Source organism: Corvus cornix, chromosome 20 (genome assembly GCF_000738735.6).
Source record: "Corvus cornix cornix isolate S_Up_H32 chromosome 20, ASM73873v5, whole genome shotgun sequence".
NCBI classification, from domain to species: domain Eukaryota; kingdom Metazoa; phylum Chordata; class Aves; order Passeriformes; family Corvidae; genus Corvus; species Corvus cornix.
In genome coordinates this window covers 11,718,932-11,863,110 of record NC_046349.1, presented here as the reverse complement: position 1 = coordinate 11,863,110, position 144,179 = coordinate 11,718,932, and positions in this window count along the sequence as shown.

The following is a 144,179-nucleotide window of genomic DNA, read 5'->3' as shown; positions in this document are numbered from 1 at the left end:
TAATGGAGGGGATTAAAAATCAGCTCCTCATCTCTTGCTAATTCTGCTTGCTTCACTATCCTATATCCAAAGCAACAAAATAGGGGCAGGATGTCCAGCTTTAGGAAGCATCATTTGGTTTGACTGGCAAGAGGCCAGAGAAGAGTAGAAAGGAATGATAAGAGATATGGGAAACAGGACCTGTAAGGAAAGGTTGTAGGAATTGGGTTTCTTTAGTCCAGAGAAGGAAAGAAAGAGGAAAGATTTGATAAGAGGAAAGATATGACAAAAGTCTTCCAATATGCAGAAGTTTGTTTTAAAGAGAACAACACTTTTCTTGTTCCTTCAGAACTCACCTTATTTGCAGCAAAGACAACTGGAATTAAGGCATTAGGAAGATGTGTTTCCTACACGCAGGAGCAGGGAAATCCTGGACCAGGCTGTGTAAGGCAGTTCTGGTGTCTCGTGTGCACTGGGGGCTTTCAGAACAGGTTATTGAGGCAGAGGCCACGTTGCTCTGACAGCCTTCTCCTGGAGTCTCAGTCCAGGCTGTGCCTTTGGGGATGTGACCGTGTGCAGGTGCCGCATTTTGGTGACTGCCCTCATGTGCACATGGACACCCAGAGCAACGGCAGTGTCCTGGTAAGGAAATGAGCCCTGGCCTAAAGTCAGAGGAGAATTGGCTTGCAGAAGTCAATCCCCAGTCCTGCAAAGCAGGTAAATATTGCACGAGGTTCACACAGCCTCAAACTCCACAGGCTTGGCAAAGCCTGCCTGGCCGCTCTCCTCACGAGCTGTGAAGAGTCTGGATTCAACACTGAGCTGGCAATTTGTTGAAGACACATGGGGCAGAAAAGAAACCAAACTTGCTCTGTTTAGACTGACATTGGCTCCCCACTGTTGACAGCAGTCCAGACTTGGGGTCTGGTCTTTCTCCCATTGAATTCCACGGGGAGATTTTCCGTTGGCATTGACGGGGCAGTAATAAACCATTGTATCTGTCAGTGCAGATTGCCAATGGAAGACAAACTGGAACTGCTAAGTGCTGTCTATAATGAGAGAGCATTTCTTCCCTCCCTCCTCCTCTCTCTCAAGTCCATTTTCAGGCCATAACCACATTTTAATGAATAAAAAGTTGTTGTTTCAAATCCTTGCAGAACTGCAGTCCCTGCCAAGCCTGTTTTTCTTCTGGAAAGACAGATGCATGTGCTCACATTATGGTAGTAGATTTTTTGCATGCCATATATTTTCAGTGATGTTCATGAAACTAGAATTAGTGACACTAATAATGACAAATCAGAGGGCTAATATTGTTTAACCCTGTTAAAGAGTGTTATTACATTTACATGTTCCCACAGAGTAAATGCTGTTCAACTCAGACATATGTCTTGCTATCTGTTTATTTTTATGAATCAGAAATGAATCAGCAGTCAAAGAGTGTCCTGTAGATTTACTTGTCTCATATACCATTTTAGAAGGGAAAAAACCCCTCTACTTGGGCTCATAGAATCATTTTGTATTCATTAGAGGCATAATAGTACTATTAAATTAATTCTAATCAATAAGAATATTGCAGGTCTGCACAGACTAACCCCAAAATGCTGGGCCATTGAGGGGGCCAGCCTGTGCTCCTGCTGATGTAACACTCATTCCTATTCTGAGGGTGAAGGCAAAACTACACCTTCAGATTTGATGTCCTGTGTGCAGCTGTCTGGTTTTCACTGTTTGTGAGCAGATACAGAGCTGCCTTTTCCTCAAGCCAAAGAATCTTTCAGGATGCAAAGAGCAAAAGCACAGTGTAGTCTGCAGCACTTAGGTTCTGTTTGTGGACAAGACCTACAGTAATTTCAGAGCTGAAAAGTGATTCTCTGCACTGCACTCAGCAGATAAATAAAATAAAATAAAATGACAGTCACTAATATGATGTCTCTATCCTTATCTTTCTTCGATACCCAGGGACTTTTGAGGAAAGTGTTAGGATCTTTGGATAAGATTTTGAGAAGAATCCCCTGCTCTTTGAATTGTTAGTTCTCTAACATGTCCAGCCCTTATTTGTAAGCAATTGATAACAGGCTTGATAATCTCTGCCTTAAAAAAAATAAAATCAATACACTGCTTCAGAAATTTGACCAAAAAAAGTTATGTAAGAGGTAAGAAAAACATCACACTTTCTTAAAGCATTAGATATTCCAAGAATTACAGAAGGTAATTTAAATTCAACTCAGCCACTACTGTTGCAATATTGAGGTTTTAAAGTCAGTTTATTTATATTTTAACTTTGCAGTTTCCCATAAGGCATGGTCAAAGTCTTTAACAGAATCACTGACATTAGGAATTCTCGTCCTCCTTTTCCCTTGCTCCTTATCAAGTGTACTTTGTTTCCTGCAATGGTTTATTGGGACCATCTGCATCTCCTCCTGTTTTCTCTCAGGCATGGAGATAAGATTTCACCTTTGGATGTCTGGTTGAAGTCCAGCTGGCAGTGGGGATGTGTTTGGTGGCGGTGGCTCCGTGCCTGTTGCATGCACGCGCCAGTCTCACATGGTGGCGACAGAAAAAACCCACGTGAGAACTATCCTCCGTGTTCAGGACCAGCTTCATTTCCCTCCTCAAGGCCAGGGCCAAGAGCTTCCTACTACCTGAAACACGAACTGCCCCAAGTCCTTATCCGAGTGATTAAACAACAGGCTGGGCTTTACGGAGACTGAGCCCTCACGGATGTACGGAGGGGATGGCAAGGCCTGGTGCGATGACCAGGGCATCCTTTGCCAAATCAACACCCACACTGCTCTCTGCACTTTTTAAACTGCTTTTGGGACAAATTATGTCCTTGCAGCTGCTTCCCACTCCTGTCACTGCTTTCTTCCTTTCTGATCCACTTCCCAGCCCGAGAGCAGCCAATGGTGTCTGCATCCCCTCAGGACTTCCAGAGCACAAGCCCACAGCAGCCGTCACCAGGTTACAGCAAAAGCAACAGGGCACTTCCACCCAAAGCTGCCCAAGGAGGGGAAATTGCCATAGGAAGAGGTCCCATCTATCCCACACAGCTCAGAGAGCTTTTGGATGTCTGGCCATCCTGCCCCTCTCCCCTATTATTGCTTTCTGCCCTATTCTGTACTTGAACACGACGTGAAAAACCTTGATTTCAGCCTTTGGCAGGGGTGATTCTCTCACCAAGGCCAGCCCAGCTGGGAAATCTGGTTTCTTTGCAGCCAAGGCCTGGTAAATCACACCACAGCAAATGGTTGAAAAGTGAAATCAGCCTCCAGCAGAAGGGGTGGAGGACAGTATATCCCAGAGCAGGGGAAGGATGGGAGAGCTTTCCTTCACCATTTATCTAGAAACCCTGCAGAAATGTTGCAGTCTTTGAAGATAATAGCAGCAAAGACAGTTCCTTTCTTCTCCCTTGCCTCCTCCTTTCCTCCCTTCATTTTGGAGACACATTATCCACACAGAGGGTCAAGTACCCAGCAAATGAAACATTTTTCAAAAGCTCATTGTGAGGGTTTGCAATGCAGACAAACAATCTCGAGCCTCACTGCACATCCTCCCAAGAAACCAAAGGAACACCTTGTGCACTGTATCTTTTGTTTCTTTCTTTTGTTATTCTATAAGTATTTTTATTCTTTTTTATTTAGTACATCACAAAGTAGAAGAAACTCCTAATCTTTGTTCTGCCTATTTGATGTTTAGAAAAGCCAGAGAGACAAATCTGTAAACAAGCTTTCTCTGTTTGTTAGATTTTTTTTTTTTTCCTTCTTAAATACAGGCTGCAAGTCTCAGAAGAAGTCAAGGACTCGAGTTTCTCTTTGTTTTGAGTGTCTGGCTGCATCTACTGTGCTAAAGTGTCAGCTCCAGATAAATAAGGGAATGAAAACAGAGAAGGTCTATTTAAGAAAAAATGTCTGTCCTTCAAAGTCTGGAGAGATAGAAGTGGATTTATCGTCCCCTGGGCAACATCCAGGGAATGTTTTGGAACCTTGAGGCAAACTGTGGACATTGGAGCCACAGTCTTTAGTGGTTTTGTGTGTCCTTAATATTGCACTGAGATCTGAACATCTTCACATCCAGAAAAGTGAAATAGTAGATTAAACACATAAAGGACGGGGGCACAAGGAGGTCCTCGCACTGTGGGATACCCCATCCCTTTTCTGGGATATACTGAGGAAGGTCTGGCATGGGTGTACAATTTCTGGACCTTGGGCAAAAGTGGGCTTTTCTAAAGTACCTCTGCAGAAGTATCACAGCTTATATAATCATTGCAATTAGTGCAGTGCAGTCTTGCTTAGTTGGACTCATGTGATTACCTGAGAACCAAGGCTGAATTAATTTAAAAGGAAAAAAACAAGAAAAGTAGGTGTCTGTCTTAGAGGTGTGGAGAAAAGTCCAAGGGAAACATGGACTTCTCCATTGATTTTCCACAGAAATAGTTCTGATGTGTTATTTTCCTTACCAGCTCTTTATTTTAACAACGTATGGTGAAGCAGCTGTGCCTCAGTGGGGATGTGCAGGTCTCACTGAGCTGTGCTGGTTCCCTGGGCTGGAGACAGCTCAGAGTATTTTAAAACAACAATATTCATAATTGCACTACATGAGGAATCAAGACTAATACAGAAGAGTTACCATAACGACAACACCTCGACGTGGTGCAAGCACAAATACCTTACACATCCCAGGGAATGATTCAGTGCCATGTTGGGTGAAAAACATTCATCCTTTGAAGAACAGACCACTGAAAAGGGTGGTGCCTGAGTCATAGTTTTGTAGCAGGAATATCTACCTATGAGAAAAGGCTTTAGCAAATTAATTATTAGAATTCTATTACTATTTTACCTACCAGTGGCTGTGTTAGCTACTGTAGAGACTGTCACCCAGTTGCTGGCTGATGAATCCTACAACTCAGCACATGCAGAAGTGTTTCATCATACAATGCATGGCAACAGAATAGAGCTTTGAGGGGCTCAGCACTGCACAAGTGGGAAAAACAGCAGAAAATTTTAAAATCCCTCATTTTCTAGAGCTAAAGCTAAAGATGGCCCCAACACCCAGTAGGAAGGGAAAGAAAACACAAGTCATAGTGGCAAATTACAGATTATTTTCATGAATATGTGCTTTCTTTGAGGGAAAAGTGTAGCTATCAAAAATGATCCAACTGGAGAGAGATGTAGTGGGAACAAAGATTAGGGGGGCACAGGGCAGGGAGGAGAGGGCAGCAGGGATTTATGGAAAATGATGAGGGTGGACAAAGGAAGGTGATTCCACCAGATGATCTAAGACAGACCTGTTCTCTCATTCTCACAGCCAGCAGTGGCAGCTGCCTTCACAAACCCCTTCCTGACTTCCATGCTCCCGTGTCATTGCAGTGCCCAGATAAAATAATACATTTCAAAAGACATTTGGCCTTTTGAAGGGTTTGGGGGTAGGAGGTTTTTATTTTTTGTGTGTGTGTGTGTGTGAGACTTTTTGCTGGTGTTCAACATTTTGCTGTCTTTAGAAAGCAGGTAGTCAAACACCACAAAGTTCCTTCCCCTTCCAAGTCATCCTTCCACCTCCTGGGCTGTAACACTGTGGGCTGCTCATCACACTGAGCTGCACCAAATATTGGCTTCCACTAATGAATGACCCAATAGGGCAAACTTCCCCCTCCAACCTCTGCATCTTCATCATTCCTCTTCACTTTGCAAAGTATCAGGCCTTAAGCTTCCTCTAAGTTTCCGTAAGTGTTGTTTTAATGCAGATCCTGCTTTTTTAATTTGTTCCCAGAAAAACAGTGCTTCACTTTGCTTACAGTCCTTCACTGTCACCACAAAAAAGAGCTCAAGTGATTTCTACTGTGCTTGCTTTGATAGTGGTATTCAGCAATGAGATTCTTTGTGTGAAAGAAACCCAGAAAAAGCAGCTTTTCCTAGCATTATAATTTGTTATAGTTAGGTGTTAAAGTTTTCAGCTGAGCTGCTGGTGATAAACACTGCATATGCTCCAGGCTGCGTAGGTTCCCACTAGATTTTCTTTGTCCAGGTTAGGAGCACAGTAGTTTTAGGTTCCTACTGCAGCTAATGGAGAGAAAAAGGTTTTTTAAGAGCTGTTATTTATCCCACTTAAGCTCTTCACCACTGAGTGCAAAGGGTTCACAGGGCAGGGGCTTTGCTAGCTGACACAGGTACATTTTAGGTGGGATGGTGCCTGCCTCAAGCTGCTCAACACTTCAACAGAGAAAAAATAAGTGAATAGGAAAGGAAAGCAAGACACAAGAGCAGGAAGCAGGCAAGGAGGCTTGGAGAGATGAGGCACTGCCTGGAAATCACACGATGTACTGGGATGGAAAGAGAATCCAGATCTGTTCATGAAACCCCCTTTTTTTGTGCATTCTGTACCATGGGGCTCCTCACTCTGTCAGACAAAAAGAACGTGACTCTGTATTTCCTTTTTCTCTTCCCTTCCAGTAGTTGCATGTTAATTAAGCACTTAGATTTTTCCAGAGCAATTGTAAGACCAGAAACCTCTTAAGTCAGATGGAAAGAACTAAACATTTCAGCCACTGTGAAGCAGCCAGAAGAAAAACAAGCATGTGGGAGAAAAAAAAAAAATTGTACAAATAAAATTGCTGAGGGGAATACAAAAATCACATGAGAAGGGCAGATAGGGGCATTGTGTGAAGGATAAGGAAGGAGAGTTAGGAACAAGGGAAGGCTTCTAATTTTGCTTTGCAAGCACAGTTGGTGAACAATTATCATTGCCACTCCTGCCCTGCTCCCCGAGGTTTGTGACACAAACGCTTCGTTTCACACTCTGCACAAGTGTGAGGGTCCCACAACCTCCAGCAGCCAGGCAGGGGGACAGGAGGGAAGATGGGACTCAGGGTGGGAGCCTTGCCAAATGGATCCACCACAGACAAAGAAATGAGCTCTCCTGCCCACAGCTGACCTACCTCAAGAGTTTCTTGCCTCTGCATTCCTTTTGCTCTGGAGCTGAAAATTTCTGCCTAATTCGTCATGCCGAAGGCCAGGTTAGCTCTTTGTGTGGCTATGGAGGCAGAAACCTCTAAAAATTATAATCAAGGGCTATACTGACTACTTTATATGACCTTTGAAAATAGCCCTTCCCTTGAGCAGACAGACTGGATGATCCCCACATGTCCCTTCCAGCCTAGTAAAAAGCTGCAAAGATTCAGGAAAACAACCCTTTTATCCTGTGGACTACAAAACTAGCATTTCCAACAGTTTTTCTTTCATTATGAGAAAAAGACCTAGACAACTCTCAGGTGCTCAACAGCCCCGAAACAAAGAGAGGATCTCTACAGACACCACCAAGCTCTCCAGCGCCAGCTCAGCCTTTCCTTCTCTGCCCTTGCTGTGGGATGGCATCCCAGCTTCTCCTCTGAAGAAAAAAGCCAAAGCCAAGAGCTGTGAAGGCGCAGACCTTGCTGCTGCTGCTCTCCTACAGCACTCAAGGAGTGCTGATTGCAACACCAGACCAGCAGAGTTTCTTCTCTTGTTTTGAAACTGTCTCAGCTGGGAACACACCCCAGCCTGCTGTGTCATTCCTTGGCTGTGTTTATAAACTGCTGCACTGGGGCCTACAGGTGCTCAGCACCTCCACAAACAGAGCTGGAACACAGCAGATCTGTGCCAGTTTGTGCACCTGAGGTTGTTTTCCCTTCCAGCGGCTTTGTTTTAAACCCAACCAAGTTGGCAATCCCCAAACCCAGCCACAGTGGGGTGACATCAAGCTGCCCCTTAAATGGTGTCTAGTGAGTTAAGTCCTTAATTGCAGCTGGAAAAGGATCTCTGCATCACAGAAGAACAAACTTTGCTCCAAAGAGGTTATCAACGGGACCCCAGGAGACCAGTCACTGTGAAGCTTTACTTCATTCCAGAAATGTTTTGGAAGCAATTACTTCATCTTGTTCTTTATTCACGGGATTCACTTAACTGATGACATTATAGCTCAGTCCATTAAGTAAATGGGTTATATATTTTCTCCAAGTTTTGAGGAAGTAATGTTGCAGTGTGTGTCACTATCATTGTCAGCACTCAACAGGCTTTCATAACGTTTGAGCAGGATTTAAAAAACATAAAAATAAAAAAAGAAGAAAGCAAGTGTTATTTTCACAAAAATTCCTGGCATCTGTACCGTTTATTATGAGAGGAAAACGGAGCAAGAAAAATTGGCATGTCATTTCTTAAATGAATTTATATCCTCATTTCCTTTAGAAAATGAATCCCTGCTCCATCTAGCCATTTTCCATCAGTCTGCAGGGGCAAAGTTTGCAGAGCACAATTGAAATGCTCCGTTCTGGCACAGGCCAGGGTGCCATACATGCCTTTGGTAATCAGATCCTTCCCAACCGCTGCTGCCGGTAGCACTTATAAAGGTTTTATTTTCCATTGCAATGGGTCTTAAAAGTCAGCAGTGGCTCAGAAAATAATCAGGGCCACGTGCTCAAAATTCTGGTCACCGGGGCTGAAATGTCCTTCTGAGAGGGCTGCAGGAGCCCATTTGCTGAGAACTGACTCGAGCTGCATTTGTGTCCCCGTGCCACGGGGTTACATGCCAGGTGTTCCCTTTTCCTTTTGTTGGTTTTTCACCACACCTCAGTATCCCAAGGAGAAGAGGCAGCAGGATGGGGAGGAGATTTGCCAAAAGATAAGAGAATTTGGGAGCCAGTAAAAAGCACTGCTTTCAGGAACTGTCACAGAATGCTGTCACTCAAAAGAAGTTTCGCACAAAATCTCCAAAACAACCTCTTCCTCCTCCACACTCATCCGCCTCCTCTGAGGGGTGGTGGTTAATATACTAAATACAACATAACCACTTGGAAAGCACTTTTCATTTTGAGTCACCACCTTGCTATTTTTGCAGCCGAAAATACAGACTGGTGGAGTTGATGTCATTAATCTGGTACGCACAGGAACAACTTGGGAGCCGGGGTTGGAATTCTGAGGAAAAGGAGGCTCCCGGGAAGTGTCTTCAGGGGAAGTCAGGATTGCAAGCAGTGCAATGCATCACAGCCAAGGACAGGAAGGAAAAAGAGGATAACGTCATTTCTGGTTGTCTCCAGTTTGTGTTTTAAACCACTATCAAATTAGGAGAAAGGAAAGGGGAGGAGGAAAAAAGGGGAAACATTTCATTTGCCCCTAACATAAGAGGTTTTGTTTTGGGTACAGACTTTTTATTCTTTTTGTCTGAAATCTTAAAAAATACCCAGGAAAGAAATTTAAACCCCCAGAGTTATTTCAAAATGAAAAATCAAAGGCTCCTGTTTCAGCAAAAAGCTCGCTGGGACTGGGTGGCAGACAGGGTGGGAACGCCAGACATCAGTGCCTGGAAGCCTGACAAACACAAGGGAGGGCCTGAACGCAACAAAGCTGGGACACGAAACCCACAGAATCTCCTGATGATTTGGGTCAACATATGGCTCAACACAACGTCTTTGGCCAACCTTGACATGTTTCAGTCTCCAGGGGAGCATGTGCGATTTTCTCACATCAGAGAGGAGAGCACTGATGGCACTGGGGAAGGAAAACCTACTCTCATCATACCTCATACGGGTTCTGTATAAATGGGGTGCTGAAGTGCTGTTTACCCAAGCAACACCTGATCCACAGCTCGCCTGGATCTGCTTAGAGCTCAGAGGGAGTGTCCTGATGGGTATTTCGGCTGTTGCATGAGAAAGCAGCACCACTGGTTGGTGTCAGGGGTCCTCCAGTCAGAGCAGTGTGGGTGACACATTTTCCCTGCCAGGCTACTGGGGCTGCACAGCCACTGAGTGCAGGCTGGTGTCAATAGGACTATTATGATTTCACCCAGCCTCGCCACTCTGGCTGCAGTTTCCCTGATTCCCTGAACAGCAGGGAAGGTCTAGACTGGAGCTGCAAAGATTTCCACATACACACACACAGACAAACACTTTTTCCCCCCTGTCCTGCCAGTTTCACCAACCATGAGAGCAATCCACAAAGCACACGAAGGCTCTTTTCCCTGACCTGCTTGGCTGGCTTTTCTTAGCTGGTCTGAATGGCTCTGCAAACCTAACCATGAACATACAGAAAACACATTTGAGCCTCTTGTAGAAGAGTTAAACCCTGGGAGAGAAGAAATGCTGGTATCAAAGGAGCAGAGGAAAACAAATACATCTGTGCTAAGGGGGAGAGTAACTGTGGGATGGAGAGGGACAGTTCAAGGCTGAGACTAGATATGCAAGAAGAGAAACTTGCCCAAACACCAGTTGTTTTTTTTAAACAGGAGACAAATGTCTGCTCTTGGATCTGAGCTCCCCTCCCGTCTCTCTCACGAAACAAGGGACAGGCAAACACACCGGGGCCAAAGCCTCCAAACACAGGGCACTGCCAGGGCACACAACCCCACACAGGTCCCAGAGCTCTGCACTGCTGCTCCCCTGCCATCCCCAGAGCACAGGATGGGAAGGAGCTGCAGTCAGGGGCACTGTATTCAGCCAGAGGAGAATGTGGCACTGACTCTGCTCTCTGCTGGGTTGGGATCCGTCCATCTCGTACCATAGGAGCAGACAAAAATTATTCAAGCATTACAAGCCCTGCACAGTATTCCCTGTAGGCAGATGTTCTCCTGCTGTGTACTTTGTGTCCGCACTGGTGAACCAGAAGCATTTGAGAGCTCTCAGTTGTGCTCTCAGCTTCCTCCTCACCCAGGGTCAGGACAAGCTCCGAGTCTGCACAGCAGCTGCTTCCCCCAGGGAGAGAACCACGGGGAAGACAAGCCACAGGGGAGAGGTGGGCCAGGTGGGAGCAGAACTGCTGCATTCGGGTCCTTGAGCAAAGCCTCTCAGTCTGGTGAGCTTTAGATGGGCTCTGCACACCGAGTGCCCTCTGCACAGAATAAGCAGATGCGATAACCTGAGCCGGGACGTGCCCTGGCACTGCTGGTCTGGATGTTCAGGCTGAACCATCAGTGACCTGCTGAGGCTGCTGCAGCTCCAGAGGGCTCACAGCATCCCTGCAAGAAGGAACAAGGATCCCAGGGATATGAATTCTGCCGGGGCCCGGAGCAGCACCGGCACTGCACCCTCTCTGTGTACAGGGTGAGTGACTGGGCAGCCCTGGTTGTGCTGCTGTGTGACTCTGCTCCATGGACTCGCTTCAAAACCCCAAAAGACAAACAAAACAAGCAGCAAGGTCAGAGGAAGCCAGAGAAGAATCCTGCAATGATTCCTGTACCCACAACCAATCTATGAAACACAGCCATGACCAGAGGCATTTTCAACAGACGATACCCTGTCAGCAGACCTGGCTGCTTTTAAGATAATTTCCTTAGAAAGGGATGATTTTAATATAGGGAACAACGTAAACAATTTGAAAATAATCTGACTTTTATCAGCCTCAAGGTTTAAAACGAAAATAAAACAAGGGAAAGGAACAAACACGGGTGCACAGGCGAGAGGACCATCAGGAGGGACACAAACAACAGCTGCATTTGTGTTTGATTTTCAATTTTTCTTAAGAAATAGTAGGCATGTAAGAGTGAATCTTAATAATGAAATATTGTTTCAAAATATTAATACACTGTCAGGGGAATAAACTATTCAATCTCTTGCTGCCCCTGCTTTTAATGAAGTACTTTTCTGTTTTCAGACTCTGAAGTACAAAAGCAGAAATCAAAGATTTCTTCTCTCTGCCCTACTTGGTGCGCCATTCCAGTCCAGTGCAGTTGTTCCAGTTATTCTTAAAATACCCTAAACAAATCAAAATCCCTTCAGGAAATGAAAGTAAAAAGAATACTTGTTTCATTTAATGATCCCTCCTCTGTGATAGGTTCAACATATTTGTGTCAGGTGTTACAGTTGGCATGAGCTGCCATTGTATTGGTGAGTATTTGCTTTTCTATTTCAGTTTGCACAATCCCTATCTCACAATGGGCCGTGCCAACAATTTCCATGCTGGAAAACACAGAAATAAACACAGGAACAACTGTTCTGCATTACTGCATAGCGACCAGAGAAAATTATTTTTCCCCCCTCTTCTTTCCTAATGACTCACAACTTCCAAAATCACATAATCTAAAGTCCATGTAACCTGCTTTTTCTCTTGAAGGCACTTCTCTCTTCCCTCTCCAACTAACCGATGTAGTAAGAAAAAATTTGCATCTTGGTCCTTTTTATTCTCTCTTTGATAAAAATTATTTGATCTCCATGAGGCGCGATGGAGAAAACCTCCAAAGGTTTAAATTCATTTATTTGAAGCTCAGCTGAACCTTTAAACATCCCACCCTTCTGCCTAATCCCTCAACAAGCTCATATTTCCCCTTTGCCCTCCATGGGCTTGCCTACAGGGAAATACCTTCCCAGAACAGCTGTACTAGAATAATTAATCCACTACAGATAGGCCAGTAAAATATCCTGCCTGGATATTACTCTGGAATGAAACTGATATTCTGGAAGGATGTCTTTGTGCAGCCATGGCTTTTGCTCCAGAATCCATGGAGGGGTTTATCCAGGTGCAGGTGGCACAGGGCAGGTACTGTGCCACAATTATGCAGGGACATTTCCCTGCACACTGGGAAGGACAATCCACCTAGTGAGGGTTTGAGAGAGAGTGAACTGCAAGAACACACTGGGGTTAGAACTGAGGGTGTTGTCCTCGTCCCTGGATACTAGGATTAGAACTGGGGCCATTCTCTTCCTCCATCACCTCTGCCTTTTGGCAAGTTCTTCTCACCCTCTTGCTTTGGTTTCCTTTTTTTTTTTTTCAGTAGAAATCTAATACTGCTTTGGGGATTAATTAATTGATGAATACAGAGAGCCTGAAAAGTGTAAAGCACTACACAGGAGTTAAGTGTTATAATTAGGAGCAATTCTGATCTTGATTACAATGAGGTAAAGCTGGAAGTCCTACACCACAGAAAGATTTGAACTGATAAAAAAAATCAGAATCAGGGTCTTATGATTTTAAATGTAAACTTAGGCAGATTCCCTGCTGAGTTACATCTGCAACTGTAATAAGATCAAGGAACATGACAACTTATCATTTCAGTAACAGATATAGGGAGAATGCCCTTTAAAAAAAATTAAACAGGAAGGAAATTTTTAAAGTGTTTTCTTTGGCTCTGAAACATATGCCCAGGGAGAAACTGTTCTCAGCAATGCAGTGGATCTTGAAATATTTACTGGGTCTGGCATTTAACATAATCTTTCTTGTATAAACGATATAGAAAAAACACATATTATCTTAGACTGCAATCTAGTGTGAGGATGAGATGATATTTTAATAGAGCTGCATTCATCAACTGTAACAAGAGAGGAAATGTGCTCCAATCCAACATGCCCTGTGGGCAATGTAAATAAGAGTAAGTGACTTCGACCATCAGATAAGTGCGGCAAGGGGACGCAAACAAGGACAGAGGCCTGCCAGGGAGGGAGGGCAGCGTGGGCAGGGGGATCTCACCAGGCCAGGTGTGGCACCCACTGCCCCTCACACCAGGATCCCAGCCACTCACTCCACTCATCCCAAGGGTCCTCCTGGAAACCTGAATTTCTCACTTGGCTTGCAGTGGGATTTGCATGTCTAGCCAGTGACACCACTATTTTCAGAAGTAATTAAATTTTTAATTACACTTCTTAATAGGCAGTAGCTACTGCTTTGCAGTTCTGTTTCTGTCCCTGTTGGATGCCCGTGGAGCAGTGCCATGAAGCTCCACCTGCTCTTCCAAGGGGGTCAGGGTGTGCCCAGCTGAGCTTACAGGCACTGGAATCACACTGGGCAGTACCTTTCAGAGCCTCAGGAACATCCCTTCAAGATTTTTCCAGCACAGGTTTGGAGAAAGAACAGCGAAGACTGAAAGGCCCAGATACTCAACCATTTTCAAACTTGCAGACAGATTTATTCTTGGGAGCAATATCCCAACTTTTCTTCAAACCTGATCTTCAGGTACACTGGTGGTTGTGGGAAAAAAAAGGGGAAAGTTATCACATACAGGCAGTAAAACTGTAATATACAATCTCCAAAGAGGACTCGTGCTGCAGCACACGCTGTATTGAAAATCATCAGGGAAAGACAGTGAATTATTTGTGACCTTGGGCAAGATGTTTAATGTCTTCCTAGTTCAGACAGGCAGAGTCACACTCACACCAAAACCACAACAGCCTCCCCATTCTCCCTCTGTGCGGAAGGGGACAGGACTGTGAAAGAATGACTGAGTGTACATGTTTGAAACAGACTCTAAGGAAGAAGAGGTCTAAATAAAACATGAAGAAGTTAAAAGGCAGCTCGTTGTTTGACTTGTCTTCAGACAGGACTTCTGAGCAAGATGCAGCTGGATCCCTCAAGCTTTTGGCATTTAAAGGACCCCTGACCTTCCCAAAGCAGTCCCAAGACTCCCTTGTACCCATTTGCAGAGATAACAAAAGACCCTGAACACTGACTGCTCATTGATTTGCATTTCTTTTCCTGGAGCTTGCCAGCTTGTCTTCCCCTTGAGTGGGAAGACAGACAAGGTTCGTTATTATTTTCCAGCCATTGCTTGATGCACCTGTTGTAGGGGCCACAGGCAGATGATGGAGCACAAGCTGAACCTCACTGAGCTGTAATGTCCATCAGCAGTGTCGGGATCTGTGTCTGTTCCCAGTCCTTTAATGTCATTCTCTCACAGCCTTCACTCAGCATATTTCAGATATACAGCCAACACTGAACACCAACAGCAGAGCTGATACTGCCCTCACTGAAACCTTCAGCAACCTCAATCTCCACCAGGCATCAAAAACCTGCCATAAGAGTGGCTGCCACTGCAGCTGTGCTGTTCTGACCCAGTTCACAAGGGCTGAGTGGGCTCAAAGGCATCTTTCCTTTTCCTTACCCTGGGACATTCAGCAGCCAGATCACTGCCAAGCATGGTTTAGCTTTAGCTTGAAAATTAATCATCCTATTGGGACTGTTCTTCCCTCCTGGCACAGCAAAGCTCTGCCCACATGCCATCCTATCCCCGGGCAGTGCCATGCCTCAGCAGCTGGCACTGCAGAAGTCCCACCTCACCAGCCCCATCCCAGCACTTTCCTCTGGATCTGCATCACCAACCAGGTACCAAACAGCAGCACGGAGGGGCAGTGATTGGCCTTTTAATTACCACCAGCACTTCAGCAATTCAGGTAACCGTTTTCAGATTGCTGCTAATTGCTGCTGATGTGTGGACACTGCAGCCCAACTGGATACACAGCCAGGGGACAGAGGCCAACGCCTCCATTTCAGGCCCTAAATTTATCTCGCTTTTTAAAGCAAGCACTGAACCTCCAAGGTTTTGGCTTCTTCAGATTCCCTTGTTATGAAGTTATGAGAAAACATTTGTGGTTGGGTGATTTCCTTTTGCCCTAGACAGCTGTCAAGAGCAGCAGAATGGCCCAAGGCAAAATGTGATGTGGGTGTAAGGAGTGTCTTACGCCAGTAAGTGAAAGCAATGGGTTACAAAGCCTGGGGAAAAAAATGAGCCAATAATTGTTGAAAATCTTCCTATTCTGCTATGTTTATTTAGTCAAATTCAGTGGCCTCTCTCCAGGTCTTCAGCCTTCTCCACGCCTTGAAAAAAGAACCTTATTAATCATTTTGCTTCTATTGTTTAATTATCCTGAGCATCAGCAGAACAGATCAACGCTTGGCTCTTGCACACAAGTCCCAGCCCTCTCAGACTGCAGCATCCCAGCAGCTCCCACTCCATGGACAGCAGAGGCCAAAGTACTGAAAGTATTTGCTGCCTTTATGTTGTTTGGTGCAAAGAGGGATTAAAAATTACACCCTGCCAGTGCTGCTGGAAGACTCATTTGATGAGTAGTCTCTATCAAGAATGGATGAAAACTCTCCACCAAATGTTAAAGGAAAAGGAGGTGGAAAAATGGATTAGCAACTCAGAGACAATCACCACAGATCGTGTTTGTTCTTTTTGAAAAAAAAAATCAGTTTTAATGAACACATGCGCATCTCATCTCCAAAAAAATATTATCAACTGAAAGAAAATCTGTTTGAACAGTCACTACTTTTATTGGTATCAGGGGGAGGAGAGGGGTGTTAGCTGCCAAACTGAAAAGTTGGGGGGCAACAGGAAAGGAGGGAAGGGGCATTCAGAGTTAATCCAACATTTTTGCCAGCGGCAGTACCAGTGGAAGAGTCCCTGGCTCTGGGCAGAGCTCCATCCCTTGCTGTGCACAAACACAAACCCACACAGTGTCAAAGTGTCCGTGTTTGGATTGACAGTGGCCGTGGTTCAGGGCTGCCCTGCAGGCCTGGGCAGTGCCTGCCCACACGAGATGGGGTTTCAGTTTATTATGTATAACAAGAGCAGATTTATTTTTTATATATACATAAAGACTCTTAAAATTCAGCTTTTGCTTTCCCTGCTAAATGACTGTGCACTGGCCTGTCTCTCTTTGGAGGCCTCAGTCTGAGTCTTTCATGAGGCATTCACTGAATAAGGCTGCTTGGTTATCAGGTAATATTTTATACCAAGATTGAATCTTTATTTAATAGTCAGAGTCTTCTATTGATTCATGCAGCCAGCTATAGTGACTAAGAGAGCTGTGATTCATTGACACCTGTTGGGTTTGAGGTTGCTTTTCAGTCTTTACAACCTCTTCTTTCTGCTTCCCCTAAACACACACATCTTTTTCTACCTTTTTTTTTTTTTTAACACAAAGGAATAAAACAAGAAGGCTACTTTTAGGCAGTATCTCTACAATTGTAGCAAAATTAATATCTTAGTACATGTCATACGTGCAGCTATTTTGGACTCATCTGCAAATTCCTAAAACCATACTATTTACCTTTATTTTTTTTAAATCAGAGAGGACATATGAGGTGAAGTCAAGCATATGGACTACAAGAAAACAGTGTGTGACTCATGACAGCCACTCAAAATTTAGCTATTCCTTGGCCACTTTATACGTGTACATATACAATACTCTCCCTAGAAGAGGTTAATCTTCACCTTTAGCAGGGGTCTCACCCTTTGATGACCCTTTAGGAGCTGTGTATGGCAGGCAATGAAACCCCAGACCTTCCCCCCTCTGGGGAGCCTCCCTGGCCCTTCAAACCAGCTTTCTTGCTCCCACCTTCCCTAATCACCCTCCTGCCCAAGGAGATTATGAGCATCAGGCACGAAGCCATGGCCTCGTTAAATCAAACCTGACTTTTACTGTTGGTGTCAGTGGGGCCAGGGGTTCATTATGGGCCCTATTTCCCAGGCCTGACTAATGACAGACAGCTTCACCTGGGATAAAGCTGGGTGATTCCAGGATTTAATTCATTAGTGAGTCATGATTCCACACTACTGATTGCTTCTGTGGAACTGGAAGACAAATAAAACCTAAATATTTGAAATTCAAGCTCTAAGGCCACGCAGACCAAAATCACTATTTCTTTTTTTTCCACCCCCCCCCTTTATCCTTTCCTTCACAATCCACCTTTAAAATCTTTTTCCCTTGGAGCCTGTCAAAGCTGCCTCCCCAGGGCTCTCCCCTATTGTGCCTGTCCTCATGCAGTCCCTTTGTAATAGCCAAGCTGTGCAGTTGATGCTCAGGCTGAATTAGAAAGCAGGTCTGTGTCTGATCTGCAAACATACCTCCAGCCTTATTTCCCTTCCCTTAATGTATTCCAGCCTATGCCTGGTAGTTAAAATCTTCAATTCTACCACTCTCTCCTTTTTACATGCCTGTTTTATTTGCACAGTCATTTCACAGTCCAGTTGTTCTTTCTGGTCAGGTGGCCTATAAAATATTTCTATTACCAGTTTACTCTCTGAAACATCTCCAACTGCAGCCCATAATGACACTGCAGCCCCATTCCAGCCTCTCTCAGATCCCCGCTTTCAAAGGCTAATAAATCCTTTTCCTTCTCAAATCACTCTCTCTCCTCTCATTCCTTCCTCTTGCTCCCCAAACAATCTAAACAATCTCTACTCTTTAATGTTAATACCTCTGTTATCTTCTAAGGAAACTGCAGTTTCATCCATACCTATTTCCCAATGGGCAATGCCCACGTGCACAGCTCAGCTCCTGGTATCCTGTGATTGTCCTCCTCCTCCTCCCATTCCCTGCACAAATAAAACCTTTTCCTGACCACATCTGGGACTGACACCTTGCTGCTCCTGAGCTGGGCAGGCAGGGCTGGTTCTTATTTCTGTCCATCACCCTCCAAGTCTCCCCTTCACCAACTGCTTCCAATTTGTCTGGAAGGGATGATCTGGTTAGAGTCAGGGATTTCTACTTTTTAATGCCTTTTTTTCCACTGTATCCCATAAATATATTTAACTACCTTTCCCACTCCTATTGCATAAGCCACCCTTCCATCTGCATTGTGCTGTTGGCTGGGAAGATGAACCCAGTGCTGAGGGTTGAAACTGTCTTTGAGGTTTTCACTCTGCACCTTGACCTCCAAAGCCTGAAATTCCTCCAGCTGCATTTCCTTAGCAAATGTTTCTGCCTCCTCCTTCTGTGCAAATCCAGTGCAAGGACACTGCAGCACTGACCCTGAGCTGTGCTCTGCCCTCCTGTTTGGCCTGCCAGGAGCTCCACATGGGGTGAACTCAGCAAGGTTTTCTAAAGCGGCCAAATGAGGCACAGAGCTTCCCAAATGGAGTTCAGAATGTCCCTGGAAGCTGGGATGTCCATGTTCTTTTGTCATCACTGATATGCGAAACCATGGGAAACAGCAAATCCCCTCACACTGGGGAAAAAGTGGAGCCAGGAGTGGCTTAGGGTTTACTCTCATGTGCCAAGGTGTTTTTAAGCATCAAGCCAAAATTTGAGGAAATTTACTCTACACTAAACTTAACTATGTTAAAAAGGAAATTTGGCCTCAAAATTATTTGGTCCTAAGGTGACCGTAAAATGGGATTTAAATGTATTTTAATGATCTTGAGAAGAGCTTGGGAGAGATGCAGAGGGATAGAGCCAGCACAGTTCACAGCACCCAGAAATCCACCCTGCTCCCTGCTCCAACTTCTCATTTGCCAAAAAGGAAGAGAAAAGCAATTTCCTTCTTTTTCTCTTCTGCAGCCCTGTGACTGGAATCTCCAAATAGCCCTGTGGGGCTCCCTGCAGTCCAGGGAATCAGCTGCATTTGGCACCATAGGAAAGCTCTGTCAATGCAATGGTTGTTACTGATACAGGCACCCGCACCCACAACCACTGCTGTCCTACCACCTACATCCAACCAAGCAGCCAAATGTCCCCAGTGAGCCTGTGATGCTTCTAGAAAACACAAACCCCAGGTGATACTCCAGGATCTCCAGGAGCACGGCCCTGCAGGAGATCTCTGGGACATCCTTGGCTGGAGCAGCTGTTCTCCAGTGCTGTGACTGGAGGGAGGACTGGAATTACCAGCCTTAGCCCACTTGTGAGCAGTTGGGAACATCCAGAGCACATCTCTTCCTATAAATCTTGGAAAAACTCCCATTGTGGTTTCCCCATCCCTGGTGTTGACACATGTCCTTGGGCCTTAGAGCGGTTGGACTTGGTCTTAACTGGGTCAGATGGATCCTACTTTTGCCCCAAGTCCATTAGCATAACATTTAGTCTCTCTCCTCTCGCAACTTCCAGTTGACATTCCTAAAATTCTGAGAATCTGTTTTCCTTGTAAACCCAAAAAAAAAGGCTTGGAAGAGGTTTAGAAGTTCCAGGAGAAGTTGTCTTGGATAAGGACTGATTTGTGCCTCCCACGGCTGCATATCTTGCATTAGGAGTCAAATACAAGACTCGGAGTTAAGAGCTGTTAAGGGTTTGATCCTGACACTGATTTTATATGTGACCAAAACCAAATAATTTTACCTCTTTATCTACAACTTTTGTCATCTGGAAAATTTACTACTAAAGATAATCCAAACCCACACATTTTCTGATATCGAATTTGCTGACAATCATGCAGTACTCTCAGGTAGAAGGGCGAGTTTATTAGGAGTTATCTTGTCACCCAATAAAGTAAAATTATTAAAATGTGTTTCTTCTCTCCCAAACAGAAGTTTCTGCTGTCATTTACAAGAACAGAGGCAATACACCAGGAGAGGTCATGGAGCTCCAGTGCCCTACAGCATCCCCACAGCTCTGTGTGACACGAGGAGGTGAACTTGGGCTGTTCCTGGACACAGCATCTCCTTTCCCAGCTCACTGCACAGCCTGTCTCCATTCCAGAGCACTGAACCACAGCTCAGCTGCTGGAAGAAGTCACCCCAGGACACTGCCAGGAGGAGGTGCAGGGCTGAGCATCTCTGCCCGCTCCGTGCCCTGCTCTTTGCTCTTCTCTTGTGCAAGGGGTACAGTTTGCTGAAAAGCACAGCACGGTCCTGCTGGGCAGTAATTTTGTGCAGGGACCCCAGCATTTGTGGAACACATCATACAGACACAGCTTAACTAGGTAAATGACGCAGTTAAGCAAGGTAAATCAACAATGAGGGAGAGGATGAGAAAATGATATTGACTGTAATGTTTACAAATACTCATCACCTTCCATCTCAGTGATGAATTGGTAACAGTTCTGCTGGAAGAAAAGATCCCTCCTGCTTTAAAGACAGCTATTTGATGAGACACAAGGGAGACAATTAAACATTTAATTCAGTTTGACCTGCTCTGTCATTACAGCTCTTTGTTTCCCATCTCTTTCTTTTCCTCTGACCTTTAGGATGTGGTGCTTGGTGGGTTGTTTTTATTTTTCTTCTTTTTTTTTTTTTTTTTTTTTTTTTTGGACCAGGTCAAATCAAACAGATCCTGTTTCCCAAAGATAACATGAACACGGAATATTAATGCAGCCTCCCCCTATTGTGTCCCTGTGCCTCCCTTCCCCCCGTGCCCCCAGCCCACACCCCACATACCCCCTGCCTCACGCTCATTTGCACAAAAGCACACCGAGTCCCCTCTCAGCAGCCCACCTTGAACAAAACACTCCAGGACTCTCGAAACAGCAGAAGTGCTAATCAAGCAGGGCCCTGTGCTCTGTGCTTCTGCAGTGGTTGCCTGGCATAGAAATGGGCTGTCTGGCCGCAGCTATGAGGTAACGTCTGGCTTTTTTGCCAAGCTGCAGAACTAGTCAGACACTCCCTGGAACAACATTTCTTCAGGAAAAAAAAAAAAAAAAAAAAAAGTTAGGCAAGAAATGATCTTCCAGAAACTTCCTTGCATCTTTCTGTGTGCAGGGATTTTTTTTTTTTCTTTTTGGAAAAGTTATATAACCAAATTACTTAGAATGCAACGGGTTTCATCAGCTGATTTTTGGGCAGTAATCTTATGAAACTGATTTCTCACACTTACTAGGCAAACTGGAAATTTGGAAAGGGGAAAGAACACACATACTCAAAATATACACACACACAGATATACCCCACTCTTTTTCCTGCAACACTGTCTAGATCCACCAGCTATTTTTGGATGCAACCTGAAATAGAGCAATACAAATTCAAGCAAGGCAGAGCTAACCTGCATCTGCAGCATCTTTTTTGCAGCGCCACTGATTAATCTAATTAACCACTGAGAGGAATTTTTTCACACTGCAGCAGCAGCAGCCCTTCTATTTCCCACATGAATTCCTTATTTACTGATGTTACATAGTATTCTTGATTCAGTGTATTCTCCTTTTTATAACAGCACTGACAATTTGATTTTTTTTTCCTGAAGGACAGAATATACACAGTTCATTTTTCTGCAGTGAAGGTTGAGAAACAATCTGAAGAGACACGGCTGTGGCTTTGGAGGTTCAAGCTAACAACACCTCTTGTATTAAATACTGTACACACAGTATCAGTCCGAAATTTAGACTTGTCCCAAGGTGACACACTTGGAAGAGTTAATTCCTGAGAAGCAGCAGCTTTGGAAAGGTGCAGGAAGGAATGTCTTGTCCTCAGGGTAGGAGCAGCCAATGGAGCCGGGTGCCGGTGATGTAATGCCTCAAGCCTGGTGCATCATTGGTTCCGCAGATATTAGACTTGATATGATTTTGGAGAGTTTGGCGAGAGGAATTTTTGCAGAGGAGCCTGTAAATTTCCCTGCACCAAGGACATTTCACTTCAATTCTCCAGTGTTCCTCAGCTGGGGAGAAGTTTGCCCTGTCCTGTGTCTTCCTGGTGCCGTTTAGCTGTTCTGTATCTGCTATCTGGGAGGGATTTCTCTGAAGTCAGACTGTGCTGGAATTACTTCTCCAGCCTGCCCATGAAATTGAAATGAATTTTTAATAAAAAGCAGTTGTTTTTTCTCTGACTCACCTCTGAACTCTTAATTGTTTCAGGCACCAACTTCCATTCCCCCAGCTTCTATTACCTTCCCGGGGTTTTCATCTGCCCAGTCTTATTTCTTTAGCTGATTGCTGTATGAGGAGATGGCTGGTGATGTTTTAAATGAGCCTCGCCAGTCTGGGCTTGCTCTGGAGGAATCTGCTCAAACCACCCCAGTGTCAGTGAGCTCAGAACACGCCGGGCTCCTGCTGCAGGACTCGCTGCAGCTGCAGCCCCTGAAGCTGCTGGACCACTCCAGCAGTTTGTTTGAACTTTAGCCATGATTCAGTCACAGAACCCTCTGAGATTCTCATCCTTTTTTCTCATCCTCCCCTAAATGAAATAAAGATTCTCACAAAACCTACAGGGGCGATTCAAGCCTGTGTCAAAGCAGGGAAGAGGAAGCAGGAGCTGCAGGAGACGTTCACAGGCTGGAGATGCAGGAACTGGTGATGCTGAGGTCAAGGCAACAGCGCAGGAAGCCCAATCCAGCCCACAGACCTCTGGAATCTCTGAGCAGTGCAGCTTCCCATCCTTCCCCTGGGCACCCTGAGGAGCCCTGCCAGTTGCCAGAGGCCAAAGATCACACAAGTGCTGTGGAGACCAGAGTTGTTCCAAGATACAAACGACTTAGCACTTCTGAGGTTTGCTTCTTTTCCAAACAAGAACAAGAGCCCTAAAATCCTGAAATTCCCCGAAAACTATGGATAATTTTTGGTCAGGTTTTTAAATCTATTTCAGTAAACCCAAAATGTATGTTTTGATGCAGACTTTTGAAAATATGTAGAAAAAATATGTGACTTTCTCTGGAGAAAGTTAAAAGGGAAATAATTAATTCCAGAAATGAAACTTTTCCTATTGCCTCCCATTTCTGCCTGAAATAAAATAAAACTTTCAATGAAACTGGGTCAGGTTAGTGACTCGTTTGAATACACAACTTCCCTAGGCCAAATAACTCCATTTTTCAGACAAGAAGAGCACAAGGATGAACTGAAACAAACTTTGCATGTCCTCTCCTTGTGCTGTGCAATCTCAGTTACTTCTACACAGGGATTATCCCTGGTGGAGCACTGTCTTCTGTGTCTGTGTAACACAGCCTTAGAAACCTTTCAGAAAATGAGATCTAAACGAACCTAGGGAGTCTGTTCCACCACCTAACTCTCCTAATAAGCAGAAAGCATTTCCTAATACCCAATCTAAAATTTTTTTTGGCTGCAAATTAAGATGATTTCTTCCTAAACTGATGTCCCAGCTCCAGTGGAGAAGGGAAATAACTATCACCTTCCTTAAACAAACCTTCTCCATAGCACTAGGCTGATATCATGCCCTTCCTTAATCTTTTGTCCCACACAAAACCAATCCACTTTTTTTCAGTATTTTCTTCCTACTCACGATATTTAAATTTCAGATAATTCCTGTTGTGCCTTCCTTGGGCTACCTAGTCATTTGTGCTGGCCCTTCAGTCTGGCACAAAGTCTCCTAAACGTTGAACAGACTGTTGACATTGCATGGGAAAGAAGGGAGAGATTTCGTAGCAACCCAGTGAAACACGAGGAATGAAGAGCACAGCTGAGCACTGTTCCAGTGCATTTCTCACTGTGGCTGGCTGAAGTGCTATCAGATAATTTCATTGTTCTGCATGCATGGGATGCAGTCTGTCCCTGCTCATCTCGATCATCCTTCCCAGCCGAAACCTCTGTTTGCATCTGTATCAAGTTGGTAGGAATTTGCTGCCACCAGAGACAACGATTTGTGATTACTTTCTTTGCTCTCACTGAGCAAAAAGAGGTTTTGTTTTGCTACCTTGATGGAAACAGAGCTGCATCATTTCCCTGCTGCCTCAGCACAGCTATAAACGTGAAGCTACTGTACAATCAGACAAGTTTGAATCTAAAAATGCCCCCAAAAAGCCCCGCTGAGCAATTTGGTTTAACGTTGTGCTCATGGACTTTGACAACGAAGTCATCCTGCAACGGTAGAATGCAATGGCAGTGACATCTCTGTTCTGTGAGCCACAGTCACATCTCCAAGCAGCAGCAAAACCTTTTCTCTTCCAGATCTTTCCAGCTCTCAAAGAGACATTTTGTGCTGGCTTTGGAAAATCACTGTTGCCACAAAGACTAAGCTGTGCTGGAGCTCCTGCTCTCCCTGCACACTCCCTGCACAGAGAACTCAGGGGTGGCTGTGCAGGGTGTTTGCTGGTGGTTTACAGAAATGCATCTCACTTGTGACAGCTCCCCAGACCTCTGAAACAACAATGACAGCTCTGTTTGGAGGGGTCTTGTGCTGCTTTGCTGCAGAGAGTCCTTCCATTTACTTCAGGCGGTTTGAGAGGGAGCTTTTGGTCTAGCACATATCTTCTGCAGCACCAGCCAGCAAACCACAGGGAATATACATGGGGAATCGAAGTTAATTGGCAATTTGAAAATATGACTATTTCCAAATCCCCTTCTGATGTGGCACTGGAGGACAACTGATGGGCAACTCAAAATGCCCTACCAAGGACTTGTTCTTCCACAGTGTCTTTGGAAAGCCACACAAAGTAACCATGCAGAGCTGCCAGCCTGTTCCCAACCCTCTTTAGCCTTGTCCCAAAGGTGCCTGAAGAGCATCTGCAGCTGACTTAGGGTGACACACAAACTCTTTCTGTGGCAGCCCCTGGAGCTGGCCAGCCCCGTTCTAAAATCCATTCCTGCCCTTCCAGTTGCTGGCAGATCCAATCAGCCACCAGTGCCCACAATCCCTCCAGGAGGATGCCCCAATTTCAGATGCTGAGATGTTTCACTGCCACCATCTTTCTTTACAAATTGCTCACAGTTGAGAATAGAGAAATTCTACTCCACAGGACATAAAGTGTCAATTTAAGTGTTAATTATATTTTCATATCAGAACATAAGCTCCAGTTTGTAAGAACATGGGTGTCCTTAAAATATGTTGTAATAAAAAATTGAAAACAGCTAGTGTTCTTGAATCAATTTTCACATTTATAACTTTAAAGAATAGTTCCCTCTTCTATCTCATTTTGTCAGCTCTGTATGGCTTTGTGCTTGCCTTGTCATTTCATCAAAAATATGTCAGTCTGTAATTTGTAATGTTTCTTTCAATTAAGACCAAAATGCCCCAAAATAACAACAATGAAAAAAAACAACAACAAACCAGAAGCAAAGTCTCAACGATGTATTAAACTATGTCGGAATAGCAATTTGAAAAAATACATATAATTTATTTTATCAACTATAAAGAAAACTGCAAAGATTCAAACTATAATTGTGAAGATAATATCCTACTGCTATTAATGGCTGCTGGTGGTGGCATATACATTACTTCTAATTTTCACAGCTCATTTGCATCATAAATGAAACACAGAGAATCCTGTGGAAGATACTGTAGAGAGCACATTTATCATAATATCTGAGGGGTTTCTCTGGAATCACAGAAATTGAACCTTACATATATATGATTTACTTGATTGGACTACAAAATTTCAAATCTTTCCAAGGTCATTACGCTAATGGGAAGCACAAGGTTAAAAGATGCTGACTACAGACTTTGCAGAACCTTTCCAATACCTTCTAAGCACTCATTTCTAATTCCTAAAATTACTGACTTCTTATTTTTAAGCTTCTCCAAACTCCTGCAAATCCCAGGAGCCTGTAGCAGTCTTCCAAACCTCTAGCAGTACATTTACTTTCTTCTGAGTTAACTACTAGACCTAATTAAACAACACTGTCTCATCTGAGTGGATGATATCCTTACAGTCTGAATACAAATTAAAATTCCAGTTCTGTTAACATTCAGGTCAGTTAATCAGAATAAACCTCTTTTAAAACTGGAAGACTAAAGTGGTTTCAAAGTCAATCAGGCTCTTAACTCATTTTTAAGGATGTCTTTTGTAATATTCTCTATTGGTTTCCTTTAAATAATAATAATAATAATAAAATAAAAGAGATCCCAGTTCTCAGATCAGCTTAATGCAATGAAAGAAAAATAGAGAATTTTACATGAAGGGTTGCTAAAGAGCTTTGGTTTCCAAAGGGCAGGCACGCAGTCCTGCATGTTCAAAATTGCACAGACAGTTGCCAAAACAGCATGTGCAAATTAGACATCGTTCACATAATGAACTTGTTAGAAGACTAATTCAAGATTTGCATGTGGAAATCCGAATGTGGAGCTACAATATTCCTGGTGAATGCAGATGTATCTATTAGCCTGTGTATTTTAGCAGATGTTATTTTGAAAACAAGATCCCAGGTCCTCACAGTACAGAAATTAATAACCAGAGACTGCAATTTCGTGGAGAGCTTTTCTCTTACGCAGGACATGATACTGGAGAACCAGAAATATTGAGTGCTCCTCTCACCCTCATAACAGATTTTCTCCGTGAGCTCAGGGAAATTATATTCCTTTTACCTACCCTTGTTTACCTATCAGTGAAATGGCTTTAATATTCTTTATCTGCCATCGCAGGCGCACTGTCAGACTCAATTAGTGTTTGTAATTCTCTTTAAGCTCTGCAAATGATCGCGTGTTTTGGAACAGAATTCAAACTTGAATTGTTTAACCCAACCGTTTTCTTACGGCAAATGCAAATCACTTGGCAATATTTTTCTAGTGTTAGAGAGGGGGGAAAGCGTGAGAAGGAAGCAGCCAGAGATCCAGGTATCCTGGAAGGCTCAGAGATAGGCTGGGCCTCCATAGCTGGAGTTGGCACTTTGGTGAGTAAGGAGGCTTTAGGTGAGGATGTGCAGGAGAATGCAGAAAGCAGAACCTGCCCTTTCATCCACCAAGCAAGAAAACACATTTGGTTTGGTGTGGTTGGGTCATATCCCTCCCACTAATCTTTAAAATGGTGAGTTTCAAAACAGGCATGCCATGGGTGCAGGGTTTTGGCAATTCAGAAGTGACAAATGCAAGGCTCTGCTTAGCATTCCGTTTGCATATTGCTAAAATCCATATACCTCGCTGCCCAGGGTTTAGGCCCTGTAATCACTTCTTTGAAAGTGCAATGCTATTTTCAGCTTTATCTTCATTTTATTCTCATCAAAAATAATTGCTATGATTTAGAGACTGTCTAATGCCCTGTTGTTATCTCCAAATCTCTAGTAGTGTGCTGGCATCCAGGAGTGAACCTAAAAGCTGCAGATTTTCAAGTTGCAGCATGTTAATCTCTCTGAATATGTAGGACGATCTCTCTAATTGAAAAGATTACTGCAGCCAGGTTTTATGTGTATGTTTGCATTTGAAATCCAGCAAATGCTGGGAAAGGGGAAAAAACCCCACCACAACACCAAAATAACCTTGATGCAAGTATTTGTTTTGAACTCAACAACCACATTGGATTTGGCCTGCCCCAATGTGCTCTCTCCATAAAAACTGAAGGTTATTATTCAAATCACCTTGTAGGGAAAGAAATTTGTGTTCAGGCAGACTGGAGTGCAAGGCCAGTGAAATCTTGATTTTGTCAAGACATTAGCAAGCATTTTGTTGTCTTCATTAAGAATAAGACATCACTGCTGGGTGGTTTGTGCCTTAACTTGCTACACTGACACAGGAGATGTAAAGCAAGATGCTAAGCCTGACCCAACTCTGATAGAAAATTAACACAGCCCTTAATTTCTGACAGGGCAGTCAGCAAGAAAAGCAGGAGGAAAACATATTTTGCAATAAAACCATAGGATGTACTTTGTGCCCATCACTAATTTATTGATTTGTTGTACCTGTTAAGTCAGCCCTTCCTACGCTTTCTGTACTCTCCCCTTTCCAGATGACGTCTCCTGAAGGATGGCAGAAAGTACAGCCTAACCCTTCCTGAGAGAAGCCACCCCCAGTGTCTTGCACAAGTAACCTGGCACAATGCAGCCATTGGCAGTAACTCCAGAGCACGCTGAGCCTGCTTGGTGGAATACCTGGAGATGTCTCTGTGTGTCCCACTGACTTCTGCTTCTCCCATCCAGCCAGGGAGGAAACCTTCACAAGGAATCTCGTATAAGCAGTAAAAGAGAAACGCTGTAATATGGTTTTAGAATGAGGCTACACATCACACATTCATGTGTTTTCACTTACTCTGCTCCTACTCCTGCTTTCAGCTGGTTGGCAATACCCAAGGGTGTGGTTTGCGTGTGAGATTAGACAGGTTGAGAGGCAGGCTTTTATCATTGTTCCTGCAGTGCATATGATTTTTTTTATGTGTTCCTACTTGTAATTTTATCACTTGGTTATTATTTCACAGTGGTTTTTATAGCACGTTTTACTACAGGAGTCTTGTGGGTATTGGCGTTAGCAATCGAAGAGCAGGATCCTGCCACTGCAGCCTGCCTGTGATAAACAGGTATGTAGGGGGCCAGTGGAAGTTGGTATTTTCCATCTGTGAAGTCTGTACATGGTGGTGAAATTTCAGAAGATGCCTGGATCATTTACTCAGGAGCCACCTGCATGATTGGTTCATGCATGTCTTGAGGAAGTCTCTAACACCAGCCCAGGCAGACAGCGAGAGCTGGGAAGAGCTTACAGGCAGGTTAGTTCTATTATCTGAACTGGGTCACTCATTCCTAATTATTTATAACCTCTATCTGCAGTGTACTGCACAGCATCAAAAGTGCTCTGAAACAGGGAACTCTTTGGACATCAAACTTGTGCTATTTTGTCTCACAAGGAGCCCCTGCGCAGAGTCCCCCTCGGGCACACAGGAACTGCTGCTCGTCCGCTGGGCCTCGGGGCAAGTCAGCATTGTGTCTGTGCTCCCTCCTGACCTCCACCAGCCTCAAGAATAACATTGGCAGGCTCCTTGTACAGCTCCTGATAATGAGGGCTTCCTCATTACCAAGTCTAATTATCAGAGAGTGATTGTAGAGGACACAACCTTAACATCCAGGCTTTCCTGACCCTTTTCTTTCCCTGGTTTCTCTGGATGCCTCACCAAGTCGAACTGGCAGCATGCAGTTAAACATCCTCACTAAGCATTTCCCTTCAGTCCCACACCAGCAATCAGTTGAAATCAGTTTGATGAACCAGTGGGCCAGCAGGAGAGGAACACAGCATATTAGTACTAAAGCTTTCCTGGACAAAACGTCCCAGCAAACTCTGGCAAGAAGAAGAATCTGAGTGGGACCCCGTGGTTAGGGGAGGGGAATTAATGGACATTTGCTGGGTTTACTTTAAGGAAATCGATGGACTCGCTGGAGATGGGGTGATGGAACACACAGCTGGTGGAATGGACAGGCAAAGATCACTACTTTTCTTTTAAGCAAATCAATGTGTTAATTGGGATTCTGAAGCTGCTAATGGAGGTGGGGGCCAGTGGAGGATCATTAGTCTTTATTGTAAGCAGTACAGTTACTTAATTGGGGTGTGACTGCAGTGTTGAAAGAGAGAACAGGAGAAGAATGAAAAGTGATTTTTAAAAGCTGTTACTTTAAACTTTCCCTAATGAAATGAATTTATTTTAAAAGCTATGGGGAGATATAATTTGTTACTCCTTCAGGTCTTTGAACTTGGGGAGATCTTCACTTTGATGAGACCATTTTTTATAAGGCAGGTTTTTCCAGGTTTCCAACCCATCTTAGGGAGAAATTAAGCCATGCTTGGAAAGTTACTATTTATCAGAACCTTCTGAGGTTGATGGCAAGATGAGCTTAGGTCTTCTCCAGACACCCATACGGACATAGACACAGCTCTATCCTTTATTTCAACTTGGAATTTTTTATGGTTGTACAGTTTCATAGGGATATTAGGGCTGTGCCTCAGAACTAGATCTCCTGCCTAATTGACAGATATCCCTTTGTCCCACACTGTGGAAACCTTCAGGATAGACTGGGCAGTAAAATCAGGACAGCATATTTGTGCCCCAGTGTGGACCAAAAGAGCTAGACCCAAACCTTTATGAAACTTTCATATTAATGATAATTTCATGATGACCTTCCTGAAATTTTACTTTGCAAACAGAGAGTTTATTTGTCTCATTCATAAAAATCCAGCCCCAGTTTAAGGACAGAGCAAACTTTTGCTTGTAACTTCTCCCCTGGCTTATCTGACTGCGAGAAGCTCTGAGCCTGCCCATGCTCAGGGAGTCACTCGGTGAACTGAGCAGCACAAAGAGGAGCAGGTTCATACCAGCCCTCAGCCTGCCCTCACAATTCCAGCAGCTGGGAGTGGGGAAGAGCTGGTTTGTTCTCACTGAAAGAGAGAAATTTCCCTTGGAGAGCAGATGGAGGAATGGCTGTTTCTGGGGATGTATTATAGGATTTCTTATGAAGGGGAAGGAGTTATTTGCAAAATTGTACTGAAAAATTGTGGAAGAAAACATTTTAGGATAGATTGAAAATTAAATCTTCCCCTTTCCATTTTAACCAAATGAAAAGAATCATTTAGGCTGAGTAAAATCTGTCACTTAGTTTCAAGTAAAAAGTGTCATTTCACTTGTAAGCATTTAAAAACTAAACCCAGGTACATTTCTGAAAGCTGTACTGTTTCATGTTAAAATGTTGAAAGGGAACATTTTGACTTGCTTAAATTTAAGAATGAAACAACTTGTTAAGCTGAACATGACTTCACAAAATGTATCAGTTGACCCAAATCTGTTTTCTTTAGAGCGGGATGTTTTATCAGAATGTATCTCCGAGTGCCTGCAATAAATCCCAGAACTGCCCTGCTCCCCACACGGAATTAGACACAAGTTTTTCTCCAGCCACCTCCCTGATCCCTGCTCAGAGGCTCTTTGCTTTATGTTACTGTATAAACCAACACTGGACTTCTCATGGACTCCCAAATTTTAGGCCAGCTATTCTTTTTCCACTGAAGCATGTAGTATCCACATTTACCATGATGTGATTCCCTAATCGTCTTGTTGAATGTTGAAAGGAAAGCCGGCAGACTTTCTGGTGTTGCTAAAAGCCCTCAGGCCAGGCTGGCAGATAACAGCTCTCTTATTTATTTGTCTAAATAAGCATACAGCATGATGGATAAGCTGTCAAGGAAAAATCAAATCAGTGGGGACATAGCTTCAAGGGAATTACTCACTATTTCTGCCAGTTCTGCTGCACTTCTCTTAAAAAATATAAAAATTAACATAGTTGGTGGTAAGCGCCAGAAATTACATTTCGAGAATAACAGTGATATTTTCTATGGAACATTTCAGCTGGAAGGGTCCTGAACTACAGCACACAATAATCACACAGATAATTTTAGAGAGTTATTTAGCCCAGAAGTGAAAGCAGAGTATGTGTGTGAAACTGCAAATGACTCCAAGTAGGTGACTGACAGGAGGTGAAAGCAATTTAATTGTTCCAGATTATTATACACTCTTTATATATATTTGTGTGTGTGTGTTTGAGAAGAAAGTATGGGGGTTCCTGAGAACCTGAAAGCTTTCCACAAACTCATAAAACCAGACACTGTAGGAAATGAACTTGATCCAAAAAAGAAAAGCTACTTTTAAAAATATAGCTCCGTGTCTGGCCACAAAGTAATTAAGGTTCTTACAGCTTTCCTGTCCAGATGAGTGGCTGGCACAAAAATAATAATAACTATACAGTAATAACAGCAGTGAGTTGTCACTGAAGGGAATAGGCAGCAGTAAACAACTTCCAGTAGAAGGGTCACAGAAAGGAGTGATGGCAGTGTGTGGTAGGGTGAGGGGTAGGAAGTGCACGTGCCTCTGAGTGGGTGGGTGTTGGAGGAGATATAAGGGAGCAGAACAGAGACTTTTTAACAAAACAATGCAAAACATCTTGTCTTAGCATTCAATTCATAAAAAGAATATAACTGAGTCATATTCTTTCCACTATTCAGTGTGTGTGTGACATAAGATGCAAATTCCATGTGTGATTCATAGAGTTAAATATCAATTTTACAAAAGTCTACATGAGCCTAAGAGCTGGTGCAGGTCAGAACTCAGCCACTGCAGGAAGGTGAATTTTCTCTTCTATCCTGTGTCTCAATTTCCAAAGGCAGAACTCGGGGGGCTGGCACAGACCAGGGTCACCCACCTCCTGCAGTTTGTTTAGCACTTTCCATTCTTTCTGGCATGGACGGAAGAAACTCATCACATTACAGAACCGGATCTGCAAAACTCATCCAGCTCAACTGGAGTTTTCCATGAACACTGATGGGCATTGGACCAAGCCACAGAGGACAAAAAATGGTTCAAATATGAGCAAAACTGCAGAACATCTTTTCCCAAACATCTGCCAAAATTCTGATGCGTCCATTTAGTGAGTACGTGTGCCATGACTAAAACTCAGAGAAACTGCAAGTTCAAGTAAGGTGGCATCTCCTGAAAATCCAAAGTGTGAGACTGAAAGTCCCTCAGTATAAATTATTTCTGGGCTGACATTCACCACAGATTGGGTTGCAATGCAGTTACACAGTGAGTGAAAACACACGAGCGATGCCTGCTGCCCTTGGATGGAGCACTTATCAGCACTTCCATAAATTTTAGGTTATTTGTAACTCTGATGCTTATTAGAAAATACTCCTTTTTCTCAAGAAAATGCCAATGAAAATAATTTTTCTTATCGTTATATTTTCTATTCAAATATTCATGTTTAAACACATTCACACATATGTATGTTCATTGATTGAACTTGTATTCTGTCTTCCCCTCATCATATTCCATATTCCAGCCCTTTCCTGGCGGCATTATCAAAATAACCAGTAAGCAGCTACAAATGATGTTAAGAGGAAATGATAAAGTCGCATGACCTCCCTGCTTTGGCAGTTTTGCCCTCAAAAGATCCTTTTTAGGAAAGCTGCTGCTAAGGCCATTCAGTGCAGAAACTGATTCTAAATGGGGAGATTCAGAAACCCACAAACATCACGGTCCCAGCCAGGGGCTCAGGTTCTGCTGTGTGTTTGGATCTCTGAATGGTTGGAGGACGTGGAGAGAGGCTTGGATGAGCCTCCAGAGTCCTCGAGCCAATCTGCTGCTGCTGCTGCTGCTGCTGTAGGTGAGGACAGGAGGTACATTCAAGCAGCAGCCAGGGCAGTGCTGGGAGGTTTCTGCTTAGAAACCTCAAGTTCATCTGCCTGGAATCACCCAGCAAACCTTCAAGGGTCACTTTATCTCAGCCATTGCAAAGGAAACTATTTCAGGTTCAGCTCACGGGCTGCATTAGCAAAGGGCACCCTGAGGAACTCACACTGCCTGGAGAAGATCATCCACAGCCTTACTTCTCTCTCCTTTTGTTTTTGCTCTTCCAGCCCTTGCTTGGTTATGATTCACCCTCACAGGAGGAAATGAAAGTGCAGTAACTGTTGACTTTTCAGCCAGGAAGGCATACAGTTTATGGAGCAAAATCTCCAGCAGGAACAGAAGTGGGCTGAACTATAAACCGACTTCAGATGGAATAAACAAAGGAACAAAAATATCAGCAGCAAAGAGCAACAACAAGGTTGAGCTCCAGTTTGGTGTTTGGCCATCAGAGGGTTACAAGCCAAACGAGTGTTTGTGTGAGGCTGCAGACAGGGATTGCAGTAAAAGTACATCTAGGAAAATACCCTGATGGCAAAATCTCCTTCATTTGTGTTTCAGTTTTGAGTCTGGGCATAATGAGGAAATCTTATCTCAAAAAGTGAAAAAGGAACTAAAACTTACAGAAGGGAGGCATGCTGCAATCTGTGAAAGACCAGTAGAATATCAGAAGGGAAGAGGGCAAGCTTTGAATGGGTGCAGTGTTTTACCAGCACCCTGAAATATTTGCATTTCTCCACAGGCTTTTTTTGTTCTATCAGCCTCAAATGGTGGATAGAGAATCAAACACTTCCTACTGCATATTTCCACTTTCCCAAACTTTTACCAAGTTCTGACAGAATTGCTAACTCGCTGTGTCCTCTCAGGTGTAAAGGGAGCATGGCACTATCACTGGTTTGAGATGCTGAGGAACAGGAGGGCTGGCAGGGCAGCTCTCTTCACGTGCGGGCTGACAGCTCGAAATGAGCCCAGCAGAGATGAAAGGTGCTTCCTCCACGAGGGCAGTTTGGCATCAAGTGTCCCTCTCCCAGGTACAGTGAGGAAGCTGTCTGTGTGCTAGACAGCAAGCTGTCGGGAACCCGAGCAGACAAAACAGCACAGGATGAATCAAACAAAATCACCTGCTGAGCTGAGATTAGCAGCTCTCAAACCTACTGCCTCTGAGCGTGGAGATACGGGGGAAAATAATTTCTCGGGTGCCATCAATAGATCTTTTATTTTTTAAAAAGGAATGTAATATACCTATCAAACTGAAAACTGCCCCACAGACTGACTGGGAATATCCTGTGCATGTTTAGATGCACCTAAAGCAAGAAGTGATGAGTCCACATCTAATGTTGTCCACTATCAACACTGCCATCCACCTTGCAGGGCTGAATCAAGGAATGTCTGCCCACGCTCCTGAACCGCCCAAGGTATCACAGCAGAGTAACAGGAACCACTTGCTCTTATGCTCGAGAAGCACAACCTTGTGCTCTGTAATGTGTAACCCAACAGCAGCTACAGGTCCCAAACACATCCCATCTCCAGAGTCCACCATGGTCGTGAACACGTTGCTGGTCTCAGATCCCACAGGCACTGAAGGCAGTACCTGCTCCTACAGCTGCTGGGTCTGTGTATAAACCAGCCCATTCATCTCTCCCACGGAATTCAGGGGATATTACAGTTTTCCTCGTGGCACCACAGAGAAGTATGAAATCACTGTTTGCCCTGGCTTAGAGACAGAGAACTGAAACACAAGAGGATAAAGTGTCTGGATGACAGTCAGGCGGGAAGTCCCTGGCAGGCCAAGGAACTGAACCCACTTCTTCCATCTCCTCCTCTGCTGCCTGACTTCTGGCTGCCTTCCCCATGCAGAGGGAAACTGTCCCAAACCCACCACAGCTCCCTGGCAGAACTGGGGCTGAGCTCAGGGAATCAGTGTTCAGTAGGATGCCCCCAAAAGTGAACAGGGCTGAGCATCCCAGTCTCTACCAAGGTAACATGAAAACACTGCCTGACTTCGGTTTGCTGCTGGCTAATTACAAATGGGAGAAGTGAAATACACTCCTTTGCCCTTAGCATCTGATTTAGAGAGAGGAAGGTCATTAAAATCATGACTGCAGTAGATCAGCCCTGAGCACAGCAAGAGATCTCTGACACGAAACGAAGCCAGCAGCGCCTGCCCAGGTGGCTTCCCGGTAATGCTGAGCTGGGAGTCCTCTGCAGGCTCAGACAATGCCAGAGGCACATCTTGGCCTGGGGAGTGAAGGGGAAGAGAAGGATGAGATTTTTAATACAGTCAGGAATAGGATTCTGGAAGATGCCTCAAGCAGGAGACAGGTAAATGATATGGCAGAAGGTCAGAGACTCAGGTGGGTTGAAAAGATACTGGGATCCTTAATTTTTCTGAGCATACCTCCCACCCCCCCAGTTTCCTCTCCCTAAACCTCACTTCATTCCCTGCCTCAGTGGGAGACACCACTCAGTTCCAGAGCCCACAGCTCAGAAGTTGCATGAGAAGCTTTGAAATTCTAGGAATAATAGTCTTATACCATCATCTGGAAGATATGGGCAGTTTTCTTTCTTGAGCCCACTCATTTAGAGTAAACAGGATAGTGGGAAAATCCTGTAGTTGTAGATCTACAGGTAAATCAGAGAAAGTACCTCTCTATTCAGTTTGTATTTTGGAAGGTGCTCCCATTAAAATTACCACACTGACTGTAGCAATTACAGAAAACCTATGCAAATTCTAGGACAAAATACAGAATTAGTCATGGAGGAAAAAAAAAAAAAGAAACTCTTTCTGGTCTAACTTAGCCTAAAATTTTGGCTTTGTAGTAGTAAGCTTCAACAAAACTTTTATTTCCATGACATTTTGTTGTAAATTCCAATGGGGAGGGAGGAGAAAATTTAGAACAAAGATTCTCTGTAGTCCTTGCTTTCTGAGAAGAGACGTGAAGCCTGAGAATCTTGCAGTGAGAGTGACTTAAAGCCAGCCGGGGTGGACGCTGTCGGGAATTTCTGTTCATCCAAAGGGATGCTGCTACCATGCTCCCTCCAGTACCTTCCTAGCAAATGCCTTGAAAGGCACTAATCACTGCCAGCAAATAGAGGACAAAAGTCTGGAGCAATGATTTCTCAGAACTGGGTTTAAAGAGTTAATCACTGGAGCCTGGGCACACTTGTCTGAACTCTGCTCAGCCTAGAGCCTGGGCTTGGGTGCTCTCCAAGTGGCCAAGAGCCAGGCCTCCAGCAGGACCTTGCTGAGGTCAGTCCAGTCTGTCTGAGCTCCACCTCGACTGGGAGCCTGTTTCAGGGTCATGAGCTCTTGTCCAGTAAGAGAATGGCCAGCAAAGAATTGCTCACAGTGCTCTGCAGCAAGGAGCTGGGGGTAGTTCACAGATGGGAGAAAATCGAGACCAGTCCTCCGAAAGTCAGCTGAAAATCCTGAGGGGTTCATCTTCAGCAACAACATCCCTCTCCCTCTACGGGACCTATGGCAAAATTAGGGGCCTCTGGCAGAATTTTGCCAGCTCATAAGGGATTTCCAGGCATAAAGAAAGCAGGCATAGCCCATGTGCTCACCTGTAAACTTGGAGAGAGGGTGGGAGGATTTTTTTCCAGTGAGGGTAGATATCTTTTCCTCAAACTTTTCATATATCAGAAGTATTTATGCATAAATGTGAATTTATGGCATTAAAAAAAAGAGAAAATTTCTAAGTATTTCTGCTGAACACGCAGAAGCATACACACATAAAAGAATGGGCCCTAATACAGATGCCTATCCCATCTTTCCCAACAGTTCCCTTAGCTGGGTGACCTTTCCTGTGGTCTGTGTTGGAGCAATAACAAGTGGTGAGTTCCACGTGGTGTGAGGAAACCATAATTCTTGGAAGATAAAGTCAGGCTGACTGATGCAATGAAATGGGAACAGGAAACATGGGACATAAAGCTCCCACCACACAGTTCATGTTGTGTGCCTTCATTTGGGAAACTTCTTCAAAGATCAAAAAAAAATTCTCATAGTCCTTGCAGTCCCTCCAAAATATTTCAATTAATCCAAACCCCATTTTTCTGTCCCAAAAAAAGAGATTTTTCATTAAGTCCTAGATAGGACAATATTCTGACATTAGGAAATCGATGCTGATATTGAATATAGAATGCTATACAACACTATTCTATAGTGAACAGGGTTCTGGCCTTTACAAAATTTCTGGTTGGCTCCTACTGAGTCAGACTGAGAATCTCATGGCTACAGTTTGGGTAAGGGAGCTGGAACATTTTTTTCACATTAAAAACATCCTTGCAGTTGAGTTCCCCAAAAGACAACATCTGTAAAAGTGTTTCCAAGAAATACATGGACACTGAGGTATTCAGCAGTAGCTTTACTTAACTTGAAGTATGATTTTAGAAGTATTTTTTAATACTTATTTGGCAGCAAAGCAAGGGGTTCTGATAAGCACCGTGTCAGAACCACCCCAGTGAAGGCACAGCATGGGGCCCACATTGGCATTTAGTTTAGTCTGGGGTTGGACCATCCAAAACCTGCTTGAACCTCTTAAGAGAACATTTCAAGGACACTTTTAGGCAGATTTTTAATCACAAGGGGGGAAAAAACCCAAAGTATTTGAATTATTTATCCCCGCCAGTGTATTTTTAGAGAGAAGAAGTTAAAATAAACTTTATCTGTAGGAAGCCTAAGCCTGATTGAAACCCTCTCCATCCATTTGGAGTCCCGTTAATAAGCCATCCAGACAGAGGGAGCATTCTTCTGGAAAGCCCGTTTGGCACAGCAGCCTGCAGCAAGAGCTGAGCAGGCAAATCCCACGGCAGGGGAGAGACAGCACTTTTTGACCCAAACAATGTCTAGACAGCCTGAAAACAGATAAATTAACAGGCAAGCAGCAGCAGCATCACCCAGCAGCAAAGCAGTGGATATTTGTCACCTCAGTGATGGGTTAAATGAAGACTCAAGGTCCCGGTATAGTCTTTATGAAACACAATGTGCTCCAGCTGTCTCCCTCCCTCCTCCTGAGCTATTTACTGTGTTAACAGCTCCATGCAGAAAGTTCACTGCCATAGGACACATTTCCCATCTTTTACAGACTGCCCTAATGAGGCAGCAGGATCAGAACAAATTAGTGGCAGAATTCCCCCGTCCCCTCACTCGCAGTGAAGGAAGAAACATCCTTCCCTCATGCACGCTCTGCGGAATCTGAACCCGAGCAGGACACAGCCATTCAGGGCACATGAGAGGGGCTTGCTCAGCCTAATGGTGTAGCAATATTTTTAAATGCAATTCCTGCTCGAGGATGCTGCATTTGCTTTACAGCCCAGCTCTTCTGTTGGAGAAAGCACATGGTTTGCTATATATAGTGGGGCTTGAAAAATCACTTCCGTTACTAAACCAAGCACAAATAGTTTCAGATGACACTTTTGGTAGAGAAGATCCATGATTTCATGCACTGTGTTTACTGAAAATTATGCGCACACAAATTACCTTAATGAGATGCAAACCTTGTCATCTGCATTTAGGGCACCAGGAAAAAAAAATCTGGTAGCTGCAATGATAGTATATTTAACATACAGAAAATAAATAGTTTGTTACATCAATGCTGTCAAAATGAAACAAGCCAAACTGTGATTAAAGCAGTTATCATTAAACCAGAGGCTGACTTCCAGAGCTGTTGTGAAAACAGCAAAAGAGCAATTTTCCTAAGTGCATTTCAAGTGATTGAGTAAAAATTGAACTTATGGTAGACTATGTTATAGAATACTACTTAAAGTGTTTGGATGATGATACTTCATAACACAGAAGTCTTCATGCAGTACAGTTTTAATGCTTTTTTGTTGCTGAGCCTGAAAGCATATTAAAGATTGTGAGACTTTGTGAGACAGCCCCACCATTCTCAAATATGACAGCAAGGAAATTTTGTCTCTGTGAGGTTCCTTGTGTATATAAAGGGGTGGAAGGGAGAGAGGCAGAACTTCTTATATCATACAAGATGCATGTCTTGGCTCCTGCCAAGCAATATTCTGTGCATCTTCAGTATGGCAGGAGCTGTAAACATGTTGTATAATCACATAACTGGGCTGTGACCCATTTGTTAGCAGCATAGGAAAAATACATCAAAGTCACACAGAGTCTCTTCAGACAGGCCTCGACAGATACCCATCTGGTAATAACCCCAGACTGTGAAGGATGGATGATTTATAGAGGTGTTAAGGAACCCTTCTTTTTATGTTTATATAAATCCCTGTTTAAACTCTGTACTGATTAACTATGAAGTGCAAGGAAAATACAAGGAAAACTAACGCATTGTTTTAGAAACAGTAAAGAACTGAGCGATGTGTAAGAAGAGATGGTGGCTATCTTAGAGCCACATGTAGTGCTGAGTATTCCTAAAGATCATAGAACCCTAGAGTGGCCTGGGTTGGAAGGGACCTTAAAAATCATCTTGTTGCACTCCCTGCCACAGCCAGGGACATCTTCCACTATCCCAGGTTGCTCCAAGCCCCATCCAGCCTGGCCTCGGACACTTCCAGGGATGGGGCAGCCACAGCTGCTCTGGGCAGCCTGTGCCAGGGCTCCCCACCCTCACACTGGGTTATTTGGTACAGAACACGTTATTATCAGCAAAGACCATTGCATGGTGGAGTATCCCATTTTTGTGCCAGGCACATACAAACACAGGAAGGTAGCCCCTTTCTTAAAAAGTCTGCAACCTCAGTATCTTCTTAGTAATTTAAACAAGGGTGAATACTAAAAGCTGAGTGCATGTAGATATCTTTTCTTGCCATGAGTCCAAACCCACAGCATGGATTTTCTTCATGGCACTATATTCCATTTATATTAATTGCTTTGCTTGGGGCCCTTCCCTTTCCCAAAGCTCTTTTGGATTTGGGAGGGATACATTGTGTTGGTAGGTATCTTCTGTAGTCTAGACTTCTAAGTTCCTACTCTATTGTTATACTGCTCCACTGGAAGGTTTGTAAGTCACACTACTTGTCAAAGTTATAAGGATGCTGAATCATTTTTATTAGGCATCAAAGTCTCCCCCCCACCTTTCATTTCTTTAACTGAAAGCTTCATTAGATTGCAAAATGGCACCTCTGTGCTCAGACAGGGCTGTGGGCAAATCAGGTTCTTTCCTTTGTTAAAACTGATTGATTTATTGCATATATAAAATGAGCAGTAAATGTTCAAGTTCTAAAAAGTTATTTAACAAGTGTCTGAGTGGAATGAAAATAGCTTTCTAAAATAGTGCAAATACTTATCATAAGCATATTAAAGAGACTTTTCATTTTCAGATGTTACCAAATGCCCATAAATTCTTAGATATTCAAGCAGTCAGGCACCTGAGGAAGCTTAGGATAACAATTAATTATGAGACATGCCGCTCAAGCAGCTCTTTGCAACCCTGAGTTCTGCAGCACTTTAGGTAGAAGGATGGCACCACTCTGCTTATTTAGTAGCAGGAAACAAGAGGCAGACAAAGGATGATGGGTGTGAGATGGAATGTTACCTCAAGTCTCCCTCCAGCCAAGTCAGGAGGCACATATTGGACATCACTGGACCTCCAAATGACTCTGGAAGGACTCTGGAGTCTGTTAGCAGACCCTTATTCAGGCAATCGCCAGGGATCTCACTCATTCAGGATCGTGTTCTCTATTAACCCACTTGGCACTCGGTGCCTCCATCAGCTTGCTGAGCTCAGTGGGAAGAGAGGGCACTTTGCAGGGAATCCCATTGCAGATCTGCCCTCTGCAGGGTGCTGCCTCTCTTGGGACAAGCTCTGGGAGAGCAGAGTGTCTGCCCTTACCTGGATAGATCCTGGAGCAGCAAGACCCTCCAAAAGGCAGGAAGATGGGTGTGCACTTGGGGCTCAGCAGAGACCTGGAGGGAAGAGAGGGGAAGAGTCATGGAGTCACAGCTTGTAAATGAGCAGAATGCATCAGTCAGAGACTTAGGGAGAAAAGCAAACATGATGTTGAAGGTGAGCAAAGCTTAGCTTCTATTTCACGTTAATTTTGCAACTGGTGCCTTGTCCAACTTCAGAGTTACTGTGCTCACAACCAGTTTCTTTTCTAATTTCCACTGACTACATAATAGGAGAAGGAAAGCAAAACAAAAAGGAGAGAAGTGTGTCAGAGATGAGAAAGGATAGAAGAAAAGAGAAAAATTCAGCTGAGAGAAGGTGGCAGAGGACATCTAGGGATCATGCTCTGCAAAAAAAAAAAAAAAAAAAGCTAAGAGCAGAGACTTTCATAGCAACTGAAGGGGAAAATAATAAAAAAAAAGGCACAACAAAAACCCCTGTCTCCTGTGGTGAAACTTCAGTGAAATGCTATTAAGGATAAATCTTTTATTGTATTGTCCTGCAGGCAGTCTGGTAAAAACTGTATTCTCAGCAGAAATGAACTGTCCCATTATAAAAAAGGAAAAACTGTCTGCTTTCAGGACTGGCTCCATGTAATGGCTGCTGAGATACCCACAAGGGGATATCTTGCTTCTGTAGCAAGGAGAAGTAGGTCCAGATATTTCCTGCTGAAATAAGGTCTTCTGACTGAGAAGAGACATCAGATGTGTTTGCCACCAGCTTCCCATGGGCTGGGAAAAGACTGCAGTTCACATAAAGGATTTAGCCCAGGGAAAGCATTTAGAGAGGAAATAACTCCCTTTGCTGTGATTTGCCAGGACCTCTTTTAATTGGGTCTTTGGCTGAGAGATAGGGAAAAACACCAGCCAAATTAGCCTTGGTGGAGTTACAGCAAGGAGAGATTTGACCTCTAACTTGTGGAAGGGAGAGAAAAGGTTTTCTGAAGGAAAGGGAAACATGAAGCTTTTTAAAATGTTGGTGCAGAACAGGAAGTCTCCATTCCAAAGAAAGATGATGTAGTGGGTTCCTGATTTAGCCCATTCTCCCCAGAAATGGTACCCAGAATATCCCGAAACCACTCAGTCACCCTCTCCTACAAGGCAGCATAAACAGCACATGGACATGGGGATGGAGGCTCAGACAGCACATGCAGCCAAAGGCAGAACCACAAAGTCATAAAATCCCAGAACTAGATCCAGGAAGGGCAATCTGGAGGCCATTTGGTCCAGTCAGGTTCCGGGCCAGCTGAGGGCTTTATTCAGCTGAGTTTAGACAAACCTGAAGGGTGGAGATTGCCCCTCTGGGAAGCCTGTCTGAGTGCTGCCCCACTCCCAGTGTGTGCCACCCCCATCCTCCAGGTTGCTGGTGAAGATAGTCAAGAGCACAGACCCACAACAGACAACTACATCAGAAAATCCCTTTTCCAGCTCATCAAGTTAGAGTTTTAACTCTCACAGTTCCCACTGAAAGCACATCTTACTGTCTTGTGGTCAAACACCTTTAATCACTTCATTCTAATTTCAAGCTCTCAAGAATTCATGACAAATATGCACCTGTTTGTACCAGTTTATGCCTGTGTCCTATAGCAATCCTTATTTTCCCTGAGCAATGTGAATTTCAGGCCTACTGCTGTCAGAAAGTGGCACTTTCAGACTTCAAATATCCCCTCTTAATCACTCGTTCCAGGCCTTTTAAATACATTCTTCAAATGATAGGTTTTGCACTTTCAGACTTTGAACATGTGAGGAATTTACCTGAATCAGTTTTCATCCATTGCCTCAGAGTTCCAAACCTTTCCATTATTTAGGTCAATGTAGCCTCACTCCCTCCTTCCACTTAGATAAAAGATCAATTTTCTCACTGTATTATTTCTCTCTGTATTTTTTTTTAACATCTCATACCTAAGATACTTTTGCTGTTGCTATACTGAGCAAAGAATTGCTTTATCTTTTCAAGGGAATAAAGACCACTTTTAAAATCTTATGTTCATTTGAAATTGCAGAACTGCTTTGTGTTTGTGTGCATTATTATTGCATTACAGAACAGGCTCAGATCATGACTGCAATCCCCCTGCAGTTGGAAGTGTTCAGTCTCAAGTTTCCACAATGCTGTGAACTCACGCATTTCTTTACCCAGGACATGGTCCTAAAACCTCCTTTGCTGATTATAAAATGTTATTCTGATTGAATCTTTCCATGTAGGTTTTGGGTTGGGGTTTTTTTGGTGGGTTTTTTTTTTGGCTTCTCTCACCTTGGACAATAAAAGTAATTGTTACTTTTATAGCCTGTTTCATTTTTAGGGGTGCAGCAGGGATTGCAAAGCAGGATGCTGGGTAAACTAGAATTCATAGTTTATCCCAAAGTAGGTTCCCTGCTGGAGCTGGGTTTAAATGTATTTTTCTGTATTCAGTATGATTAATTCTGATGCCAGGGGATTCTTGGTACATTTCCTAAGGATAAATCCATGGGAATTGCAGTCGCTTGCTTAAAGATGATTGTTCAAGTGCAAAGCACTGGGAAAGAGGCCTAAAAGTAAAATATGATCAAAATTCTGCTGTAGTTGTAGCCTGCAGAGATTGAGGGGTACTGGGTGTTTTGGAAGCAGAGTTACAATAAAATGAAACCTGTCTCCTAACCCAAAATAAACTGGGACTGAGTAACACACAGTGGCAGGCACAGACTGGCAGTAATGTGCTATAATTATATACAATTTCCTGCACAGAGAGGGATATTTCCAGGTAATTTCTGACTAGCCTTTAAAAACTATGTTTTAGGCATTTAAAAAACCCTCAAATTTTATTTTAATGAACTTTAAAACTATGTGACACAATAAAGGCAAACTAAGTCCCACTTGGCACAGCCTGTCAGGTGGAATGGAGGAGAACACGTGGCTTCAGAGCAATGGTGCTGCTTCCAACCTGAGCCTGGGAGCAGGGAAGGGAATCTGTTCCTTCAGCAAAAACATGGCAGAAACAAAGCTCCTGCTCCCATGGGCTGCAAGGAGCCCCTGATCAGCAGCACCCATGATGTGTCAGCGTCCTGATGCTCCACAAGGATAAAGATGCCACTTAGGCAGAACCAGCTGCTGCTCCCAGCCCTTTGGAACAGCTGGCTGCACAGCAGACACCGAATTCCCTGCTAAGGAAGAGCCTGTTAAAAGCCTGCAGAGGGGAGACAGCAGCAAGGAATAACGCTGGCTATGCCTGTGTTAGCATTTTAGGCCAGGGCAGGAATGTGCTTTCAAAGCAAATCAAAGAGGAGGAAGGAACTGAAACCAAGAAACTTTTTCCAAAGCTCTGCTGTAACAGCTCTGCTCAGTGGATGTGCACAGTGGGGCCTGAGAGGCTGCTCCTATGTCTTCTCACTCTCTCAGCATAGCATTCCAATTCCTAGCACTTGAATTCTCTCTTCAAGATACTCTGCAAGAGCCAGGTTAAGCCAAAGAAGCCTTGGACGAAATGCTGGAGCAAGACAATAACATTGTTCAACCATTTCCTGAACATTTGCAGAATGACTTGAGTGCACAAAATTAGAGATGGTTCATCCTCTTACTTGAAGGCTATTTTAGTCCCTTGTAAGCAGCATTTATATTTTTTGTATGAGGCTTTAATAACAACCTAGACTTACTAACATGCAAGTATAGAGATGTAAAACTTTGTAGGTGCATTTTTTAAATCCTGAGAGAATTCAAGACAAACACATTGGTCTCAAAATGAATTGTCTAAAGCCCAGGCACTACCTGAAGCTTCAGTGTGGGCTGATAGAACTGCAGATTGCTCAGCTGAATTCTTCATCAGTATGGAGTGCACAGACACCGGAAGTATGTGCAGCATCAAGCACTAAGGGACCATTTATTCCAAGCTAGAGCAGTGCCCCAGTTAGTGAAGTTATCAGAATTTTACTGGTCATACAGGTGGGAGAAGTTAAGCCCCATGGTGTTGGAATTATGATTGAGAAATCATGGTAAAGTAAATTTCACATCTGAAAGAACTTAAGGCACAGGAACCAACCTGGCAACTTTCCTCTTACTCAAAATGATTAAAAAACTTTTAGATGCTTTCAAAGACAGATTTGGTCCCTTCATGCTAAAGTGGTGCCACAGCACACATTACAGTCTTGGATTTACCCATAGCAACTGATGAATTCCCTATTAGGCAATGAATCTTTTCAGTTCCATCAGAAATAATACATCGAAAAAAATCTGGGTTTAAATGGAGAACACAGGCTCAGATAGGTGGAACATCCTCTGAAAGTTAAGCAAGGGTATTTTTTTTTCTTTACTTACAGCTAAGGTGGATTAACAGAGGCATATGGAGAAGATCAAATACACCTTGAAATAATGGATGTATAAATCTGCAGACTAAATCTCTCTTGAGTACTGGACGAGAGAGAATATAAAAATGTGGAGATCATTTATTGAGGGGATATAACACTGCAAAGCCAGAGGGGTTCTAGGATCTTCAATATTTTATAAGAGGAAGCTTAAAGCTATTTTAATAAACCATTGAGGCCAGTTTTTAAAAAATGTAAATGTACAACTGTGCACACAATCTGCATATGCAAATCACCACAATTGGACAAGCAAATCAGATAATTGCATGCAAATATGCCTACTCACTCTGTGCCTGTGTCTACAATGGTAGTAACTGTGCATGCAAATTAGGTACACATTTTGTACACATAAAGGTGCAGCTTAAGTGGCATATGGCATGGAAATATGGCACCCAAAGTAACAAAAGAGGGAGAAGGAAATAGCAGGGGATAGAGTTAGCTGTAAATAATAACATGGAGCGAACACAAACACACACACATGGATCTATAAACACGACATTATCAAAAAGAAAATACATGGGTCTTTTAGTGCTTGAGGAACTGAAATGACACACGTTGTGTGGAGAAGGCATCTGCATGAGCTGAAACAGCTTCCCAAGAGACCCAGTGCCCATTCACAGCACAGTCTAGGATGGCTGCTCAAAGGCTCACCAACCTCTCCCTGGTTTGACCCAATGACCCTCTCCTTGAGGAGGAGGTGGAGTTCAGTGTCTCTTAGACTGACATAGGCTGAAGACTCAGCTGCAAATGCTGCCAAATGAACATCAAAGGTGGTGGTGGTTTCTTGTGACACATGGACAGATGTATTCAAGGAAAAAGGCTTTGTAACTCTTTTGTCTTTCAAAAGTATTGATTTTGCTTCAACTACCTTCCTTTCTGCTTTGAAGCTAACCCAGTGTACCATCCTGGCCCTTCTGCATTAGGCTCATTTGGATTCAAACTGCACAAGAGTGAGATGACTGGCAGACAGGATGGATGGATGGAGCAGAGGAAAGGATTCTAACCTTAACTGTATCCTTGAACTTAAAATCTACATTACATTTTTAAACACACTTAGACCTTTAACTTAGTAGTTAGCAGATTAATGAGATGCACAGACTGACATTTTATTTGAAATTTTCCAGGCAGAGAAACACAAAGTGCTCAGCATGAAGAGCAGGCTGAGTTGCAATGACAGCAAGCCCCCTCAATCACTCGAGGCTTCAGCACGCTCAGATACAAAACAATGAGCACAAGTTGGAGAACAGAATAAAAGTGTTGATTAAATTTTGATTCAGTCCCTTTTATATGTGTGATTCCACATTTGTGCTACACTCACACTTGCCAGAACAGCAAAGGTCACTATCCACTCGGTGCCTTCAGCACTGGGCTCATGACACTCATGGCTTTGAAGAGCTCTTTGAAGGCTCAACCCAAAAAGTTCTTCATGGTTCAGAAACAAGCTGGAGTCACAAGGATCAGCCTGGCCCAGGAACATCTGAAACACATGGCTGCATAGGGCGCTAAGAGGGAAGGTGGACAGCTGTCCAAAATCTCCTGTCTCCAGCTTTTTCTGTGCTTTTGTTGTCTGGCTTTCCTTTGCACCTCAGAAACCCATGTGAGGTTTTATCCTTGCCCACACAGCTCTGCATATCCACCACTCAGTCCCACCATGTGGATTTTTCTGGCCATGCTGTTTCTCTCATGAACCCAACTGCTTGAGGAAGGCTCTAGAAGGGGATCTTCTGGGGGAAACACAGATACTGAAAACATGGGAATGGCTTTGAGAACCAGTTGGGCATTTTCCTTTCTCCTACACTAAGAAAGAATTTTTCCCCCCAGATCTCATCCCTGTTTACCTTTCTTTTATTGTTCAAATAGCCTAATCTTCTAAAAGCCTGAGGCAGAAACTGTGGAGGTGTTTGTGTCATGTGCACCACTTGGCTCAGTCCATCTTGTGACACACTGGAACGAGCAGCCCTGTCTCCATATGACTAATGTCCCAATTGTTTTATTTCAGAGCAACTCAGAGTTTTAAAGTCTTTAAGTCAGCTTTGGCCCAGGTTCAGAGCACATAATTTTCCCTCCCAATTCTGCACAGCCTTACAAGCCACAGCAACACAAAGTTGGAGCTGCTTCTCACCCACTGAGCCTGGGTGCCCATGCACACATTAAGAGACCATTCACCTTTCAGTACATATCTAGGCTAAACTGATTTCACTTTCAAGAAAGAGGAAAACTTAGTGCCTAATGGATTTTTACTAAACTCCAAGGCAGTTTGGAAGTACATTCTGACATGCAGCATTAAACACTACTGCAGCTGCACTCAGAGGAATGGGCAAATGTGTGCAAGCTCACAGAGCAGAGCTTTTACCTCACCTTAAATTGCTGCCTGAGCCTTTGGGGGCTTATCTCAGCACCCAGTGGAGTTAATGAGAGAATAACCAAATGATTTAGGAAGACTTGAGTGAATTTGTACTATAAATTTGCTTATGGAAGCAGCTAGGTTGATAAAGATAGATATTCCCAAGCTAGAACAGGTTAATTTTACACTGCACATCCCCCCCAAAAAAATGTAGCAAAACTTGGTGAACAAACTGTTTCATTCTGATCAGATTTTGTGTCTCTTAGTGCAATCACAAACTTATGCAAGGCATACTGGGTGACTGATAGCCACGTGGAACTTAGAAATACATCTTAACAAACACGTTGGGCATCTTTGTCACAGACTTGTATGTGTAGGAGCTTTGTCTTAGCTAACAAACTACACTTATTTCTCCCTGTCAAATCTAACAGTCAGATATTCAACTCATTTGAGCAACTGCAGGTGGTAAGAATTACACTTTTTAAAAAATTAAAATAAAATCACATAAACCAAAGACTATATCCAGCTTGTTCATTTCTCCCTCTCCATGCAGTTCCCCACTCCTGCATGTATGCCGAATTATTTTTCCTCTCTTCTCTTTATAGATGTACACTCTTTAGAGCAACTATTGCCTGTTTATGTATTCATAAAGTCTAAAATGTTTGTAGGCATAATCTTAAGGGAAATAATAGCAAAACTCTGTGTTGGAAGCACACAGAGGGACAGGCAGCACAGTGACATCCACCTCAACCTGCTTTGCAGCTGCCACATGTGACAATGGAGGACAAGTTTTGATTAGGAAGAACCTTATTTTATTTTATTTATTTTTACAGGCTTTTCCACTCAGCTGGCTTTGATACCATTTACCCTCAGGTACTTTGGAAACAATCTCAAGAGTTGTTCGCAGCTGTTTCTGAGGTTCCCTAAGGAACAGGCAAGGGCCAGAGCTCTGGCAGAAGACCAGCGCAGCACCCACCGGAAAGCAGGAGATGAAGAACTGGGAAATAACTGTCTGGCAAATAAATTTCAGCTTCTGCACAGATACTGAAACAAAAGAATGAAACCACTTGTAAACCCACAGAAGATAACAAGAAAATCAGCAAGCACAAATATACAGCTACTGGGAACAGATGATGTCAAACCAAGCTCTATTCTTTCCATGACAGGATTACAGGCTCGGGGATAGAGGAGAAACAACAGTTGTCATGGCTTGTTTTAAGCAAGTCTTTTGACTCTGACTCATGAGACATTCTTATAGGCAAGCTAAGAAATTTGATCTTCAAGTAACTCAGCAGTGGATGCAAGAGGCTGAAAAACTATGCAACAGAATATTTAATAGGAAATCACTGTCAAATTGGAAGCATGTTTTGAGTGGATATCCTGAAGAGCTGTTCTAGGTCTTGTTCCATTATTTCTGTTAATGTCTCAGAGTGTGGAATAGGAAAATTTGCAGAAGACACTGGAAATACTTAAACAAGGTTGGGCAAAGATCTATCAAGAGTGATGTAAGTAAAGCTGATCTTGCCACAGGGCAGAGTTGGACTGGGCAGCTCCTTTAGACCCTGTTCTTATGCTGTTTGTGCACGTGGGTAAAAATCTTTGGTCCCAAGAGCAAGAGGTGGGAAGTTAGTAGTTAACAACTTGCTTTTGAATAGGGCAGCCACAGAAACTCTGAAAAATATTGCCAGATACCCCTTCCCATAGTCCTTGTAACCTTAGAAAATAATTAATAATAGCAGAAGGTTGCACTAAAGCCAAGGACCAGGGGGGCAGGTGATGATCTCGGTGCATTTCCTGCACAGCATTTTTGCCCAGAGCCAGCAGAGGTTGGGGTCAACTAACCTGGATTATGCACCAGTGTCTTTTAATATTGTCTGCAATGAAATATGGACATGCACAGACTCCAGAAGTGCCTGGTGTGTGACACCCAGTTATCATGGGCTTCATAAAGCCTAGGTTAAATCCTCTAAGAGATCAGAGAAGAGGGCCTTGTCATCAAAAATCTTGAGCCTGCCAGCACAGAGTGAACGATGAAGTCCTTCAATGCTTTACAGCCCAAGCCCCTGTGGGATTCCTTAATTATCCTTTGCAATAATTAAGGCACAAACAATTGATATAAGAATCTCCATTTGTTTAGAGTGTGTGGATTCCCTTCCCCCCAAGGCTGGAGAAAGCTCAAATACATTTATACTCCAAAGCTGCTCTTCTCCAAAGGGGGATTGTTCTGCTTGGCTGGGAATGAAAGCCGTCTCGGCACGGTGGCAGGTAGAGCTATATTAAGGCAGCAGCTGGGGGCCCACAGGAGCTACTTGATTACACGTTGGAACAGCTTCATTCTTCAAGGACTGGCATCAGGCCAATTAGTCCTATAGGAAGACTGATGTTTTAACTAAGACACATCCATCTACACTGCAGCTTTATAAACACACTGTTTTCTGGGTAGGGGCTGCCTGTGCAGTTCTATTTCTGGTTTTCTAGAAAGGTCAAAGGACATCAGGCAGATGTACTGGAAACCTGAAAAGCACGTTAGTGAAATTCAGACAAGATCTAAAATTAATCAGTATGGCTTTCACCTGATAACCTACTATAGATTTAAATGCTAGGAGCAAAACAGTTGCAGTTTATAAGCACCTTTTAAGGTCCTCTCTGCCCAGAAAATCCAGCCAGAAAGAAAGCAGCCCCTCAGGAACCTGCAGACACTCAGCAAGGAGAGAAAAAACATACGAACACAGCTACCTCAGAGAAAACCACAGCCCCAAAGGCACAACCCTGGACACGTTCAGACTCACAGTGGAGAGGGAAAGTCACACAGCTGGCTCTGGCGGCAGCTGGTGGTTACAAATACATGTCCCTCACTCTCAGCCCTGTGCCAAGGCCTCAGCCATGGTGCAGCCATGAGCAGCTGATCCGACAGATCCCACGTTGGGAGTCACAGAGCAGCAGGGAGAGGCTGGGGATGGATGCTGCCACCAAGGGTGCTGTCAGGGCCACCAGGCTGGAACTGCCACTCCTGCTGGTGGCTCTCCAGAGCTCTCAGGTCCGCTGACCTTTCCCTTTCCACCTTTCTGTGACCTGATATGAGACTCATGCACTGGGAAAGAAGGAACCTGAGAGGCTTTTTTCCAGTTGTTGACTTGATTCACAGGGTGTGTTCCAGCATGGAAGCCAAAGGCCACTCCAGGTTCACTGGGAATGGGAGGTGCAGATTCTCAGTAGAACTTTGGCAAGAAAGCTGCCTTTGTCAGTCTGCCTTGCAGCCAGCAAATGAGAGGGAACAGCCCTGAGAATCCAGATTCTTCCTAACACACACAGTTGTAAATGAGAGACTCTATAGCTTCCAACATTATGCAATCAGTTTTATTAGAAAAAATAAATTAATCATCACCAGTTTTAAGATCTACAGTAAATATAAAGAAGATAATTTTAAAATACCCTAATTATATTACAAAATGTAGTCCTCTTAATACCAAGCTATAAAAGTTGGTTGCAGATTGTAACTGGGCTTCAGTTTTACAAGTATGACTATAATCTACAAGCTTTGCTTCTTCAGAGAAGCACGAAGACAGTGGTGGGGAAGAAGTTCTTGTTCCTGCGATGCACCAAAAATGATCTGTAGCCAGGAGAAGGTTTGGATATAATGTATTTACAGCACCAGCACGTAAACCGGGAGTCAGCCAGGGCAGGCCTGCCAGGCTCTGCAGAACAGCTCTGCTAGTCTTCTCTCCAGGGATAAGCCCAACACTCAGATCCTAAGAGGGAAAATACTCCTGAAGTTCACACCAGGCAGCTTTGAAGGTATCAAACCCAGGTCTGCCACAGTGCAGCATCTGGGCCATTGCACCTCTGTGTATCACCCACTTGAATGAGCAATGCTGAACGAGAAAGGTCCTGCATGCACAGACACCTAAGGAGTGTTAAACAGTCCCTAATTTCAGGTAAATCTATCTAAATTTGTTGGCTGGACTTATTTTATAGTCCATGGGCAATCACGCTTGCGGTGTAATTCATCCAGCCTCTTTTAGTAGCCAGCTGCAAGTTCAGGTATCGCCTCTGAAGTACCTGTTTCTCTTCACTGAGTACAAAAGAAGTGGAAAGACTCTTTCATACAGGGATGCCACATTATGGACATCTTCCAGTAGGTAAGATGAATCCAGCCAGGCTGTCTAAGAGCAAGGGGAAAACTACAAAGCTGAAAAACTGCTGCAAAGCATTTAGCAGCATCCCATGAGTTTAGTCCTCTGGTTTTGCACAAAGTCCTCAAAGATCCTGAAGTCAGGTCTGATTTTTAAGTTACTCAAATTTTCTCCCTCTGTTGGCAGCACTCTGTTAGAAGCACTCTGTTAGAAGAATTGCACAACCACAGTGCTTGTACTCTGGACAAAATTTTTTAAAAATTACTCCCTAAGTGGAGTTCTCTATCATCCCTTTGGTAATTAATTTCCTCATTAAATGTTGACCATGAGTTTACAATAAAAAGTAATTAAGATGGGCCACAAGCTGTAAAGGCTGGATGAGCTTTTGAGCACTTTCTAATTGAAGGCCTTGCTGGGTGCCAAAGGGTAGTTGCAGCATCTTTCCAAAGGTGAGATCAACAGCTGCCCGTGAAATGACAGCTGTCAGGACAACAGCCTTGTTAACCTCAGCCCACCCAGGGCTGTCTGTGCTACCCCAGCACTGCCAACCCATTTCCTGCTTGTCACATTTCAAATGGCTCAAGTCCCTTGGTAGTCCCGTCTTCTAATTAGTCACTAGTTACACTGTCAGGTATTTTATTCCCACAACTGTGTGAAGAAATGAGGATTAGCTCCTAGATTCTCCAAAAAGGAATGGTCATCATTGATTCTGCTCCTCCTTTTCTTCTCACAGGAGTCCCTCTTCCAGTAGCATGAAGCAGCACCTTTCTAGAAAGTACCCGAATACCTTCCTGCAGGTTTGTGGTAAAAAACCTCACCTTTGTAGGGAGATGTGCCTCAATTCAAGATTGTTCTCACACACATTCCCAGTTATTTTCACTTTCTTTTAAAGCACCAACCTCTTGTTTACTCACTGACATATCTCAACATGAGAATCTCCTAAGTTCAAAGCTTATCTGCTATTTTTTTTGCTGATACAAGTATTTCTTCCAGTGTTTACCCAGCTCATGCAAGCCCCTATAATTTTGTCAGTGTTATCTTTTCAAAGGTATTTTGTCTGTTCAAATACACTAAATGTAAAACAAAAACAAAGCTTGCATGCAGTTTGAAAAGAAGAATGCAAAAGGCAGTAAGGCAAGAACAGCCCTGCCAGGGCCCTTCCACAAGGGCTCCAGGATAGCTGGGGCTTAATTCTGACACTGCAAGCAGTGGAACCAAAAGCACTCCAGTGGGAAATATGTGTAAACTGGTTCTAAAATGCAGTACAATACAACACCTTTGGTCTGAGGGCTTAGTTCAGACAGTACAAGACTGACAGATAAAGCAATATTCCTCCAAATATGTAAATGGCTGCCGCAAAGGGGAAAGGAATTATCTGTCCTCTGATGGGAAGGATTGGAAGACTGGGCTACTACTTTAGTTAAGTATGAGGGAAAACTTTCTGCTAGAAAGATGGGGAGTTTGTAGAATTTGAGTAATGGGAAAGGGTCAGAGAGACAGTGTTGGAATAGTGTGGACTGTCTTGGGACAGCTGATAGATAAGATGATCGTGTGATGTACACAATATTTTCTAATCACCATCTCTTCAGACAGTCAGAGTTTGACATCTTCAAAAAGTGGAACCAGCATTAATATCCAAAGCCACTCAAAACTCACTCTGAACTGCAAGTCTCACGATAGTTCATGGGTTTGCTTTTTTAAAGCCCCAGCTGCCAGATTCATGCATTGCAAAGCAATCTCATCTTTCATTTTAAAAAGTTATATTTCCACTTCTCAAAGCTGTGGAAAGAAGCCTGAAAAGATGAAGTGCCAGTATCCTTAACAGCTCCAAAGAGAGAAGGCAAATAAAAGGAATTCAAAGTACATGGTTTAAGCCAAACTCATAATTTCTTTTTCCCAGGCCTGGCTCATGAATTTTGAGAACTGGCATTTGGAAATGCTGGAAACACAAAACTCTTAATAAGGAACAGGGGGGAGCTACTAAGAAGCTTGAAGAAAGATGTAAGATTTGTTCACTACAGTAAAAACATGAGCATTAAAGAACTGAAGAGGGAGATTTGTTAAAGGCTACCAAAATTCTGGTACTTTCTCACCCAACAATCAGCTCCAGACCCTGATGCCTGAACTGTGCCTCTCTTTGTTACAGTGTATTGCCTTTAATTGTACTTCAGCCTGGTGGCTGGAACGTGACAAACTCATTTTGTTCACTGGGGAAAGTGAGGGGCCTTGTGGGGTTATAGAGAGCCTGATACCTGTTACCAAAACCAAGCAGTCAAACAAATACAGATGGAGGACAAACACAACTTTTGTATTCAGTGTTCGTGGCCTGGTTTATTTTTGCTCTTATCTAGTATCTTTGTGGTGAATGCTGCTATCAGAAAGCCTTTTTTCCTGACTTTAGGAAGTATATTTTTATGATAAAGGAACAATTATGGAATTAATTTGGTTTTTAAACAAGCTTTTCTTAGAGGAGTTTTTCTTTTTTAATGAGCTTGAATAGCAAAAACATTTCATCAAGCTTCTGTTGATGTACTTAAATATGTCCAAATAAATAGCATATTTTCAAGTTAAGTAAATACCCACATACCAAATCTGGATCCTATTTAAGCCCCAAGAAAAACAATAATATTGTCTATCCATGCTGATGAATATGCTATAATGTATTATATATGCTTTGAGATTGCTAGACAAAAAACTACATATGTAACAGAATATAACTGAAATTCAGTCAGACATGTTTTCCATTCCTTAGAAACTGAAAATCCACAGCGTATCTTCAATTCTCCCACTAGGACAAAAATATTTCTTTATTGCCTCTTGCCCATCCACCAGCTGAAGGGAGCTAACTCCACATGCACACTCTTATCTCCATGCAAGCTGTACACTTTGGGGAGCATATGTTGAATAGATTAAACGAGAAAACAAGTAGTTGCAAATATTTTTTGCCTTAAAACATCACAGGCGCTTTTTGATTTAAGATAACCTTGCATTTGAGTAAAGGCAGCACAATTAAAGAGATTTATTAATTTTCATGACAGAAACTGCATTTCATGATCAATTTCAATTTCACTGTAGGTACAAAACTCAACTTTCCTGAAATTGCAATCTGTCTCATTGATAATACAGAGGCAGAGACCTTTACCCAAGGTCTTTCTGTGCAGTGGTGGATATTTATATTCCTAAAATTCCCTGCTTAGACTTTTCAAATAGACTAAGGACAGTAAAGGAATGTGTAAAATTGAGGAGGACACTGCTCACATTGCTGGTGTGATCACACTGTGTGTGTATGCACAGCTGCCCCAGCACTGTGCCCTTCAGATGTGCTGCTGCGTTAGTGCTGAAGCACAACAAAATGCAAAACGTTGAAATGCTTAAGAGGCTTTTAAAGAAAATGCTGTGATAACTTGGCCTGCACAGAGTGGTACTGTGTTTGACTACCTGAATTAGATTTAATCTGGCTCCCCCAGCGGTAATAATAATATAATATGCTGTAAAAAGAAGTCTAAAAATCTTAAATTGGATCTGTATGTTTACTATGAAAGTGGCTTTGTCGGCTGTACATTACAAAATTTTAATATTTTCAGCAGGCAAGCAATACATCTTGTCTAGACACTGGTAAAATTTTCAGACACAAAATTATTTTAAATTCTAAAACAAATAATGCAGACTTCACCCCCACCTCCCCCCACCCCATCCGTAACAGATTGTGGAATGTCATTTACTTTAAATTTGCAGCCAGACATCACATAGCCAGAGAAATTGCCTGTAAGAAAAATAGGCTGACACTTATCACTGCATTCCAGGGGGACCAGGGGGTGATGTCAGCTTTCTCTGTTTCTCCCAGACAATTGAGCTTCCTACAAATCAATAAAAACAAGGTTTATTGGTATGTTTGCTTTATCACACTTGAGCCACTTTCATTGTCCTAGTGACAAAGTCTTCACAAATTGAATCATTAAACACAGTAATTGTGTTTCGAATACATTTTAGAGAGGAGGAAGGGAGGATGTAAAAGATTATTTGCTCCAGTATTTATGGCTGAGGAATTTAGATTTGTAACAGTTTGCCTTACCTATATTTTATTTTTCAATATGGAAAAAGGAGCAGGGGGAGGGGACAGAGGAGGGACCCCAGTAAGTGGAACAAACAGTCGCACTCAAATTCAGCCCAGCAAAGCTTTTAATATTTCGCTGAGCTGATGTTATATAAGGAATTTCTCAACAGCTCCTCGCGCAAAATGTCAAACTTATTTTAAAATTATTTTTGTAAAAATAGATGGTCTTGGAAAAAAAAAAATAAAAAATTGCACCCTGGAGTCGGGATCTAAGGACTGTTACCATCCTGGTGGTTAAAATAATTCCTTCCCGGGTGTTGCTCAGTCCCTTACGCAAGCCTGTAAACTCATTTCGCCCCAGCACTCTTTAAATCTTTGTCGCTCTTTGCATATGTGGTTGTGATTTACATGCCACCCACATTTAAAGAGGTATTGACATTTTCAAGGCGGCTATTTTAGCCCCTGGATTTAAAATGGGATCAATCACACTTTATTTCTTCCCTCAGGAGCCCAGACCTGCGTTTGTCGCACACCCACCTCTATCTCCACAGCCCCAGGGGCGTCTCAAAGCCACACATTTGAATATTTAGCATCCCCCCAGCAATTCCAGCCATGGATTATTGAACCCTGGCAGGGCTGGGCGCCCCGAGCGCTGGGATTGCGGCCTCCCTGCTCTCACAGTTGCTATGCAGGCCGAGCTCGGATGGCAGAGCAAGACAGAGGCACATTTCACAGGAGGATCCAGCATTATCCAGCAAAATGGGCTGTGACTGGCGCTCAGGGGCCACGGGGGCCGCGGGGAGCTCCGTGTCAATGGCATTGTTGGGGCTCAATGGCGCTGACCGGAGCCGGGCAGGGCGAGGTCAGCGCCAGGCCAGGCCCGCGGAGCTCGCACAACTTCCACACGCTCCAGGCCTGCCTTGGGAGTAAAGCGGGGATTGCTCTCGACAATGGCATTTGCTCTTTTGTCTTAGACAGCACCCCTCTGGAGCGGGGAGGGGAAGGGGAGACAGGAGAGGCTCTGTTGCTGGAAAAGCCAGGCTTAGCTGCACCCACACAGCCACGAGTCTGCCTAAAGAGAGCGTGCAGGTGATGTGGGGAGCACTGTCCTTTCCCTGCATGAATCAGGGAACATTTCTCCCTCCCTTCCTTTGATCTTGTTGCATTTTTCTTACTCAATTAGCCTGAAATGGAACACGATCATGCTTCCAGCTGCAGTTTCCTTCGAGCACAGCGGTATCAGACCTTTCCACACATTATACAAATTGCACTTCATCACTGAAAATCAAATCTAGGAGGCAATGATATCCACGTAAAAATACTGTAAGGATGTACAAGTGCTTCCTATCCTGCACTGGCTCCTAAGATGAATGAAGGAATGTCAGACAGCAGCTCTGACTGCTCCAGCAGCCCCCAGTTATTTGGGGCCCTTCACCACATTCCACTGATGCTGCTGGGAGTGACAGCAAGGCAGTGCTTTAGGGAAACCCAGCAAAGCACACTTAGTGCCCAGCACAGATCTCCAGATAGGGTGTTTGCAGACTCAATCCTATCTTGGCCAGCAGCAGAACTATATCTGTGTCCTGATGTTCGACAGGGATTAATTCAGGCTTCCTTCATCTCACACAGAAACAAGTCTTGTACGGGCCCTGTCAGAGATTTGTTTTAAAGACAGTAAATGGTTAGTGATCCACTTTGAACCTGCCAATTAAGGGTAGACAGGATCAATGGACTTGCTTGGCAACACTTCTCCCTGTCCCTTTCTGAGGTAGTTGTTGAGGCAGGAAAAAGCTCCTGCTGTGCATAGAGAAAATATTCTCCAGGGGCTCCCCTTCAACTGTAAGGCAGAGCATCCTCCAGCCCACCCTGCTTCCACAGAAAGCTGCTCCTGCAGCCACCAACTGCAACCCAGTGGTGATCCTGCAGTGCCAGTGATTCTGTTCCCCCTTTGCTATTCACAGCAATGCCACCCATGGGAACTAACTATGATGAAAGACTTCTTGAAACTTAGAGGGGAAGGATATACACACATGGTTCATGTGTGTGAAAAAAGTCACCTACATCTGGGTCATTTCCTTCCCTCAAACCATGCAAGCCAAACTTGGCTCACAACACACACATGGGCTCACTGATGGCTACACCTCATTTTAAAATGATCCTTGTGCAAATTGGCTCCCTTGGCTGCATTATACACCATTTATCTTGGAGAAGGTCTGCTCCAAAAGGAGAGTCTGGGTTTGGTGAGTCTGTCAGTGACGGCTCTATTTCCCAGTATATATTTACACTACCATCAGACTTGGTGAGTGGGTTTGCTGTCAAACTCGCGAAGCACAAACCTGACAGTTTGGTTTGAAGTTCCCTTCCCCACACTCAGGTCGCACGAGAACACTGAATAGATGCATTTGCTATAGGTTATAGCAATCCTGACAGTAGTGAATGAATGATTGCTCCTAAAAAGTACAGCTTGTTCTGACATTATCGCTCCATTGCATTCTAAAAGTGGCTAAACCAGAGACATCCTTCCCCGTCTCTCCCCACTCCGCTGCCATTCAGCATCTCTTCTGGTTCAGCAGTCTGCATTTCCACACTGATGTGAAGGGGCTATGGATTTACACCAGTGGGACATGATGCCCAATGGTAACATTTACAGCATAACAACCATTTATTTTTCCAGAGAAGTGTTTAGCTTACTGATGAAAGAAAAAGTATTCTACCCTCTTGTGTGTCTAAGTAGTCAACATCCCTAGTGAAATGAATAAAATTCTCATAATCTGTTCCACTGGAGCCTATTTCTGTTACAACTGAAAGCAGGAAATGTTGCTGCAGACTTCCATGGGAGCAGCCTTTGCCTCATGAAGAAGAATTGGTTAAATGTTGCATAATTTAGTAACTCCTGACTTAACAAAACTCCGAGACACGCTCCCCAAGAAAGCTACACTGTTTGTAGCTGGGAACAGCCTGGCTGGATCAGCAGCACTGGAAGCAATGAAAGGCTCTAAAACACAGATATGAAAAATGATTAACTGACTTCATATGACTATTTGTGCTTAAAATTAGGGCAGGCACTCAAGAACTCTGCTGAATCAGGGCCTTGATTATTGGTACCAGTAATGAATGCAGACATTTGGGAAGGTATGTTTCATTGCTGCCATCATGTTTTATTTTTGGAGATGTTACAGAAGGATATCAAGAAGATATAAAACAAGTAATTAAATTCCTGTTTTGTGTAATGCAGAGCAAATATTTGCTTCAAGTTTTATGGGCATCTTGCAAATCAAAATCATAAAGGCAGATGAGCTTTTGTTTAAAAAAGGCACACTGATGGCTCAGCAGAAAATAAGAAGAGTTTGTTTTTGGAAGAAAAAAAACCCTGACATGAACCACAAATACATTTCATTAAGCGACACTAATAGGGGTTGTCAGGTGCCTTCAGTAACAGCAAACATCCTCTCATGTCTCAAGTTTGTGTGGAAGTCAAGAGCACAGACTTAGCTCAGATAAGATATTTGATTTGTGTTTGCTCAGGAAAATGCTCTGACAGCTTAGCTAAAAGGAATTTATATCGAATTGGAGTAAAACTTGGAGTAGATAACAGCCAAGAGAATACCGGGGCTGGGCTGGACCCAGCATTACACAATGGAAACAAGCTGGAGAACAAGTTACGGGGGAATATTTACTGGAGCACATTCTGTCTTTCTTTATTTCTTTCTTTCTCACATGGACCTTGCAGAAAGTGAAATTCAAAATGCCAAAACTTCCTGGTTTGGACACAGTAAAAAAATCAGTTTCCAAAGAGTACAGTCCTATCATTTTCTTTCTTTTAATTTTATTCTTGTTAACATTTTCTTACTCCTCTAAAACCTGCCTTGAGTTTGACCTAGTCAGAAATCAAAGGAATACAAAAAAGTTATTACAGCTTTCAAAACTATTTTCATGTTTAGGGGAGGGAGGAAGGACAGACAAATACTTGGGTGCTGGAAGGACCAGAATTTGAAGCATTATCACTTTACCCTCCTCTCTCAGCTGAGCTCCCTGTCCATAATATAACTCCATGGTGAGGCCTTTCTGGCAGGAGAAGGGAGGGCAGCCTGTGGTGGAGGTGTCTGGGTTTCCAGGTGTGCGGCAATCCAGCCACAGAGAATTCTAGAAGCACAAATTGAGAGCTTTCAAATCCCCTTTAAGCACTCCAGGCATTCCTGGATTTAAATATTTTCACACTTTAGAGAAAATATTTCATTTAGGTCGATCTGCTCCTATATCCATTAACCCCATAACATTTTATAAAATAAGGTAATTACTGCAAAAATTGCTTTTACTTGCTCTACTTCAGACTATGTCCACACTAGATTTTCCCCTCTCTGCTGACGTTCCCAAAGCAGAAAGTTGGTATTTATGTGATTTTGATGTTTAACATACAGTTAGGTGCACAAGAAAGATTCCACAAGCATCGAATTCTTTTCCTCAGATAAATTAAGCCTGTGGTGGAGTAAAACACATCCCCTCTTTGCCTCTGAATTCAGCACTATAAATGACAAAGAGAAAAGGTGAGGTCTGTAAGAGCCAGTGTTTTTATCAGGGCAGCTAATGCAGATGAAAACAAGGAAATAAAACAAACTAATATATTTTCTGCTGGTTTTTTTCACAGGGAGGGTTGAAATGATGAAGTAGCCTAAGTGATGCACAGGGCAGATGTGGATTTACAGCTGAAGCACCTCATTCACCTGGCTGCATGGGCTGCTCTGCCACCACTGCATTACAAACCCGGCCTGCTGCAGATTCCCTCTCACACATCACAGCACCACGGAGTAACAAATCTGGCCATTAAACATCCTCCCACTAGCACAGGAAATACTCTGCTGTCCCCATGGAGTAGGTAAGACAGACTCTCTGCCATAATGTCTTTCAGCATATGGTCAATGGACAGAATTTGGGAGAGTTCCAAAGAAATTTGTACTTCCCCGGCTTTTGCCATTTGTAACACCGTAGTACTGTGCCCTGGGGGTAAATAATCAGCCCCATTTTCCTAATGAGGAAATTCATCCAAGGTCATATGCTAAGTCAGTGGCACTGCAAGCCATGAAATTCAGGTCATGGGCAGGAATTACCTCTGCTGTCTCTGCAGCTTAATTGCATTTTAGAAACTACATTTATTTGGTATGATAATACACCAGCACCTGTTGGAACAAGACAGAACAAGAACAGCAGCCAAAAAGAGGCAGAAATATGTCAAAGAACTGTGGTAAATGGTAGTAACTAATAGGAACTATAATGAGCCTCAGGAATTAGTAGCTAAGAATATTTCTGGAAAAGAGTATTATGGCAAAATATTACTGATCAAAGCCTTTAGACTCTAATCCTGCCAGTGTTTTCTTCTATGTAGAATCATCTTAGAGGAGTCTCAGCAAATTCAGTTTAGTCCCAAATTATAAGGTTATAAGTAGTCTTTCAAAACTCTTTCCAAACTAGTCTAATTAGACCAGTTCCAACTGTGAGGTTACCAGAGGGGTAAGTGGTCCTGAGTCAAGACAAGAATTGGTTTTGTGTAAAAACCAGCCATTCCTTCTTCTTATTTGACTTTCTTTGCACTTGTCATGGATACTAAAACTTTACTGTGAATGTTATCTTATTAGTCTTAAATTATACAGAACTTTTCCACTGTCTTTTCATGTACGGATACCCAAATTCTGTTTTTCTCAGTGCTCACTTTGTGAAAGCATCTAACACCAAGAATGAAATGTATTATAAATCCAGGATCAAATTCACAGAAATGAGGTGGGAAATGGTACTATCAATATCAGCAAATCTAGTGCTGATATCTAGGGCTTCCACTCAAAAGGTGGAAGATTTTTAAAGGTGGCATCTGGGTGGATGTTTGCCCTCCAAATAAATGGCATTATCATTTGAACTATGTCAGAAAAACAGCTAAATATATACTAGATTAATGATGCCTAAGTGAGTTATTGAAAAATATTGAAAAGTAAGTCCTGAAAGTTCTTTACCCTCACAGATCAGGCATATTCAATATCAGAGCTACTCACTAGTTTAAATGGATTTTGCTGCTCTCACAGAATCTACTTACTTTGCAGAATGTAATTTAGCTGAACGTTTGTCTGGGAGCTGAGTTTATTTTCTGGAATTACTATTTTTGTATCCTAATGGGGAAACACCCCTCCTCAGCCAAAAACAGAACCCAGCAACCCACATTTTTTGTGTTTAGCTACAAGTAGGCCACACTTCTGAGCTTCCCACCACGTCCTGGTTCTGGTGCCTGGAATGATCCTTTAGGCTGCAGGTACAGCTACATTTAGCTCCTGACCCCTCTGTACTCAGAGTCTTGGTTTATTAATACACCCATTCTTCTCGTTCCCGCTGGCCTTATTGATTTCCCTTTACTGTGAAATACTGAGGTTATTTTCAAACCTGTCTTACACCAAAACACTTAACTTTTCCCACTTGCACTGTACTGTGACAGACCTGCAAGTGTGAGATACGAATTAAAAATCAAACCCAAAAGATGGACTGCACTAAAAAACAGAGAAGAGCAAAGCTCTCATTATACAATGCTTTTCCTGAAGAAAACTTTTAGAGCAGGGTACATGCTAAGTCCATTTTCCAGCTCTTCCTCTCTCTTGCTTGTGACAACAGGCTTAGGTAGACGAATACTAAGTTTGTTAGAAGCAGCACCCACAACCAGAGTAGTTTGATGGGAATAAGATTTTGTTTGTTACTGGAAAGGGAAGCGATGAGAGGCAAACCACAGGAATAAAACCAGGCACCAGATGCTTGAACCTGGAGGTTCAGCTCATGGTAACACCCTGTCCAACTGCAAAACTGCCTTTGAACAGAATTAAATCCTACTCAGTCCAAAATGAAGACAAGACAAAACCATGAAGGCCCTGTACCCAACTCAAAACTTTCTGGGTTTCTATGTGGATTTGATAAATTCCAAGCTTCCCTGAAAGTGATTACACTACCAAGTGTAATCAGGTTTAACTGATATCCTTGTGCTGATGTTAGAGGGATTTTGAAAGTGACCTTTTTCTCAGGAAAGAACACTTGTCAGGCTTTTAGGATCCATGTGCACTTGGAAAATTGTTATCACAGTTGCAAAAATGTCATTGTTCTTGAAATAACAGGTATGTTCCATGGAATTTCTCCTTGGTACTATAGATCACTGCTGCAGGAGGCCTCTAAGCTGAAATGCCATTGCTAGTTTTATTGCCTGTTTTAAGTAGAATTTCACAGAACTCTCTGTTCTAGATATATCCCACCTGCTGGTATATTTTTGTTCCTAATGATGGGAAGACTTGCAGCACATTAACCTTCCAGAGGAAAAGTATTTCATCTTTCTGTACCACATCAGCAACAAGTCTTGTGACTTACATAATTTCTCTATCAAAAAGAAGTAAAAGCAGTGGTATGGATTTTAAAAGGTGGAATAATTGCAATAGAGCCACTATTGTTACCATCACAAGACATTTGTATCAATAAATGTCACTTAAACATGGAATGCTAATGGATTAATTGTGATTAAAGTTATTCCATTCCTTGGAATACTCACAATATTGTACTGATTTCTCATCCACCTGCATTAAAACTGTGCTCAAACCCCTGTTCCCAACTCACAGGCTGCTGCAGTCCTGCCCAGCAGTGGGATTCAGCCCTGGACATCAGGATAACAGCTTGGATCTGCTCCCCAAGAGCTCTGATCCTGCAGCAGGATCCTCCCTCTGCAGGGGCTGCGTGCTCAGAGCCTGGGAGCGCTGGCTGTGGGCTGGAATGCCATGACTTCATCCCCGAGCAGAGGATACTGCAGCATCCTCAGAGCCCAGCAAACTGCAGAGCTCATTCAGCATCTTTATTAAATGCAGCCATTTATTTTATTTATTTTCAGAGTTACCAGTTGCTTTTTTCTTTTCAGTTGACATGTTTGTGTCTGCAATTCTTTACTGTGGTTGCAGATGGAGGCTGGAAGCTCGGACCCCTGGGCTCTCCCTGCTGTGCCTCTGTCTGGCTGGCTATTTATATCCTTTCTCTCACTAAATTGCAGAAGTGTTGAGAGTTTTGCAACTACATTTTGGGGACAGAACCCTGAAATGTTTACTGACAGACAAAATTTGAGTGAGTTAGAGGTATTTTTTTGTTTCAACAGGAGTATATATGAAAATAATTTTAAAAGCCTAAAATTATTTTTATCAAGTTTTAAGGTGCCTTTCATTCTATTAAGTAGTAAATTTTCAGAGGAAAACCTTGCTATTTTCCTGCTCTGTTAGAACAGTCACTAAACCCGTGTCTACCAGTCCAGGGGACATAACCCACAGGGCTTGCAACTACTTTCCATACTGCTGTGTAAGGAGAAAACTTAAATATAAGAGAAACTGAGGACACTCTGCAGTTAAAATTCTTTAATTCTGCACCATCCCCACCACACCTCCCATTGTAACTGCTGTATCCATAATCAGAGAGTTTATTTTCCTTAGCTCCACTTTGATATTATTCAAATCTAAAGAAATCTGAAGTTTTAAGTAACAGAGAGGACAAATTGTGCTTTCAGAGAAAGGGAGTTGGGACTCCTGCTTGAACAGATGTTAAGAATGTTTCTGAGTGTGCTAGACTCATTTACGAGTCTCTTTCACACATTTGAATCTTGGGGACATCAGCAGTTTGTTCAATATTTTCAGCCTCCATCCTAAATGCCACACTGGGAAATGAGAGGAGGGGGGGGGAAAAAAAGAGAGAGAGAAAAAGAAAAAAAAAAAAGGAAAAAAACCACACACACACACACATAGAGCTAATCTTCCATCAGTATGACAAACTGCAAGCAAGAATCACAGCAAAATAGTCAAGCCAGACAGTTGGTAAGATAGAATCAGGCTGGAAAAATAGTGCAAGATGATTTTAACAGACAGATGAAAGTAGTCACCTTCTGGACTGTGCTCCTGGGGCGAGTTTGCAAACATAAGGTTCTCCCTTCCGAGGGAGGATGGAAGTGTCACTGGCTCAGCACTGCTGAGACTGTCTGTGGTCTCTGCAGACATGACGTAAAGAGCAGCCTGAGCAGCACCTCGAGCTCTGATTTTCCTTTCTCCCAGCAGATTTCAGTCACCTTTAGCAATGCACTCTGGGTTCCTGGGCTGGAGATAGAGCAGGAAGAGAAAGCATCCTTTTATACCAAGTTAATAGAGGGCACAGAAGCGTGGGGGCTCAGCTGTGTTCAGAACAGTGATGCAAAAAAATAATTAATAACAGGACACCAGTTTTGAATCAAAAGAATGATTGGCTTTGGCAGATGATAAAACTCAGCCACTTGAGTCTCTCCAAAGCCCACTGATGGGCACAACTCTAGGAATGGACTAGCCAAGCAATAAAGTTTTCCTCTTGTTAAAAATACCAAAAGGAAGGAAGAGAGGTCTCTATGGAGGCTGTAGTTTTGCAAGACTTCATTGCTTTTCTGTTCATCTTTTCTTCTCTCCTTTATTGCTACAAGTAGTTAGACTTGTAAAATGTTTAATATTAGCAGTTATTATGGAATTCCTCATCAGATTACTATAGATCCCAAAAGACCAGATGCACTTTGATGTTTCCACTGAGCAGACCACAAGCCATCAGCACTATCAGTCTCTCTTTATGCTTTGCAGGGTTCTGTGCCTCAGCAGAAAGAAAAGTTCTCTGAGATTCAGAAAGCCCAAGCACCATTCTTGGTTCTAGGCAGCTACTGACCTGCCATATCCTTTTGAAAACGTCCCTTCCTTCATCCTTGCTTTGTTTTCCTTCTCACATTTGGTGTGTTTTGTTTCTAGAATAAAGTTCTCTGGGGCAGGTATTTCTCCACCCATGTTCCTCTAGAAATGAGAGTTTAACTATGCTTCTGTACTGAGCTAATGAAGAATCAGTTTTGTCAAGCATCCTTCTTTCCTCTCCTTCCATTATAAAGTCTTCTGGTTTATACTAGGACACTAATAAAAGTCTCCTGCCACTGCTAATTTCAGAAGGCTGAAGCTGGTGCACACAAGGGACACTATCAGATAATCTGCTCTCCCTCCTACATCGACAAAATATAACACAAGTTTTATTTGTGTGTGATTTCCTGTTTTCAGCTGGAAGCATTTCACCAAATTTAAAACACACACCAGATGAACTTCCACAAATATTTTTGTTTGGGTAGAAGGGTTCTTGTCCCTGGTGATTTTCCATCCTACTTTGAGGGCCAGCCTTTGAGCAGTATATTATCAGTGACAAGGCACAGTGGTTGTGGATAATGGGGCCAATTTTGCTCTCAGGCAACCCCAGTGACTTCATTGTCTGGTCTATCTGATGAGAGGGTAGAGGCTGGTAGAATGACTCATCAAGAAAAAAAAGAAATGGGAAAAAAGCAAAGGCAGCCAAGTAAAGACACAAGGCTGTCTCCTAAGGATAATTTAAATAGCAAGAAAGCTTCAAAATGAAGCAAGGAACCAGAAATCTCTGCAGAATGGGGCTCAACAAAGAGCTGTGATCCACAGTGTGCAGCCGAGGGTTATTTAGCTTTGGCTTTTTTGTTTGTTTGTTTTGGTGGGGGGGGGGGGGGGGGGCGGTGTCCATCTCTTTTTGGCTTTTCTTTCAATAAAGGCAGTCTCCTCTTTCTTGTTCCCAAAGAGCCAGTTTCTCCTCTTTCATCTGAGCATCCAGGCCAGGAAAAGGGAGCTGCATTTAGCCCCCCTTCTGTGCATGTTAACTTGGGGCAATAGCGACTCTTCAGTCACTGCCTTTGTCAGATCCGAGCTCTTAAACGGCTGCTTCATGACCAGCAGGGCAGGGGGGATTCTGCCCCTCTGGCCCCTCAGGTGAGACCCCACCTGCAGAGCTGCCCCAGCCTCCAGCACAGGGAGGAGCTGGAGCTGCTGGAGAGAGTCCAGAGGAGGCACCAGGATGAGCAGAGGGATGGAGCAGCTCTGCTGGGAGGAAAGGCTGGGAGAGCTGAGATTGTTCAGCCTGGAGAGGAGATTTGGGGTGACCTCATTTTAGCCTTGCAGGGCCTGAAGGAGCCAACAGGAAAGATGGAGAGAGACAATTTCCAGGGGCCTGGAGTGACAGGACAATAGGGAATAGCTTCAAACTGAAAGTGAGGAAGTTTATATTAGATATTAGGGAGAAATTGCTCCCTGTGAGGGTGAGGAGGCTCTGGCACAGGGTGCCCAGAGAAGCTGTGGCTGCCCCTGGATCCCTGGAAGTGCTCAAGGCCAGGCTGGACAGGGCTTGGAGCAACCTGGGATAGTGGAAGGTGTCCCTGCCCAGGGCAAGTGGAACAACATGAGCTTTAAGGGCTTTTTCAACCCAAACTATTCCATGATTCTATATAATGATTCTCTTCTATTATTACTTCATTCTCAGAAAACAGAAGGCCCCAAACAAGGTCAGGATCCCTCCTGCAATGCACTCTGCAAACCCCTGCTGGGAGAGAGCCCCAGTTCCTAAAGCATTTAAATAGATACATCAATGAAACACAGAGGAAAAACCAGAGGAATAAAATGGCTCACAGCCAAATTTACTGAGCAAGACATTTAAATTCCCAGTGCTCCTGCCCAGTGGACTTGGTTCCAGCTCCTCCTGCAGAGGTACATGGCAACCTGGTGGGAGAAGCAGCCCAGGATAAACTATTCTGCCTGTCTCTAAAAACATTTTAAAATGTCTTTAGCCAGAGCTGGCTGGGAGTTGTCTGGTCACTAGAATCAGCAAAAAACTTAGGGAGAAAACGGCAATATTTTTCCCCTGAGACTGGGAAAAATTCTGCAAGTCTTACATTTTCTTAGCTCATCCTACTGCATCTATTTACTCAACTCAGGAAGATTTGAAGGAACATGAGTAAAGGACTGGAAAATTACACTGAAAAAGAATCAAAGCAATTAAGCATCAGGAGAGCCAACACCACAAGCAACAACAACAAAAAAAGGGAAAAATACTTGTGGGTACTTAGACTGATTCTAATTAATGTTTCAGTTTCTAAAAACATTCCCAAGCTAAAAGTTTCTAATATTACCTCAGGCCCACTTAAAATTTTTACAGTACCTTTATAAAATCCTAAAAATCAAGATTTTTAATGGGATTAGGAGTCAGAACAGAGACAACACTGCTGAAAGATCGACAACAGAACATTCATAGTCTCAAAGTATCCGAGAAGTCGTGCTCTAATGTACGAGATGCTTGAGAACATACTGCTGGTATTCTGGAGTTATTTAGATAATGTTCTGATTGTGGCTTGAAGTCAGTAATAACAAGCCATATGTTCGCTTTTTCTGAAAAATTATTCTTTATTAATTCTATCAATAGTTACCCTGTGAATTTCAAGGCAAAAAGCATATAATTTGTGCCTATGGCATTTGAATAAATTCCAGTTTACTTTAAAGGTCAGATAATACTATAAGGTCTCCTCAGAAGATTTCTTACTATAAATCTATTGGATACATCTCCAAACTTTATTCCATTTATTATTTTATGCATCAGTAATAGATACATAAATCTGCCTTGATTTAACTTGAACAAAGATTTGCCTCTACAGAATCCTCCTCAAAAAGGAGAGAAAATAGTACATGAAACTCTCAGCTCCTGCCAACCCAATTCCTTATCCACTGGTTTTAGATGGAATATCTCAATTAATGAAGCTGGAAGTCCAGCTGCCCATTACCTTGGCTTTCATATGCAGATAAAATCATCCAAAAGGATGAAGAGAATCTATCCCAACATCTGAGAACCCAAGCACCTGGATTTGGTTTGGCCATACTGCCAGTTTGGGGACATAAAATCATGATAGCACATGCAGGGGATTTTTCCACATTTCCAACCAATTTATGTTGAGAGAGGACCACGTTAAGTGGTTTGACATATTTTATCTCATCCTCAAACCAGAATTCTTTTACAGATAAGTAGATTCAGTTTGAAACTCAGTCCTTTTATTTAGAACAAAACCCAACAACAAAAAACCCAAATAAAAATGCAGCACTTGGTGATAATCTTTCTCTAATCATCAAGGACACTTACTGTTTGAAAAATCTTGCATACCCAAAGTAATGATCCATGTAGGACAGAAGCCCCAATGTTCTCAGCACTGTAAAAGACAATGCTTAACAAATAATAATAGTTATTACTAACTCTTATGCACCACTGCACTTTCTAATACTGCCTTGAAGTGAAAAGGACACAATGATGTGATAAGAAAAGCTGTTTCCAGGCTACTTCCCTCTCTAATGGAATCCCCAAAATCCAGAAATATTAGACAAAACCTTGTTTGTGGACATTTCCTATTTGTTTCTCACTAAATTAATTTAAAATTTGTTTCAGAGACGTAACCCCTCACATTAATCTGACTCACAGAGTACACTGTGTGCCAAGCAGGACTGTCACACTGGAGATTCCCCTTCATTCCAAATCCCCAAGGACAAGGGTAGTGAGGCAACATGGGGAAACCACAGCTTTGTTCTTTATTGTGGCAGCCAGGTACCAGAACACAAGACTTCATTATTTACAGGACAGCAAAGAGCTTTCATTCAGTGGGTGAATGAAAATCCTCACAAAGCATTCAGGATGCAGGAAAACCAAGTGCATCTGTTCTACCAGCACAGACATTTAGTTATTGAGCTATTGGGTACCTTCTAACAGATTGGGGGAGTAAAATCTGTATCAGCTCCACATGAAAGCAGCAGGTACAGCCAGCGCTGTGGTCTCTCACAGGGAGCATCCCTGGTCCTGAGGAGGAGCAGGGAATGTGGTGAGGCTGCTCCAGACTCAGCTGCTTCCTGCACAGACACACAGACATGGCGGGACAGGCAGCAGAGGGGCAGCAATTGCTGGGATCACAGTAACACTGTGCAGTCACAGGGACAGGACACGTCACCCACAAGGGACAGTGACAGTAACGAGGGCCGAGCGCCGGCACTGGGGATGGAAATCCAAGGAGCCACGCGCTTGGCAGCACACGGGAGCAGGGTGCAGATTAGCTGCAAGGTCAAATAAACATCATAAAACATTGCCTAAGCTGTCAACTAAAGAACAAACAAGCTCATCATAATTATACAAGATAATTGTTATCTGCTGGGTGTTAATTAGATACATTTTATCAGAGCTGTTGTCACTGAATGGAGAGTAAAACTGGTCAACTGGCTTTTTTTAATTGAAATTATTTCATAACTAGTTTTGTTCTTCCTCCAGATAGACTAACATCCTGTTTTCCCCAGGTATGGTTTCTTAACTGTACTCCTAAGAAGCTTTAAATTTTCAAAATAAAGTTACATTCCTGTGTAACTAAGCTGTGCAAAGAAAGATATAAAAATAAAAATTCTAAGCAGTAAAATGGAAATAAAAATAACTTTTCCCTATACAGCTTCAAAAAATACAATGTCCTATTTAATTAATTTTAATTTAAATGAAAATCACAACACAATCCAAATGATAAATAAGGACTAAAATGCCTGAGAGATTGGCATGCAGGTATTGAGCAATGCAGGGGTAGATGTGGCCCAATATGCAAGACAAACACTTTCCTGAAGGGTTCCTCACTGCAGGAGACAGGCTTTGGATGATGCAGGCGAGGGAGACAGGATGGTCTGACAGCCCTGCACACAAAGGCTGCAGCCTCCCAGCATCCACTCCTTCTCCTGAGAGCAAGGATGTGAAACCACCTCAGAGGCACAAGGACAGAGTAAAAGCTGGAAAACACACACACACGTAGAAGTTCTGATCAACGCCTGTTTCATGAAGTATCAGGTTGAAATAAAAGTAATGGGAGAAAGAGAGGAAGAATATTACAGTGTCACACACTGGCTTCCCTCCATGCTCAATTCCTTTCCATCCTCAGAATTCACTGTTTATCTCTCCAGGAAACAGTTGCCCTAATGTATCACTTTCTGGTGAGAAAAGACAAATGCCCAATATTTATTCAATCAATAGAAATATCAAAACTTTCAGCCATCGGGGCAGGGGCCCTTTGTTCTCTATTTGTACATCACCAAATATAACAGGAACTTCCCAGCACTATTGTGTGGAGCAGCAGCAATATAAAGGAGGGTCAGTAGGCCAGCAGAAATACCAACCTACTTCATTTCAGGATTGATTCATTATGAAGATAACTGACATTTACTTCATAAGATAAAGAGCTTGATATAATTTGTATTGGTTTTAGCAAGAAAATACCAGAATTTTTTTAGGAGAACAGTGGCACAAAGGTTTACCACACACAGCCTAAAATAGTGTGAGAAAGGAACTGACTTCAGCTTGAATAATAGTCATTAACTCAAAACACTGGAAAATGCATTCCTTGTAAGAACAGAGCCACTGGAGCCTTGCCCAGTCCTAAACAAAGAGTAGCAGTTCACAGCTGTAGGGGACATACTGTGGGTGTACACTAAGCTAAGGTTCAAAATATACTTGTGGTCTGCAGCAAACCTGGGGATTCCAGGGGCTGTTGTGAAATGACATTTCAGGTTGCCTTCATTCCTCTCCTTGATAACAACATTTCTCTGGAGTTCTTTTATCATCTCTGCTTAAGTTACTGAGCAGTCGCATGATTCAGCTTTATACTGAAAAAAATTAGGAATGAAGATCTTCCAGGGCTACATATGCATGAAAGAGTATGTGAACTCAAAGAGTATTTCAAGCAACAGGGAGCATTTTCATAGCAAAAAGTGTTGTGGACAAATTCCAAAAAGTGCTCCTCCAATGCAGTAACAAAGTTCAACCTGACTTGTGTGTGCAGGTAATTGATATTATTAACACAAACAGAAAATTTGAGGTCACTACTGGCAAGCAGTATAAAAATCAGGTTTGTTTTCTATGAACACTGAAAAGGAATTACAAGAAAGGAAAACTGAACAAAGATCAAGTTAAATATTTAATATATACATGTATATTTAATATTCATCTAACAATGCCTCATTCATAGCTTATGCAACACAAATGTATCACAGGTTGAAGACATTTCCTCTTGTTTCACAAGTTAAACATTATAATACAATGTCCTTTCTTCCTCCTTCCTTCGTTAAATGTCTGTGTTATTGGTAGCAGCAGATACAGCTCATACTCAGGTGAAGAGCTGAGACCTTTCATATCTACAGAGTTAACTCAGAAAAAGTAGGTAAGGACTTGGGGTAGAGACTATAAATCCTTTGAGCTGTGCAGAACCAGACCCAAAGCTTAAGTGAAGATAATGGCATGATCCAAAGATTATTGAAAGCAATGAGAACCTTTCTCCTGCTGGATATTGAGAGATTTTGCATCAGCAAGATGAGAAGCAGCCAGACATTCAGATTAAAAAACTAATCTGGAGAGCAGACAGCAGAGGAGGGGACAGAAATAACAGCCAGCAGAACCTATTACCTTTCCAGATTCTTTACAAGTTTGGTCTAAAACAGAATTGCTCCTTCACACTTGGGCTTCTTGCCAAAGGAGATTTTCAAAGCTATTTGAGATAAGAGGCAGCAGGCATCTATCACAGGGCACCTGGATCTGCCCTGGGATGAGTCACTGCTGACGAGGCTGAGCACGGTCACTGACGGGAGGTGCCACAAGAATGGAGGAAGCCAAAGCCACCACTGGTGCCTCTGCCTCCCCTCCTCAGAGTTCCTCTGGGAGCTCTGCTTCTGGTGGTCCAGTCTTCCAGAAGAGCGAAACTGAAAAATGTCCTTTCTCCTGAAACGGCCACGTTTGGCACTAGAAATATCTCTGGCACATCTCTCAGTGTCAGGCAACACCTCCCATGAAAGCCACTGAGCTCTGCAAAGGCAGCTGAAGGGTTTCCACCTTCTCCACAGAGAATGGTACATTCCAGGGAGATGGGTGGACTCTCTCAGGAGACTATTTTGTGTGCAAAAAATACTTTGAGAGCCAATCTGGAAGACATTCTGTATTTTTATATCACAGTTGGAATAATGCAGGCAACTGGATTAAATTCTTTATAGCAGGGGACCCTAAAGTGTTTTAGCAGCAACAGTTTTGTCCCTTTTTCTTCTCCTATTTAAAACTCCTGACTTAAATGCCATCTCTTTAACCCACTCAAGAAAAGATCAGCTGTTCTGCTGTCCTGAGAATATACCTAGGCAACAGATTTCTGGAAATTCTGCAGCATTGTAATTTCTAACCAGAAACCCAAGAATATGCAAAGACAGAAACAAACACTTGAGCTCCAGAGATCACTTGGAGACCCTGACATTTACAGAAGAGGGAAGATACAGCTGTAACCACCAGTTCTGAAGGCAGCATCAGGGAAATCAATAGCAGACATAAGATGCCACCTTAGCACTGCATATACTGCAACAATGAAAAATCACCCATTTAGTGCTGATGGAAACCATTGCAACCTAAACTGTATAAATGTTGCTGGTTTTCTGCTAATTCAATAGCAGCGAATTTTTCACATCTGTGACACACACAGGATACCAAACCCTTCCCAGAGATGCTGTGAGTGGAAATCTGAATTATCGTTTGCCTGCACAGGGCTTGGAGCACCTTCACTGTCCTGCTACTCCAGTTGAATTTCTCCTTTCTCAGTAGCTGGTGAGCTCCTAGAAAAGCAGCTCCAGTGCCTTTCTTTAAGGAAGAGAAACCCAGTGGGTTGGTATCAAACCCAGCCAGACTGGGACAGGTACAGAGCACCTCGAGGAGAGCAGAGAGGAGATCTGGAGAGTGTCACACCCAGTCTGTGCTTCCCTAGTTGGTGAATAAGACCCAGAACTGGCTTAACAAATGATGTAAGGGTTATTCTTGTCTTCTGAAATTGGGACTGTTGCAGGTTAAGTTTTACATGTAACACTTCAGTCCACCTGTGCAGTGCTGTTAATTTTTTTCCATTGGATGTTTAACATAACACCTACCTCATGCTCCACTAATTATGATTTCATTCACGCCATTGCCTTCCTATTCATCAGCATTGGTGGCCATTAATGTAACCTTTAGCATGACCATGCTGTAATTAGGTAACTGCTGTTATTTTGGAGTGCTACTGGAAGGCTTCCCCACACAGAACTTCTTTTTGCTGCAGGACAATGGCAGTGACCTGCAGAAGGACTGGCTGATGAGAAGGTGACTCAGCCTCTTTACAGTTTACAGACTAAGTTTACAGATTTAATTGAACATTTGTACAAAATAGAAGAATTCAGTGCATTGTACAATAGATATTGTTTAGTCTAGTGCACTGATTTATGCTCAAGTGGGAGAAAAATCTACATTTTGCCTTCTCTATTAGGCCCTCCGAAATACTGCCAAGAACTACTTCTTGGAATAAAAATGAACATTTGTTCTCATGTTTGCAATTTTTTTTTATTCCTTTCACTAGAAAATCATCTGACTATTTTATTTAATTCTTTGTTCTATTTTTAGGAGCACTGACAGAAAATTCAAATCATGTAAATATTTCTCCAACTCTTCTCCTCATTATATTTGCTTTGGGAATGATTTGTCTTATTGTCTTTATGACTCTTTCTCCATTTCTTCATAAAAGCTACAATTAAGCAGGCATAGAATAATAAAAAAAGGCAAGAAACCAAACCAAAAGGCCCATATGGCTAAAATTGAAAACTGAATGCCATGAACCAGGCGAATTCGAAGAGCTCCTGACCAGACCAGTGATTTCAGTATGTTTGCATATGCCAAACAATCCAGAAGAGGAAAAATGAAGAAAATCCAGTCATGGGAAATACAATAGCAGAAAAGGGATAAAGCTTTTGAATAAAGAATTTAATACATCCAGTTATCCAGTTCTGCTCCCTCTCCCTTATCCAGAACCAAGGCCCATTCAGATATTCTGCATACGAAATGGCCTTTGCAGTTATTTTGAACAAGTCTGCAGAATTCTAAGGACTATAAAACATTTTCCATATTGGGTGTTTACTGTCTCCAGGGTTTCTCCTTTGCCTGATAAAAACATCATTAAGAAACTTTTCACTGATGGTGTACTGGCACACACAGGGCATGAGTCAGTGCAAAGGATGTGCAGAAATGAAGAAATTAAGTAGACAGAAAACTCCAGGTTCCTCCCCTCTCAGCCCATAGTCCCACGAACACAAATGTTCAGCGAGCAGAATCTATAGAGAATATTTATATGCTAAGTTGTAATATTTTTTCTTCTCTACAAATCATAAAATATCTGCCTCAAAACATAATGCAGAGTATATAGTTTAAATAAATATGTTTATAAGTACATATATTTCATTTGCAATGAAAAGGAAGAAGTAACAACAAGGTTGTGTGTGCTGCTACAAAAGAGAGATTTAAATTAATTCATTTTCTAAATCTAGAGCCCAGGAAAATATCTGAATAACACAGCAACAACTTTTGGATGATCCATTGATGGATTCAAGGTGCAAAATTGGTATTTGAGTCATCATGTCCAAAAAAATCACATCTGAGGTATTTGGAGATTTGAGCCTCATTTAGGGTCTCCCAGGTGGGAGCAATCCCAAATTTCAGTCAGCTATTCCACTGGCCTATCAGCACCCCTGAACTACCCTTATTGAGGCAGTTAATGTGTATACAAGCACGTTCCTCACTGTAACTGAGCGTTTTTGTGAGATAAAGACAGATTAGAACATTGTACAACTTCCTCACTTGAGTTTTGTCCTGAGTCAGTCAAAGTTTGTCCAAAACAAAATAATTTTTTCTTTTCTGAGTCATAGCCAAACACCCTTCCCACGGGAGAGGCAAAAAAAGGGGTTTCTCATCACTTGCTGGGGTGAGTGATAAGAATTACGTGACTAAATGGGGATTTGCTTTCCGAACAAGACCCACTTTCTCCATTCCTCCTGAAGGAACAAAGACATGCAAGAGCCTATTTCTTTGTGCTGTTGCCAAATAGTGGAAATTTATCATCATAATTAAAGAAACAAATTGCCAAAAACAAATATTATTTTCAGATGGATTTTTCTGTCTTCTGTGAAAATTCTCATTTTACATTTCAAATGAGTGGAAAAATCAGATTATACATTTGAAAAAGCCCCAGGGCAACTATTAGGAGAGATAGTGGAGCTCTGAACTTTCTCCTGCAGAACACACCTGATAGACTTTCTAATTTCTCAGCATGTTGACAGTATTTAAACTCCGGTCTTACTGAAATATAGGCAAAGCTGAAGCTCTAGCCTCCAGAAAATAAACTCTTATTTAATAGTGTGATGGATAAATGTATCCAGGAAATGTCACACAATAAATCAGAGATAAATTAAACAAAACTGACTTCCTTTCCATGTCAGATGCCTCTAATTTTGGCAGTTTGGGGCAACAAAGGAAAGCAAGCAAGTAGTTAGAAATGAAAATGTCTGTTTAGCAACAGAGCTACAAAGAACAAGTAGCACATTTCCAAATCTGTAACAGACCCCAACACCCGACCTGGATCCTCTGGCTACACCACACACAAATCCCCCTTGGCTACAGCCAGAAGTACATTATTGCTTCTCATTTTTTACAACATTCCTATTGCTCAGGAACAGGGGGACAGGAGGGCTGTGCAGAGAACACCAGAGGTTGTATTCACCCCTCGTGTCCAATACCTGATTCTTGCCACTCCCTGTCTTTCAGAGAAGTTTCCTACAAACCATCTGCTGAAAGAACAGAATACTGGGGTAGAAGATAAACTGTCACCAACACCAGATGTGTGGAGTTACAGATCACAGAACCATTAAAATCGTGGTAGCCATGGTTCTTCATTAGCAGTGAATGCAGAAAATTGGCAATCAAAACTCACACAGGCTGCTGATAAACAGCCTTGTAAAATAAAACAGATTAATGTAATATATGGGGAAACAGAAGCATTTAACAGGGTAATTTGGGGTCGGAGCAAAATACAGAAAACTGACACTGCAGTCTTTGTCTCTGTGATATCCAAACTTCTCCTGCTCCTCGTTTCCTCCTGAGGTGCCTGGCTCACTCTACTCAGCAGAGCTGCATTCCCTTTGCCCTGTGCTCTCCACTGTGGGTCACACAGGCTTTGTTTGAGCAGGGCTGGAAGCCACCAGAGCTCCAGAGGTGGGACTTACAGGCTGCTACCTGAGCCTGTCACCTTTTACAGATGAGCCTCCCAGATGGCTGAGCAGATGCTGCCTGAAATAAGGAAACAATTATCTTTGCACCTGGCTGAGTCCTTTAGATCTTGCTAAGAGACAGATGACCAAGCATGAAAATAACGCCAAAGAGTGGCCAAGAATATTTAAGGATTAAATAGAAAATTTGCCTAAGTCCTGTGGGTAAAGATGATTTTTATTTTTTTTACCAGATTCTCTCTGGATATTGTAGGGATGCCTGCTCATGTACCATTCTGACCTTAGTCACTGCTCTGGACTGGGGTTTCATTTCTTTCCAGCACCAGATGCTACTCTCACCCCAGTCACATGCCCTTTTGGGTATGCCACACTCAGCAATACATCTTGGGTGAGGGTGGGAAAAAAAATCTGCCAAATGAAAAGATAAGTGGGGATTAAGAGAAAATACTTATCCATTGAAACAATGCAGGGTAAAAAAAAGAACTCTCAGCCAAGCTCTGCCCCTCTAGAGATTTGAAGAATGTGCTGTTTGTGTTTAGTTCACTGCAATTGCCCATTTTCTAAAGAATAATGCGATTTCAAGCCTTTTCCCCACTCACTGCTTTCCTCTAATATCTTTTTGAGTCTCCACTCTTAATGCCACTCTGGGAGCATAGAGGTGATGCTGAATGCTAAAGAGACAGTAAGTACTGCAGTCCTGGACCAACAGGATGCAATTCCATCCATTCAGCTGACAGGTATCTCATCAGGCACAGGATGATTCCGGCTGTCCTGCTCTCAGTGAGCCATTCAGTGGGCAGTCTACAGGTAATATTCCCACAGCTCTTATTTTAACCTGTGGGGCTGCTTCATCAGGACCTTAAACATAACCATAAATGGGATAAGGAAGATACCAACAGCAGAAAAACAACAGCAAATCAGAACAGCTTTTCCAGCAGGCTACTTGGAGATGGAGGGTGAAAAAAGGATCTCTAAAGTGGCATCAACTTTCCCATATAAATAAATCAATTACAGAAAGATGCTTTGCTACCCCATAGCACCCAACATCTGGTAGGGGATTTAAAAAAAAACCCAAAAGTTTTCACAGTCACCCTCAAGAAATGAAGTATCACCTTCTTCACATGGATGAAGAAACAAAGGGGACAAAGAATGATGTCCTCAGGATCACAGAGACTAGAACAAAGACTTAAAGGAAAACACCCGGAGTGTGCTTGTTCAGCACTGGAGGAGTTCTTGGAAGCATGAGATAGTTCCATGTGTTATGATCACAGAGCATCACATGGGGGAAAGGAGGGGATGGGAAAGTCTCAGTGCTTCCCACAAAAACCCCCACAGTAACAAGCCTGGGGAAGGAGTTTTCCCAGAAGAGTCCTTCCCACATCACTTATTTGAGAGGGTGGGACATCAAACCTCAAAATATGCAGCTTGACCTGACATACTTGTTTTTGCACAGACAGACAAGGCAGCTGCCTGCTAAAGGCATCCTGTTACTGCCATGCAATTCCAGAAGTTTATTTGGAGGGTTTTCTTAGCCAGCTATCTCCATACCAATCTTCCAGTGTCTTGTTACGGGAGGAGAACTAGGGCAAGGGAGCTTTCCAAAGGGAGGAAAACCCCCTAAGGCCTGGTTAGTGGAAGATATTGCATGCCCCACGTGGTTTCTTCCTCTGTGGGAAGAAAGGAATGCAGCTGCCTTATGCACCAAAAGTAGAGTCCTGAGGGCCAGGTAATCTGTGTTTATCCTGTACTTGACACTGACACCCCGTCCCAGGAAATAGATCCTGGAAGCGCAGGGCAGGGGGTTAGAACAGAGGATCCTTAAGGTCCCTTCCAATCCAAACCATTCTCTGATTCTATGACCCTCAGTTTTTCTCTTTGTCACCTCCATGAGCTGCTTCACCACTGTGAACAAAATGTAAGAATAACAGTGGTAAAGCCCACTCAGAACGGGAAAGCATTAACCATTATTCTGAACTTTCTGTTCAGTTCTGCAGTTGCCCGAGGTAGGTCACAAAACGCCTGTTTCCCAAAGCAAATGAAATGAGGAAATTCCTCATCTCTTTCTTGAGTAATGATACCAATAAATGCTACACCATTATGTACTAAATCAGCATAACCCTTCACGGCTCATGTGTCTTGAAAGTGTTTATTGAACCTGTTTTGAGCTGAAGAGGACTTCGGTACCTTCGCAAAAAAGAAGGGAGGAAGGAGAGGTAGAGAGACCAAACAAATCCAACTCATTTTAACAAACAACTGCTCTATCCTCACAATGATGGAAAATTTCAGGAGAAACTCTTCTTGCTCCTTATCTTGGCTCCAAATAAGAGCCAGAAACTTTGAGCGAGAAGGAGCTGTTTATATGAATGCATGATTTTTAAAAGCCCAGCCAAGTGCGTAAGAGAAGCAAGGCAACTTTAGCCTCCAGAGAAATAACCTTCAAATCGCAATCTGACAAACAATATCAAAAACTATCAGAGAAGCAAGAGATCTCGCTGACTGCAGTGTTTTCACTCCCTTCTCAGCAGTGTGACCTCATCACAGTCGCACTCGCACAGAATCCTATTACTGCTGCCTCAGCTGCAGAGCTGCAAGACAAAGGAAGGTTACAGACATCACTCCCCCCTGTGCCTTGCTAATCAATAGTTTTTATCTAATTTCTTTGCTTCAAGATACAGGAAAACAAGGTGCTGCATTTGAAATGGAAGGCTGGGAATAACTGAGCTTTGTGGAAATCAATACAAAATAGAATAGCTGACAATGTCATCCTGCTGAAACATTATGAAGACAGATCTGAAGTTTCTCTCATTATCTAGATGTTTGTATTTTTAAACACTGACTTAATGTCTGCAGAAAAAAAAATTAGCTTTATTTAATAACTGTTGTGGTTTCAGAACTTTATGTGCTACTGGTTAGTCTGCTCAATTTCCTTATATTTTCAGTCTGGATGGAAGTTTCCCTTTTGGTGTCAATTTAGGACTCAGCGTGGAGCAGCTCTGTTAGCTTGCTGCATTTAGGGAGGTAATTTACACATGGCAGCACAGTGGGCTGAACCCTGGCTGGCAGGGATCCACACAGCCCAGGTGATGGACCAAAGTTACTGCAGTGGACACACTTTTTTCCCATTCATCTAAATGCTGGGTAATTTTTAATAACCTCACATTACTCAATTTCCTCACATTAGCTAACAAGAAACATGAAAGCCCTGCACTATTGAAACTAGAGCCAGGAGGATTAAGAAATCCCCTAAAAGTCAAAGAAGGAGTCCACAGATGCTTAACTCCAAAGAGGGCAAGAAGCCAGAGTTAAGAGATGTAAATCCATCTCCACTGTGACATGAAAGCACCAATATTAAGCTTACCCTGCCTCTCCCTGAACACAGAAAGGCTTCTCTGAGCTAAAGCACGCCAGAGGGAATTGAAATGAGGGCTGCTCAGCCCCCTCCGCTTGCCTTAGTGTCTCTCCAGAGTCTTCCATGCAGCTACCAACACCAGCAGAACCCCTGTCCTGTTCCCCTCTCAAACTCTTAGAGTGCTCCCGTGGGAAGTCACCAATTCCTTGCAGCCCTGCACTCACAGAGAGGCAGCTGCGTTCCTGCATCCTCCCTGCCCCGGGGGGAATTCACACCTGCCAGCAGCCCCCAGCCAAATCAGTCTGCACTTCCACATCTCCTCGCTGGGTTCCAACAGCCCAAACGCAAAAGAGGCAGCAGAAGGGACCTTGGAGTAGAACCCAGGCTGTGCTCAGCTCAACCCACCCCAAAAATGCAATGCAAGCACCAACTACTCCATGGTGCTGCTTCACCACAGTTTGCAAGCTTATTTTGGAATGTTGGGAGTTTGGTCTGGAAGGGGTTGTTTTAATTTAAGAATTTAGCTATAGAAAACTCTAAAACTCATTCAGGTTTATGGACTTAACTTCTCTTTAATGAGCAAACCATTTTTTCTGTAATGAACTTTCATAAATCTGCCACAAGACAGCTTTCTAAATAAAAATATAATTTAAATGCAATGAGAAATTGCTCACTATCTAAACAGTTATCATTTCTCTCCCTCTTACTTCTTTGTGCACCATAGAACTGCTAAACTGAAAGCTGGACATTGTACAGTGCAAGAGTGAAAGATAGATAGATAGATAGATAGATAGATAGATAGATAATCACTAAAAAGTCCAAATCTGAGCTGCAATAAGGCAAGAACTGCTTAAGAACATGTTTGTACTTGGCTGGTGTTCCAATATTAACCTGGCAGGAAGATTAGCTGCTCATCCAGGGAAAACTACCAATGCAAGCAGTTCCTATTTTCTTGACAAACAGTAAATTCAATTTAAATTTGGTGAAGTTTCAGACTGAAAAAAGGGAAACATTTTTCAAAGTGTCAAAACATTTCATGTTGGCATTTTTTATCTATAATGTTTCTTTCAGAAATGCCAAAAAGTTTTCATTTTGACATTTTCCCAATCAAACTTCTTTTTTTTTTTTAAATTGGCATTTTTCATGTAAAAGTTCAGGTAATGAACCTCCTTTAAGACAAGGTAAAAAGCTAAAAATTTCAGTTCAGGTCAAATAAAATATTTTCCATTGATCAAGTAGAACTTTAGTGTTTCCAGAAAAGATCACTTTTGTCTGAACTCAGAGTTTTTTTCTAGTTTTTTATTCATAAAAGAAAGAGAAGGTTTACCTGAATTTATAAACATCATATTGATTTTTAATTGATTTCTTTGGTTTTCGTAAATGTTATGGTCAGGTTCACAAACGGGTTCTTGCATTTTAGTAAATCATTGTGAATTGCAATTTTATTTTAGAGGTCCAGGTGCACCTTTTAGCCCATCACAAGCATGAGATAAACCAGGTGATTTCAGCTTCTTTAGCTGATGTTTAGGCAAATTTATTTCATATTTGCAATGGGCTAAAATTTTTGCTAAAGATCATTCACCAGCAGAGGGTTCAATTCACACACATATCTGGGACTTGGTCTTGGCTGGGGAACAGCCATGATTTTTTATTTATGAAGCTTTATTAAAACTTAAGAACGGAGCCTAAATATTTTTCCTGAAAGAACATCAGCCAAACAAAATTACGAGCTGGAGATCTGGAGATGGATTAGATCAATTAGGAGATGAGCTGGGACAATGCACTGAATATTGAGATTCTGCAGCTCCAGCAAATTCAAGATCAGTCCAATATTTCCTATGCATTGTGTCTGATTTATTTCATATTAGGGTGTGTTATGAGCTGGCAAAAGCAATCTGAGAGCTCTTCATGGGGATCATGGACACATTGCCCTCTGTGGAAAGTAGATCAAGTTACAGATGTTTGGGAAAAGTCAATCCCAACATTTAGTCTTTAAAGGGGGGGAGAGCCAGAAAATAGGAGGTCAAACATCTCGAATCACCAGACAAATATTACAGTAAACTACCAAATATGATTTTATAAGCATCTAAATGAAAAAAGAAGATGAGGGTAAAATTTAACATCATCCAGGGATTTGTAAGCATCAAAGAACGAGGTCCTACTATTTTCCTCCCTTCCCTGAATTCCTACTGCTTACTTTAGAGTTGGTCCATCTCTTTTTGATGGACCAGCTCTGATCCAGGTAAGGAAAAAGGTGCAGATTCCATATTTATTTACATTAATAACTTCAATATTTCTTATGTTATCTCGAAAGTAAATGAGGAAAACATAGTCAAGATCTATAAAATTAATTAAAAACTGGTCATAAAATCTTCTGTAGGTAGTGATGATCAGTAGAACGATATGTGTGGTGCAGTTGTTCATCTGGCACTAAGTCAATGTTTTCATCATTGATTTGGGTGATAAGAACACATCAAAAATGCTGTAAAGACATGAGAATGTAAAAGGATTTTGACAAACTGGTGAAGTGGAATGAACAAATATTCAATAAGGAGAGGTGGAAGGCTCTACAGGTGGGCACAAACACAGCCAGAAGACTCAATGGGGGACCAAACAAGCATCCAGGTGTTCCCAGAGAGCACCAGCTGAGCAAGAATCAACAACATAACATGAATTTTTGAAAAGTGGAATAATTTCTGGGACATGGAAGGCAATCCCTCAGATCCAGTGATCATTGGAAAGGCCTCACCTTGAGCCCTGCAGTCAGAATGGCACTTCCAGAAGGCTCTGGACACTGGGAGAGAACACAGAGGAGTCCATGAGAGAACTGCAGTTCAGGTGCATGAGGAAACCTCGATGGAATGTAAAGAGGGTGAGATGGGAGGAAGATGCAAAAGCAGCTTAAACAAAGGGAGATCACCAGAAGATAAACTGCTCCTCATGTCCCTGTTTAGCCGGATGAGAAGTAAATTGCAGCAAGGAATGTGCCACATGAATGCAAACTATTATTAATTAATTCTCATTACTAATTTATTAGTACTATACAGCATGTCTGCCAACATTCCATTAAACACTGCCAGGCTGTGGATACTTATGGTTAGTTACCACTCCTAAAGTCCTCCCCAGGGACCAATTCTGGCCATCAGCCAGCTGGTGTAGTCTTTCTTTAATTTGCAAGTTGTCCCACTTGTCCAGACCTATAAGGAAGGCGTTCTACATGTTTAATGCTGAACTAGGAGTTTTATGTCCCTTTGGCTGTCTATTTACTGAAGGAGAAGAAGAGACATGACAGCTGTAAAATTCTTCAGGAGTTGAATGAAATTGTTTGGGTGCATCCTGGCCAAAGGAAGCAACAGAAGTGGCTCAGGATTTGGGCTCTGCTGGAGCAGTAGAGTAGTGGGAGCACTTTCAAACTGCAACTTGATTGATTGTAACTAACTGATTTTTGTTTTAATTAATAGGCAATCTCAACAGAGTGGAGTTTTGCTTTTCCAAAGAATGCCAGTTAAATAAAAATTGGTTAAAAACATTTGTCTCAGTGCTTCCTCTGGTAGGTGTTTGAAGCAGACAAAGAGAGAAGTAAGAAATCTTTGGGCCTGAGCAGAGAAGTTCAGGGACACAGAGTGTGAGAAACCTACTTAAGTCTCAGTGAGATTTCTTTGGTAGTTCTGAGCCTCAGGAAGAAAAAGAGATAAAAATCAAAAATCAAAATCCAGGAGTTGCATTAACCCTCGGACATATTCTATAATTACCTTGTGGCATGCTCTGACTCAAGGAGTCAGGGGGTTAAGAGGGTATGCAGTGTAACAGAGAACCAGTTCTATGGGTAACACAAACATTAGTCAGGATCAACATCTGTAAGGAACATCTGTTCCAGACACTGATTACTTGCACCTTTTTCCCACACACCATCCTATCCAGAAACAAGATACTCAAAGTGGGAAAATTTTTCATGTCCAATCTCTTTTCTGTGAAGAGGAAGAATCCAGCAGGAATGACACATTAATTTTTAATGACTGTTTCATTTTGAATAAAACTTCAGAGTTCAAAAAGGATCATTACAAATCTCTACAGGAAACAGTCCCCTTTTCAGTTTGAGGTCAGTTTTTGTTTCTAAGGTTTTAAATATTGGTTCAAAATGCACTTTTCAAAAAGCTCAAAGTAGAACATCAAAATTACACTCTCCAAAGAAATGAAAGCTTAAAAAATTTCATGCCAGTGAAAATTTGAAAAAACAATTTCAAAATACCACAGAATTAAATTTCATTCATTTCCCATTCAAGTATTGCCAGGAAACCAAAACCATCAGATTTCTACCATCTCTAAAAATATTGGAGAATTCTCTGTGGTTGTGATTCATTAGGCAATACCCACATAGCTGTGGGCAGGACTTGTCTCACCTAGTCTGAGACACTGACAGTGTTGAAATCCCTGTCTGAGCGAGTCATCACAACTTCCTTTAATATCAGTGGTAAGAACCTTGGGTGATGCAACCCTGTTTGATGGTAGGCATCTAAAATAGGTCAGAGCATCCAACTTCTCTCCATTGACAATAAAGGGAATCTAGATCAGATGGAGAACTTCCGTTTGTTGATGTCTTACACTGAGCATTCAGGTTTTATAAATGAAGCAGTTTTCAGATTGGGAATCAGACTCAAAAGGGATCACACAGCATCTGTTGAGACAAGCACAAGGAAGACAATGTCTACAAGAGACATTGCAGAATGGATTCTCTTCACCACCTACCGAGTGTGACCTGGAGGATCTTCTCCAGGGCACTTGCAAGGCCATCTGCTTTCTCTTCTGTTGTGTCTGCTTTTTTATTTGTTGCTCAAGGCAAAGATGTGTAGGTGTCCTTGATAGTTTTGCTTTCTGTAGCCCAAAAGACTTCGGCACAGAAATAAGATTTCACTTAGACGTTGAAAAGAGAAAATGTGTGAAAGAGATTGCAGTGATGTTCTCAAGGTTGTTGGATTAACTTCCTGTTGCTATCACTGACAATGATTTATCCTGGTTGTTTAAATTCTGCTGGTAAACACGACGCACTGAGGTCGGCTGTGCCTCATTATGCTGAGACAGAACTTTCCAAAGCCAAGCATGAATCTCTTTCTTTCTCTCAGAGCTCTGTGGACCATGTTTTTAGTAACATGTCCAAGGAAAATAATCCTTGCTACTTGGACAAATATGTGTAGGTCACTCATTGTTCCACCATACTTCTCTGTTGTAACTGTTTAAGTTCCTTAAGCATCACAATTGGAAGAATCCAGCTTGTGCACAGGAAGCAGAATCTCAGCTTAACAGGTGAGAATTAGTGACATGGACTCTTCTACCTCAGGGTCATTTACTTGACAGAGTGTGTTTGGACTTCCCAAGAAGCCAAGGATTGTGTCCTAGGAATTTAGCAGCTGGTACTGTGGAATATGTGAAGTCACTTCTTAGGATGCATGAACACAGCATTCCAGAATTCTACTATGATAAGTTATTTCCTTCCATGTGATGGATATTACTGGCTAAAGCAAAAGGAAGAAAAAGCTGTAGTGAACTGTTCTACAAAAATACACCCTGAGGATGCACCAAAGAAAAGACGATAGTGAGTTATGGAGCAGCGAAAGGCAGGAGTTGGCAGTGGAGCAGGAAACTGGTTCCACAAAGCACAGCACAGTAAAAAATGTGGTTATCCTGCTGCAGACATGAGCTGGCTCAGATGGAGACAGGTTGGCCACAGCTCCTCCTGTGAAACAGTCAATCCACCACTGTAATCAAGATTTATTTATCTGATGCCCAAATTCTATCATCAACATGAACAACAGCAACAGCAAGAAGTCAAAAAATCCCTCTAAAGCCTTTTGATGGTTTTATCATCCACTGTATCAAAGGAGCTATTGACAAGGAAAACCTTCAATTAAAGTATTGATGTGATACAGGGGCAAATGATTAAACTCATCAAAATAATTCAAAACAGGTTTGGATTTTTTAAAGTTTATGAACTAAAAATTTTTTAAACCTCTCATTCTTCCTGTCATTGTAGTGCTTCTCTCATAAACTCAGGCAGTGGCAAATTTCCCTCTGCAGGAAACCAGAGCACATTCTCCAACAATCAGTGCTCAAGTAACTCTGGCACTCAGCAGTGCCAAGGAATCTCAGGGGTGGATTAGAACTTGTGTCCTGTAAAGTCACACAGCAAAATGACAAAAGTGCTCCAAAAATTCCTCATCCTGTAAGGATTCTCTGCTGAAGGATTCATACTCAATTCAAGTCAAAAGAATTAGCCAGGTTTCAGGACTATTTCTTTGGAATGCCAAGACCATTTCAGTCCAGTTGTGGTGATGGGAACTGGACTTGCAAGTCTTGTTATGTCCAAGGTCACAAGAAAGGGAGAAGCTGCTTCCTAAACTTTTCCAGCCGGAATCCAGGAGGGATGGTTCTGTCTTTGGTGAATTACAAATGATGCTTGGCACCATTTCGAGCAGGACTGAGCCTAATACCCACAATCAGCCAAATCTGCCGGCAGACACATCACATGAATTTGCATTGAAGCTTAGTTGGATTTTTTAATGGAGAACATAATCAGCTCACTATATATTCTCCTTGTGTAACCATCTATCCATCATCTACAATATGCACAGCTATAAAAGCACAAACCAGATTGTCATTGTTATTTTTTGAGAAAACATTTCTTTGTTCAAGTGCAAAGCTTTGTCTCCTTCAGTTGTACTGGGTTTTAGTTATTCTAAAATCTGACTTTATAAAAACCTTCTGCAAAAGCAGATAAAATGAAGGCTCTCTCTGTGTAGGAGTGATTAGTATTCTGTAGTGTCACAGTACATTTTCATACTGATTTTTTGTGTGTTTTTCCCCCATCAGAATAGTACGCTTGTGGGCTCTACATATCTTAATATAGATTGAAGATAACATTTTTTTTAAATCTACACTTGGGCCCTTTAATTTTTTGCAACTTTTGAAGGGGAATTATTCATTTTAGGAAATAAAATATGAGTGATTATACGAAATCAAACAGTGTTTGAAAGGAAGGATGAAAATATTTTGTTCATATTCAACTTTCCTCATTACAGGTGGAGAAGTGCTTGGGAATGTAAACACTGTATGATTTGTTTCTGTACATTAGTGGAAAATAGATATTTCCTAATTATTCAAAATTAACATACTGACAAGGACACAGCCTTGCAGCTACACCCAGACTTCCTCAGCAGTGCTGAGCACTCACTGCCCCTCTCCTTGCCATACTTGGGAGCTGGGGTTCCTCAGCTCCATGGAGAACTGGGATTTAATTGCCTTGCAGTGCATAAACCCCCCCAGAAGATGTGAGAGGCTGTGCCAGAGCCTGGGTCTCATGTACAGCACTGGATCATTCGAGTGAGTAGAGCATCAAGACCTGAGCAAATATTTAAACCAGAAACAACTTCAAGCAAGTGCACAAAGGGATGTTCGAGTTGGCCTGGGCCAAATGTCAGGGAAACAAATTTGAAAAGAAAAAAGCCCACACAGATAAAATCCATTTTAATAACTTCACTACCTTTTGAATGATGCCTCTAAAACAAAAAATCAGATCTTTTTCTCTTCCTTCCCTGTGTGTTTTATTGTACAACTGAAAAGATTTGTATTTTAATTCTTGTCACCCTTGATCAGTGACTTCCTTTCTTATTTTCTTTATGGATACTACATACATAAGCAGCTGTGTTTCACCATTCCAGCAGTATTACTAACATGCTTAGTGATAGGCACGTGCTTAATTACCAAGGAGAAAAGAGACCTTAAATAGTTCCCTGATATGGGAAAGCTGGTTTAGGTTAACTACAAATGTGATTTGCCTTTTGGGAACCTTGGTCTCACTTCCATGATTGAGGGCAAACCATAATGGAGTAATGGACAGATAATGCACTTAACTCCATTTTTTAAAACAATATTTTATTGATTTACCTGAAAATCTCAGGTCTCTGGATTTGCTCTCTAAAATGCCAGCCAATAACTGTGTTAAAAGAAAAAGTGGGGAGATACAACACCAACATTTTACTCTGAAATTTAAAACCTTTCCAATTTTTTTTCCTTTCTAAACCTCCTTTGTCTCAGAAGACGGCACAAAACAAAGCCAGAAGCATTTCCTTGGCAGACCAATGGGAAACACGGAGAGAGAAGAAAGGCAAAACAGGGACAGCCCAATTTGTGTCACAGCTCACTACATTAGAGCATGTCTGAGCCCTGGATTTTCTCTCTGTTCATGCCAGTACTCCTTTGATGATTACTTTATCCGAAAAAGATAAGACATTATGAATTTGATTATGGCATCACTCCACGTGGTTTGACAGGGCCTCAAGCACACTGGCAAATTGCTGTCTGAGCAGTTCCATTATTATTACATGGCATGGCTCACAGTTAAGGACTAAGCTGGAATAAATATAGAATTTTTAAAAATGATAACAGTCACTCTTAGCCTTTAAAGAAATTACTCCTTTAGAGTTACAGTGTCTTCTCATTACTTTCAATGTCATTCAGTTAAACATTAATAATTGCTGGCCTGTGCATAACCTGCAAGCTCAAAGCACTCCCAGAGCCCAGCCAGCTCTACAATGTTGAAATGTCATTTTTGACCATCTTTGTAGAATTTAATCAGTACTTAAACTGTACAGGATTGACAAGGAGAACTGTTGACGGCAGTTGCTTTGAGACTGCTCATATAATTTTCAATCTGAATTTTATGGCTGCAGTATTTTAAGCAGAACAGTATAGTAACTGTAATTTTAACAAGAGGAGAATTTTACTGGGTTTTTTCCCTATGTATTAGTCTGGAATTCTACGCCCTTAATAGTCTCTTAGTTTAAAGACCTCAGTCTTGATACAAAGAAAAATAATGCATGTTACAGTTCAGAGTAGGTCATCTGAAGAGCAAGCAAATACATCACTTCATTGTCGGTGCAAGTTCTGAAAACCCATTATTATTATTATTGTTATTATTATTATTATTATTATCCTCATCATCATTATGCCTTAATAACACAGGATTTTAGTCATAGGGGAGTCTATATAATTCTGAGATGGAACCATTAAATTTCCTTCTGACTGCTCAGAGACATTAGAAGTGCAGGTGGGGAGAAGGTTTGTGGAAGACCTTACAGGATAAATGGATGGTGTCCCACTGGAAGAGGGAAAACTCTTTGAAAACAAGCTTGGTTAATTTTATCTCGTAAGTTTGCTGTAGTTTGCCTGAAGAAGAATGGTTTTTAGTCCTTCAGCCAGCATGTGGCTGTGTTTTATCAGCTACCTCTGGGGGAAGAGGAACTTCCAGTGGACAAAAATTCCATGATTCTTCACCTCAGATGAAGCTGGACCCCATAGCCCAGCTGTTTGGGAAGCAGTTTAGAAGTAAAGCAAACCAAGAGGGTAAGAGAACTTCCCCAGCAGAGCAGATACACACAACAGATGGGAATTACATGGCAGCACAAACCTCTACATGTTTAACTCAGAGTGCAAACACGTGTGTGAGTGCGCATGTGCCTTCCACTCCTCAGAATTTTCCTGAGAGAGTCCCCCCCAATCCATCCAGGTGTAAATCGAGTTTCAAGTGCTAGCAGGCCTTGGTCCATTCATTTTCCAAGGCTCAGGGCTCATGGGGTGAGTCAGAGGCATTGCAGCAGCCTCCATGTAGGGTCCAGTTGGGCACAGCCTCCCTCCCAGAGGTATTTCCGACCTGGGCAAGTTTCCTGGGACTGCATTTGTGTCTCAGGTTCACAGAGCTCAGGCCTGGGCTGCCCACGGAGCTGGGTTAGGCGCGTTTCCTCCTCAGCTGACATGGTGTGCATTGAGCCAAAGCAAAGAGGGGCCCCTGCTTTGATGTGCCTCCCTAGAATCCAAGAGAAGTGTATAGAGAGTCTTTTAATAATTAAGAGTCATGGATTTGAAAGCAAAGCTACCAGCATTGCCAAGCTCGACCAAAGTCTTTGAAAAGAACTCTGTCAAAATGCGCTTCTAAGAAGAAATTATGTTATAAATTATTTTTATGGAATGTTCCAATGTTAAATGAATATTTAGGTTGCAGTTCATGAAAACCTCCCTCTTCTGAAAAAATGTTTTCATTTTTTAGATTTCTCTTTGTCAGCATTTCTAACAGTAAAAATGACAAACTTTCATGGGTAGGTGCCAATGGAGACAGCTGTATTTTATTATTGAATACTTCTGGTGCTTAGTTTGGCACCAGTCCTGTTTATATTGCTAGTAAGATTTCATGCAAGCCTTTGCAAGGTCTTGTGTTTAAACTTAAATGTCTGATATGGTTTGTAATTGATTCCACCCAGTTCCCTCCCTCCTCCTCAGTCCAGTTTGTAAAAGAGAATTTATCACTGTGTGGGGAACACAAACCTTCCAGTGCTGCAGATTCAAAGACAAAAATTCCATAGCAAGATCCTAGAAACCTCTGGTTCTATTATGATTCTCTTCAATTGCTAGGAAAGCATATTAATCCCTGCTGTTCCTGCCCTCAGATTCTTTTTTTTTTTTTTTTTTGGTGTGTTTTGATTAATTGACTTTGTTCAGGGTTAAATGAAACCAACCCATGTGCTTCCCATCTTGGAGCAAAAATTTAGTTATTGGCAGTACCTCCCAGTCCTTAATTTCCCTGTTTGTCTGTGCCCTTACCTGGGTACACCAGGCAATTTGCTGAATGCTTGTATGACAGTCAGTGAATATCAAAAAGCAGCTACACAACAAAATCCCTAAACCAGGAAGGTGGATTTGCTTTGGTGCCTTTCTGCAAAACACTAAATGGGTGAACTGCACTTCTGTCAGGGCTGAAATTACACGAACATGAAGTCACTAAGATCAGAGGATTTGTTTTATATGACTGAACTTCAGAAGGTAGCAGAAGAAGAGAGGTTTTTAAAGCCTTTCCACTAGAGCTCCATAATGATAAACAAGATAAGTTGGTCTGCCTTGGTCTGGTCTATGCAGAACCAAATATAAACCAAGAACAAAATACCCACTGGCCGATTTAGCATGTAATGAGCTACTCCTAATGGAAATCAGTGAACTGCAGCTGGCCTTGAGAATCACTTATCATTGCCAAGACCTCTGCGATAGCCAGTCTGCTCACACCTCTTTTATCACTGCCATGTCTTGCAGCAGATCCTGCTGGGCCCGAGATGCTCTTTTTGACGTTGGCCAGTACAGTTGGAATTACAACATCCGTGTCTTTGGCTGGGGTCTTCAGGGTTATTGCAGTACAAGAACTGACTGTGTGCTCCATTTTGCAGCATTCTGATCTTGTCCTTATCAGATCACACACAGAGCTTCACAATATTTAAAATTTGGCCCTGCTTTCGCATTGTTTTATATCAGAACAGCTTTCATGCCTGCAAAACTCATTCTCTATGTCCTGCTGATAAACATTATGCAGATAGATAAAATGGGTTATTCGCAATCCACTCAGGTTCCCACGTTACTCTGTATTCTGTGGTGGGCCCCTATTAAAACTGTAAATATACTCCCTTACCTCATTACTTTAAATTTTGTTACAGTGAGCTGCATGTGCAGCTTATCTCACCATAACAAATTTCTCTATAGCCATGGCTGGAAAGACAATGTGTTTCTGTAGAGGAAGAAAAACTATACAGGGCTTTAAAAGTCAATATTTCTCTCCCACCCGCTATAAAAAAAGGGTCTAGAAACTTCCTGTAGCCATAAAACCATGAAGAGAGTTGCACAGGGTATGATTGTCCTTCAAGGGAAATGAAAGAATCCTCTGTAGATTTCAATATGGAAAGAAGGCTATAATTGCATGTTCTGCAGATATCATTCATGACAGAATTACAACAAATATCATATGCCAGTAACTCAGACGAAGAGCTGTCGCATTTAGCTAATCCCTCTCTCAGGGGGTGAGCAGAAGATGGTGCATCAGTAAATTGGCACCAGAGTCTAATTAGTGCTCTCTTTCAGCGTACTAAGTAGGAAGAGATAGCAGAAAAAGTAGATAATATTCAACAAGGAGAGGGGCAGGCAGGCAGATCTGGAGTAATAGAAATTGCAGACCCAAAGATCTCTAGAGAGTGCAAAACACAAGCTAAAATTTTATCCAGCTTAATCACAGTAGAATGCAAAACAGAATTCGCATAACTTCTGCTGCTGCAACGGACACAAAGCCAAATGAACACAGGTTTCCTCTAACTGTTTATTTCACCTTCTGCTATGCAGGAAGGAGGGGAAGCAGGGCTGGGGCAATAACTTATCCTGAAACATTTTTGGAACTAAAGGTCAGGTAGAGTTCCAGGAGCAGCGAGTTCCAGAGGAATGTAACTCTGAGTAAGAATTCCCATGTCCAGCTCCCACTCCCATCCTGATGGGAATGATTAGCTGAGGTTTCCTGATGAATGTAGGTGTATGTAACAAGTCAGAGGGAGAGAAGTGATAGATTAGGTCATTTAGCCCAGTCTAGCAGCACTATGTGGATAGGTCAGCCCTGCAGATTTGACACTGGACTTGTAGGCAGCATGAGGCAAATAACACCAGATAATGAAGTTCTCTTCCAGCTGGAAGGTGCTTTGCTGCAATTCAGCATTTGTCAAAGGTGCTGGACAGGATTCAAGGCCCTTCCCTGGTACAAAAGCTTCACTACAGGTCTGCTTAGAAGCTGATAAGCTTCTAGGTTTTAACATCTGAGGAAAAGAAAAATGTCAATTCTTGACTAGGGGCAGATAAAACAACCATTTTGCTGGGCTGGGATAGCATTTCAGACTCTTGGGCTGGAGGTGCATTGAGTAGGACCTTGACATGATGCACATTTTGACAAGAGGCAGGTTTATTGATTGAACATGAGTCAGGTAAATGGAACTTGCTAAGAATTGACTGGCAAACAGAGCTTGCTCCAGTGCCAGGCAAGCTGGTGTTGGAATCAGTTTGATTTTATGATAGTAATAATCTGCATTAGATTTAGCATCCCTTTAAGTTGAACTTCCACTATGATTTAGAATTTTCTATACAAGGGAAAAAGTACAAGAACTACAAAACCATAATGCACTAAGATAGAGAGCACCAGCTGGAGAAACTCTTGCAGAAATCACAATTTTCCCTGCCCACAGACAGTAAAGGCTTTTCCTTCATCTCCCTATTGACTGAACCCTATTGACAGGATCCTGCAGGCTACATCTAAATCCACTAACATGTGAGCAGGTAGACCTAGAAGAAAACGAATCTGGCTCAGGCCAAACTGAACCAGAGACCTAAGAAGTTCCAGACACCTCTGCTCATTCTTTCTCTTCTCACTTTCAACATTTTTAGCTGTTTTTCATTCATAGAAACAAAAACCCCCAAGAAAAATAAGGAACAGATATCCACCACTAAATTGACCTCCCAGATGCTCAGTTCCAGTCTTGATCCAGCTTTTATGAGAAAGATTACAGAGCCTTGAAAAATCAGGTTTTTAATGCAAAGGTTTGTGCAATGACATCTTTGAGCCAGGCTCTGGAAAAAAATTCTGAGTTGCACATTTCAGCAGAAACGCATCTGTTGTCACACAAAATGTTAAGAGGTGCCATCCTTCATCTGCTTGTTTAAGAAAGAGAATGAAAGAAATAAGATTCATCAACATTAATATATCCCACAGGGAATACTCAGTGTCCAGGAATGTTATAGGTCCAGCCCTTTTTTACCCCAATGAGGAACTCAAGCAGAAAATCATACAAATTTTAACAATCATTAGAGTAACACGGCTTCAGAAGCACAAGGAAAAAATCTCTCTTGGACTTGCTTTGGGGCTTTAGCAGTTGGAAAATATTCCCAAATCATTCATGTTCATTCAATTATTTATCACTGATTTATACAATTGCCCACCAAAATGGTTTCTTACAATTTTCATTTGGGCAAACGTGACAGCACTGATCCCCATCCGTGCTCTTTTCCTCACTGCCTCCCCTGGTTTCTGAGAGATTTACTGCTCTACTGACACGAGTTTTCAAAATCCATGGTACACAGCATGGAAGCTGTAAGGGCTCTTAATTCATTTGGCAAAACCCATTAGGATTTTGTGAGTGTTGTAGAAGTTTAAGAGCCCTCCCGAGGGAGGCGTTGGGCGGGAGCGATGGCTCAGAGGACGACAGACGGCCGTGGTTGTTGTCACTGGAGGAGGCTGCTCGTGGCTGCGCTGAGGGAAAGCACTTAAAAGCACAGTCAGACTGGGCTAATTCTTGACTTTGACACACACTTTGGGTGACCCTGAGCTTCTGAGATTCCATGAGACCAAGGGAGGGTGGCACAGATCAGAACTACAGCCGCCAGCGGCCTCATCATTCACAAATAAATATCATGTGCTCTACTCACTTCCAAAACCCAAACCAAAGGCTGATCCAGCTCCAATGCAGGGAATCTGCTCTCAGAGAAAAGCTCTGATCTGAACGCAAACTTTAGGATTATTTCAGCCACAAACAAAACAAAAAACTCCTGGGTCTGGGTCTAAAAAAACAACTAAAGATCATCCCATTAGCAGGACTTTTCCAACCCCGCTGACAAGGAATCTTTATTTAGATCACTGGACAGGTATAGATGGTGGGTTCATCTGTTACTCAAATCAATTGATTTTGGAAACCTTTTTAATTCCTACGAAGCATGCCTAAAATCTTCTGTCCACCCATCAGCAGAAATTCCTGATGACAATTTGCTTCAAATTGTAAAAAAAAAATAAATGAAGGTTCCAGAGAAACATGGGACAATCAGCATTTCCTCAGCTCCTTTCTCAGTTTAATCTGCCTGGATACTTCCAACTTCCTAGAGAATGAGAAACAGCACAAAATGGAACATTAATTCCAGTGCTTGCTGCAAGACAGAACACACTTCAGTGTTCCTTGCAGGCTGAAAGAGTTCTGCATTTTAACTTGTTTGATGCCTAAATTAAGCCCAGCAAAATATTCCTTGGTTTATAAAATGGTATTAATTAAGAAAGTGCCTGATTTCCTTTCTGTGAGTAGGTTAAAAATTACACATTTGAAGGGAAAGTTTCATCAGATTTTGGTCCTAACTAGACACTGAAAACTGATGATGTAACTCTCACATCGCCAACCTAGAACAAGAATGTCCAGAGCAGGGACACCAACATGGAAAGGAATCAGCAATGTTTTAATTACATGCAATAGACTTAGATCATCAATGCTTTGGGTGCTGCAGAGTTTTCAGGCCCTGGTGACAGATGTGGAATATTTAAAGAGTTTATTGAAGTGTGTCAAAATTTTATCCAGAGAGAAACAAGAATTTATTACAGCTTTATAAAAAGATTGGTGATCCCCTATTCATCTCTGAAAATTTTCCTGAATAAAGATTGTACTTTGAAGGATCTCTGAGTTTCCTGTCCACAAACACAAAAGTCTAATCTGTGTAAAATGAAGAGTTTAAGAGATGTTCAGTACCAGTGAGGCTGCCTACAGGACAGTGTACAGAGAAATTTAAATATTCCAAAGCCTTGTACAAGTGAGAGGGAAACTGCAGTCATCTCCCCTCTCCTTTCTCATCTTTTTCTGAAGCAGGAGAAATAGCCTCATCCAGATTTAGATGAATTTTTCCTAAAGACATCAGTGTCCTAAAGGTTTACAAAAGAATCAGTAACTATCTACTGGAATGTTTGCCAGCCAGAATCCTCAGTTAAATATATGATGTGGTTTTTACCTACTAGACAGAAGACCACATCACATTTCATTTTGGATAAACCTGCTATTAAAATGGCAATTCTTTTGACAGAGCAGGGATGGAGACTGTTTACCAACGAGACACCTCAAAGTCATCTCCAGGACACAGCAGATGTGTGTGCTCTGAGGTTTTGTGCCTCAGAAAGGTACAGTCAGCACCGAAAAGGAAAGCCCACGAGTCAACAGAAAATTTGGTTTCTCACCGTTGCCAGTTCTTTGGACTCTGCAAACACAAATATTCCCTACAGAAAAGAAGTGCATGAAAGAAAGATACTGTGGGCTGCCTGGAGTTGTTGCTTCCATACCACCCACCACACTAACTCTCAAAAACAGGCCTGCATTAAAGTAATCCCTACACATTTCCTTTACGTAATGGTGGTTAGACACAGGTACCCAATTGTCCATGGGTACCTCCTCTTCCATGGCATCCTGCTTTAAATTACAACCACTTGATGTTAATTTTCAGCCTTTGCAATTACGGAACAATTTCAGTGTTTTATAGAAGTTGCAGCAGGAATATTCCTCTTGGGGTGAATCAATGTCAGTGTATGCCAAGAAAGAGATTATTATACAGGAGATAGTTACTCCTTCTTTTTTTTTTTTTCTGCCTCATACAGAGTCATTAATTCCGTGGGTGATTCTAATATTAAGTGTATATGCATGTGGTAGGTGGGTGGCAAAGACAGTTATTGATTATTATATGGACATATCTGCCAGAGCTCATGCCAGTGTAATTAGAAATCCATGGCAATGAATACTGGGGTATGCACAAAACTTAATAGCAGCCTTTGGAATGGCACAGCAGAGCAGATATCCATGGAGAGGGAAGATCTCTGCTCACAGAAGACAGGGTATGGAACAACCAGCAGCAGAGCAATCCAGTGTAATTGGGTTGTTTTTTACAACACAGGTGTACTGCTTATTTGTTTAGATAAAACTGATGCAAAACTTTGTAAGGTTTTGGATGTGTATCATCCCAAATGTTCCCCTTGAGGAACAGTCTAAAAAGTCAATGGGGCAAATTAAATCTATGAGAGATCATCTCTGCTTTGACTCAAGAGAAATGAAGATCTATTGCCCTTAGAAGAAAAGGCTTCAGTGCACTGGACACTGAAGTTTGGGCCAGAGGTGATTTTCTGGCATTACAGTTCTGGGCTACATCTGGTTAGAAGGTCCTTGTTCTGTTACGAATTTCCCAGCCTGCCGATCTCCTCTTCTGTAAGGAATGATTTATACAATCCCTTGCTGCAATTGTGGAATTAGAGATGCCACCAAAAAGCTCAGGAAGGAATTTTTTTGCCATTCCTATACCACATCAACAGATGTTCCCACTTGCCCTTTAAATTGGTACCAATTTCAGACACTGAGGTGAGAACATACACATGGAAGAGTTGTGTGAAGGATAAACACCCTTGGACAACAGCTTGGATTGTAACAGCTCTGGAATCACTGCACTGGAGGGCAAAAATGACTCTAAGCTGTCTGTTCCTAAAGTACTTGAAGAGTTCTTTATGAAACAGATCCTTCCTACAGACATTTCTCCTCTACAGAAATGATATTGTACAGAAATCCTCAAAGTTACTAAATCCTTCTGAGAACCACTAATGAACTCCGATATCCACTGCTTTTGGCAGATGTTCAGGGTACGAAGCATCACACAAGGATTTTACCTTGAATCTCACTAGAATGGAGCATCTAAATTAAGCAAACCAAAATTAATTTACTGTGCTGCAGTCTGCAGCAGCCATCTCATGAGACAGAATCCAACCTCCCAAGGAAAAACCGGGAATGCGGCAGTTGGGAACCCTCAGGACACATCAGCAGTGCCCAGCAAGGGTACAAAGAGCAAGATTTGTAAATTAAAATGCTTAAATTATTAGTAAATATCCACATGCATGCAGTGACCGTGAACCTCATAGCTGATATGCTAATGAACTTGGAACTGGAATATGAGCAATTGCCTCAATATTGTTGATGGAAAACTTGATCGAAGGACAGAGTTGGCTACAGTGAGATTTGCACTGGATAAAAAACTCTGGTCACCATGACATGGAATTCTATAATATCCAGCTGTGCAGACCTATGTAAATCCAAGTGAAACTCTGTAGGCACGTTTTCAGCTCTGCTAAATCCACTTTCTAAAACTTCAGCATTTACATTTTAAAATAGTAAATTCTACTTGTCTCTGTCACTTGTAAAATGTGTACTATTTCCCAGCAGAAAACATCACAAAACATCCATCTTTGGATGGAAAATTGCTTTTCCCCATTGTTTTTTTGGGAAAACCTGTCCATTGGGTTTTCATTTAAAAACAAATAGGGAAATGAGTGGCAAATGTTTTTCTTTTCCACAATAGGGAATTTAATTAAAAAAAGGAAAACTGTATTCTTACAGCAAATATACAACTATATTATGGCTTCACAGAAGGCGCGAAAGTTGTCTTGAAATTTGGTGCAGGAGAAAAAAAAAGCATGACTAGCTCCAGTATTTGTAAAATGTTCTGAAATCCATGGAGACAGAGCCATATCCTGACAGCCTCCTTCCCACTCTGTGTCACGTAGAAGGCCCTGAGCACGAGCAAGGCCAGGAGTCTCTATCAGAAAATTACAAATGGCTACATGTGCAATTTTAATTAATGAACTGATGACCTGACGATGTAGATTTCAGGAAACACCAGCTGGTAAAACTCTGTACAACAAACTGAGGCCAAGCAACTGGAAAATCACTGACAGCACAGTGTCTTTTAGTGGCAGCTTTGGTAAAGAAATCCATGTACTTTAAAAAGAAGCACAAAAGCAAGTGTTTAAATAAAAAGTATGATAGAAACATCTTCATTATCAGTCTTTATCTCGTAGGAAATATTCCTTTTCTGCTATACTGAGTTTAATTGCATTAGTACCAGTGTAAGGAATCTCTTCAAAGCAGTTAGAAATGAGTTAAGGCTGATCAGAGTCTTTACAGAGAAGAAAAGTGAGCCTGAAAAGACCAGAGCTGAGGTTGTGTCAACACTAATAGCACAGAGTTGTAGGATTGTTTAGGGTAGAAAAGACCCTTCAGATGAGTGAATCCAACCACTCCAGCCACCACTGCCCCATGTCCCCAAGTGCCACGACTGCATGGCTTTTAAATCCCTCCAGGGATGGGGACTCCACCACTGCCCTGGGCAGCCTGTTACAATTTCCTAGTCTTCCATTTTTAAACTCAAATACTGTTATTTCTGAGTAGATAAATTTTAAATGTGAGCGCAATGTATTAAACTTAAAAGTGGAGTTTAAATTATTAAAATGATTTCTATTAGCTCCAAACGCCCTGGCTCCATTTAAGCAAACGAATTAAGGACACGCTTAAGTACATTTCTACTGAGTTAAGCTGTTTAGCAAATGCCTTTCCTGCAGGCCTACTGAAGCCAAAAGCATGTAAGCATATGCAAAATTTGGGGATAGACTTAACTCCTTGGTTTTAGTAGAGGTGCAACACTGAATTTGAGATTAATCTTGGGCCCAGGATTACATTTCATATGACCAAGCAAGTACCTGCATGGCTTTGTTTTGGGTTTGCGCCTATCAGTGTAAAAATACTACTGGTAAAGGAAAAAAAAAAAAAATTTAAAAATCCTTTTCAAGTATTTACAGAAAGGTAAATTTCAGGAATGATCAATGAGGTGGTACCAGAGGCAAACAGACCCCAAAGCACAGGAGAAGAGAAACCCCAAAAACACTGGATCATTCTATCCTCTGTCAGTGCATAATAAACACCTTGGTCTTCCAGCCTATAATTCACCAGATTCAAGATTAGGTAATTCAAGAATCCCTGGGTGACACAAATAGAAAAACAAGTTAGCAGCAGAAATGCAATGATTAATTTTACATGTAGCAAAGAGATTTGCCTGTTCAACTCCTCAGAAGCCCCTTGACAGCAGATTTTTTGTTTTTAATTTTTTTTCTTTTTAGTCTACCACTGACACAGTGTTGCTGGTGACTTGAAATGGGGTTGTCAAGGGGAATGAGTATCACTTACGAGGAGGTTTCACTGCCAATGGGCACTAAACCAGCAGCAACAGTGCCCTGCAAAACCGAATCAAACGATCAGCTCCTTTTGTATCAGTGCAGGGCAATATTTAAAAATACACAGAAAAGCATGAGGTTAAATGATCATTTACAGCAGCACCAAGTCTGCCCTAGTCCCAGCATCTGCATTTTATTGGTTGCTGTGATACGGCTGAATGTGAGAACCTCAAGGACAGGGAGATTTGGGCATAGCTCAGAGCAGGTCAGCTGGATCAAACCAAAATGATGCTGCCTGTTCCCTTCCAGCTGGAAGAAAGGTACCATGGAACACATATCCCAGTAAATAAGCAGTGATGATACTCTTAGAAGTTGAAATAGTTGTGGAGTCATAGGACTAATAAGTGAAAGAAAATATGGTATAATTTAGGGAAATGCTTTATATAAACCCACTATCCCAACGAATATTTGCAGGGAACAAGAGCAACAGGCCCAACCCTGTACCTGACCACAATGATGGGAAAATCCCCACTAATAAAAGATTGGGAGAAAGGGAAACTTTTGTAGGTCATGACACTCTACAGATTCCTATTTGTGAAAAATTCTCAGTATTGATGACTTTTATTCTTTGACTTGATTAAATAATACAATTATACAATTACTAACACTGATTACTAATACTACTGTCTGTTGTGAGTAGATATTGTGCTTACTCACAGGCAGCATGAGGCACGTGAATATTCTTTCTCTTTGACTTAACATTTTGGCAGTTTCTGTTCTGAAAATTCTTTTCCTGAGATCAAATCAGATTCATTTTTCCCAAGATCAAATCAAATCCATTAAATTTTATGATGTTTATGAAGGTGGAGTCCTTGATTCCAATTTAAGTTTGAGCTTGTTTTTCCAAGGGAGCCCCACATTCCCAGAAGCAGGCTTGCTTTAATTTGTAATCTTTACCTTGTGCTATAAAATAAATGCCAAGATGATGGAGAGCTGCTTTTCTAGGTCAAACAATTGTAGAAGAGTCAGGGAGAGGCTGGAGGGGAAATGCCTGTTCAATCAAGAAAGTTCACTAATGATTTCTAAAATGTCTTAATTGCTTCAGCACAATCTACAGGCATCCCTTTCATGCCTCAGACAGGACAAGTAACTGAGTCTAATATTTCAGAATTAGCAACTTGCTGAAGTAACCAGACTATAATCTTCCTAGTCATGGGTTAGAATTTTTGAGGTCTCATCAGCACACCACAGCTTCTTTCTTTAAGTGTTTTGTGTAACTGCAGGCTTATCTTCAAAGAGCAGATGTATGAACTATCATTTTTGATTAAAGCCATCCAGTCAGGATACAAAAAAAAAAAAAAAATCATCTGTTCACTGCAGTTAGAATCATCTATTTTAAATACATTTACATATTCCCTTAGCTGTCCAACTATTTTTTGCTGCACTTTCCCTTCTTTTTGCAGCTTGGAATCCTGCCACATTTATATTTTGTACTAACTACTCAGGGTCCTAATTAGCAGAAATGGGATGTCAGCAGGGTACCAGCCAGCACGGGAGGGGTTTTGCTTCATTGGGAAGATGTGCAGCATGTGGCATGGATCAAATTCTTTGCATCCCATGCAGAGAACAGCATGACGTGAATTGCAGAGCAAGGTAAATGGGAGAATTTCGGTATCTTGGAAATTTGTGAATTGACAAAAGGTACCAACTCACATGTTTTAGCTGTAGACAAAACGAAGGGGGTTTTGCCAGCAATAAGGCAAATTATTCCAAAGTTTAGTATTTCAGCATGTAACAGACTAAAAACTAATCTGCAGTTCTGCTTTCTGAGCTCACAGTCTTTGGCACAGTCCAGTCCCATCGACATCTAGGACTGGATAAAAATAAGAGATTTGGATGTAACAACAGATATCACACATTTTTTAATACATGTATAAATATATATATATACATATATATATTAAAAAATAAATTGCTTTTTATAACTAGCCTTCCAGTCTGAAGTCTATTCTGTTACCAGAATTTGTTTTATTTCATCTTCTGTTAGTTTGTTACTCTTCACATCTGCTCAGCACATCCAGCCCAGCTCCTGAAGGGAGCTCAGGAGGCCTCCTCTGGTTGATGTTGAAGGACAGAAGTGGCCCAGTCAGGGAGTCTGAGTGCATTGCACAAGCCACAGAATTTCACCAAGGGCTTTCTGCAGCATTTCTACTTAAGCTGTGCTTTCAGGAGAGCATCTGGTCTTGCAGCAACAGCTCTGAGAGAGAGGTTGTGTCAGCGTTAATTGCCTTCCTAGTCTGTAAGTAAATGCTGATTTTCACAGTTGGTCATAGGCAGTAAAGAGCTGTTTTTTCAATAGTTTAAATGGAAGATATTTGTCAAAATATCCAGACTCAGTGGAAAACCGAGTGAATTTTACCACTGGTCAGCCTGATGGCTTTGGTGCAATTTGTTCATACACACTCTCAAAGGGAAATACAATCCTTGGAATTACAAGCATAGTCCCTTGAAGTTAGAAATGTGGTGCTGCCAATGACTTTCTAATGGAATGTTGAGCATTGCTCACTAATGAAACAAAAGATACGATAATGGTTGATAATGATAATTTTTAATATGCTAACTATATATACGGTATTAAAATCTTATCTAAGCACTGGAAGGCACTAAAAGGTGTCAGACTGCAGGGTTGAGGCTTTAATCTGTGGTGAGTTCTGGTCTTACTGTAGATACAAGAGAAAAAGGAAGAGAAGATGGGATTCTGCTGACAATAAACAGTAAAAATAGAGATTACTTTTTTCTTTGCTTTTTGAAAGTTTTGAGTTTGCTTTAAATTTTCTCACCTTCATTTTTCTCTTTTTTTGCTCTCTAACTGTAGAGCTTATGAATTGACAGAGGTTAGAGTGGCACTGAAAAAAGAAAGGAACTACAAAATACCTCACACTCACTCTTCCTTTGTGTTTAGGGGAAAAAAAATCAGTGAGTGAAGAGAAGCAAAACTCAAACCAGAAAACATACCAAAACCTTGAGATTTCTGAATTTGAATAAGCCCCTCCAAAAGTAAAGAATTAGAAGAGACTTCACAGTTTTGAACATATGATCCTTTTCCCAGTGTTATTTGAGAAAGTGCCACAAGCGCTATTCCACCTTTGAGGCTGCAGTGTCCTTGGCTTCAGGCTGCCAGAACACCAGGAGGAAGGTGTTACATCTGAGCAGGGCTCACAGTTAGAGTGCACAAGGGTGGGGAATGAGTTGTGTGGGTCAGAACTACGAAGGGAAGATATTAATGAATACTTGGAAGCCACAGGGTTTTAATTAAAAATTCCAAGTGACATGAAAGCCAAGATTTATCGACCTGAAGCACAGACATTACTTAGCAGAAAGGATTTATTTGACCCAGTTGTGCTGGGCTTGCTTCATCACTTCTCCCTGGTATTGTGCTGGCAGGATATTGTTATCCCCAGTCACAAAATTCCAGGTGATGAGGGGGGTGATGAAACACTGCTCTGTGTTTGCTGTATTTACATTTAGTACCATCAACCAGGGTGGGCTGCAAAAATAACAATACAGGTACCTAAAAAGAACTGATTCTGTGGTCTCTTTATTACTGTCTTCCTAGTGACTGTGGCCACAGTAAAAAGAACTGGGGTATAAAGATTTCTCTAATTAGAAACACAAATATTCTGATCAGAGCTCTTGGGCAGTTGTTTTTATCTGCCCAGTGGAATGCAGCTCCCAGCACTGAATAATCTCAGGCACCCTCCGTGTTTCCTGAGCACTTTTTAGGAGGTCAGACACTATTTTGCTGTCATTGCTCTGCATTACAGCAAAGCTGAAATCTCTTCTGACTTTTTTCATGAAAAAGTTAGTCTGTGGCAAGGGAAACATGTCTTTGGCAGTGTGGAATAATCCTACGAATGACTAAAGAGCTACACAGAGTACAGACAGACAAAGCCAAGTAAAGAGAGTCTGCAGGTTGCCCTCTCCTCTGAGTTGGGGAGGGAAGGATTAGAGCTGGCCACTGGAAAAGCACCGTGGCCAGTGACAGTTCCAGCAATGCTCCACAGGCTCTGCAGGGCCAGCTGAGGACTGGGTGGAGTGAAACTTCTCAGAGCAAGAGAAACATTGCAATAATTGAGGCTTTGACCAGAAGGTGGGCAAGAAGAATTTGCTATGGATTAGCAACTCCAGCATAAACTGTCTCTGTTGGAATAATTCCTTGACAATCACTGTTTCTCCCAGGAGAAAGAAAGCCCTGGACTCTGCTCTGGGAAGACACAATGAATCAAGAGCACAGGCACTTTATCCTGGAAAAGTCTTCCTAGTGCTTTTCCTTAGCAAGTAGAGTTATTTCAGTTAATGTCACACTGCAGGCAAACCACAGAGCTTAAGGAAGAGAGAGATCATTGCACTTATTCTCTTTTTTATAGAAGTAAAGCCCATCAAGCACAGTGCTGCAAGGTGTTTTACACCCCTGATGCAAACCAGAACAAGTTAAGTGAACATCTTACAAGAAGTGTTGGTGTCTGCAGTGCTGATCTCATCTGAGGGCTCTGTCTCCTGCCCCAGGGTATGAATAACTCTTAGCAGCATCCATGTACTTGCTCCTGCAGCAGGGAGACAGGGCCCTGCAGCATCACAAGCTCTGTTATGTGCAGTGCTGTGACAGGGGCTATGGGACAAGGTGACCAAAGGCAAAGCTGACTCTGAAAGCTGTTGTTCCCCGTAACCATTGCAGAAAACTGTTTTACCAATAGGTTACATCCAGAATTACCCATCTGTTTTAATTCTGCACCTTAAGGATCTGTCTAATTAGCACAACACAATGTTAGCATATTAACTGCACTCCAGCAGACTAGGACCATTTATTACTGAGAGAACTCCTACCAGAAACCTTGGAATTTTTACAATACATTTTTGTCCATACTTTTTGGAGCAATAATAATGTAATACCATACTCCCTCCCCAAATAGCTGCAGGGTCCCTTTTAATGAATAGGAACAAACAAACTATCCAGCTAAGCCCAGAAACATGACCCCTATCAAAAGCAGAATCAAACAATACCCTGAAACAATCTACATATACAAAGAACAAACTTTTCTTGTTCTTCCAAAGATTAACTCAGCAGGTATTTGGCATTCAAAAAATTCTACGACAACAGAAGTGATTCTGTGTTTGAAGAGGTTTTCCTTAGAATTATTGTTGCAATTATTTTGGGGGGGGAGGGGGGTAGGAAATGAGAGAAAGGTTGTGGAAAACAATTTTGAAATATTAATCTAGGTACCATTCTGTACACGCAGCACTCCTGTGCTCTCTCTCAATGACAGTTTGTAAAGTCTGTTATGTTTTGTTATGTAAAACTTTTTTCAAATCTCTTGGCCATCTACTACCAGCTCCTGCTCAACATTCATTGCTCAGTCGACAATGGTGGCATTTTCCATTTCTCCACAGAATAGTATCTGGTGACCCCTGCACTGTTCTGGGCATGGAAGAAACTACACTTCTTTAGCCAGTTTTATGGGAGGAGATGGGATGGCAACGAAAATATTAAATAACCTTGTCATCCCTCTCAGACATGGAGCTTCAAAGCAAATATCTGCAAGATTTCCAACTTTCTATTAATGGAAAATTCAGGCTCCGTGTCAGTAGTTTCCAACAGAAGGATATGATTTGGCTTATTATTACCATTATGAATATTAATATTTTCACTAGAAAATGACTGCTCATCTCAGCTCAGATCCAAATGATCCCAGTACTTCCTCTGAGAGAACCTTTCTCTGTACATGGGCATCATCACAATAGTGTCTTGAGACAACTGCTCCCATTCCCTTCACCGCTTTGATCCATCAAAACTTGGGATTTTTAACTCTCTTGTGAAGCCTGTACTGCTCATGGGCGCTCCAAAAGGAGAATGAGTAACAGGATGAATGCGTCTTCAGCTTGAATTGGGGGGCTCATTCTACAGAGGATTTATTGATTTGAAACAAGTCCAAACATGAGTCACCGTGCAGCAATGTCACATGGAGATCCTTACTTGCAATCTTGCAAAGTGCTGAGGGCCCTCGAGTGTTGCAAATAAAAACTGGAGCGAGTTCCTTGGGCGCAGTTGCGATGGGGACTGGCCGGGGTGGCTCCAGCTGTGCCGGGCAGCTCGGCCCTGGCTGGGAGCGCTGCCCCCGGGCCGTGGGCAGGGGAGCACTGCCGCCTCCCGACAGCTCCGCTCCCTGCACAGCCCCGGGACGGGCGGCAAGGGGCTGCTTCGGCGGCATCCTCAGCCTGCGGGGTAAATGAAGAGTGGTGATAAGAGCTGATCACTTTAAGTAAGCGTTTGTATTTTTTACCGCCTGGTTGAAAAGCGAAAAACTCAGCCATAAGGTTTACAGCTGCTTTTGGGATTTCCTTATCATAGGAGCAGCGTGCACACCTACACCACCCCTACACCCCCACACAGCACTGCTTGAGCACGAGGAGCATCCTCCCCTTCTAGAGCCAGCAGGACAGAGCACGCTGGCAGTGGGGGTTGGATACCACAGGGAACAGGGCAATACACGATTCCTCACGGACAAGACTAAACAGCCCTTCAGTCACACAGGTAAATCCTGCTCTGACCAGTAGCCACCAAACAGAGGTGGTTTAAAAGTATTTTATACCAATTTTGGACCCAGCTTTGCCTTCTCTACATGTCATCAGCCTGGGCTGTGCATTATTTAGCTCAGTGACTCTGACACTCCGCCTGAGCACTGCTGCAAGGAGGGATGGAGCAGTTGCTGTTCTCTAGCTTGAGGCTGATCACTGAAACACTGAGGTCTGTCATTCCTGAACACTGAAGGTGAGAGAGTAACTAATTTTTCCTGGCTGATTTTCTTTCCATTCCCAGCCCCCTAATTACTTCTCTGCCTTGGTTGCTGTTCGACTCCACTTGATTAGGCTCTTGGAAAGAGCAGCTATGGCACAGAAACACATGAGGTGGGATCCTCCTTGGAAATCCGCAGGTGATGCTTTTTCTGATTGCACAGGCTCATGTTACTTTACACACAGATGCAAAGACTGTTTTGGATGTTGAAAATATTCAGCATCTGCTTCAGTTTTGGAAGGATAAAGTCTTTTTTTTTTTTTCCTTAGTTACCAGAGCATGCTACTAAACATATGTCTTTTTCTCATTAACATGAGGAGCTTTTGTGTTGCTTCCAGTGCCCAATTGTCCAGTGTGATTAGAACTGCCAAAAACAATAACCCAGGAAATTTCATTTTCCACAATATTTTAGCTCTGGCTGACTTGGTGGAATCCCAGCAGTGAGCTGTAAGCAATGATATATGAAGTGAAAAATGTTCGCCCTCCCTCCCAAGCCTCTCTGCACACACCGCTCACAGTCCGTGCTGAGGTCATGGGCTGTGCTGTCAGACCCAGCTCCAAAGGAGATGCTCTCTGCCTCTTTGCCAGGTGGTTTTGATACCACTGTGGCTTGATAGAAAGCAAATTTCCATCACAGGAGAAGTTCTCCCTATTGCCAGTATTACTTTCAGATCAGAACTTCCCATGAGATAATACAAAAAGACTGGCTTGAGGCCCAGGGTTCAGGATAATTTGCCTTAAATTTGTGTTTGCTTAGTTCACATTATAAAGAAATAGTTTTGTATCTAGTCACAGCATATTATGTAGAGCAGCCCTGAAAAGAGCCTCAAATGCCATATTCCAAGGGAAGTAGAAGGACTATAACAAAGTTTGTCTGGCAGTTGGAAAGTCTGCGAGCAATGTGAGTGTGCCTGGAACAGGAAACAATGCAGTTTACTGTAGCGGGATCTGCACTCAGCAATCCTTCCGCAAGCTGCTCATGTGGAAAGAATGAAAAACTAGAGCAAGGCAGGCAGGTAGAGTTCATAATAAGCCATAACAGGCTTTCATCGATGGCTTTAGCAGCTTTTCACTGCTCAGATGCTATTTCTGCATCCAGGGGTTAGGATATAATGGGATGTGCAGATGCATAGATATTTTCCCTTCTTTTGACTGACAGATTTGAAGAATATGAACCACAAGTTCTGTGCCATAAATGGGAAAGGCAGTTCTTCAAGCTTTCATGGGAAGTTGCTTAAATTATTAGTTTCAGCAGTAATATGTTGGCTATGTTTATGTTTACAGAAGAAAAAAAATGGGTAAAAACTTTCCAACAACTATACAGACTCTGAAAAGTTTTTCTGTTTCCTCCCTCCCCCCCCCTCTGGCATGGCTCTATTTGCTAAATATGCTGTAAGTTTATTTTTTACTCTTAAAATCACACAAGAAGGTCACCAATTAAACCAGTCTTCCCATATGGAATTAAGCAGAAGCAGATTAGTTGTTAAAGCAGAGACTCTCTTGTGGGCCTTCTCTAGATCTTAATGGATTACTATTTTAATATTTGAAGTTTACTCTGAGTATCCAGTTTAGCTGGAAAAGAAGTCACAGACCTCACAGGGTTTTCAAATTTGTCTGTGCTTTTTATTTCTCTTTTTTTAGGACACCACCATCCTGCTTATTCAAAGGTCACTGTGCTGAAAGCAATATCTGCAGATAACAAGAAAATACTGAAGACAGTCATAGAAGGTAGAAAAATATGAGTTCCATAACCCTTCACCTCTATTCCTTTTTTGGTCTGTCTATTGGTTTTGGAGATGAAAACAGCGGGAATTCTATTGTCTTGAGTCTGCCTGTGCAAAATAAATTAAATTTAATTCTAGGTTCTCTCCCCCTCTCAAAAGAAGACACTAGATTCTTCAAGAAGGCTTTGGGTTTGTTAACCCTTCCATGGCTGCTGCATCCTCAGCCATCTCTGTTCTCTACTTTCCAGTCATATAAAAATTTCCACACATTGTAAATGAAAGCACTGTGGGTAGGGGGAAATATCTTCCAATGGTAATGAAGTAAATTTATACCCTCTAAAATTTTTTGATTAGATCATAATTCAAAATAAGATTTGAGTCTCACAAAACCACTGATCTATTAAAAAACTCCTCCAAGATATATTCTTCCCTGGCAAACACGAAGCACTTGGGTCCATGGCTAGAACAGGAAACCTGAGTCTCCAGTGTCCCAGCTTCTGCTGCTCAAGGCTGTTCCAATTGTGTCTGATGTCAAAAGGACATCACTACACAGGAATTATCCAAGGGGGTCAACTTGTTGGCATCACTTCTTTTCCATGGCATGACAGTGACCTGAGGGCAGCCAACAGCTCCCCCACTGCCAGGGACAGAGGTGCTGCTGAAATCAAACAGGTCAGCAGGACACAAGGTGACAACATCCAGCTGCCTTGTGCAGGATTTTTCTTTTTGACTCTTGGAAAGGGTTTCAGGAAGGGGACAGGTGAGGTGGCCGTAGAAACCAAGCAAGGTGTTGCTGTGAGGGTTCTGTGACCTCCATTGGGTGGTGCAGATACAGGAACAGATACACACAATGTGCACATAAATGTGTATTTATGTACATTTGCAATATCTTTTCTGGGATTGTTCTCTTCTCAAAGTCTGTAAATGTTACATAACACTCTTGGAACAGAATCCTACTGAAAATAAATGTCTCCTGTAAGGAAAACCGTCTATCCCTTCAGAAAGAATAGTGGAGATTTACAGACTGAGCACACTGGCAAACTTTTTCCATTCATTACAGCAACAAAAACGTTTCAAGAGAAGTAAAATTTCAGCAAGCACTGAGCTTGGAAAGCAGAACACAGGAAGCTGACATGTGCAGCCAATTCAGCAAGCGGAAACTAGACATTAATATCTTCAGACTGGATCTGGGGCCCACAGCTGATAATGTGGAATTCAATAGCCTTGGTAACCTGTAGATTTCCAATGGAAGCCAAAATCTCATACATGGAATTTAAGCAGAACAAAAGCTGTTCTACTGACAAAAAACACATGGAGATTGACCATAATCTCATCTTGAGGCAACCTTTTCTTTTGGGTGTATCTGTCCCACAACCTCCTCTGAGGTCTTTAGACACACCAGGATTTCCTTTGAGCCACAGAAGCAGGGCTGCCAACAGGCTCACCCTGCAGAGTAACGTGGTACCCTTCCTCTCTAACCAAGGACTGGTCTTCACCACTTCTGTGAAGGACAAGCTCCCAAACAAATCCCTAGTGCAACCTGCATTTTTTCCATTAAGCCTTTGTCAAATGAGAACATTGATTTTCTAGGAAAGAGTCTGCTTTCGTAAAACATTTTTGTTATTTCATCACAAAGTAAACAAATATGGTCCAAAAAAGTGAATTATCTTGTGTTTCTTGGCAATTTTTCAGACAAAACAATTCATAAGGTTTTCAGGTTCTGACCTTGCAAGAAAAGACTCATTTTCCCATGTGAAGAAAACCCTTTTCCCAGGTGTTGCTAAATTCATCAGTTAAGTACCAAATAATTCAGCTGTAAAAGGACAACCAGGAAAATGTGGGTCTGCTGCTGACTGGGGCAGAGGACCTGGTGAGAGAGGACATGGAACACACCAAGGTTCCCACTCCCCTCCCATGCTGGGATCAGCTTGCCTGGGGGCTGTGAGGAGAATGCAATTCTTGTTTGGGCTGCAGCTGCTGAAGGCACCGTACACAGCATGTTGCTGCCTTTTATTCCTCTGAAGGGAAGGTGCTCCCTATAGACATTGTGATTCCTGAGGCCAGAGTGGGAGCAGCACAGGCTCTGGGCTGCCCTCACACCCCACCACAGCACAGACCTCCTGCCCCTTGAAAGTGATGCTTGTAACACAATGGGTACACTACACAGTTCCAGCTCTGATAGTTACTAAAACAATAAACACCTGCCTACCTAATCACCAAAAATGCCAACTTATAGCACCTATTAAAGCTCTTTTTAAATGCAAACATCTCCCATTTTAGCTTGAGACTTACAAGAAGCCTGCTGCAATTCTGCAACCCTGCCAAACCCCTGCCCCCTTCTTTCATTTGTACTCTCTCCCTCCCCCTTCCTTCCTTTTCCCACCCACATATTATTTACTCAGAATACGACCTAATTACAGTTTGTGCTTATCTGAACGACCTGCACTCCACCGTTTCAGCTAAGGGGGGATCTGAATGAGGATGGACAAAGGATCTTGCTAGAGAGAGAGGGAAAGAGTTAGACTTGTTAGACTTGGTGGAATAATGAGCAGAGCCCCTGGGGGAAGGTACCAGAGGAAAGGCAGTACCTCCTTGAGACTTGGCTCTAAGGCTCTCACTGCAGGTCTGGAACACGGCTTATTGTTTCAACCAAAGTCAGTTTCTCCTCTATTAAACTCAGCTGGGGTTTTTCCTGGCCTAATCTCACCCACACTGAAGTAAGTGGTGATTTTGCTGGAAGCGATGCCGTGTCCTTTGTTGCTAACTGTAATGACAGTGCTTGCTGTGTTTCTAGCCAAGATGCTGAAGAAACTCCAGAGAATTTTTTTTCCTCCCTGTAGTCTCATAGAACTAGTTTTACTTTTCTCCTTTTTTAGGACAAATTGAAAGAAACAAGCAGAGCACAACACCGGAAAGTGGATGAAGAAACAAAGCCCTGCCTTTGAAAGAGATCTCTGTGAATCTCTGGCATGTAGCAGCAAAAGGGAGGAAATGGGAGGCCAAGAAGGACAGAGCATCTGCTCATGTTGTGACTGCACTCTCCTTCCAAACATCAGGCTCTGGAAGGCCAGAGCTTGAGCTCTGACTGTGAATATCTTGGCTTGTGTCAATGCTCTTCCTGCACCCACCTGACTTCAGCTGGATTTGTGCCACTGACTTCCTTGGGGGTAGCATCACGCATCAAAATCTGCACTGGTTTAGTCTTAACATCTAAGGATTAATAAAAATGATCCCCAGGACCTACTGGAGAAAGTGACTTGAATAAAGCATGAGTTAATGTGCTGGCTAACACGTTTTCCAGCAGCTGGCCCCCAGCAAGCAGCTAAAGGTCTCCACTTGGTAATCAAAGGCACTGGTGTGGTGGGAAGTTCTGGCCACCACCAAATCCTACAGCAGCTTGGTCAGCAGCCCTCTGGAATTCCTGCCAGGTGGGGAAACACCTGCATTTGCACAAGGGTTCATTTGTCACATGGGTCAGTCAGATACACTGAGGAATAACCAAGGAAGCCTATCTGTGCTGCATCCATCTCGTTGATCTCTCCCTTCACACAGACCTCTGCACAGCTGGGACAGGGTTATCCTTACATCTGAAATATTACTCAGGGCAAGAGTCCCAAGAGGTTTTCATCTTATGGAAATTTAAGGAAATGTGAACTGCCCAGAGGAATTTCAATTTGGAGCCCTATGGTGCACCAGAAAGCTGACTGCACAGACCTGGAAAAAGTTAAAGAACAATTGGAGACAATACAACTGAAACTCAACCCAGCAGGAAAAAGGACAACAGAGGCCAATGGGAATAAGTGAGGATGTGAAGATTAGCACCAGCAAATGTAGAAGTCTTTCAAACATAAACAATCTGGGAAGGAGGCAGACTAGGGAGAGGTTGTCTGAATAAAAAAACCAAAAAAAACAACAGCCCAAGGCTGGAACAAGTTAAAAGAACAGTTAGAAAATGAGAACAGATACAGAACTGCTGATAACAGCCCTGCATTGTGCAAAAGCTCTATTTTTGCAAGCTAAAGGTAAAAGAGAATGGTTCACCTGCAAAATAAAGGAGGAAGGGGAAGTAAAATTGGGGAAAACTGTTAAATATTCCCTCAGAAACACAGGAGACCCCTGTCAGCCTCAGAGGGAGTCACCTTGGGAGGCCTCCAATGACAGACCTCAGTGTCACCTTGTCTCTGGCTTTACAGCAGAGGATGATAGACAGTGCTCATGAATTTCTCCTTGGAATGGAACAGCACAACTATGAAATGCGCAGAAAGACTCACTGGGAGAAAAATCTGGATCAGCCATTTTTCCACCAGGGCTCTGGGAGTTCCAAGTGGGTAAGAGCAGGAGAGCCTCATGCCTGGCCTGACCATCAGAGCTGTTCCAAAGAGATGGGAAACATCTGCGTGGTAGGGACGGTCGTTTACAGGGATATCTGCCCGGATGCAATTTGAGACGTATTAAATGTTGTTTGTCAGGTTTAGTGTGACAGCCTAATCTATTATGTGAGTCAGTATGGCTTTATTGGTGAAGGATGACTTGGCTGTAGAAATCCTGGGAGTTTCCATCTCCACAGCTGCCATGACAAAATGGGAGAAATGCAGTAGACAGGAAATAATAAGGGCTCAATTCTGCCTTCACTGATATTTGTGCAGCTGAGCTGAAATCCACAGGCCCCTTGTCTCTCATAAAATGTTTGGGGTTTTTCCCCCTGTAATCCTTCAACAGGCTGACATGGAGTTACCTTCTCAAACCAATGAAGTGCAAGGAGAATTTTGTTCATGGATCTGTTATGAACACACAAACAGGGGAAGAATTTGGCGGGTGGCATTTTGCATTACGCTTTATTGGAAAGAGTCATGAGTTGAAGAGAAAAATGATGCTTTAGGGAATTAAGTATTTCAACACACAAGTGTTGTCTAAGAAACTGAAATTAACTTCACCACAAAGTCTTTATGGCCAGAACGGGCATCTCCCAGCTTTCTTCTTCATCAGTCACAGCATCTGTGCTGGTGCTTTCTGGGCTGTTGAAGTCTGTGGGAAGATTCCCAGTGACGTCATTGTGTCTTGAATCACTTCCAACAGACGTCTTTTACCTTTCCAGCCCAGGTAAAATCAGGAAAAGTTTTGCATTCCATGAATTCTCACAGATTTCATAAAGTAATACCACAAATCCTGAGATAACCTCATCTGTTATCAGGCATTCTGAATGGGTTAAATAAGAATATCAAATGAAGATGTTTGTATCTGCTGACAGCACTAACACTGCCAATATGAAGATGGAGAGAAACCACAGAATCAGAGATATTCTGGTCTTTTAGAAGAATGAGACAGAAAACTGAAAGTGCTGCTTTCCTGGGGCAATGATCTAAACTAGAAAGGGTTCATTAAATTAATCAGCTATTCAATTTATTCCTTCAAAGAAAGGAAGATTTAGAGTGCTATAATATGAAAGTCTTTGTCAGTCCAGTCTATGGCAGTTATAAAATCAAGAAATAAGAAGGATGTGATAAGAATGAGACAGAGAAGGAATCAAGGGAATTATATTGTTGCCACATATAAAGCTCTGATTCATTCTTCTGGAGAAGGCTGAGCCAAATTCAGTTCCAAGTCACACTGGCACCACTTCTTTGTCCCCAGAAGCTTTCAGTATTATAAAAACTGTGGAATCTGTTTCATTGGGTAATTTTGGCTTTTTTTTTTTTTTTTTAAGTTTACTCCAGTTGTGCAAAAGATGTCACATGAAGCTAATAAGAGAATTCTGTGAATTAGAAATATTTGTTGTCAGAAAATGTGTGATCATGCAGGTAAGAATTTTTTCAGTGGATCAGAAACAGAGCTAAACCCACAGTGATTTCTTGAGATAAAGAAATAATATGCTCATGAAGTTCCTTCTTCTGTTGGCTTGTCTGAGACTGCATCCCAGAAAAGCGAAGAGCTTTGCAGTAAAACAGAAATGTGAAACTCACAGCAAGGTTTGCTAAAGTTTCCAATAGGTCTGTTAGTTTCCAGCACAGCAGGAATAAATGCAGCAGCATTATCAGGAAAACCTGCAGGGCTGGGGGATGTAATCACAGACACTCTGCCCTACACAACTCACTCGTGAGTTGTGTACTCAAAAGTACTGCAAAACCTCCCGTTTCTGGCTGGCTTCTGCCAAGGAATAACAAGCCAATATACAGCTTTTCCAGCCTGTAATGAAAAACCTGCATTGTCTATTCCTTATTTATGGGCATTCAAATAGCAACAAATGGTTCTGATGACAATTAGAGCACTTCTTTACTTGCAGAAACATACAGCATGTAGATAAAAGCCCAGCTCTGCACTGATAGATATAGATATATATGTATAAAAATCTGGTAATTATCTCTGGATTTGTTGAAAATGCACAAGCTGATCAGGAAAAATGGCACTATATTGTTTGTTAAAGTAAAAGAAGAATATCTGTTCATCCTTCTGTTATGCTGGATCCATTCAGAGTTAAGTTTTCTGACCTGCTGCTTGGAATGTGAAGCCATCCTTTCTCTACCTTCCCTCCTTTGTGGAGGGAAGGTAGAGAAAGCCACAGAGCTTTAGAGAAATCAGATGCATGAGTAAGGCAAGAAGTAGAGAAAACATGCACAGAGCCAAAAAATTGTGAGGAAATTTGCAAAGAAGGAGAAAGTACACTGTGTCAGTCACACACAGGAAGAGATGGAAGGCAGGAATGAAGGGGCAGGAATAAGTCCGGATTCTTGTTGAGACTCTTGGAACATGGATTTCAGTGGCAAGGGTTTATTTGGAACACGGATGAGACTTAACACCAGAGCATCTAGTGAGTTCTATGCCCTCTTAAGCCCTCAAATCAGCACTAAAAGGATGCACAGGTTTTATGCAGACTTTCTGCAGCCTGACTCTGCATCACAGTCTGTCCAGACTACAAGGCAAATACTCTCTCAAGCAGTAACAGCTCTCCAGCACAGAGTTGTTCCAGCAGGACTCAGCTGGATCAGAGCATGAGTCAGTTCAAGTTGAGATCTCATGATTTTTCAAAAAAAGAGAGGGTTTTTTCTCTACATTAAATATTCAGTGGCTGGATATCCCCTCCTTGCACAGTGAGACAGTCCAGTGAGGTGTTCTGTGTTTTGCCATGTGCCATTTATAGAATACAGGAGACAGTGGTTAAGCTCCTAGAAATGATGGAACGTGGAATCACTTGTCATGAGCTGCACCATTGTCCTTCTTTTCTGCACCTTGGCTGGCAGGGGAGAGGTGGTGTAAACAGAAAAGAAAAGAGTGAACAGTGTGACTTTCCTCCGGCTGGGGAAAGCAGAAGGTGCTGAATTAAACAAACATCTGCCCTGGCGAACAGCAAACAATGTGTTTGTCTAGTAAACTGAGCAAAGAGGACTTGGAAGTCAGAGAGAGGGGAGGATGAGACAGAGGAAGCCAAGAGGACCATTTTGCCAAATGACTTTTTTCATGCTCCAGCAGTCTTTGTTGTAATTACAAGGATCTCTAGGGAACTGAGCAGTCTCAACCTTCAGTGCTTTAGAACATTGCCAATAAGATACAAAAATTGCTAACACAGTGAAAACATTCACATGCAATGGAGTTTGGGGTTTTGCTGGGTTTTTTTATTTTTTCTTTTTTTAACCAGCAAAATGTCTATTACGCAAAAGAAAAATCCACTATAGGTTCTTTCATAACACAAAACTCATGCACATCAAAAGGGCCAATTAACAGTGGCAGGAACCAATGTCCAGTGTCCATTCAAAGGTGAGGCCCAGCCATTAACAATCATTAACATTTCCTGCTAACACATCCCAACCCTGCCATGGATGGCAGATCCAAGGTCAGGTCAGTGAGTCTTCCTGGACACGGAGATGCTTCCAGCCAAGGTCACAACACCAGTAAGGGTATGAGCAAATGAGCACAAGGCTGTGAGGAACACAGAGAACATCTCAGCACAGCTGCCTTGGGTTATGTACAATTTCTAGATTTATTGCAAGAAGCCTCGAGATCAGGAACACCCAACTGCAGATTTTATGCTCATGTGGGACATCCAGTTAATGAAATTATACAGACACACACAAAAACCTGAAAGCTCTGCCAAGGGCTGTGTCACTTGTGCTCTCTACCATGTGTGTGGATATCACAGGCAAATCTGCACCTTTGTAAGATGAGGTCAGGCCAGAAGGAGCAATCCCCCTGTCCTCACACTGGAGAGGTTCCTTCTGCTTTCACCTTTGAGGGACCCAGAGCGAGCACATCGTTCACAATAAACCTTCAAGCCTCCACATCCACCAGCCTTGTCAGACATTCCCACTGCATCCCTTAGCCAGGGATCTGCATTCCCAGGGCAGGCTCTTTGCACTCAAAGAAACCAAATTCCCCCAGCCTTTTTCTTCTTTTTTGAAACCACTTCTATGTTGGGTCACAGCTTTTTCTCTTCTGTCTTCAACTTTCGTGAGAATTTGTGCTTTATTTTGTACTTAGGAGCTCTAAATATGGATGTTTAAATCAGTTTTTAGCCCTGAACTCGGCTCTCAATAAATGATGGCAAGTGCTGAACATATGGCTCCCATGTGCCATGTTTCTGATCCCTCAAGAGCTCCATATAAGGTGCAGTTTGAGACACCACATTCATTCAGGGTGGCAAGAAGCAACCACTGACCCCACAGACAGTGAAGGAAAGAAACTATACTTGGAATTTCCTGCTTTTATTAAATTTTCCCTCCCAATTTTTTCTGTCTCACAATTGTTTTCCCACTACTTTTATATAAGAACAGCATTTCCTTTTCTATGTTAAAAGCCAGGCTGGGCCTTCAACCGTTGATCTTCTCCTTCTTCAGGAGACAGGAATGTGTATTTTATTGAGACAACGAAATCAGTTAATGCTCAAAACGCGTGTAAGCCTTTCCTAACCCTGTAAATGCTGATCACTGCTGTAACCTTCAGTGGTGGCTGACAATAACTCAGCAACCACTTCCTTTGATTCTAATGGCTACAATAGTTTTTGTAATCATTTTGTTGCTATGCTTCAATGATTCAAATGTATGGCATGTAGGGGTATATTTCCCATCTCCCTTGTTTCCAGAAACCTCTGCAGGCACCGAGAGGAGAACAAAATTTGCAAACTGGGGGATGGAGAACCGGCACTGTAAGCTGGTGGCTGATTTAAGATATTCCAGTCACACAGCCTTTGGTGGAGCAGACCCAGTGCATTGCAACAAAAGGGGAATTTCATTTTGTTTTTGAAATGCTGTTATTACATTCAGGAAATTTGCAAAGGCACCTTGACAGAAAATGATCAAATATCTGAACTTCCAGTGCAACAACATTTACTTAGTAAATGACATTTTAATGCAGAAAGTCAAATTTGCATACTAATTAAAATTTTCCTTTAAAACATTTAGACTTTTTGGCCTTCCCACCTACCCACAGTGACAGAGATTAAAAGATTTTTTTATTAAGTCCTGTCAAACAAAACACACTTTTGTAAAGTGCTACAGTACAAAGTGGCACTTTTAACCTATTTTCTAGTCATTCAGAATTTAGGCAGTGGAAGCATTTCCAAATGCTCTCTGATCTCAGAAAGGCAGCTGATGGCAGAGCGATGGGAATGATGGGGTTCTCTCCCTCACTAAATTTATACATTGTGGAAAAGCAGCTTCATGTACTGCATGCTGGGTAATAAAATAAAAAGTCATTACACTTGTAAAAGTACCCTGGTGCTTTACTAAGAGATTTATAGAGGTGCTGCAAGTCAGAGTAACACTTCAGCTGCCTTCACCTTGTGTGACTTCCAGGCAGGCTGCAGGGTGGCACGGGTAGAGCAGCAATAAAGAGCATGAGGTGGCACAATGAGGATGACAACAGCAGAGTGGAGCTCCTAACTCTGTTCTTCCCAAGCATCCAGGGGCTCCCGGGCCAGCCTTGGGTTGATGTTGCTTTGTTTTTTTCTAAAAATCAACCACTGAAGTAAAATTCCTCCTCTAATAATTTCCTGGCCAAGCGGTTTCTTGACAGTGAAATGAGCATTTCTGTATCTTTTAATGGAAACAAAAATATTTCAGGAAGATCAAGAAAAACTCGTTGCACCATTTTTTCCAATATCCTCTTTGCATGTGACTGTTACCAGCAATAACTTCCTAAGATGTGGCCTCCCCACAAACCACGAGGATCACTACAAACAGACAAGCAATTCTCCTAAGCTTCAGTTGTTTTTCACTCATTTGTTAAGCCAGGAACTGAAGGCTTTGCCTCTGTTTTGCTTGACACGACAACTTTCAACAATCTTCAAAGGCTGTTTTCTTGGAGAATTTATACATTTCTGTGTATGATCATTCTGTATGTCAGTAAAAGCACATTTACACCAAGTTTACACCCTGATAGAACCATTTCAAAGACACTTGAGAAGCAGATCCTACAAGCATTGAAAGGCTGCAAACATTTAGGTCATTGATGCATTACCTGAGCATCACCCAGGCCCCATTCACAGATTCCAGAACTGCACAGAATCGCTTTCCCTGACCTTAAGGATAAAATTATGTTCCTGGTCTTTTTTCCCATGGACACTTAGGCCACCCTTTATTGCTCTGCCAGATGGCTTTAAGTGAAGCTAAATTGCATTTGGTTTAAGTGCCATCTGAGGGTTTCCCCACACAGTGGAACAAACAGGGCAGCTCCCATCACATGAAATTAATGTCAGACTATTAATTAATGTCTCATACATGTGCAGAAACAAGAGCCATTCTGGACCTGGAATAGGAGTAATTTCTGATTGCCACCCCTACCAAACAGCCTGGCCTTTGCACCACTGTCCTCTGAGTGCACAAACATCACGAACAGGTGCTCTTGGAGAAAGGGAAAATTCCATACAACATAAGGCACTTTGTAACTTATGTGAGGACTTCTACCAAAGGAGTTCCAGTGATACAAATAATTCACTGAAAATTATAACTCTGAAGGCAAATTGTACCCACAAAATGGTATCACAGTCCAGCCTCAAAACAAGAAACAATTGTCTGCTGAAGCACAAGCTCTTAACCAACAGACTGAGGCTTGTTTCCCCATAATGATGAGCAACCAATTGCTTTCTTTAGTGTCTTTTTCTGCAAAGTTCTGAATATTCAATTGAAAGGTACCAATAATCTTGACATCCTTAAAAATGCTCAAATAGTTCCACTTGAAACCCTTACTCTAGTTTTTTCCTTCTTTCTTCTTCCCATTGATTTGGAGCTCTGAAAGGATTTTTCAAACACAAGAAGCAGTCTTGCTCTTTTCCTTCCACATTGTGGATCCCTTTCCTCCTCCTCTGTCTCGTCCTTATTCCCCCCTTTACAAATTTAACAAAGCAATCCCCTCCATTCTTTGGGGACAGTTCTCTGTCTGCAAGGTACTGCAACAACTTTTCATTTAATTTAATTAGTTTAATTTAACCCTTTAAAAATTAATGTTTTGAAGTTCAAGGAGAGCAGGCACAACAATCCCTGGTACAGGGAAAACCAGAAAACTCTAATTTTTGACAAAGAGCCCAGTCTGTCTTTAAAACAGAGGGAAAGAGGAACTTTGCAAATGCTCCTAAGAGGTTGATACTTTATTACATAGGGGGATGTTCCTAACTTTGCTGTCTCCTGAGGGGACTTGAACATCAAGATCACAGAGTCTGATATCAGTTGCAGCAAGGCATGTTCAACCCTTGGGCCTTGAATCTTAATTATATCTGCAACTGTTTACAACTTATAATTATTGATGTTAATTTACTGAGGGAAGTTACACTTCTCGCCTCAAGTTATATTTTTGGCATGTTAATCCATTTGCACACAGACTATTGCATCTGATTGTGCAGACTGAAATGAAAGCATATTTTTCACTTTCATCTCATTGGATTTTACCATGTTCTATATGATTTTAAAGAGCAAAAGTAATTTGACTGTTTCTAGTAATGTTATAAATATTTAAATAAAGTGCAGCTTCCACTGCCCAAGAGCAGCAGGATGTCAGAGGCTGTGAAGGACAGCAGAGCAACCTGCATTTTTCTAAGATCTTTGCAATCCCTAATGCAGTGGAGTTATGACCACCTGACAGCAAAAACACCTCATGAAGTTGGTATTGCTGAGCTTTATTGCTCAAGAGCTATGTCCTGCCAATACTCACTGCCACACAAGGTTTAGTTCTCTCGGTGTAAACTGGAGTACCTACAGAAGTTTTAATGGGATCAATATTAATCCTTTGTAGGCCATAGCTTTGTGATACCTCAATCTGAGATATTCTGAACAGCCACCATCACTAAAATCAGTACTTTGGGACCAGAATTTTATCTGTTCCCGCTTCTTCATCATCCTGGGCCAAACCCTTTCTCTGCTCCTGCCTCGAGGTAGAATGGCAGAGGAATTTGTACAAGTATCACAGGAGGAAGAAATATTCTTCTAGAAGGAGTTCTAATTCATCAGGTTCTCTGGGAGCCCATGACGTGTCTGAGCTGCCTCAGCCAGTACCACATGTCCATCCAGGATGAAGAACAATATTTCTGATGGTTCTCTCCTACCAAACACTCACCAGGAGATCTGCCCCCCCTCCCACAGCTCAAACTGTTCTATCACAGCAATTCTCTGCAGTAACTCAGGTGATCAGGAAGAATTATAATGTTCATAACCCAAGGTATTGAATACAAGTCAAAGGAAATATTCTTGCCATATAGAAGCATAAATTTATTGCACACTCCTCTTATCAGGTAATTCTAAGCTGATGCAATAGAAATGCAAGGTACAGGAGAGGGCAGACAACGACAGGGGAATGTTGGATTTTTTTATCTTGTCTAGAGGATTAGAAAATCTGAGTGCTAAGAGGTTTTTTATCTGGCAGTACTCACAACTGAAGACATAAGATATCTCTAGAGCAGGCAATGCAAAGCTGTTCTTAAGAATATGGCACTGGGCATGTCCTACCTACTCCTGCAGGAGAGATGTTTCTGTGTGCTGACTGGGAGATGAGCCATTAAAAAGCACCCCACTTTGAATCATAGTTATTGGAACAGCAAATTAATTTATTCTGTACACCCTTTCTTGTTTTCATCATGACAAAGCCACTGGGAAGGTTTTATCAACAATAGATGCTTCTTATTAAATTTTTTAAACCCCAATTTTCCTTGCTAGGGAAATTCTGGTTGTTGCAGTGAGTCCATCCAGAAACACTCCCTAACATGGAGGCACAGATGGAGAGCTATGTCCACATTGCATCAGCTTCATCTACATTACTTCTCACAACACTACAGGAACAGTTTATTCCATAATATACACTTGGCACTTGCTGAAGCAGCAGCTTTGTCATTCCCAGGTGTTGGTGAACTGTGAGGCCCTCTGAGGTGGGGATTTTACGTGTCACTTAGGTATAAACTGAGGCATAAAACAGTTCCATGATTTAACCTGAAGTCATTAGGAAGAATTGGAAGTGAATCCAGGACTCTTAACTGTCATGCTTTTACCTTTCCTACTAGGAATCACTCCACATATGAACAGGCCTATGGAAGAGGAGAAGGAAGGGGAACGTGCAGGAGTGCAGCCTGAAAAAATGGTAACAAATGTGGATTTCCATAACATTCAGCACTATCCAAAGCCTCCTAAGGCAAATGGGACTGTTACCACTGACTCCAGCAGAAAAACATTTGGCTCAGTGCTGAGTGATTTTGAAAATGCTGCTTTGACATTTTAGGCCTGAAACCAGACATTTTCCCTGACATTATGAAACACAGCGAGATAATATTAAAAATAAGTGTAAAAAATAAATCCAACTTGGAAAACATAAATGACCTTTCAAAGCCTGAAATCATGTAATAATAACTGGCCTGACCCATTCTGAGGTTTTATTGTTTGAGCTTCACTTATGTTTCTGCCTTTCTCCCTTGGATAAAGTGAACAGTTGGGGACTGAAATCCCAGAACAAGTGCATGCCTATTTACCAACAAAATGAAAAATGTCTGGAAAGAGTTCCAAATATCTGATCTGCTGGGGGGATGGACAGCATACAAAGGAAAGAGCCCAAACCTTCTCACCCTGCTCCCTCCAGGGTTTGCCTGTATTGTTTGCTTCAGACAGTCCATTTCTAATGAATCCAATAATCAGCTGGAACTTGAACCTGCTCTGCCATCTCTCACTGTTCTTTCAGTTCCAGGAAAACTGAAACAAATTATATTTTTCTTGCCTAGCAATAAAAAAACCATAATAATACTGATGTGTACGTCTGGTTCCAAAACCAGTTTTGGGGCTTCAGTCAAAACAGAGATGAAATTTAATACACAAATTGTTCAATGCTTTGCGAACCCATAATGTTTTTTCTTGGTTGGTTTTTCAAATCCTTTTTTTTCTAAGTGCTTTTCTGTCTTACCTTACTCTATCTGTTATGTCTCTAACATCTTGTCCTTGACAGTTTCCCCAGGCTGCTCCCACATTTTCCAGATGTTTGGATGGACAAGTAGGACGATCCTGGTTCAGACCGGTGAGACAGAATATGCCTGTTGAGGCCAACAGGCCTGACCTGCTCTCCAGTCTGGGAATGGTTGGATACAGCTCCATCTCCTTTCCCCTCCATGGAGACCCTCAGGGTCTCCTCCTGTCTCAGTTGCCAAGTTCTGTTAACTGTGTTGGAATTCCGTATGTTTGAAAACTCTTCTCTTTGGTCATTTTTCCTTGAAAATGGCAAACAGATGAATAAATTAATCGGAGAGGACAGATGCTGACAGACAGAAAGGCAGACAGCCTCATTTCCTAAGGAAACAAGGCTGAAAAATGAACACGCTCCCCAGAGGCTTCAACAGCAGTGACTTAGGTACAGTTGCACAGAGCTACCTTTAATTGAATACTGTTGGATTATTATGTTCCATTTTTCCTCTTGTCCTGACCTGCTCATTGAGTAAATAGAGCCATCTGCCAAAGCAATGGCTCCTGGATTAGAGAAGTGCACCTTCCCCTGGGACAGAAAAGTAGGCCAGCGATTCACCAGGGCTTTCTGCAGCTCAAATTATTATTCAGGTTTCCACACTGCAGGAGCAAGGGATCTGTATCTAGCTGACTGATCTGGCAGGAAATGTAGCTAAATCACAAAAACATACTGGCTGGGAACCATGGGTATCTTATAGAGAGAGTTAAAGTGACATTTTCAGATAAAAGTTTGTCATTCCCTTTCCAGCCCCAAACTGGTTTTTTGTTCACCGAATGCACTTCTCACCTTAGAACAAAGTGTTTGCAGTGGATCCTTAGCCAAATAGAGAAGTTAAAAGTCCTTAGTCATAGGCAGCCAAACTGTACCCTAACTGTTGTTTGAAGTCTAGATGAACAGGAAGGCAGTTGTTTATCATGTGAACACATGGTGTGATTTTTTCCTCTTCATTTTTGTCAATAAAGACTAATTTTATTTTTACAAGAAGTCCTACAAGCAGAACAGTTTAGATTCCTCCAACTACTGTCTTTAATGAAGAGGGTTTCTATTTCCAAGGACAAGCATTTTTATAGTGAAACAGAAAGAATTTTCCTAGAAAATATCTTTTCATGGTTGGAAGTTTCTTGTTAAAAGTGTTTTTTCCTATAATCTCTGCTGGTAAATGTGGTTTGGCGTTTTGGCAAAGATAGGGGAGGACTGAAGTCTGTTCACAACCTCCAGGCATTCCTATGATGATCTGGAGAGCTCAGAGCAAGAGGCAAAACCAATCTTAATCCAACTGGGAGAGAAGAGGGTGTTGCACAATTAAGGAGCCATATCTCAGTCAGATTTGTGCCAATAGGAGAGATAAGGCAATGCCTCCCTGCCCAGGAAATCCACACCTCAGAAGATATCACTGGAGAACCAACTTCCCAACTCCATTTCACCTCTGTGATAAACCTCCTGAAAAGAGCGGATTAAGATTCAGGTTTAAATAAAATTTTAAATAAAGATTCAGTCTGCCAACCCATTTCACTCTCCCTTTTTCACTTAAAAAGCTATTCTTTGGTAAAAAAATAAAACAAGGTCGGGGTTTTTTTATTCCTCAGAGAAATACTCCTTTGGCATCCTGAGCACCCTGTGTTCTCCTACAATCATGTCAGACTGTGGGAGGCTGGCAGCAGAGAGCAAGGAGTCCTAATCCCCCTGGATCCCGTGCTGCCCACACGAACCAGCCCTGCAGACTCATCTCTCCCTTTTAAGAACAGCACATCATTGACAGATGTTATTGATGCCTCCACAGGGACTGTCTGGGCACCTTCTCCCCGCACAATGATCTTGCCACATTATTACAGGATGCTGTGGGAGCATCTGGGAAATTATCCCAACTCCCTGCTTGGATGGACTCTCTGCCCACGTGCAGGGGAGGTTCATACCCAGAACACTCAGCCAGAGCTGGAGGTGTTTGCATCACTTGCTGTCCCTGGCATGCTGGGTGTGCTTTGGGCAGCCGGGTGAATTCTCCAGCACAGAGCCCTCCAGGTGCTGCAGCCTCACAGCAACACTGGAAAAGCTCAGTTACCCATTTCTGGAATCCAGAATTCAGGAGGACTTAAAGGAATCACTTCTGCTAAAGGAGCTTTGAGACACCATTAAATCAATATAAACTTAGATGATATCAATTTAAATGCAATTCATTGGGAACAAATCAAAGCCAGTCTAAAATAATCCTTTGCTAAAGCACAGTAAGAGTGGCTTTCTTTAAACTCATTTAACTAAATCTACTTGAAAACTAATTTAAGGTATGGTTCTGACATATGTAGGAAAAAACCTGCTGTGAACATCACAAACAGCTACTGAGGGCTCACATCAGGGCTCTGAAGAGAGATGCTTCTGGAAATTAGATGTGTTCAGAAAAGCTTCACATTCTACAGTTTTTTTCAGCCCTGATGCAAAAAGGACCACTTTAAGATTTTCCAGATCAAATCCACCAGTTTCCAACTGTTTCTACAAAGTTTGAAAAAATTTTATTTAGTGATTTTTCCAGGACTCCACAGGCATTTTGATTAAAACAAATTTTTTTAAACAGTGAAGCAGCATTTTTTAGCTCAAGAGCAAAGCAAGGACATCAAGAAATGAGCCTCTCAAGCAGAATGAGACATGAGTCATCAAGCCACTATTTCAAAAGTGAGGGAGCTTCCCACCTCCATGCTCCCACCTGCCCTCAGGACACCCAGAGAAACATGGAAAACTGTGGCAAGAATATCCGAAAACAAACCATTTAGGCAGCAAAGTCTGCAGCTGTAATGAGCATAAATATTAAAAGTTTCTTGAACATGAGGCACTTTTTGTCTTTCTTGTTTGAGTCGGCAAAGCACCTAATGGTGTGTGATAAAAGCAAAGCCAGGCAATTATTTTCCTCTGTTCTGCAATCTGTGAAAAAGCATGTGGGGAAACGTCATGTCTGCTTGCAAGTATCATGCTGCAAGGTCGGGAAATCCACGTTCTCTGAGCCCAGACAGACATGAATTGACAAGCACTGGCCATTCCCAGAGCACACGTCATGTTCAGAGAGCCCTTTCCTCAGAGAAGTGCCCCAGTTTTCCAGGCACACACACAAACCAGGTCTTGATGCTTGACAACACAACAAGCAAGCACATACGGAATCTTGAAATGCTGATTTTCCTTCTTTCTGGCTGCTGGACTGGAAGGCCAGTTAAGAAAAGTTGTAGAAAACGTTTCACTAATTAGATTCTCTGAATCACATATTGGGATCTTTGGTTTCATGACAAGTAAACCAAAAAATCCCAGTCTACCAGAAAATCAGCCTACAATAATGTTGCTAAGTCTTACAAGAACTACATCCTAAAAAAACAGATTGACTTATGAGAGAGTGCCAATAGCTGCTCTGGATAATGTTTACTTGTTGAATTTGGTTTTAGTTTGGGATAAATTGTCAGACTTTGTTCTTTATCAATCCAGAATTATGGTCCAGTCCTCTAAGTCAGACACAGAGATATAGAAATAAAAAACGGGTACCCCATTATACAATATGGATTAGGAAAAAAAATAAATTCTTATTTCTGTGAAGTCTTTTAACCCATTCTGGTTAGATTAGGAAGTCCAAAATATTAATTATAATGAGATATAATTTCAGTATTTTGAAGTTAGTAAAGCTAAATTTAAATGTTAGGATTTTCAGCTAAGAAATTTCCAATTAGTTTAACTTCCCTGTTTCCTCAGGATCTGTTTTCATAGTACCCAGGACAACCTTATCTCACTAGCCATATTCAGTGAATGTTATTTTACACTTACCTCATCCTAACCAGGTAATTATCTTACACATCTTGTTTCTGAGAAATAATGAAATAAAAGATTTGCTTCCCACTAACCCACCCACTCAGAAGCAGTGTCTTCTCATGTTTTGCTTGATAGGGCACATGTGGTCCTTTCAAACAGTCTGATTTGACATCTCAAAGAGATTAAAAGTCATATCAAAAAGCTATCTGTTGAGTGACAACATAAGTACTTATTTAATAAGTATATTAAATACATATGCATGGCGATATACTGTACATGCAAGGTTTTAAATATATACCCTAGTTAACTGCCATATGGATATGTTGTTGTGGAAAAAAATATTTATAAAATGTTTTTTCCAAATGTTTAATCTACAGCAGATGCGCCTTGCATTCATCTGTTTGGCTTGGCATTCACTACAGGGAGATCTTATTAATCATACAGACCTCCTGTAGCAGAGGAAACAGAGGCTATTATGGGATTCATCTGTTTATGACTAAACAGAAAAAAGGATCTTCATCAAATGAGAGATCCCTTTCTGAAATGTAGAAGGCTGTGAGGAAGCCACATGCTGCCTCTCATCTCCCAGCATTGTACCCTTACTCCTCCTCCTTATGTTGCAACAACAAAGCAAGGCAGGCTGTGTGGGTCTGGGGCAGGAGAGGGGAACAGAGCAGCAGGAGCTGTGGGGATGAACCTAGGGAAATCCAGATTTCATTTGCTCCCTTTCCATGCTAAGGTTGTGGAAGTTCTTTCTCCTGACCTGGTTGTTGTTCCGTTGTGTTTGGAAAAATACACAGGATTCATGGAGAGTGTTTCATCTTACTCTCCACACCTCCCGTACCTAACCCTCCCTCCCAGTACTGCTTCACAAGGGAAGTCAGTGCCAACGTTTTACAACAAAAATCTTTTGACTTTACTGCATCCCATGATTTTATTACTTTTCAGTTGTTGTGACAAAGGGAGTAGCTGTAGGTGACCTTTTGAACTGGGCAGGGAAGAAGCAGAGAAAGCCAGTGAGGAAAAAGAATGAATCAGGTTCTGCTTAGTGGAGAAGGTCACGTACCCCAAGGACCTCAGCTGAATGGAAATGAAACAGGACGCAGCAGATCCCAAGCCTTTTAAGGGCCTGCTTGAAAACAGGAATATTTCTTAAGCCCACTTTCTACTTGCCATATTTCATAAGTAAATTGTAGGTCCTTATGATGACAGACACAAGTCCTTTTCCTTTTTATTTCTTTTAAACTTTACTGCTTTGCAGACATGTTATTAGAATTAAATATCTAATTTGTAACAAATCCTGTATCTAAAAAATTGCCCTTCGTCCTTATTTTCAAGAGGCACACTGACAGATCAGCACTTCAAGCTTGTCTGCTCAGCCATTTGAAGGCCAAGTTATTTCAGCTCACAAGTGTGTGTACGCCTGGGACAAACATCATCACAAAAATAGAAATAAAACATATTCACAGGAAAAACACCTAGCCAGTTGATTTCCAACAACAGTCCCCAAGTCAGTAAATGAACTGTGGTAGTTTTAGTCTTTCTTTTTTGAGTATGATAAGCATTATCCCATTCTTAAACAAAGTGCAATACTTTTGCTCACCACAGGATTTGTAAGAATTTGACTGCAATAGAAGTATTTTGAAAATTATGTTTCTTTAATTTTTAGTACAAGATTTCTTGTCCTATTTTGATATTTGACCATGAAAGTCATGTTACGAATTTCCTTTCATCACTGGATAACAATGTGGCCTTTGAGGATGATACACGCTCACATCAGTTCTTCAGAAGAAAAAAGCTTCAAAAGGAAAAGTGGGTCCTCATGATCTTTGTTGGACAGGAAGAAGGTTAGGCTTGATTTTGAAACTAAGTAAGACCCACCTTCTGATGATTTAGAAATAAAGATGTTGGGGGCTTGCAAAGTCTTGGGAGCTCTCACTGGTCCAACACCTCTGGTGTCCAGCTGTCCTTAATATCTGCAGGTGAGTGTGATTAGAAACTCTATTTGGGGTCACAGCCAAATGACCAACTATTCCCTGTTTTCCTCCTTCATTATCTTTATCGTGAGGCTATTATCCCTTTAAAGATCAGTCCAGTAAAATGACTCTCCAGTGTTCAGCCCAGCTCCACATCCACCCTCTGTGCCCTGACTTACAGTGCCCATTGTTATCACTGATCAGCTCCCATGTTTGGCCCCAGATGTTCACACAGTAACTTCCACATGAACAAACTTTCTGATCTCAACACGAAATCTGGCCTCAACACCGGCAATTTACAAGTCTACACCACAGCGTATCTCTGAAAAGGATAATCCTGAACCCCTTTTGATACAAAAACCAGAGAGTTTTTAATAGCAATCCTCATACAGTAACAAAGCATGTCAAGTAACATGCCAAGAGCAGGTAATTTGCCCTGTACAGACACTGACAGGTCAAAGTCAATTCAGTATCGTAATGTGCACATCTCTTAGACTCATGTCAGAACAATTCTTTCCCAGAATCCTTTTGGATGTGAGTGAAAACTCTAATGAGGCTTTTAGAAGACGGACTCATCAACAGAAACTGTCATGACATGCCAGCTGTCATTCCTAAGATGCTCAACCTGTTCAAGATGGAAATTAGAGCTTCCGCAGTAGCATTAGCTTTTCCAGATATTTACCCTTGGCTCGGTTTGAACTGAAGTTGGAATATTTTGACAGGGAGCATAAGAAGAAAGAACCCCAGTAACCAAACCCTTGGGCACTCAGGCAGGTCAGCCTCACATAACCCCCCTCAGTCTCAGATTCACACAACACCTACACTATCAGGCAGATAATAAATGTTTATATCTGTTTTATATGCAGAGCATTCAAACAGACAAGTTCTTTGAAATGCTGCAGGTTCTCACAAGTGCCAGCATCAGAAACAGGATTAAACCAAAGTTCTGATGCTACTTCCCACCTCCACACTATTCTTGTGGATGTGTTTTTCTCTATATACATGAAACACCACGAAGGCACTGTCTGAACATGTGGCTTTTTTTCTTGACAGTTCATCATTCTTTATGGGAAAAAAAATTGCTAAGGGAGGTTTAGAAGTCATTTTCTCAGTCACATTGGAGGGCACTGGATGAGAATTTAATTCTTCTTCTCCTGGCCTCCTGTAGTCATTGGCTCTTCCTCAATTTCAGTGACCGAGAGTTAAACCTACCTCCTGACTCCCAGCCCAGTGCCCTATAACTTAACCCTCTGCTTGGAAATGTTTAGAAAAGAACTTCTGTCAATTTGGATACAAGTTCACAGGCAAAATAGTGTATGAGAAAGAAGTAGCAGTGGAATCTTATCCCAAACCATGACTGGTTTTAAATATTAAAGTCCTGCGTGTGTAATACACAGCCCTGTGTTATCAAATGTGGAAGTCAGGAGTGACTGAAGTCTTGAAAAACATTACATTAGAAAGAAGTATTTCTAAAAGCTTTCCTCAATGCTGACAGCATCTGCTGAGATCCAGAATGTCAAGAGCACTTCTACAGATCCAAACAAATGCAGAACCAGAGGCAAAGCATTCCCATACTTTGGTATCTGATTCCAGCTGAGGATTTGTACCATTCATGAAGTTAAACTGAGAGCACCCATGGAAGGACCCACAAAAGCCATGTGAAGGGAATGGGCATTGTATCCCCAAAGTCTTCACTCCTACTGAAAGGATTTTCTGGTTAACTCACTCTTGTCTGAATGCTAGGCCAAAAACCAGCACAAGTTGTCATCTGCATTTCTGAATTATTAAGGTTTGTTTTAAAATACATCATATATGGGCCAAATACCCCATGAATGCAACTCAGTGCTTTAAACTGAACTCAATGAACTTGCACCAATTTATATTATCTGAGCAGCTGTCCCACTGAATCCAGATTTCCCTACTCGATTTTCCTGCTTTAAAGCCTAATCTGCCTCTCTCTGAAAGTACATCTTACATACCCAATATTAACTAGATCAAATCAGCTTAATTCCCTGGTAATGTTAATTCAAGTTCATGCAGCATCTTCTTTTTAAAGTGGGTACAATATTTTACAGTATTTGGAAAATGGCTCAGCTTAACAAACTGAGAGCAGAAAAATTCTTTAAAAATAATCAAGGGACAACTCTTGAATGCAGACTGCAGCATTACCCAAAGAACATCTGCACACAAATCCTCCTTCAAGGCAAGTACTTGCACGACAAGCAATTCACCAACAAAAGAATTCCAATAGTATTTGAAATCCTTTTCTGGCTTCTACAGTGGAAATGTGCATTCTCCTCTACACACAAGAGAGCTCAGAGCCCAGACAGTTATGTTCCACTGGGCAAGCACTGATCCTGTTCCCTGCCCATTCCACACGCTCTGTCTCGCTGTGGAGCATCTCTGTCTCTACCTGCCATCCCTGTTACCTGGCTGGAACATACAAATGCTGTTCCAGTGCATGAACGAGCCTGGATACCCTTGGAAGCATGGTATCCTTTCAGGTTCATTTCCTGAAACACGTTAATAGCTTTTTTCAGACACTTGATATACACATTTCACTAAAGATGGTTAAAACCAACACCCATATTTAGACCACTTGTGTCTTTTCTAATTTGTTCACACTCATATATTGCAACCCAATTTGTATATATCATATACAGCATTTAATGCCACATTTTGAACTGCAGGAAGCAAGTCAGCTTCAGCTCTGTTTTTCATGGTTCAGACATGTCTGAAATATAATGAGAGCAGGGATTTGTCTGCCCTGATTTAATTACTACAATCCAGATAACTCTGTCAATCAATTTTTCTCCTTGTGACTCCTGGCAGGGTGAAAAATGCCTTCATTATGAGGACTGATCATTAGTGGATGTGAAGTTGAGAAGATGATGAAGATGAGTTGTTGGCTCTGGCAGAGAATTGACCCATCAGTGTCATTAAGTGAACTCCGGCAAGCCCAGCAATTCCCATGTGGCAAATCATTGAATTCCTCAGGAGCAAAGGTCTGTGTCTGTCTACACCAAAGCACTTTGGAAAGTACACATATGCAGTTTGCAGCAATCTGATGGATAACCAAACAATTACACAGGCAATAACTAATTCGTCCTCCCCTTTCCACCACAGAAACAACTTTTAAGGTACCATATTTTAGATTCCATTTTATGTGACAGTTTAAATAACACCCAGTTACATCCATTGCCCTTTCAACTCCACATAACAAAAGCTCAGCCCAGAGTTGCATCAACCCCCCAAAACCCAAATGCTCTTTATTTCCTACATAAATCGCAAATCCAAGTCCATTTCCTTGTAAGTACGGAAGGACAAGACAGAGCCACTCCAAGCACTGTATTAGAGTGGGTTTTTAATCAATGTTTTTCATCCAGCAGAAAAGACAGTACTAGAAACACCTCACATTCACAACAGCCTAAGTTATAAGTAATTCAGTGACAAATGAGCATTATCTGCTCAATGTTTTTTTCTAAATTATGCTTTAATTGCAAAAGCTAATTTCACATAATTGACTAATTAATCATTAAAAAAAATTAAAATAAGATAGATGCAATGATTACAATGCCAAAAAATTGCTAACAGAGCTACCCACACAGAGAAAATTCTTCTGGAATCAAGGACATACCCAAAAGAGCTACAGACAAGTCTGGTGGCCAAACTAGGAACCAGTGGGGGTGTGAAGGTTACAGGCACAATACTACTTTTAAAATAAGAGGTGAAGCACATCCTGAGGGGATCCAGGCCTGGCTGTATGTTCAGACCCCAATGTACCTTGGTCCAGCCTCTGCAGCTGCAGTTATGAGACTGCAGGGTTGTGCAGTTCTTCCAGTCACCAGATCAGTTCCCCTGGCTGTGTTAAAGAAACTGATCCCCTCCAGAGCAGCCCTTGTCTGATCCTGAAAGTTATCCCAGCCAAACACCCCTGGACTATATTTCCTCTGGAGGACTACAAATATTAACAGAGCTGATTTGATTGCAAGGACTTGGATTTCTAGCACAGGCTCCAAATTCTTGTTTGAAGGGAATTTAAACATGTAGGTGTGCAAGTAGGGCAAGGTGAGACATGCAAACAACCTTTGGGTACAGAAAGGAACACAGCTTTGGGTATTTTTGTTATTGAAGTTATTGAATCAGGTCTTAAAACTGAGCAAGAAGGGAAGGTGTTACTTTGATGGGAAAGGTGCTGGCTGAGCTAATTGATTCAGCAGTGAGACTTGAGCAGCTTTTTAGTGCTGTGAGTCAGAAGAGCTCAGCATTAACTTCACTAAATAGTTGGAACTTTTCCTTCAGCTTACAAAATCTCTGAAGTATTTTTCCATCTTGATGCCTCAGATGTGTTTAACCACTGAGAAGGCTCTCAGGCACTGCTGTGACACTGACATCGCTCAGGGTCTCGTTCTTTCCTAGCCCACAGCTCTGAGAACAGAGCATTAGTTCCTGGACAGGCACTGTTTAGAAGAAATTCTCTTTTTGCTACAGTGGGTCACAGCTGGAACTATAGAGGCTCTCCTCCATTTCACACAGAGGGCCATCCAGGACATGCTGGCCAGACTGATTACTGATAGTGTTCACTGAAATAGCGAGGGAACTTGTATCAATGAGGCATCCAGAGCCTTAGCATCAAATCCCAATGTAAGAAAAAAGCGCTTTCCCAAATAATGTCAAAGCATAATAAAAATGAAGGAAGGGAGAGAAAAAGCAGGGCCATGGAAAAGTGACAGTTAAATCTTCATTTTGCCATTTCACGTAAATCTTCAGCGTGACAGGAACGGGGATTTCCACAGCAGCACTGAACAAACAGTGCTCTGAGCTCTGCTGTAGCAAACACTTCTAACAGGGAATTCTCCTTCACTCCTGACCACTCCAGCCATATAAGAGGGCACAGTGGAAAATTACTTTAAAAAGTCAAATTTCATTTTTCTTCCAGCCTCCCTTAACTAATGTGGGTTCTTAACCAATTTTCCTCACTCTTTCCAAAGCAAGTGGCATTTTGGCTGAGGGTAGGTATGAAAGGCTTGGTCCCAAAATATTTTGTTTCCAGAAAGCTAAAAAAGCATGGAAATGCTCCTTCCCTAACTGAACCTGATATTTGGGCTCATGACTTATGTCACTGCCAGCTGTCCACTCTGCACCTTTCTGTGGATAAAATATTAGAGAAAAAAATAACCTGACAGTGAAATGAAAAACAGTTATTCCAAAGGGAACTAATCCTGAGACCTGATCATGGAGTTGTGGCCATGTGTTAGGCCCAGGCTCCATAAGCAGTTCCATGGAAATCACCAAGGCAAGGGGCAGCATTTAGGATCAACACCCCAAGGAACCTACACAACACAAAATTTGGGAGAATGTGACAAAATCAGGGGAGTAACAACATGGCAGAGGTGTTATACTTTGTGGAATGTGTGAAAGAAAGAAAAAATGGCCAAATTTACCATTCCTTGGATTCAATCAAGACAACAGGCGCCTTCCCTATTTCTTCCTGCTTAAATAGTTTGGATACCCAAATCTGAGGCTGCAATTTGAGACGGCATGCTTGAAAGCTGATCCCTAAACCATTTGTGAACCGAAAAAATCAGAACCAAGAGATTCTTAAAGCAAGCCAGTAATCTTCAGTAATCACGAAAACTACATATAACTCAATAGATTTACATTAAACAAATCAACCAAGACAGGGCCATTGAGACCAGAGCACATGATGATACTTCAGGAAGCACTTGTGATGGTGGCTCAGATTTATCTATGGTGTCATTCCACCCATTTCAGTGAAGTTACAGTGGTGATGAACACAGCCCATTTCTGAAGGCACAAAGCCAGTAAGTAGTCTGCAGTGAGATTCTGATAAATGCTGCCATCTGCAAAATGTTATATCAAATGCAGGGCAGAAACAGATGGAAATGCTTTTCAATCCAGAGTACCAACTTAAAATAAACATCCTTAAATGTATCTGTTCCTTCAACGGGTATTGAAGAACAGGCAAAAATAAATGAATGAAATGAAGGAGGCTTATAAATTCTTTTTTTCACAGTGACCAGAGTAAAACCTCTTGAGCTCACATAACTCTTCCTCATGCAGGGATCAAAAGCTTCTTGTTTTCAGGACAAAATGAGCATGTAAATCATAATGGTTCCTGAAGATAAAAACCACAAGTGTGCCCATTTCTTCTGATGAGAACCCCCATTTCCTACTTAGTCATCTTCACCTCAGCTCCTTCCAAAGACCCAAGTTGTTTCCATCCTCTTTCAGGTGGCTGCATAATTCCCCTCCTGAGCCCATCACCAAGATCTCCTGGATGGCTGACATTGGCCATTAAGCACTACAATGCCTCTTTTTTTCCATCAGGACACCCTAAATATGCTGCTTCTATAAACCAGAACTCCATGTTTGAACAGCAGTTTCTATTGGTCACTGCAGATATCAGCTCCTAAGCACGGGAAATAGCAGAAGATACAAGGCTCAGTCCAGCAGACTCCTTGAACAAGAGTAGGGAGGAAATACACTGCCAAATGAGAAATGGCTCTGCTTTTTTCTTTGTCAAATACTAAAGGAAGACTTTGTGTACATAGATTGGAGTCAGCTTTGAGCCCAGGAGAGCAAGCAAGCAAATATCAACTATCCCTGGTTTCCAAAACAAACTTTGAGTTTGGTTGCCCTTCATTATAAGACACCTTTTTGCCTATAAAGTCAGGATCATTTTGTTTAAGAGCTGCATGTCTCAGAATGCAAAATAAATGGCTACAGTCACAATGCTGAAAGGATTGACTTGGAAAATTGCAAATTGAATGAGGAGAATTACTTTGGCTAGACACACACGTCATTAAGAATTATTGGCACAGGGGTTTCAACAGCGCTGGATGCCTGAATGAGAGAATTTCAAGCTTAGAGGAGATAGATTTAAAAGGCTTTAAGATAGACTAAATACACTGCAGATTGCTTTATCTGGCAAATCAGTGTGCCATGGAAACATGCAACACACAATGAAACATATGTAACCAAGCCTAATTTTATGGAAACATTTAGGAAGGTAGTTTGGACATGCTTTCAAAGAGGTGGAACTGAGCTGAAGAACAGATGTGGTTTTTACCTAGCAAATTGTATCCTCAGGATTTAGGAGATAATGAACTGATGGTTGGCATTTGAGTCAGCAAGTCTTAAACTCTCCCAAAAGAAAATAGGATGTTTTTCTCCTCAGCCCTCTCCAGCAACTTTCTCCCTGTGCCATTTGCAAAAAGAAATCTCAGGACAAATCTTCATTCAGTGTTAAAATTGGTGACTCTCCAGAGCAGTGATCTGTGCTGATTTGAACCAGCTGAGGGTCTGGTTCCTGCTTTTCTGAAATAACCTTGAGGCTTTTGTTATTACAGCTGTATTTTGGAGCTATCTTTGTGCTGGTGTTGTTCAGGCAGGGCAGTGGGACAACACAGAGAAACTGGGGTGTAATGGAACTGCACTGAAATAAACTGGAAACTATTTTCAAATTATGACCAAGAGACATCCAGACCCATCCCTGAATCAATGGACTCACACCTGAGAAGCAGGAAAGAAAGCAGAGACAGCCTCAGTGAGTATTTCCAGAGGTTTACACTTTTATGATGTCTCTCCTTATAATCAGTACTTTTCCTTCTCTCCAAATTCTGGCATAAATAGGAGTGATTTCACAGAAACCAGTGGCAACATCTGCAGTTACATGAAATGTGAATCCAAGAGGCCAGGACAGAGAAGCAAAAGGAAGTGTGAGAGCTAAGGACAACAAGCAGGTTTGGGTAAAGAGCATTCTTGGAAGCTTCTCTGTCAGTTTCATGATGGACTCACATCCCAGTAAGTCCCTTGCTGCAGAGCATCAGACTCTGCTTTTGAAGTCACAATGGCACCAGTAACAGGCTGCAACTTTTTGAACCCTCTCAAGCCCCTCTTCCTAAAATACTCAAAACCATCCCTTTTTTTTGTTTCCTGCATCCCTCCCCAACATTTAATAAACATCTCCAGCTTACTGTCTTTCTCTGCAGGGCTAAACTTTTGATGCACTGTCACATGTCAGAGATACTCTCCCATGCTAGGAGTACCAATGGAAAAAAACCATCCTCTTGGAGGAAACTAATGTGGGCCAAACTTTGCTTTCTATTACACCACCATTACTCAACCTTTTCCATCCTGAAACTGTTCCCTTCATCCTGGAATTTAATATGCTGCTTCCTTTTAAAAAATGTCAGCAGAAGGTGAGAATGGCCCCTTGGACAAGTGCTCATGAAAATCCACGGCCGCCAAGCATCTGCTCAGACTGAGAACTGTTGTGTATCTGCATTGCAAATGCAGAATAACACATTTATTCTGCTGTAACTAAAAAACGGAAGCTGGTTCTGCAGATTCCTCCCACTCCTCCTGGTGCTTGTTTCCATCCATAACATTTTTTCCAGTAAGCACCTGCCTGACTCCTATTTAATACATCCACAGCTGCAGTTTCCATAGCTGCCTTTTGACAGTACAGTCCAAAATGAATCACTCTCTCTGTGAGGAAATTTCTCCAAAATGCTTTTTCTTTCTCATCTCTTCCTTAATCATCTCTGGATTCCCATTATTTCTAGAAGGTATATGATTAAATTCCCATTAGAAGATCACACCACCCACTCAGAGTCAAATGGATTGTCATGGCACTAAGTTGTTTGGTCCTTGTTTTAATAGCCAGACTCTTACAACTCTCCACATTGCCATCTCTCATGAGCCATCACGGACAATTCTGCTACAGCCCCTTTATGGATAAAGTATATTCTGTCAAAAAATGCTTTGGATGATGCCATGGTTTAACCCCAGCCAGAAAAAGCCCCACACAGCCCCTCACACAAGCACGAGCTGTGTTTTGTCAAGCTCCTTCAAATAGTGTAGAATATTAATCCTGACAAGTATCTTAAAACATTCTGCCAACAAACCTCGATCTTTTCAGGAGGAAAAAGCAGTGCATGGCAAGATTTCTTGTGTTGAAATTTATTTTTGCTATGTGAGATCATCAGCTCATCCTCAGCAGTTGATATTTCTTCCCTAGGTTTTTGAGAAACCCAGCAATAAACATTGATCAGATATTCAGATGGAGGAATTCCTCCCTGTTCCCTTCAATCTTGTGTTGCACCTTTCCATTCTCAGCTGGTCAGCAAACTTCTACATTACTTAAACACACAGAGATCTGCGGGGCTGGATGGGATCCACCCAAGGGGAGTGTGAAAGCTGGTGAGAATGTTCACAGAGCCACTCACAATCATTATCAGCAGTCCTGGCTAACTGGGGAGGTCACAGTTGACTAGAACTGGTCAAGTGGCCTTCACTGGAGGTGCTTAAAAGATGTGTAGACGTGGTAGAAAAATGGTTAAATGGTGAACTTGGCAGTTATGGTTGGATTCAATAATCTGAAAGGACTTTTCCAACTTAACCAAGTCCATCCTATTCTGTAAGGAACCAACACGAGCTCACAGGTGCAGGCAGAAAAACTCTCAGAACATGGATTCACTTGGTTGTCTCTCCACGTTAGTGAACAGCCTGTTAGTCTATGCAAGGGGAGAGATTTAGAGAAGAAACCAGGCAAAAATGAATCAAAAATGAAGAGTTTAGCATGGAGATTTCTCCCAGTCAGCTGTACCCATTTCTCACACATGCCACACATTTCCTCAGGAATGTCTGAAATTTCAGTGGCATGAAGTGCTCATTAGGGAAACATGTTTGCCCAGGATGGAAACCAGTACCATATTAATGGCAACATCCCCTTATTCATATCAGTGCTGAGCCCTGGAAATTAGGAAAAGGAAGGAGCATACACAGGCAAAGAATTTGTCCAGTAATTAAAAATCCAGTCAGTAACTACAGCAAACTTATCACCATGGTAATAAATCATTCATATAGATTTGTATCCAGGTGCCACTGTGGGATATTCTTTTCCAGTCTTAAAAACCTCCTTAGGGAGATTTGACAAGGACAGAGATTCCTCTTAGAAGAAGTTGTGCTTCCTGCATTGCAACCTTCTGGAGTGGTTGAGCCAGAAGAGATGAACAGACACCCCCCCAAGAGCATTTGTTCCTGGCTTCCCTTATGGAGGACCTGATGCCAGTGGCAGGGATGGAAAGGTCATGGCTCCTCACAGAGCTTCCAGTAACACAGCTCTTCAGTAGGGAAAAAGGCATGTTGAACCAAATGATACTTTCCTATTAAAAAAAAAATCGGATTTCCCCCAAAACAATAAAACTTCATTAAAAGACATATGGCAGAAAAATCACAAATGCTTCAGTTTCAGGGCTGAAAAATATTAATATAAGCTATGGAAAAGGCATTACAATATTAATCTGAGTTTTAAGTGCTATATAAATACCACAGACACTTCCAGCTACAGTGGGTTTGATCCTTAAACCTGGAGGTGAAAGATCACCACACAGGCCATCACAGTTGTTTTAAAAATACTAGATCAGAAGTCAAAAATCAGAGGTCCTCATACAACCACCTGACAACTGAAATCACTTAAAGCAAAAAAAGAATGGCCAGAGGCAGGAAATCAGGAAGGTGATACTTGAAATCTCAGTCACAATTGATATCGATTCTACAGCACTCTTCCATATTGAAACAGCTGAAGTAGGGAATGCAAACAAAACCATTCTAGCAAAAATATTTCACATACTTAAAAGGATTACCATGTGAATTTATGGAACCTCACTTTCCAAATCATTTTCTTAGGTATTTTCTTCCCCCAGCTGAAATAACAACAATGAGCTACTCTCACTACTCCTTTCGTGTAGCCTTCCCACAATCAAAGCAAATCAGCAGAAGAAGCAACATGGAAAGAACAAGGCCACAGTCACTGGGATACTTGGAGGCTTCCTCTTGCTGAGATGGAGACCTCACCTTGTGGAGAGGAGTCCTGGACTGGCTGTGCTTTATTCCTTCTAGAGGAATAGCAGAAATGAGAGGGAAAGGGTGGGGGAGAGAAGTGCAGTACTGTGAACTCCTGTTAAATGGCACAATCTGTTCTCCTGCACTCGGAGAGTGTCCCCAGCCTCCCTTCCACCCGACCTCCAACACAACACAAGCCACCAGGACTGGCTGCCTCCCATTGTGCTCTGCCTTTTAAAAGCAAACACTGCTCATAACATGCATGTTTTAAAAAGGGTGTTCTCCCTTCACAGAAATGTTTTGGCATGTGGATTTGGGCCAGAATCAACTCAGGATGAGTCTCCTGAGTTTTCTGCCTTGAGAATTGTCACACACACATGCAAATACTGTCAATCTGCTTGTGAACATCACTCCCCGCTCTCCCCTTTAGTGCCATGGTTATACCAGCATGTAAATATAGAACAGAGTGTTTCCAGTAGGAAGGGACCCATAAAGATCAACTCCCTGCTCCTCACAGAACCACCTACAACTAAACCAGAGAGAAACCACCTGCTCAGTGAAGGACCTTTTCCTAATGTCCAACCTGAACTTCCCCTGACACAGTTTGAATCCATTTTCATGTGCCCATGATTTAGATTTCAGCATTGAGCCCTGCTCTGGATTTGCCCAAAGTTTGAGGGAAAGGATTGTGTTCCATAACTGAACAGTGCATCATCAAAGAGAGCAGAAAATGAACAAACAAAGGGCAGAAAATGAAAGTCTGTTGAGAACAGACTGGAGCTACAGGAAGCTTTTTGGAAAACAGCATTTCCCCCTTTGGTTTCTTTGGGCCTGGTATGAGATTAGCACTCCCAGAGCACCAGATCTGTTTCTGTGGCTAAGGAGAGATTTCCCCACATCACAAGTGGGCACACAAATATACACACACAGCAGTAGCTGTATTGGAGAAATCAGAAATGCAAGAAGCAAATCAGGATAATAAAGAATATCTCCTCAGAAGATTGCTCCTGGCCTGGTGACCATGTCTGTCTGCCAAAATACAAGGTCTTCTCATTAACAACTCATTTTCTAGGTGGACCAGACCAGGGTAAAGCTGCTGACAGCTCAGCTCTTTGTTCCTTTTGGAAGCAAAAGGTGCCTTGCCTTCATCTTCACCAAATGAAGCCAGTGGTTCCTGCAAGCAGCAAGGTCTACTGTGAATTGTAGCCTTTAAAAATGTGTTCCTTAGGATAATGTCAGGTGCCAGTACAGCTCCATAACAGTAACTCTGGAGTGGCTTTTGCAGCCATGATGAGTAAACAGTGGCAGCTCAAGAGCTCGTGGTATTGATTTTTGTGATAAATCTGCCTTTGTGCTCTATGCTTCACCCTGACAAAGATGTCTGCCAGCTCTTGCCAAGTCTGGATACCGATTTTTCTGGAAGCAGCCACCTCAGATGAACATCACTGCCAAACCACAATTAGCCAGAGGCATTGTCAGATTCTCAGCAGCTTTCTCTTAAAAGGGAGCATGTCAGAAGGAAACTGGCCAAAGAGGTAATCTCCACAATCATGGAAAAACGCTCCCAGGAAGAGAAGTTCCCTGGTTTCCTCTATAAGTACATTGCTGAAGTAGCACCATGATCTTATTTCCATTCACAGTAAGGCCCTGCAGGCCTTTCTCCCAAATAAAGTATTACCTTATCCTACTTTGCTTCCACCCTCCTTGATGGCTGTCATGCCCAAGGAAACCAAATGATGCTTTCAAACAACTTTCCCAGAGCTGCAGTCTGTGCCCAGAATTGTGTCATGGGTCAGAACACAAGCCCCTGCATTTCTACACGTCTTGGTGAGTCGAAGTATTCCACACCTGCACAATGAAAATGAACTTTGCTTGTTTGCTGTGTCAGCTTCTGTGGGCTTGTGGATGTCTACTCCCATTTCCTGTTCCTGGGTTCCACTGATGAACATTAGGTACTGTGGAGGGCAGAAGGAAAAGCAAATGCAAATAAAGGAAGAGCTTTGTATACATCCCCAAAAGAGCAGACAGAAAAGGTCAGATAACACATATTAAAAACAAATAGCTGGAAAAATAAACAGGATGCCTTGAAAATGAACCAGATGAGTCAAAAGGGACAGGAGGAATCTAAAAAGAAAAAATAAAAGGTAATGAAAGGGAATGTAGGAGAACACAGCTAAAGCAAGGTTGTTCCAACAGGAAACTCAGCTCCAGCAAAAAGCAGTAACACATCTCTACAGAGGAAAAAAACAGTTGCACAGAAATAATATAGGGAAAACAAATAAGGCCATAAATTCACTCAGAGGTCCAAGTTTCCTTAGAGGACCGGTAGAGAAACATTCCATAAACCAAAGATGCTGTTTTCACAAATCGTGATCCAAGTCTGGGGGACTTAGGGATTTCTGTTTCTCACCATTTCTGTTTGTCTCCTCCATGTCCCAAGCCATCTGCATTGCCATATTTGTTTGACAAGGTGTGTATATACAGCAACCTCTCTGGGTCACTGAATACAAGGCAGAGCTCGTTTCCCATGAAACCTTTTACAAGAACTAGAAGATTTTGAGGAAATATGACAGCTTGAACAAAAATGTTGCTTTGTGTCAGGTATGGAGTTAACTGAAGAAGCTGCAATCCCAAAGCTGAAATAACACTACATGGGACTAAATCTCCCATTGTCCTGTCCCTGGTAAAACACACAGCCTGCTCTCTGCTCTGGGGCCTGCATCCATCGACCTGTCTCAGGGAATTTTAAAAGGCCTTGCTGTCATTTCCTATCGGAAAATAAATACACTTCAAAACCTCAGAATCTTTTGCTAAACAGAATGGTTGTTTTCCCAGTCCAAGAGCAATACTCTCCTCTCTGCTAAATTCTGTCCTGCTTTGGAACCCCACGGCTGGGGTTGATTTTAAACCAGCTTTCATGGGCAGCTGCAGTAAATAAATCCCTCAGCTGGTTTTCCATTCCACAGGGGGTGGGAGGCACAGGTCAGGTCCCACACTGCAGAGATCCCACTCCAGCAGAGTCAGACATTCAGAGCTGCATGTGAACCCCTCAGATCTCAGCTGAGCTGCACGCTGCCACATCATGGCCTGAAAACTTCCATATGCCTGAGCTGGATTCTTTCTCTAAATTCATGACACACCTTAGCCAGGGCAGCTGATGAGAGTGTGGTGAAGTGAAGAGGCACTGGGACAGGAGAAAGACATCTCCAACTCTGCTATAAACCAAAAATGAGTGGTAGGCACTGCCGTAAAGTCAAAGGAAGAGAAGGGAGTCTGTATTATCAACATAAAGCTGGATTTTAATAAGTTAAACCTGTCAGAGCCTAACCATTATATGGCCATGCTGGTAATCATCCTGAAGTGTATTTTAATGTTAACATCTGTATTGCTTGAATATCTTTAACATAAAACTATAGTTCAGCTAGGGTTTTATGACAGAATTGTTACTTTCTGATAGTTTTATTTAGTTTATTTGCAGGCTGTAAAACAGTAAAATCTTTCAAGAAAAAAAGTTATCAGATTATGAAAAATCTCCAAGCCTTTAAAATGTATTTTATACATGAATAAAAGGCAAAAGATGCAATATACATAAGCAAAAATAGAAGGTTAATGCTGGATGAAAGGCAGTAATTTTGCTCTACGTTGCACGAAGATTCACACAGAGTGGAACATACCAGACATGAGGTTACTGAGCTCATACTTTTCTGCAAGCACCTGTTTCATGAGGCAGTATCCAACAGGAAGGTCCAACTGTGAGAAGTCCTGATCTAACAAGAGTCTGAGCTGAAAGGTTTAAGCATTTAATATGAAGAAACAGCTATGATCAAGCTGAGGTAATAATCTGTAAATGACCTGAACTAGATATTGCCCGTATTCAATACATGGTGAAGTGACACATGACAGAAATAGAAACATATTAACCCCAAAAATCTAATCAAAATTATGATTTGCTTTCAGTGAGAAGCAGATTTAAGGGCTCACAATGACCAGGAAAATGGAACAACAGAAACACACTGCTCTTTTCCTTTCCTCTAAATTTACATGGAGCAAATTGAAAACCAAAACAGCCATAGCACAGCAGGAACCAATGGTCTGAATAATGCTCTGAAATAATTCTGGAAAGTGCCCCAGTCCAGACCAGTTAGCCTAAAAGAAGAAAATCTCTAGTGACTTCAAGTAGTTCTCAAACAAGTTATTTGAATTAGCTGAGATATTATTTATAAAGTGTCTGTCTTCATGCTATAAAAGCATCACCATTTCAAAATTCAGACAAGAATTGGAGATGTGAACTCTGCAACTTTCTTTCCAATCTGCTTTGCTTGTGGTCTTGGGGACTAACCCACATAAATATGAATACAATTAGATATTTAGAAATAGCAAAGAGAGTTCATTTGTTACAGAAATCTACAAAGAACAAGAAAGGGTTTTATAATCCAGTTTTGGATTTTAAATTGGATTCTTCATTGTCTGAAGTCTGTTAGTCATTATTCCCTGGGTGCACTGCTCGAATTGACGTCTGCAAGGGTTTGTGTATGTATATGCCTCTAAGAAAACATTCTGAATAGTGAGATTCCCCAGGGAGTGCTGACACAAATAAAGGACACGACATATTTTATCTATTAGAAACACTTCAGGCTTTTAAGTAGTGCCAAAACCCACAATTAAAT